Source organism: Calypte anna, chromosome 10 (genome assembly GCF_003957555.1).
Source record: "Calypte anna isolate BGI_N300 chromosome 10, bCalAnn1_v1.p, whole genome shotgun sequence".
NCBI classification, from domain to species: domain Eukaryota; kingdom Metazoa; phylum Chordata; class Aves; order Apodiformes; family Trochilidae; genus Calypte; species Calypte anna.
The window spans coordinates 4679096-4808214 of record NC_044256.1 but is presented as its reverse complement, the minus strand read 5'-3'; the positions used below and the strand labels follow the sequence as shown (position 1 = coordinate 4808214).

Below are 129119 nucleotides of genomic sequence, written 5' to 3'. Positions count from 1 at the left end.
TTCTGTTGTTGAGTTTTTAATTGCATCTTATTTATTAGAGCAGGAAGAGTGGTTTTCAAACATACAGAACTTTAAACCCAGGCCTTTAATAGACTTGTTGATTTCTGCTGCCTTTAGTGCAGGTGAATTTCCCAGGTCCTGTGTAAGTTGCATGGAATACTTATTATTCATTCCAATCATGGAATGACAGAAGGCATATGATCCATTATCTGTATAATAAATGCAAGTGTTGGAAAGTTGATGTAATCAGAAGAATGTTCTGGTTTGGGGCTTTTTTCTTCAGGATGAACAAGACAGGACAGGACACCTATCCAGTGGCCAAAGGATATGATAGAAAATGCTTCACAAAGGGAGAGGTATCATCCCATGAGTTCTCTGCTGGGAAAAGTTGTCTGTAACAGAAGTTTCAGGATGGGAGTTTGTCCAGCTGCAATTACTCTTTAGTCAGAAATTGCCCCATGTATTATTCAGGATTTCACATCAGTCATAAATCTACTGAAAGAGATTAAGTTTTTGATATGCAGATGAGCCACACACACTCCAGTTTATGCTAACTGATACTGTGTCAATGTTCAAGTTGTTTTCTTCATTTTTGGTGTCATCAGCTCTCTTACATGAAAGATGAACCAGTGGGATAGATCAATTTAGGAGCTCTCAAGGGTATTACAAAACTCATTCTCCACCATGCTGAAAGTACTGCACAGCACAGCTGATCAGGTACTTTGCAGACAGGAGCTGTGAGTGCAGCACACACAAACTTTCTGTACAGGAATGACAGGAACTTAGGAACTGAGAGCCTTTTGCACAGGTTAACTGCTTTAGTCACTTGACTTCCCAAAAGACTCCTGTGGCCTGTGCCACTGCTGCTCTGAGCATCTGGAACAGCTGCTGGAAAGCCTGGGTGGCTCCTGCTACAGTCACACCTCTTGTTGGCACTATGGAGGATCCCAGATGGAGCAGCTGCTGCTTACCTACCCCTCCTAAGCACTAGTGCTGCATCACTGCCTGGTTTTTATCAGCTGCTACAAGACAGGAACAGGAGGTCCATGAAACTAACAATAATTTTAAAGTGTGCTGTCCTTTCTATTTAATTCTTTCCCTTGCCCCAGAGTGAGAGCTGCTTTATGTGTGAAAAGCCATCCTGTTTCCTGTTAAAAAAAGAAAGAAATGAGAATTTTGAAATTCCGTGAGGCAAATCCAAACATAAAATGCCTCAGTGATCACAATGATGTGATTGCTGTTGTGGAGAAATTAATTTTAGAGTTATTTTTTTCAAAAAAAGGGACGTTTCATGTGACTTCTCAGGGCTTTATAACCAGCAGAGGCCCACATGTGTTTCAGAGAGGTAATTTTTTCTGTGAAGTGCAGGTCAGGGCTCTGTACAGTGGAATAGGCCAAAGTCATGCTGCCAGCTATGGTCTTGTCTCAATCCCTTTTTACAAAGTATTTTCTTAATACTTTTTCATCTGTTGATGTTCTCTGAACCTGTTGATGTTCTCTGAAATACAAGGTGTGTATTCCCAATCTGGTGAGCAGCCTTGTGTCTTTAAGACTACCTCTGAAGAGCATCTCTGTGAGTTTTGGAGCTATACTGTGCCTTTCAAAATTTGAAAAAAGTGAGTACTGTGGTGATTTTATTTTTTAAATAAGTACCCAATGCTCTAGGTAATTTAGGTCCTGTGTAGGATGCTTTTTGTTCTAATTAATAATGGACTCTGACTTGTCTTAGCTGACTGTTGAGAAATTGGTTTATTGAAGTAAAATGGTTATGCAATTAAATATTGAGACAGCAGAATTCATTTCAGTAGGCAGAATTTCAAATAATTTATTCTGTAAAAGAAAAACTGGCAAGCCAGAGGGTATAGTCATTCCTTGAAACTAACCTCTCCTGGCAAGTTCTTTGCATCCCCATTCAGCTGATAGATACTGTGTGGGAGGAAGGGTTTTATTTGGAAAGGTGCAGCTGAAGGCTCAGTTTGTGCTGTTAGGAGTGTGCAATTTTATTGGAGTTCTGTGCAGGGAGCAAGCTCCCAGGCCACTGTAGCACATGTTATTTCTCAGTGCCTACAGAAACTGCTCCATCTTCCATCCTCTGTGTGCATTACAGAACAAACAGGGAGAGCAAACAAAATGTACCTTTGACTCTTCAAATACAGGCAGTCCTTGTTTGCAAGAGGAGCTGGCCAGCTCTATATTACCTAGGGAGAAGTTACTAGCACCCAGTTCTTCACAGACCTGCCACCGCCTGCACTGATCATCTGCATCTGCAGCAGGCCACCCAAAATCAGATTTTCTTACTCCGTCTCTGTAATTCAAATGGAAAACATTGCATTCATAATGTTTCACAACTTCACATTGTTTGGGGGACCTCAGCTGTAGGTTAGATAATTCACAGTCTGAGGTCTGAAGAAGCTGACAAGTGTCCTTTAAGGTGGATTTAGTGCATAATGTGTCTTAAACTAACCTGGCTGAGGAGAACAGTAAACTTATGGAGTCCCAGTTTCTGCTTCACCATTTGAGCTGCAAGAGCAATTTGAGTGTATTTCACACTGAGGACCAGTGAATAATTATGTCTTCTGAGGTAGAATTCTGTCTTTATCTTTGTAGTGATTTTGTAGTGAGGAATGTCCAGCCTTTAGTACCCAACACAGAGCAATTAAAATTATGTGCACAAATATTTCAACAGCTTGTGTAGCATCTGGAAAAGAATGTGTAGGAAGATTTGTTCCCCTGCACATGCTGAATGCTTACTGGTGACCACCTTTTCTATATGAAATACTAAATAATGAAATTTAAAGTATTAGAAGCAGCTAGGAGAAGTCTGCTTTTATTTATTTGTCTCATATTCCATTATGCAATGAGGATACACCTAAAATGGCAAGATGGGCCTTAAAATTTATTCTTTAGTCCCACATTAGATGTAAACTTGGACCTTGTGTGAATCCAAGGACATTGATATATTTTTTAAAATGTTGGTTGGCCAACTGTCTATAATTAGCAAAGGAACTGAATAACAGATCAGTAGTAATGAAATCCTTATCAAATATTTGTGCTAACCAATTTTAAACCTCAGCAAGCATCTCCCTTATGAGGAAAGGCTGAGGGAGCTGGGTCTCTTTAGTTTGGAGAAAAGGAGACTGAGGGGTGATCTCATCAATGTTTTCAAATATGTAAGGGGTGAGTGTCAGGGAGATGGAGTTAGGCTCTTCTCAGTGGTGACCAGTGATAGGACAAGGGGTAATGGGTGTAAATTGGAGCACAGGAGGTTCAAGTTGAATATCCGGAAAAAATTTTTTACTGTAAGGGTGACAGAGCCCTGGAACAGGCTGCCCAGGGGGGTCGTGGAGTCTCCTTCACTGGAGACATTCAAAACCCGCCTGGACACGTTCCTATGCGAAGTGCTCTAGGTGGCCCTGCTCTGGCAGGGGGGGTTGGACTAGATGATCTTTCGAGGTCCCTTCCAACCCCAAGGATTCTATGATTCTGTGATAAGAATCCTTTAGTGGAACCCTTAACAATTATTTCCTACCACAGGAACTAAATGTGAATGATGAAAATAAGTCACAGTGCATGGCTTAAATGTTGTAGGACCAGTAAAATATGTATGTAGGTAATTTACTAAACACAAGAAAGTACAATCCAAGGAATACCTGTAAACTCAGTTTATGATGAAGTATTTTCAGAAGAAAATAGCTTCCCATGTATTTCCAGAGGGGAGAAGAAACAGTTTGTCTACATACCCTTATTAAATAAAATCTGTAATGGATTAGAAATGGAAAATTCTGAAATTAAGATTTGAAATAAATAATGGGTTAGAAACAGATCATTTGAAATTAACATTTGAATTAACATTCTGAAATTAGCATTTCAGAATTCCTTCTGTTCAAAATATAAATCAGTTCAATATTTGATAGGGAATACAAACATTCTAAGTAAGTTATTTTACAAAATACTGAATATAAAATACTGAATATAGTCTCTCAAAATGCTTGACAGCTTTTGAACTTATTTCATCATAAGTAATTGTAATTTTGCCTCTGTCTTTCTCCTAGATCTCATGGACTCTATAAGCCACATGATTCCTTTTATAACTTGCCTTCTGCAATATGGGCAGCCCCAAGGTTGAGGAGATGTCTCTGTTTTCTTCTCAGATGTGCTCTCAGATAAAAGGTATGCTTTCTAAAAAGTACTCAGTGCCTGGAATACTTCATTCTTATTTAAAGACAGTCCTAGGTCTTGATAAATTATTTGTTTAATGTAAAATAGACAGTGTTTGGTGGCCTGGATTTTGGAGGAATTTGAGAGTAAACTAAAGACTATTTTTTATAAACAAAATCCAGACTGTGAAAGGAAATAAAAAATTGTATTGCTTATATTTCAACATGGAATTGAGTAAATTTTCTAATTTACTCATCTTTATCTGCATCTTTTGATTTTGTACACACAAGGTCTTAAAAACTACAATTAAATTATAATCCTGAGAGTGCTGGTTGCTTTTTTTCTACTTGGGGAAGATGAATATGATATTTGAAAGTGTCTTGGAGAAGATCATATATAAGAGGGATTAACTAAACTTTGTCAAGATCTGCTGCAATATGTTTCACTGAGACTAAATACAAGGTGTCATGAGGTCTTCATGGACTTGCATTTATAGAAAGTATAAATTACTTTCAAATGAGGGTTATCTGCAGAGGGTTAGCTGTTATAAACAGAGAGGTAAACATTTTTAGTTTTCTAAATCTGGGTTGTTAACAGAAGAAAACAGACACCTTCTTAAATTATTACACATTTCCAAAGAGTTCTACTGAAGCACATTATTTTAATGCATTGTTCACTGCTGGCAGTACTGACTCTTATAATGAGACAAGCAGGTTAAGTATTAACTAGAAGGTTTTAGTTGCTGTATTTGTAAGCTGGAAATCCCAATTAGTATGTAAGTATATGTTGTAAGTCTGTATCAAAGTAACCCAGTTTGAAAGTTATGATTGATTACCCATGAAATATGTGAATCCCTCATAAAACAGTTTTATCCTAGGAAATATTGAGATAGAGAAAGTAGATTGACATTCTGTATGTGTTCATGGAGAACCTGATTCAACACTTTGCTGAAATCAGTGGGCTTACTTTCAGTGGGAGTAAAGTCCAAAATTAATGGACTAATTCCTCTAGCAAGTATGGACTTAATTAATCAGGATTGCACTTCCAAGCCATGATCCTCCACTGTGCTCCAAATGGTCATGGAGATTTTTCAGTAACCTAAAAATTCTAATGTATATCTTGGATTAGGAAATATGTGCATTCTGTTTTGTATGACTCAGGTTTCAGAGCATTTTGTATGGGAACTTCAAGCCATGGATAAGTTTATTTTTAATCATTTACAGAATTTTGGAGTATGTTTTTATACTCTTCTGTGTACTTCATACCATGAATAAGTTTGCTTTTAATCACTGTTAATAAAGCCGAGTCAAATTTGTGAGAACTTTATTTGATTTGAGTTTTAAGTCTTTCTCTGAACATTATGCAAGACAAAAACCTTCTGGAATACAAATATACAGGTTGTACTGTAACAGCTATCCTGGGAGCTCATTAGGTTCTCATTGTATCTTTGGTCTTAACACAATTTTCTATTAGGTAGGTAAGCAATGAACTTGCTATACTGTTTCTCCTAATGTGCTTAGGTGGATATCATTCTCTATTGGTAATTGGTAATATGTAAAAGTTGCTCTGACTAAAAGCCATTAGTTTATAAGAGAGAAATTACAATGACAAGAAGTCTGTGGTCCCACAGGATCAAATTCCATTTTGTAGCAACATTGAGCAATGTACAAAGACTATACATTAAATATAGCTATCTATATCAGTCTACAAAACTGACCTATCTTTTCTTACAGAATAACCAAACTTTTGGTAAATTTTTGCCTTCACAGTGCTCCTAATATGACAAGGGTGGAGAACATACAGCCCAAGTGATTTCTCTTTACTGCCTGGTTTGCATAATTTGTCTTTTATTTGATCTCTGCTGGATATTTTATTGACTTGTTTAATTCAGTGATTTTGTTGAGACTAGATTTTCAATGCCCAGGCTTCTGAATTTGCTTACTGAAACACCTATATATAAGCAATGGAAACAAGAAAATTTCAATACACTGACATCCTTTAAACGTTTTGTCCTCAGTGATGTTTTCATGTTTTCTCTACCGCTTTAAACTTCTATAAAGAAAAGATACAGCATTTGCAAAGAAGGAGTAAAATTTATAGGGGAAAAGTTTAAAGACTCATATGATGTGTACCTTTAATTTTGACATTTTCAGAGGCTGAAAAGTTAAATTTATTACACTTAAAATATTCACATTTTGAAAAATTAAACTAGAAAATATTTTATTTTACAGCTTGCTAATAAATAAAATACCTATAATTACGTATAGAGATTCAGTTTTAATGCACAGTAGATCTCTTCAGTAGATCTCAAAATTTTTGGCCTAGCTGCCATTTAAATAGTAGTGCTTCCATATACTTAATTCATGCAGGCATCTGCTCTTTACCTCCAAAGCATTATTACTGTTTTATATGTAGAGCATTCTAAACATGGGTGCACAGAAGAACATCACTCAGGGTTCAAAGAAAAAATGCTTTTTCTCCAATACAAACCTTGAGGAAGAGTTCTGTGTAGATTTCTCTAACTTCTTGGCTGCTAAATTCAGAATGCCTTTGCAATTTATCTGTGACTACTTCAGATTGTGTAGCCTACCGTGTCACAGCCATGCTTCATCATTTTCTTCACCCTTTGATAGAAAGCATAATTCTGTGGTTTTCAGGACATGGAAGTAATTTTAAGGGTCTGTTCCATATTTCCTGTTCAGATCTGTCATTTTTTGTCCTTCAAGACTGCAATGGCAAAAAGTAGTTATCCCTTACTGACATCTTAGATACTGGCTAAGGAGTAAAACATTCGACCAGAACTCTGCTGACATGAGATATTCTGATGAGCTATTTCAATACTAAGCACTTTATTCTGATGTGCTATTTCAATACTAAGCACTTGCTTTAAGGATTTCATTAAGGTTCCCAGGAGGCCAAAACAAGCAGTCAGCTTAACAACCAGCTCTGCAGCTGACTGGGGAGCATTTAACTCTTGGTGCTGTGTGGGGAAGGTGACACTTTTTTTCTTTATATTTAAGTACAACAAATAACCTAAAAACAGAACTGTAGCTGGAATGTGAGCTACTTAGCATGGATTAATGTGTTTATTAAAAACCTAGGGATTTTGGATAGTTTTGTGAGATACACATGACCTTTCCATGATACTCCCCAGAGATACTAATCATACTGTCCCAAAGCAGCATAAATTAGTTCAGTCCCAGGCAAACAGCATAACTAAGAGCACTTTGAGCCTGGTAATAGGATATGCTTGTAGTAATGCTGCTCAAATAATCTTTCTGAGCATACCACAACTGTCAAATACTTCAGTTATTGGTGCAATTAGTGCAAAGGTTTGTCTCTCTGGTTGCAAGTAAATTTTGTGTTTTCATTTTTGAATTTAAAGAATTAGTTTCTTCTCTCAGTAAGCATATACTAAAGGCTAGTCTGTGTAACAAGGAACCCTGTTCCTGTGTTCCATTGTCTCTGAAACTGTGGATGGATTATGGTCATCTCAGTTCTCTAGAAGTCTCTCCCATCCTAAAGGACAGGCATCACTCTCAGCATTAACTGGAAACTGCTATTAGCAGTCTCAGCAGAGAGGTCAGGGACTGCACAAATGGTGCAGGCTGATCTATCTCCCCTGCAATAAAGGGCTGTGTTTGGGGTCAAGGACTATTGTGGGCTAGCACAGAGAAGATGCATATTATATTAGCATCCCAAATGCAGTGGGACTTCATCATTGTGCTTAGCATCCTACAAACATGTAAAAAAAGTCTGCACTTAGACTTGAAAGTCTAATCCTTGTCCTCCCCATCTGGCACAGAGGACCTGTGTGACCTTAGTGTGGCATCTCCTATTTGCATTACATCTGCTTGCTTTGTTTCATACTTGCACTGCTACTGACTGCAGAAGTCACCTCTGTAAGAAGAGTAGGATCAATAGACTTTGCTCTCAAAAATTAATTTTTAACAAGCTGTAAGCATTTGAAAAATGTTCTCATTAAGACATTCATATAAGCAAGCAGCTTAATAAGGTACAGTCATAGTCCATGTATTTCAAGTCAAATAACAGACAAATAAAATTTTTGGAATTGATGTGATCTTGCCATAATCATCACATTTATTATATGTATTTTGCATCAAAATAATATGTTTCTGTAGCATTTATATCTTAGTGTTACAATCTTAAAAAAAAAAGTAATGGTGATAAACAGCCTCCTATCTAAATAAAACTTTTAAAAACTGTCTTTGTTTTAAAAAAAAAAATCTACTGGTGAGTGTGGGGCTGATCACTAAATTAGAAGTGTTGTGGCTTTTGGCCCATAAGTGAGTGTTCCAGGTTTTGTTGCAGTTTTGATGTCCCGAAAAAAAAAAAAAAAGAAGAAAAGAAAAGAAAAAAGAAAAAAACCTCAAACCAACAGGGTCCTTTAAAAGGCTGTCTTCTCCTGGGAACTGCTTTGCTTTTTGCTGGGACTTGCTGGGACAGCCTTTGCTTCCTTTGTAGCCTGTGATCCCATGGTAATCTGGCAGCAGGATTCAGGTCCAATTTTACTGATGTTTCTGATAGCTGCTCTTGAGTGTTAGCATCTTCAAAAACATGGGTTGTTTCTGTAGCCTGAAAAACGTGAACCCACTGAGGATGAAACATGTAATTCCCTCTGCACTGAAGCCAAACAGCCTTTCTTCCTTAGATGGCAGAATGGTTACATAGTAGAGGTTTTCTGCAGTGCATAACCATCAGCTGCCAATGTCTTCAACATCTGAGATGGAAATGAAGATAAAACAATTCTGGTCTTGGTATTGAGCAGTGTTGTTGCAGAGTCCTTAATGCCTTTTGTGATAGGCTGCAGCAGGATTCATAGGACTGGAAATTAAAGTTACTACTGTGCTTTTTCTGTCTCTGAGATTTGCATTTTTTTTCATTTTTTTTCTTGTTCAAATCCTCAACTTTTGCTCCCTTACTATGGAAAAGAACACCACTGCAGTTTACTCCTTTTATTCCCAAATACAGTTTTTTTCACAAGTTTCTTAAAAGGCATTGACAAAGCACCCAACTCTTTAATTTAGCAATGGTGGAAGCAGTTTTTGGGGTGTGAAATGAAAGCTTGATTTATAATAGTTTAAAGCAGACTGCTCAGTCACTGGACAGGTCAGATGGGGATCATTTTAGTCTGTCCTCTGCCACAGAAAGGATCTAACTGGATCATCCAGCCAGAAAACTTGATCATTGTTCATAGAATCATAGAATCATAGAATTAGCCGGGTTGGAAGGGACCTCAGAGATCATCTAGTCCAACCCTTGACCCACCGGAGCAGTTGCTAGACCATGGCACTGAGTGCCACATCCAGTCTTTTTTTAAATGTCTCCAGGGACTTGTTGATTGAAGATGCTGTAGTGTTCATATTTTCTATTTTATTTATACCTTTTACAGGATGTTGTGGTCAGCAAATAGAGAAAAATGACATAAGTGTGTCATGTATAGGTTAATATTATATAGATTTCTTCAATATTTACCTACTACTTTCTCCTTTGAGATTGCCCTTAGAGTGTGACACTAACACTCACAGTACAAAAAAAGACACTCACCGTGTCCTTTTAACAAGGTGTAAGAGCAAAATAGAATATAAGAATCCAAACTACTAACTGATGTACACAGAATTTTTTTTTTTCTGGATGATCTTGAGTGATTTTTAATAGTGGTTAGGTAAAGGAAGGCTTTAAAATTGTACATATTTAAAACAAGTAGTCTACATATTTAAAACAAGTTATTCAGCAACAATTGTACAAACCAGAAAAAGAGCAGCTGTTACTGGAAGTTACAGTTAATTGTTGTGTTTTCCAGCATAAGGTTGTTTGGTGGGAACAGTGGGCAAAAAATGCAAGCAACTGCCAAAAAAACAAATGTGTGAGGTGCAGCTTGACTTTGCTCTCATGAGAACTTCCTAAGATTCATAAGTTACTGAGAAAAGCATGTTGTGTTTAAATCTCTGGAGATGTACTGTATAGAGACAGAGCACAGCACACAGTGTTGGCAGGAGAAAGAAAGGACAAGAGAGTATCAGACTGGTGGGAAGGTAAGGGCCTTTAGGATGGATGGATGGATGGAGGATACAATGCCTGCTGCCATTTACATGGTTGGTTTGGTGGGAGGGGTCTGGCTTCCTGAGTAAATCTGTATCTCCTAATCTTCCCTCTTCATCCATAGAACAGGTTTTCACGTTGTTGTTGGGGTTTTTTTGGGGGGGGTTTTGGGGGTTTTTTGTGTAATGAAAGGAGCAAAGCATGTGTCTGTTACAAATCTGTGGAGCAGTAGGTAGATAACGGCTTGGGACATTTTATAAGCACTGTTGGTTAAATCAGATGTGAGACGTGAATGCCTTAAAAGCAGTCTCTGAAAAGGGGCACAAGCAAACATCCCACCTAGGTTCTGGCTGTCATTACAATGTGGGGAAGCTGTGGCACAAGGTGTCCCTAGGCAGGCTGCAGAGGAAAGGGAGAAGGACTGGAGGCAATGGGCCTGGCTTTCTCCTTCCATGGGTGCCTCTTACCCATAAAATCTGCCACAGAGTCTGCTCTCTGGGAATGCAGCTTGTTAGTCAATGTATTCTTCCAGCACAAGGCTATAAAACATTTTAAGTCATAATAGGCAGCTATTTATTCAATATAATGTCCTTAGGTGCCTGAAACAATATTTTAACATAAAAATTAAAAAAAAAAAGAAAGTACTGGAATGCATTTATTAGGGATTAATAATGTATTTATTGTGAACCACAACACATTCATCCAGATCCACAGACAAAACTACAGGGAAGTACAGTTTCCACTATACTCTGAGCTTGACTCTCTGAGCACTTATCCTTTTCTGTATTGCCTCCCATAGTGAATAATTCCACTGGCTTCTATGAAACAACATGCAGTAGCCAACCTTTAACCCAGTGCTATTTGCAGGATCACTCTCCAAATTATTTCAGTACCAAGTTTAGCTCTAAAGAACAAACACATTGTCACCCCAAAAAGAAAAAAAACCAAACCCAGAATGTTAGTAAGCTCAATGCTCTGAAGATTTTTTTTTTTAACATTAAAACAATAAAGCCTGGTTACTATTAATTTATTAACCAGAGTGTCTTACAGCTGGAAAAACTCTTTTTTGTTGCCAACTGTATTATATTAATTCAACATGAGTGTGACTACTGAATATCAGTTGATATTAGAAAATTGCATACTTTATGCAAAGTAAAAATACCTTTTTGTTTTGCACAAAACAGATCAGTGAAGTCAACAGAAGTTTATGGATTGAGGTTATTAATGTTCCCATTATATTATGGAGCTACTGGTCTTGACTCTGTAATTAAGACTCAGTTGAGTTTTGTCCCTAAAGCAGAAATTCATCTTATACTTAAAAATGTAAATTACACAGACAGGGCTAAATCACCTGAATGAAATTCTGGAGTTTGTGAAGTCAGTATGAATCATGGTCTTCAGAGAATTCACAAACATATTCAGTGATAGATTAAAGTTTAAAAATAAGTTTCTTAAGCGAATACAGCATTGGCAACAACTTGTTGAGAACAGACTTTAGATAGCACAGTAATATCATGCTAGTGTGTCACTGCTTACAATTTGCATGTTGATAACTTCAGAGAAGTATCATTTATACAGAATTTCAATGTGTAGAACTGGCATAAATAGGACAAACAAGATTTCGTGATGATTTGCAGGCAGAATCTCTTGTGAACAGAAGGATTTTAAGAAAATGTACAACTTCATATAGCCTAACACACAGCAAGTGTGGGCTGGTCACTCAGTAGGTTGTATAAATAAGTTGTGCTTTTCTCATTCCTGACTTGTATTCTGCTGTTCTCCATGTTTTCCATGGTGTATTAAAGGACAAAATATTATGAGGCATATGAAAGCTATGCAAAAATCTAGCACAAAAAACGATAAAAAATTTGTAACTTGTGGTTAATTGGCTTTCTATTTTCATTTTCTGCACAGATATTTCAGGTCAGATGTTGTCACCACTGGAAGAGTAACTGCCTCAGACCTGAGGGCAGCCCTCTGGCTGCTTCTGCCTCTACAATGCCTCTCCAGACAGAAGTGACTGGCAGCCACCTGGAAGTGCTCCTGCCCAGTGTCACCAAGGGTGAGAGACAGCATTCATTGCTAAGGGAGCAAAGGAGGCTCAGGCTGTAATTGCTTTTACACAGCATCTTGTTTTATGTAGTGCAGTTTGTCAATATACAGGAGAGATGAAGTAGCTTGGTTGTGCTGCCAGTCTAAGGACTGCAGTTAGGAATAATTTCCACATTGTACTCTTGATTCTTGATGGGTGGAGCTATGTCACTTCCTAAGGCACAGCAGAGAAATGCTGTATCCAATTACTGTTTTGCACAGGCTTTATGTGGTCTCTGGGCAACCTGAGTTCATTGCTGTTCTGTAAGTTTTCTTCAATTACATAATTAAAATTGGAGTTACACTCTCTGGAGTATACAGCATCATCTGCTTTACAGCTGCAGCAAGAAAAGCTTTGACTGATCTGCTTGTTCTATCCTTTTGCTGCCATGAATTTGGTGTAGCGCACCAGGGAGCGTGATGTGCAGTGACACAGGCCTGATCTGCCCAAATGCTGAGGCAGATTCTGATCACAGTATTTTCCAAACCATTTTTGTGGATAACTTACCAAAGTGCACAGGCTGTCACTGGCAACATGACTCCCTTCAGGAGTGAGGTCAGAAAATACTGTGGAATTCTAGGAAGCAGAATTGTAGGAAGCCAAAGGGAAGAGCACCCTATGGTGAGCACAGTGAATGAGTACCCTAAAGTTTTGTCATTGAAATAGCTCAGGAGTATTGCTGAATAGGATGTATATTTATTCATGATCACCACCACCAACCACACTGTATATATATATATATATATGTATACATACTATAAATGAACTTTGATTTCATTAGATACATTCAATTCACAATGATGAAGCAGAAATAATTACATTTTTCAAGGCTGGATATTTAGGACATGGTGTGTGTGTAAGCACTTCTCTTTAGTGAAAGAGCTCTTCAGAGCTCTGATGTGCAGTTGGCCATCTTTGGGGAATTCAGATCTAGGACTAGGTCTGAGACCAGTTTCTAATTGTTATTACTGCTGCTAAAATAAAAATTACTCCCACAAAGCAGATGGAACCCACTATGCAGATTAACAGAAGGTCTCTCTAAAGTTTATACAGACATAGGCTGTGTGCTGACCTCTTGCACAGGATAAGCCTCTGTTGCTGGCCCGTCTCCGCAGGAAATAATTTTTTCCAGAAAGCACAGCAGAAGAGGTTCAGATTAATATTACATTAGGATTTTAATATTGGGTAGCATGAAAGTAAAGCAAATACTTTAAAAGTAATCTAACATTATTGCTATGAAGGACATGTGCAGAAGTACAGCTGTGTCTCTTTGGTGTTGATCTTATAACACACAGTTTTTGCCTTTTGTTTTTGTATTCTGAATTAATGAGTTGATTCCTTGCTGATCAATTAGTGGTTCCATGAAAATGTAAGCTAGTTGAAACTACTTCAGTTGACATTTAGTCAGTGCAGGTATTGTTACTGATTCTCAGATGAGTCATTCTTAAGTAATGGCTATAAGAAGTGACCAGTGCTCTTACACATTAACTCAGCACTGAACCAATTTACTGCTTGCACATGCTGTTTCATAACAATATCTCATCTATTTTCAGTTTATTAGTCAACATGATTAAGACCATATGTCTTGAATTAGCAGGTCAGTGCATCATCTCCCTACAGTTTCATCTAGGAGATAACTCGATCATAAAGAAGAACAATACGAAAAGAAGAAGAATTTATCCCACCCCCAAGTGCCCAGTTTGGAATGTGATCAGCCTGACACTTCATGGAAAGAGGTCAGTTTTGAAATTGCCTTCTGTACAGATTTTTCTGCTTTGACATGTGAATTTCTGCTTGAGGCACACAGTTTTTATAAAGTGGTCCAAACAATCATTTGCATAAAAGTTACACAACAAAATGAGAGAGAAAATTCTACACTTCTTACTCCGTGTTGGTCAGTTCGTATTTATCACGCACATCATTTTCTTCACCTGAATGAGTATCTGAGTGATGAATTTCAATAAAAATAATGTAGGTCATTGCTCCGAGTACACTTCCCAGCATAGGTGCAACTATAGGGACCCACCACCAATTATTTCCAGCCCTGTAAGAAGAAAAAACAAACAAAAAACCCCACCTGAACAAGAATTACCATAATTTCTTACTCTAGTGAACATCCTTCATTATATTCGGCAGTGAACAATTATGGTGACATGACACTCACTATGCTGTTGACCTTCCTGCTTTGTCTCACATGCCTGCAAATGGATGATGCTCCTGTCCTGCCTGTGTTGTGACTGAATTGCTAAGTAACAACCACTAGGCATGTTGGTCTATGTGCTGTATTTGCATCTAAAAAACAAGGCCTCTTTACTGCATGTCTGTTTTGGGGGCAGGGGATCATTTCTCCCTTGTGGAAAATGGGCTTCATTGACCTGCAGTGAAGTGATCTGGGACATATTTATTGCACAGCAATCTTGACTGATGCTGTTGCCAAATGCTCATGAATAGGTTTTCAGGAATGATTCATGCAAATCTATGCTGCAAAAATGGGTTGTCTCAGCTGCATGGAGATGTGCATGTTCTGGCCTGCAATAGTATAATACTGTGTTCCTCTTGACAAGTATAATGGATTTGGAATTTATTTATCTTAAGGAATGTGATTGAAAACACAGTGAATGTAAAGTTTATACTTGACTAGAAATTATACTTGACTAGATTGGTAAACATCCAAATTTCATGATGTTGTGTCTTGTATCGGAGCTTAAAATATGGGGGCTTTCAGTAAAAGGTAAATAAGCATTTCAAAGTTTTATACACCTAAAACTTAATAGTTTTTAGAATTGCTGTGTTCTTTAAGAAAGTCTGGCATGTTGGCTCCACTGAACAGTTTACACTCACTTTGCACAGTTACTAGGATTTTATTTTAAATGTGTAGATTTATGAATAGTTTTAAAGAAATGTGTCCACTCTTAGACAGTATACAACAATAAATATCAGCCTCTTTCTGCAGGAGGCTTGGGCTTGTAGAACTACTCTTCCTTTCCTGGAGGTCCACAGTCAGACAGTAAATTACTTGAATATTTGTTTCAGACTACAGACTTTCCTAACTGAACTGGTGGTTGAAGGTGTTTTGATTTGATACATGCTGTATTAACTGAAAATGCAAGTCTACAGTGAAAACCCAGACACCTCAATTTCATGTGTATTGAAAATGGACAAGTAACATTTTTTTCCCTCCCAGAAATACAAAGGAACAAATTAATCTGTGAGAGAAACTTTGCAAGAAGGTGCCAGGGGAATATTTAAACTGTAAGGATAGTTATTCAGCACTCAATTCTACAGATTTAAGCAAAAATGAACTTGTGGTTATGTCACAACTCAGCAGAACAGAGCTGATCTCACAGTGCCCTATTGATGATAGTAATACTCCTTGTTCAGAAATGCTTTGGTTGTGTATGTTTTGTCTTTGGAATTATGTAGATCTTGTCCTGAGGATACAAAAACCCTCTTGATACTGTTCTACTAAGATTATAGATCAGTTTGCTGTTGAGCTGTGAATATCTGTTGAGCCCCTGAATTTCTGGAATAAGCATGGACTAGTGTTTGGTTGAATTCAGCAGCACAGCAAAGTCTGTATCAAGTACTTGCATGTATCCTTTTGTGTGTGCCTGCATGTGTACATGGCCATGTAATGAAGATGTTTCTTGGCAGGTTTCCTTCTGGGATTGTTCCATGAACTAAAATGTGCCTGCATGGCTCCTCCATGACCTTCCCCAAATCATGGCCTGTATTTGCAGCAGCTGCTGTCAAATAAGATGAGGGGTATAAACTCTATTGAGGGTAATGCCAAAGCTCAAATGAGATCAGGACACAACTAAGTTTTAAAAGTTCCATGACACTTAATGGCTCCTTCACTACCACAGGAGCAAGAACTCTATGCCAAGCACAGGCAGCTTCACCAAAGTAACTGGAGTTCCCTTATGCCCTAGCTATACCTAGCTTACAGGTAACCAACCAGAGAACTTGGTAGCTTAATTTGCTGCCAAGTCAGCAGCAAAACATCCACCTGTGCCTCTGCCATTGTCAGGTGTGTTTGCTGTTGATCAGAGCAGGAGGGAGCCAGCAGTGATGGGCAGGAGGCATGGGCACAGGCCTGGCAAGCATGGTTAACTGCAAAAATTTCTAGGAAACTACAGAGTTATAAGCTACATGGTCTAGGAACTTTGGCCTGTTTTATTCTTGCAAATACGTTTCTCATGTAGCCAGCTGCTGCGGAACAGTTTGCTGTAAGAAATGCCTGGATAATTCAGGCATTCAGCAGCATAGAAGGGTATTTGGCTTCTGTTCTACGCTCCGGCAAAAACACAAAATATTTGCCATCTCCTGACGTTTTCCAAAATTCAGTTTATTTTAGTCCGGGCCACTTGTCCCCGGGGCCGGTGGCCACGAGGTGTCAGCGTTACCGCGGCAGAGGAGCGCTGGCAGGCGGCACCGCCAGTCCCCCGCATCGCTGCCGTCACTGCAGTCGCCCCCAGCCCCAGCAAAAGTGCAGAAGGACCTGCTATGAACCAAGGGTGAAATATGCTATGGCTGCCTTCAAATCCTGCTCTGAAATTCAGTTCTGTAGAGGTGTTTCTCACTTTCTCGCTGCCACTTCATACTCTGTTACACTTGTCAAAATCCAGACTGTTGTTTGGATTCGAAGCTCTGGCTGTTTTCTCGCTACCCAGAACTTTTCTTAAGCTTATTAGAGAACCAGGCATGTGCTTAAGAAAGACTCCTCATTATCTCCATGGTTTTGGGACAAATCATTAGAAACATTAACTTCTCACTTTAGAGACCTGATCTCTGGTGAAGGGGACAGCTGCCATCTCTGACACCTGCTCCCAACAGGTTGAAGAGCATTTTGCAGGAGCAGGCCTGACCACATCTAGTGTGTGTGAAATGGTGCTGGACAGGCACACCCTTTCCTGCTGCAGTGGGTCAGAACAGCTTCTAAGTGGAGCCTTTAACCAAAACAAAGCCAGTTCCACTGGATAGAGAGACAACACCCTGCTGAGAACATGATAAAACCAGGATTTACTGGACCTGCAAGCACAAAGAAGGGTATGGGGAATTTCTCGCCTTTGAATGATTGTTTAAATGTGGAGAGCATTTGCTTAGGATCAGAGATTCTCATTCTTCTCTATCTGATCTCTTTCAAAGTGCAGCTTTCCTGGTGGTCCCTGGCTGCTCTGTAGTCAGCATTCAAACACTCACTGGCCTGCACAGAGGATAACTCCATCATTTAGTGAGATCCTTCCATTCTCACTCCAACCTCTGTTCAATGTCTCTTCAGTATTTCCTATTGCTCAGTTTGTGCAACACTGCTCTCAGGCTGCTGTGTAGGTGTTATGCTTAGGTGCCAGTTCTTGGGCATGTGTTTTACTAGAGAGCTTAAGCACCTGCCTCAAGGTTGTGGATTCCAGGTGAGCTGAGCAATCCAATGTTTAGCTGTAAACTGTTGCTGCATAACATCAGTCTCTCATGCACATATAATGCCAGCAGAGCATCAGGCAGTTCAGCATCTTCTCCCATGGCCTATAACATCCAAACAAAGCTCAAGTTCTTCCTGAGTCCCACCTGGGACTGTACTGTAAATAGATAAGAGCATATTCCTATTGTACCATTCCCTTGAACTTGGTTATAGCTGTAGCCTTGTAACTGAAGGCAGTGAGGAAGGCTGCTTCCTCAATTTATACATCACTGAGACTACTGCAATTTATTCTGCCAATGACCAGAAATATGATATCTTTTTTTTATGTTCTCATTTTTAACATTCTTTGTATAGTCTTTACAATGAAGACTACAGATTAAAGTATGTGACACACTAATGTCATAATCAACAACTACTTATAATTAAACAGGCATGAGAGAGGAGAATCCTAGGTATGGGATGTCATTCTGTGTGCTTCTGTTGAAAATTAAAAGTACAGTCTGTATGCCTTTTTCTTCTATGCCATGCCTAGCCCTTTTGTAGAAAAAAAGCTTTGCTCCTGCTCTCCTCTAGCAGGGCATGTGATTTGTGTGGATGGAAGTCATAATGAATACACATTATTTGTTCTTGGTGATGTAGCTAAAATGAAATCTCTATTAACCAGAGCTCTCTACTGGTCTACAGTACTTCTGGGGATTCCTACTTGTAAATAACTGGAAAAACAAACTATACAAAAATAAACCAAAAGATCTACCTCCTGATGACAGATTACTCTTACTTAGATATTATCTTACTTAGATATGCCAGGGTGCCTCTAACACTGGCTATGTGTGAGCTATGAATTTGATATGCAACTGATTAGCTGTGGATTTGGCCAGCCAAGACGGTGTGAGTGCGTGCATACACACATGCACAGGGATTTGGGAATGTGCTCTGAAATGTGGGAAAATGAAGGGAGCTTTCTTTCATTCACTCCTTCGCTCCCAGGCAGGAAGTCAGGCTTTTAGGTAGTTGTATATTTCTGCAACAACTCAGTAGTAATAATAGGCTAAATCAATCTGATACATCTGTGTTTTTCACAGCACCTAATAAATATTCCCACCTAACTCTCTCACAATTTTATATTTTTCCCTGAAACTGCAAGAGAAGAGAAGAAAGCACTCTTACCTCTAAGAATCAGACCTCTGATCAGTGACCTCTAAGAATCTCTAATATTTTGGGAAGGATCTGCTTGAAACTATGATTGATATTAGAGATAATGCATGTTTGATTTGCCCTAGGAGCAGGAAATCCTTTTTAAAGCCCAGTTTCTAGAAGATGTCTGGCTTAAAGTGCATGAATAGCTTCTTCTGGTATGCAAAGAATTACCTATATGTATATAAAGTATAACTTGGCACCATGTTGAAACAGGTTTTTCCTAAGAAGCAATTTTAACCAAGAGCATTAAAGCTGAGATACAGGCATACTTACGTGAAGACTTCCATCCCCCATCCTGCAATGGCTGTGAAGAGCCTTGGGCCCAGATCCCTGGCTGGATTCATGGCACAGCCACTGTTCATTCCCAAGGAGCAAGTAAGAACAATTATAAGAAGTCCTACTGCAATTGGCTCCAGGCCCTTTGGTACACTGTTGTTTTTGGTGTCAAAAATAGCAAAGATAGCCAGAAGAAGAACAGCTGTTGACATCACCTGGCCAATGCAAAGAAAAGAATATTGAATAAAGACATGCAGATTCCTTCCAGTCATGAGAAGAAGGGGCCATAGCAGCTGTGGATTGCAGTGGCTTAGGGATTTAGTTGTATCCCACTTTACAGAGCAGCACAATTTGGCACCCAGTGCCTCTCTGCTTCACAGTAATAAGAAGCTTTGATACCTGTGCTGAGGGCTCTTGGAAGAAAAAAATCTGCAACAAGACAGGGTGGAAAGAATAGAGGTTTTAAAAGGCATCTCCTCTGTGAGGTTTAATTCTTTGTTTCCACATTTTTTTCCCATCTATTTAACAGTTCCATGTACTTGATTTTTGGCAGTTTTGATATGCTCATACAATCAGTTACATTGATATGGAAGTGTGTACTGTGACTGTAGCTTACACTGATAAACTAGGCTAAATATGCACCTTTCTATCATGGTGTTGCATAACATAAGAAGAAAAGTGAAGTCTAGTAAGTCAAAATTGAGAAGCTAAAAATTAGGAATTGCCTGGATTAAGGTTCCACAACTAACTGTAACGTGAACTCTGTATTGGATATGCTAACTGAGCTGTTGAAGAAAATTTTCTTGGAAGTGCTGTTAATGGAAGTGCTGCTGTGCTTTAGTCAAATGTTTTGTAAATGTTGATTTTGCTAATAATTAACCTAGGGAAAAATAGATAAAAGATTCAGCAATGTGTTCTATTTCTATATTGATTTCAAAATGTTTAAATTTGGCAGGGGGGTTAAAAATTATTTTTATTTATTTAATGTTGTTTTAAAATATCCTTGGCCAAAAAGATCTTATGGAAAAGTCTCTTGACTGACCCAAAGCAAAAATCAAAATTGTCTGTCTTTTAAAATTTCAATACAGTGTTTGGATTTTATTGAAGCCAGATTTCACAGTCTTCAAGTCCTTTACGTAAGGAATTCCTGTGCTCCAGCAATCCCTCATTTTTCATAGGTTACATACAGAGAATATTTATTTCAGGTATGTCTGAAGAAGACAAGTAAATTGATTCAAAGTAGGTAGAAGATCTGAAACTTCATTTTCACTGTTGGATAAGTGGGATTAGAGGATACAGATTGGAAATCAAGTGAAGATTTTTTTTCAGATTCAGTCATTTAAAAAATGACAAATATTTCAAATCTGTTTGCAAAGAGAAGAGGTTTCTGATAGCAGAAAACTCAGTTGTTCAAGGTGTGTTAATCTGTTTAAGCATTACTTGGGGAAGAACAGGTCCACAAAATGGGCTGCATTTTGATGTAAATGGACATAGCTCTGCTAAAGTTTATGGAGAAACACTGATTTATGCTGGGGAAAATCTCTTCTGTATATTACATTAAAGCTATGTAGAGTGCAACAATTAGTATGATGCATGTGGAAAGAACAACTTGAAATTATCTTTCTTGTGAAATATGACTTAAATGTAACCCCTACAAATAGCATTGCATTCTCTTTGCTGTTGCATGCAGTGAAGTATGACCATGGTGAGATACCTGTCAGATATCTATATATTTTTTATGGTTTGTTTTACAGTTATCAGTAATTTTAATTTGTAGAATGAAGACAGCAATTGCACTTACCTGATCTGCAAATCCATTTAGGAGAGACAGATATGGAGCTGGATATGTTGCAAAGATTTGTGCTGTGGCATTAGGTCCTGTGACTTCAAGTGTTCCATTGCTGTACTCCATAAAAGCATCTATAGAAAACAATCATTACCTGGTTGGACTTCTCCATAAACACTAGGTTTTCTAGGACTAATATTATGTGATGGTTCTGTGCACTTCACATTCTCAACTGAAACTGAGTTTGTTTGTTTGTTTGTTTTATGGCAACGTACTAAACAGATTTGAGAAAATGTGCTGATCATACTTTACTGTCTCATCTCTCACCCTGTGCCTGGAAGTACTGCACAGCTTTCAAAGTGGGACTGTTTTTTCCCCTTCTTCATTGCTCCAGACTCAGTGCCAGGGAGCATTTCCTGATTCTGAACACAGTTGCATTATTCTGGAAGAGATGTTGTATTTGGCACAGAGCCCCCAAAAATTCCTAGCATCCTGATCGTACTGTTGTGGATTCCCAGCCACCAGGAAATACTACTATTCCATCTGACAGTCATGCAGTAAGTTCTGGGAATGAACTCTCCCACTCTTCTAAAGTAGTTTGAATTTTTCACTCTGTGTGGGCTTTACACCCAACTGTTATGCTAGTCATGCAAGTTAGGGACTAGCCCCAAAACTTCAGTTCTTTGTATATTTAAGTTAGTATATTTTTATATGTATTGTAAAGAGTTGTGTATATTTAAAATGTGTATTTAAGTTAGTATGTTTAAAGTGTATTTTAAATAGTATAATAAGAATTCTTTGTTGGAATAATTTGCTGCCATGGCTATGTTAGAAATAGGGAGGACTAGATTAAGCCCTCAAAAATCCACCTCGGCAGGAATAACAAATTCTGTGCCTTAATTTCACCAGTGGATCCAGTGATGAGGTGATACTTATGAGTAAAGAAACAGCTCCCCATCTCCCATGGAAGTTATGGTGAGGATGGTTAGCTTTTCCTGAAACTGCCAGGCAATTCTACTTCTTGACCCTGTTTTTTCTAGCTTTGCTTAAGGCCACAATATAAGTGCAGAGACCCCATGCAGCGCTACAGGCTGGGGACAGAGTGGCTGGAGAGTAGCCAGGCAGAAAGGGACCTGGGAGTCTGCATCGACAAGAAACTGAACATGAGCCAGCAGTGTGCCCAGGTGGCCAAGAAGGCCAATGGCATCCTGGCCTGTATCAAAAACAGCGTCACCAGCAAGTCCAGGGAGGTGATTCTTCCCCTGTACTCAGCACTGGTTAGGCCACACCTCGAGTACTGTGTCCAGTTCTGGGCCCCTCAGTTTAAGAAGGATGTAGAGGTCCTGGAACAGGTCCAAAGGAGGGCAACCAGGCTGGTGAAGGGACTCGAGCACAGGCCCTATGAGGAGAGGCTGAGAGAGCTGGGGCTGTTCAGCCTGAAGAAGAGGAGGCTCAGGGGAGACCTCATTGCTGTCTACAACTACCTGAAAGGAGGCTGTAGCGAGGTGGGAACTGGACTCCTTTCACAGACAACCTTCAACAAGACAAGAGGACACAGTCTTAAGTTGTGCCAGGGGAGGTTTAGGTTAGATATTAGAAAGAATTTCTTCACGGAGAGGGTGATCAGGCTATGGAATGGACTGCCCGGTGAGGTGGTAGATTCTCCGTCCCTGGAGACATTTAAAAAAAGACTGGATGTGGCACTCAGTGCCATGGTCTAGCAACTGCTCCGGTGGGTCAAGGGTTGGACTCGATGATCTCTGAGGTCCCTTCCAACCCGGCTAATTCTATGATTCTATGATTCATTTACTTTGGTCAAATGTTCTCATTTGCAGTGTCAGGTCATTTTGTTGCATTCAAATAACTTCTGATAATTTCTAAATTAGAAGGAAAGGATAAGAAAATTCCACATCTGTGAATTACTTTGTGCACCTTTAGAAAGGCCTCTTTCATCTTCAGCAGTCTAGCATATATATATTCCCTCACTCTTCCAGAGGTGTTGCTGAAAATGAAAGCACCTCATGCAGGTAGGTGTGTATGGGGAAGAAGCAGGTTTTGTGTTCTTCTACCACTGAGTTTTCTGTGGATCTCAGTGAGTACAGGACACTCCTGCAAGTTGCACAAAGGAAAAAGTACAGAAGAGGAGGGCAAAGTACTTCATTGGAGACAGGATGATGAGACAATCCTGCACTCCTGAATAACAGGAGGAAGTCTCCAACCTCAGACATATGCTCCCAGTCTTGGCTCCCTATCCTACTGATACCCTTTTGCAGAGCACAGTGAATCCACCCCTAACCCCATGTGCATGTTCATGTGCTGCTGCATCCTGGCCACAGCCCTAATCCTGGCTGACTGGTTTGAGATGAACTTAGATTCAGATGGAAATCCTGCTATGGAATCCCACAGAATCCCAACTCTAATCTTAAAACAAACACAAACCCCACCCCCCAAACCTCAACCAAAAAACCCACCAAACCCAAAACAGTTACCACAGTTCCTAAAGATTTTTCTGCTCATGATTCCTAGTGATGCTGAGCACATAGCTGATACAAAATAAGCTTTTAAATTTTCTCTTATACCTAGACCCAGCATTATTTGCAGACATAATGGCCAGAAGAGAGGCTTTGGAGGAGGTGGGCTAGAACAGTAGAAGCAGAGTTTTAGAGTGGGTTCTTGAAGTAACTGACCTAACTGAGTGGATTCATCCAATCAGGGAGTCTGTTGCTAAGTTTTTTTTTTTTGTCTTTTTGTGGCACACTGTGTAAAAGAAACATGCCTCAAGCATGCAGGTAATTTTAATTTTTTTTTCTCCTTTTCCATTCTAATGGAATGACCCCTTTATCACTCTGCCTGGAGTTCATTGCCTTGGGGAGAGCTACCTCTCTAGGGTGGTCTGAATTTCAGTCTGGAGGGACTTGATCTCATATCCTGTAACCTCAATGAACAACGTTGGTGATACTTGCCTACAGGCACTTGGATCAGGACTTTAATGTTTCTAATTTGCTTGGAAGATGAATAGCCCTATATCCTGGCTATTAAGTAATTTAAAATCCTTACTGAGAAATACGTAATCTCAGAGTATCTGATTTCCCATGAATAGTTTTTCTAAATTTCAGGACACTTCCTGGAGCATTAATGTTTCAGAAAAGTTGTAGGATAACCCGGAATGTTTGAGTCTTTTTTTTTCCCTTCACACCCTTTATGCTTCTTGCTTTTTCCTTTCTGCCATTAGCCCTGTGTGAACCCAGTCCTCTGCCTGCTTGGCATTCGTTGGAAAATTGGGGCCTTAGAGACTGCCTGACCTCCAGTTTGTTCTGTGAGCATGTCTGAGGTGTTCTCACCATAATAAATCCCAAAGACAGCCGCTGCTCCAACAAATGCTCCCAGGAGTTGTGCTAATATGTAAATTGGTAATTTGGTCCATTTTAATCTGCCAGTCGTGCACATGGCTAATGAAACGGCCGGGTTTATGTGACCACCTGAAAAATAAATCACAAAATAAGTCATATGGATTACTCAGATACATGAGAATGGGTGAAGGATTTGAAAAATTGTGGGCACTTTTGAGCATGAGACTAGTACATGATTTTCTAGATGTTATTTTGCAATTAAATCCTGACTGCAATTAAACTGAAACAAGTTGTAGGAAATTGGGGGATGGAGAAGGAAGCCAGTACCCACCAGTATCCACCAGTATCCTGCTTCCTCTTTATGCTTGCAAATGGTGCTCTTTATACTGCTGTACTTCAGTACATAACCTGTAGATAAGTTTTTTAGAAGAATTCTGAATTTGCCCTATTGGTTATGGGAGGGTCCATCACTCTGGACATATTCTCTCAAGGGCTTTTTTTTGTTGTTTTGTTTTTAAGAGAGGATTGGGGCAGCAGAACATTTATTCAGTTTAGCAAGCATGTAGTAAGATTAAGAACTACTACTGGCTTGATCACATATCTTGAGGCAGATCTGGAATATCCTTGAGTTAAGCCATGTTTATGTCCCTGTCTTCAACCTGAGGCTACTTAGGAGCTCAGTTTTCATTAGGATAAAATAAAATACTGTTAGGGCTGTCCTGCATCATGCTGACTGCTGGTGAGCTATGCCCAGATGGGATCTGGGGACAGAAGTGCATAATTCTTCATCACACGTTGTCACCAGGCTCTTTTGCCCTCCAGAAAGGTCCATGATAAGGAAACTGATAAGATAGCTGTGCTGAAATAGGGAATTCTATTTCCTGTGGAATTTCCTTCCTTTGTCTTTAAAAGTAGCTACACCTACATTTACACATGGAAAAGATTTCAGAACATTGAAATTCCTTGTGACAATTTTAGTTTCTAAAATATGTTTATTATTATGTCCCATGCTAGTCACTTCCCTCAACATCTTTTATCAACATGGAAAAAAAGAGTTGAAAGCTTTTGGAAAACTTCGTTTTCTACAGATAGTTGATGCTTAAGAAACACAAATTGCCAAATATAGATGAATCAGTGCTTCCCAGCAAAAGTACAGCAAAGCCCAAGTTTTTCAAGGACATATCAGATCCATTGCTTACTTTCCATGTAAAGTCTCTTTTCAGCCTTTATGGTTATCTTAAAAAATGGCCTTTGTCTTAATAAAATAACTAAGAGAGCATGACCTTTGTCTGTCAAAGGCCTGTGGTAGGGAGAGGGCCTCTATGTACAGTTTTTGTGTTTGCTTGCACTTCAGGTCAGTAAGTCATTATCTTGTGAAATCCAGGCACCTTTGATACAAAATGAACTGACAAACACAGATAACAGACTGGATAAAACCTTCTTTGTGTCACTTCCAAAACTCTGACCTAGTAGCATCAGTCTTGAATTAATTTTGAATTCCTCACTGTGTTTCAAATTCTTCAGCATGGAGCAAATAGATGGATGGCACCTTATTTAGCAGCCCTTCATGTGAATTTTGATAAATTGTTGTCTTGTCTTTTGTTCTTTACTCTGGCTGGAATGAATCATTTTCCCCTCTTTCAACACCTGATATTGTTCCCCACCTGTATATAATACATGGTGATTGTGATGGTCAGGACAAGTCATAATATTATTAGAGATGTCTGATTAACATTAAATCTGGAAAGGAACAGTCTAGGTGAAGGCTTTCATGCTGACACAGGGGAGTTAAAAGATTCTTGGATCCTGTGCCACTGGTAGTTTCCTGGTTAAAAAAACCAGGAGCCTACTGTGGACAGTGTGTTCCACATTGTTTTGTAGCTGCATTGATCCCACTCATGATTTTTTTTTTAATGCTAAGTTGGAAAAAATAATGGCAAATTATCTAGTCATTGAGGAATATTAGATGGAAGAAAATAAAAAAGAGGAATTTTCCTAGATAAAAAGAGCTCAAGTCCACCAGGTTATACCTTTTTTGTTACCATGAAGCAAGAATTGATACAAAATATTTTAGCAGTACTTGAACATGAGACCTAATGGCCAAAAGGCCATGGAATTTCCTAAGAAATCATCTGATATTCTAAAGTGTCCACTAATAATCAGATGTTGGATAGTCACAGCATATTGAAATACCTTTTTCTATTCTTTCACAGAAAAAATGCACCACATGCAGAATCCTTTGTCATGGGAAAACCACAGAAAGCACTATCCTGCAACATCTGCAACTGCTCTGCCCTGCTGGGATCGAGCTCTAATCAGAAGGGCAAAACCAAGAGCTGAAGTTAAGGTTGTTCAGGTAATGTTCACTGCTGCCTTAACTTTGTGTGGATCCAAGGAACCATTCTGCTCTGCTTCAATGATAGTAACAAGACTGTCTGTGTTGCAGTGCCTTGAGCACTTCCTGATGTGAACTTAGGAACCTCCTCATGCATGGTATCTCAGTAAAAGAATTTTTAAATGAGAAAAGAAATGGCAATGGTGCTTTCTGCTATGGCAACTATTTATAATGGCCTAATTATACCTAGAGATATCTGCCCAGATCAACTTTACCTTCTTTATGAAAGGTAGGAAATTCCTCTATGAAAACTGGAGTACAAGGGCACCATCTGCTTTACAAGGGCAATCTATATATCACATACAACACAGAGTATTATGCATCATAGTACACAGCATTATGTATTACTCCAACCTATCAGTTCCTATTTTAAAGGGAGAATTTAAATGTTAAAAACCAGTTATGCTAATGTTCCTGATACTAATTTGGCCCAACTGGTAGAGACAGGAGTCACAGCACCACCCAATGGGGCACATGTAGATAGTGATTAGTTAGCCCAGCTACAAAGAAGAGACTCCTGATGAGTATCTATTGAGGAAATGTTCTAGCAGAAAGAAAGAGGCACTGACTGTATCACAGAGTGGATCTCTAGCACTGAATCTCTTTGCTCTTTCTGCTGTCTATAAATTTGCTGCTTCTATGAATAAGCAAAAAGGCAAGAGCAGACTTGCTACTGCTTGTTATAGGACATGGAGAGAGACATTATAAGGTGAACCTGCTCAGTGTACCTATTGTTAGGTCAACATGCCTTCTACCTAGCTGGCAACTATTTCAGCTGGCAGCTGCTGGATTCTGTAAGCTTCCACAGTTTTTTCCTCAAACACAGTGACTACATTGGTCCTCTGTATTGACTGGCAGAATTTTACAAAGCAAGACCAAGCAGATTTTTGCTTTGCCCAGACTATTTTCCACAAAGGCCAGAGGTCTGCCAAGGCTTGCACAATCTAGTTCAGATCAGAGTTTGTTTGAAGAGTTTGTCAAATGTAAAGAATACAAAGGAAGAATTAAGACAAAAGATGTGCTAGTGAAACTGTGATGTAGACTCTGCTGTAATGGTGCATGTTATTGCTAGATACATAATTGTTGATATAATGTAATGGAAGGAATTTAACAAGCTAAGCTTAAAACCATGGCAATAAATGATATATAAGAAAGAAGTGTCTTACCAGAAACCCCCCCAGTCACATACACTGCTACAGTGACTGCCATTGCAAATCCAACTGATACTGTCATGGGCCCTCCATGTTCTCCTCGGCTAAGGACAGCCTGTGCCACACACCCACATCCAAGGGCCTGTATTTTAAAAGAGAAATGTCAAACCCTGAGCATGTCTGCCAAATGTTATTGCTTAGTTTTCAGCTCCTGCTGCTGTCCAGGTATGGCTGGAAATGCTGTTAAATATTGAAAAAAATGTTAGAAGTTGAGATTAGTGGCATGGTGTGCCATTGTTACCTTTGCTGCAATTAACATTGGCTCTTTATTTTCCCTTGCTCTGTGACCAGGAAGAATGTCTGCTGTAAGGACTGCTCTCTACCCAGAAAACAATTTTCAAGTAGAATCGTGGAATACAGCTCATCCCAAACAAGATCACACAGGCTCTGTAACAGGTCTCCACATCCAAAAGTGAAGAGGAAATTAATTCTGTTTGGTAAGTTTTCAGTTCCAGATTGTTGTTCTAAGCAATGAAAAAATTACTATGAAAGTTATGAAAGTTAGTTCAAAAAGCTTTTAATGTTTAATCCTGAAATTCTGGAATGAGACAACTCTTGAGATAAGTGTGTTACAGTCATGCTACATTCATATCATAAGTTGCTCTATTAAAATATGTAGTGTTAGACCTTAGTATAGTTTATTTTAAATGGATACAATAAATGAGAAGGAACAAGTAGGATGATTCTGAGCTGCACAAGAAGAATCAAAAACATGGAAGTCTGAGAGTTATGGACCCAGATAAAGAAAAGAGATAACAAGGCAAATCCTGGTGAGATAAAGCAAATACTGTTTGTGTTTTTATTGTTCAGACAGATGTTAAAGTACATGATTACTTACACTCCTGAAGTGTTAATTCTCCCTTTGATATCTTCCGCTATCTTTCTGCAAAAACTGAGTACAGGATATGTCTGTGGGAAAGGAGATGAGCTCTGGCTGTGGGGCACAATTGCTTAGCTTCAACCATAAATTTAGGTCCTATTAAGGCTGATAGGAAAAATTTTCAAAGGTGCAAGAGGCCTTTAGTTTCAGATAGGCTATCTGATTCATTTGTGTTAGAAATCAATTTGTGTCTTTCAAAACCTGCTTTTGAAATATATACCTAAGAGCTTTGCTGAATAAGGACCTAATACTTTATGAAAGATATCAAATGATATCTACAGTCTGAAGTCTTTTCCTTCTCTGCAAGTGTAAGTCATCTGAATTGTACTATTTTTGTGATGTGACTGTATTTATTTTGAGCAACCTTAATTACTTTGTTGCTAAATTGGATATATATATTTTATATATATTCCTCCTTTGATGATACACGGGAATCTTTTTTTCTTCCTATAAAATAATTCCATCTTAACCAGTGCAGTTGCTTTTGTTAATCTCCTTGCTTTGCTTCAGTGTTCTGCCATTACTGTGTCACCAATGACTGTACTACAAATATTCTTCCAAATTATGCATATTTGAATACATGAAGTGCAGTTATTTTATACATACTTTCAGTTGCAAGGCAGTTGTGTTCAGAAACTGATATTTAATGGGAAAATCTCAGACTGTACCAAAAAGTGATGGAGGTTTAACAAGCAAGTCCTGATAGAACAGAAGCAATTTAAACAGGCAAAATCATACTTTTATTTCCTTTATTTCCCCAAGGGTTTTAACTAATACCAAAATGTGGCAGAAAAGCAGTCAGTAAAATTATACCCTTAACCAGCTTTGCAATGCAGACAGTTTCTGTTGTAAAAGTGCCCTGAGACTGTGTCATATAACCAGGTGCAGTTCTTGCCTTGAGGTTACAATCATGCAAGCAAACAAAACACTGTCTGGTGCCAAAATGTTACAGCTGTCAGGTTACGTAAGAGTAGGGTCGTGTTAGATAGCAGCAGTTTATTGGCCTGTATAATTGAAGTTACAAGACATATTCCAAGATGTAATCAACTGCTGTGCAATGGGTGACATATGCTTACGTTAGGCATTCTCTCATTGCTGTTAGTGATGTATACCTTGCAATTCAAATGGTAAGCACAAATGCACACGCAGATATAAACCCCAAACAAAATATAGTTGCTGGTAGCTGAAACTACATGTTTTTTTAAAACTTCACATAAGACAATTCTACTATTATGTATGCACACGTTTAATTAATATGGAAAGAATAGTAATGCTGAAATATATTAAGTTTAAAACCAGGGCACGAGACTAGAGGAGGTGGAGTTAACATGCTTTAGCCTTCATTTTCCCAGCCTCTCAAAAGGGAGTATTCCAGAACTGTACCAAGCAAGATTTAGTCAAAGATATGGCCCAGGAGTGGAGCAAGTTCAGGAGCGTGGTGCACATCATGGGGAAATACGCAATTCCAGATGCTCCATGCAATTCCAGACTCCCCAGTGGTGCTCACCAGTCTTGGAAAACTGAATTTACAGTCAAGAAGGCATCCTGGGCAGTGTGAACACAGCTGCAGTGGCTTCTTGCTTGGTGGATGTTGCTAATGTACAGGGAATGAACACTACTTCAGTCAGTCAGTGTGTGCCCATTCTGGGATGGGGAAATTGGGAATGGAACCTGCAAATCTGAACCATGTCACAGTAATATTTTCTTCATCTGTTGTCATTTTAGAAGGAGAGAGAAAGCATTTTTCTCATACCCACTCTAGGTAGGTTAACATAAATGAGAACTATCACCTAATCATGTAATTACCTGAGCAGCATTTTAATACCTCATGAATCTTGCTTGGCTTAGTTAAGACCAACTAGGTCATCAGGTTGTAACTAAATATTCTAAATTTCTAGGCCAAGAGCAGCCATCAGCTTTACCTTCAAAAACTCATTGACTGAATCCTGGTGGGTCTATGGGAGTTTGATTTACAGTATAATAAAGCCAGATTTCTTTATCTTATCTTGTCTTATCTTATGTTACCAGGTTTTCATCTTAGCAGTTATCTATAGCCTGATTAACTTTACTGGAATAGCGTCAGTACTAACTTTTTACTCACAAAGTAATCAGATTACTGTCATAAATTGTTGTCTGCACGTTCTCTGCCAAAAACTTGCTTCATAGACATGAGATCCTTCTCTTTGTCTTGTGAAACAAAGCTAATACTAGGAAAGGAAAACAACTGGCCTCTAGTGAGCATCATGTCCTATTACTCCCTGAAAGCCTGCACAACTTTATCCCGCTCATCAGAGAGGCTAGGATCATTTTGTCTCCATCTGTGCTATTTTCAGGGTTTTTGCAAATGCTTGTGATTGCATTTGCACTGTATATATGATTCCCTGAAAGATCTGAATCCAGAATTTTAGGGTATCTATTTTTCTACATGTCCTGTAAAGCTCTGGACATCTTAAAGCACAATGCTTATACAAAAAAGGCCCCATCTTATTGAACAGCTCTAGTAGTAGTGTGCATTCATAGCCATACACTCATACTGTGACATGAAAAAGCAGGCAAGTCTGCTTTTCAGCAGTGTGGAGGCAACAATGTGTGTTTTGCTGTATCTTGTACATCATCTGGTGCCAAATGGTGGTGAGTGACATACCTACAGCAGGGTACCACACGTATCCCTGCAGGCAGATTATGGCCTCAGAGGCTGCACAACTGATGATGCTCTACATAAATACAAGAATTCAGCATGCTACAAAGCATACAGAGTCAGCAGTTACCAAAAAAAGTCATATTTTAATTATAAGCTGTACACTTTTTTATCAAGAAACACTAGAAAAAGAGTTCAGAATTTCTATTTTGGTTTTCAGGACAGAACCATACTTAAACAAGCACAGCTAATGAAGACTCTCCAAGGATCCCTTCACCAAATCAGACTTTTTTGTGAGGATGCCTTTGTTTAGGGCAGGCAGCAACCCTGACCCTTTCCCACGCCACACTCCCACCTATGTTCTCCTACTGTTCCCCAGACAGGCATTTCCTGCTCGCCTGGAACTTGTCTGTTCCCCTTTTCCAGCCTGATGGACCTGCAGTACTGCTCTAGGTTCCTGCCCAGGGCAGTGCAGGGGACAGGCTCCCAGGGGCAGTGCATTAGGCTCAAGCTGTGTCCTTTCCAGAATGGCTTTCTGCTGTTCTGAAGTTGCTCGTTCTGAGTCAGCAGGAGCAGCACAAAACTGCTGGGATGCTTGAGAAGCTGAGAGCAAGCTCTGGTGAGCTCTGGTGTTTTACTTCTCAGGGAAACCTCCGTGACTTCTTCAAGCAGCCAGACTTAGCACCACATATTTAGGCCCTTAAACCTGGGATACAATCTGAAGAGTCAGAGGGTCCTTTGTGGGGTTGGGAGAAGTGGTTGCACTTGCTCTTCGCTGCAGGCAGGGACCAAAATTGCCCATGAAAACATTAGAAGGTTGGTTGTGATTTTCTGTAGCCTTGCACAGTTCCTCCAGACCACTGTTAATATTTCCATATCCAGTTACTTCTTGTGTTTTTTATTACAGTATTTATAAACATTTCAGAGAAGAAGGCAATTGCTAAACTGTTGGTATCCTTCTAAAAGTCTTTAATTTGGGGTGTATTTTGAACTCACTTTCTTTCTTAAATTTTTAAGCAGAAATGATCTGGCAATATCTGTTGCATTTCATTGTAAGGTTTCATAATAGTGCTTAGAAACTTGCTGCATACAGAGCCATAGTTTTGCTTTGTCTATGGTGTAGGGCCACAGTTCAGACTGGGCTCCTGAGCATTATTTCAATAGGGATGGTAATGAAAACAGAGCAAAAATAAAGACACATTAGATCTGCTACAATTCAGGGCATTAGCTCTGCAAGAATTCAAGTTGCAGGAAACTCCTGTTCTTCCAGGAACAATCAATCTTCATCCAATTTCATGTTTAATATTTGCTATCTTTTGTTAAATCAGTGCTTAAAATTTTTAAAGAGAGATAAAATACAACTTACCACTCAAGTAATTTTTCAATACTTTGAAAAACGCATGGCTCATATTTTATCATTAATTAAATATTTTGATGGGGGTGGGGAGATTTCTGTACATTACGATTTAATCAAACCTGGAGTAATAAAAAATCACTATATCCGTTCTCCTGATGATCTCCTGGGACACAACCAATATCCTCTTGGGTTCAAATGGATTTCCCTTTATTTTTTTCAGGCTTGCTATCTAATAAAATAAGGGTTTGAAAAAAAAATCCCTTATCATTTAGTTAATTAAATAGTATAAACGTAAGCCTTAGAATTATTCCCATTTTGAAACCATTTTTTTAATGACAGAAAGCATTACTACTTGGAGACATGAATATAAATTTAATAAGGCTTTGGATGAATTGTGTATATAAAGCTCTTAAAATATATAAAGTTCTGGTTCAAATTGCTCTGTGGGAAAAATACAGTGAAAATACTGGTGAACAGACTGAGCTGTGTTATATAAACTGATGCTTTTAAATTTTTATTACTGCTTTTGCGTGTGCAATAGGAGACAAATAAAACTTTGAAATCACCTGGAGAGAATGCAAAGGCCTGCACTGTCTCATATTTTTTATGATTAATATTGCACTCTTCATCCTGAAATGCTAAAATGCTTTCATTTTCTGAATGATATAGGGGAACTGACTTGAATTAGTTTCTTCAGTAAAGAGTATTTTTATTTTCTTACTAATTTTAGAAATTCAGGAGAGAAAGGAAAGATTTCATTTTCAGATACAAACTTTCAGGAGGGAAACATGAGCTCTTGCAAAGGGCTAGGAAGAAGAGACTCAGTAAGAGAAGAAAAATCTTACCTAGTAGCTTCTTGAGGAGAAAAAGAGCCTATGCAGGTGCTGCTTCCCTCCCATCTTTCTAAACTCTCAAAATGTGTTTACTCCCTGTAACAGTGCCCAAGGAATTTTACCACTCAGCAAGACTGCAGGAGTAAACATTGCTGTTTCTGAGATAGGTTTTCTGCCCTCTCTTAGGAGTTTAAGGGTACATCTATCTTTTCTTTTATCCTATGTGTGCAGAAACAGGGTGGCTTGAGCTTTGCTGTGTCTTTGTGGTTGGAGGAACATGGTTATGAGTAATTAAAACTTCAGTATGTTCTCTTCCTAAGGTGTTATCTGTTGGGAAAAAAACCCTGAATAGTAAAGAAGCCTTTGAGTACTGGGTTAGAGCTACTGAGTCAAGTTTGCCTTGAAGCCAGACCATGAATTGGAGAGCTCACTAGAATTTACTTTTAGCCAGAATGGTTTATTAATGGTTTATTAAAGTGCTGAGATCCCAAAGATAAAAACTCACTGTACAGCCTGAATTCTGTTTGTTATCTTTTATTCTGTTTGCCAACTGTTTATGACTGCTTCTTAAAGCTATTACTTTTGTTATATTTTTTTAATTCATTGATTTGGTGAAACTTTTGAAAAAACAGCCTGTGAATTTGTGTCTGTAAAATGTGAATTTACTTTTTGAACTCACAGTTGAATGTTGAAAGGATTTAAGTCTTCTGCAAGGCTAAGGGAGAATGCCTGAACTGCAGCCCTATAGATGCAAAATTTCTGGAAAAAATGCACCTACAGAAAAAGCCAAATACAGTAGCATGAAAGAGGAAGAGTTTGTACATCTTCAGCAGAAACATGAGCAAAATTTCATGTCATCAATATCTATGTAACTACTACATTTGCAGAAACAGAAAGGACTGATTTGGTGATGACAGGAAAAAGAAGCATCCTCATAAAATGAACTGTTTTGGTTTGGAAGAGCAGGATTAAATTCTGTGACATTAGATTTATGATTGACTTCTGTTATTTATTGGTTGTACTATAGTATTGTTGCTAGAGAACTAATGTATGGAGCTCTGTGCCATAAGAGCCATTCCCTTACACTGAAAACATTGCTAAGGCCCATGGTATTTGTAGCATTATATAATATATTAAAAGCCATTGAGTGACATGCCAAATACCAGTTATAAATATTTTTAATAACTTCTTTTATCCATCTTTGACAAACTTAAATTCACTGTCTCAAGAGCTAATTATACAAGATTCTGTACTCCAGGAAATTCACTGTTGATGGCAAACCAGGCAGCTGTTGGAAGCTGCTGCTATTTAGTTCTGTACTTTAAAAAAAACTTGCTCTAAGCATTTTCATCCTATCCAAAGGAAGAGTTTTCCTTTCACAAAATTTAGAACTACGAATTTATCTTTCTTTAATACAAAGTTAATACTTAAAATTTTAAATGATAAACACTTATTCAAGGAGTTACTGATCAGAAGCTACATTTGCTTTTTTTCATGTAATAACATAATGTAATGAGGATTCTAATGCATGTTTTTAATGAGGGCTGTATACTACAGTGCATCATTGTCATTACCATGCACAGGAATGTAGGGTCTCAAAAAATATACAGAAAAATTGTTTAAGTTTTAATCTTATAAACTAAGCAAATCCATGGAAAGTTATACTTTTTTCAGGCAAGACTAAACACTTCAACAAAGCAGAAGTCATAACTTTCATAAGTGACCAGAGTAGTAAAACAAGGCAAAAAGCTTCTGATGAGCAAAAGATAAAAAACCTTTCTTATTAGCTGGGCAGTTTGCAGTGTGGGGTGTCATGCACTCAATTCATGGTCATGCACTGCATCCTCTATGTACACACAAAAATTGGCTTTGTGAGCAGTTTTGCAAGAAGCTTCCTAGTTCCAGACTTAGCTTTTGGATGAGAATATATATGCAGCCCATTTGTCTTTAAATGTTAAATGGAAGCCTGTGTTCTGTTTCAGCAAGGGACAAGTACACTGCTCTGGGCTCAGGAGATGCTAGCTCCATGCAGCTCCTTTCTGGGAAACTGTGTTTAATAAGATGCTCTTGATAGTGGAATTGAAATGCAAACTATGTTATGTGAGCAGTAGCTGGTAAAGGAAGCCACATGGCCCATTTGGCTTCTCTTTTTGGAACCATTCCAATTCAGATATGCTTTATATGCCACAGTGATTACCATTTTGCTTGAGAAAAATGCAGCCAGGATTTAAAGGGAGAATATTGGAGAGAAGCACGAGTAAAAGCAGAGAGACAATTGGATAGGTAAGTTCCAGACTCTCTGAAAAGTCACATAAACCTGATGCAGCATGGCTGCTTGACTTTTCTGGGGCTGGCAACCCCAGAGAACTTTCAGGAGCCCCAGAAAGAACTCTGCTGAACCAGGAGACATTCTGGAGATTAAAGGCTTTTTGGAGAGCTCTTTCTCAAGGGAGGCCTCAGAGGCAGCCCCAACTACAGAAGGCTGAGGCTGTATCAGTCTGGGAAAGGTGTGTGTGTGTGTGTGTACTGGCCTCTCAGCCACCCTGGTACAACCAACCAAGAGTTCTCTCACCTCAGAGAACTGTTGTATAGGTATAGGTTGTAGGGAACAGTATCACAAATTGGTTCCAAAGAGACAGTGTAAAACCCCCATTATTCAGTAACTGTTTCCTGGAAAACAGCTGCATCCTTTTCAAATGTTCACTGAACACTTTATGGGTAGATCGTGATGTTTTAAGGATATTTATTGTAAATTTAAAATAGCACAGTTAAAATATTGCTGGCTGGAGATTTTAGCCATATAACAGCACCAAGGTAAACACAAGAAGTGGCAGGAGTTTACAAATAATCTAGGAATATAAATACCCAGCATAAAGTGTGCTCCTTGTTGCCTCCTGTGCAAATGTAGCATGGTTATGTTAAAATGGCATCACTCCATTTGTTTTATAGAAATCACATAAGACATGAAGTGCAATATTTTCTTAGTTTGATGAAACCTTGTAAAGTAAATACAATGTAGTTCAATACAGTAATCAAAAGCCTAGTGTTACCAAATCCACATGAAATTTGCACTTGGTTACGGACCATACATTTTTAGCTCTCTCTGCCAGTTCTTGTTCCAGAGTGTGATTAGAGCAGCCCTGCCATGTCTTGGGGAATAATTGAAGGCTTGATATTGAAAGAAACATTTTTTTCCCCCCAGCAGAATTAGGTGAAAGAGCAAAATAGCCTAATCACCAGTGGGGTCACCCAGACAGGTGCAAATGGCAGCTGCTCTGTACCCCACTGAATTCACCTATCCAGCAGGGCACTTCCAGCTTCCTAAGCTTCAGAGTTCCTCACTGAGTGCTCAGAAATTGAAATCAGGTGCATTGATGAGCAGAGAGGGAGGCTCCCACAGGCTACAACTGCATTATCAAGTTGTGAAGTACAAGCAGCTTAGCTATTCAGAGAACCTGGCTATGGACATCTCATGAAGGATTACTTAGGAGTATACAGTCTGATCTGGTAGACTGACCATAAATTAATAGTCAGCACATTTGCTGTGATTCTGGACCTCACCTTCCATTTCAGTTTAATCTGAAAAGAATTCTGTTTATGTGCTCTGAGACCATGCTGCAAGACAAACAGCAGCATTATTGAGATGATCAAGAGATGTTATCCAAACTATACCCAGTAACTTTCTCAATGCATGTTATCTCAAATCTATTCAACTTTGCAGGCAGAGTCCTTCTCACCTTCAGGTGAAGGCCTGTTTTTTTCCTGATGAGTGATTTAAATTTCTAGATACCCCCCAAAAATCTTAGAGTTTGTAAATTTTTGAAAATAAAGCTGCCAGACAGTATGTGGTCTGTGATGAAGTTCTCCAGAAAAAATAGAAAGAGGTGATTTGAGGGGACAGAATTATACCCAACTGACTTCCCAGCTCTGCTGGGTTGGTTGCAGATTTAGGTACAGTCAGTTGGCAATGATTTCTAGACAGAGCCTGTGGGGAATAGAAAGGTTCATCCCTGCCTTGCTGCCTGGTGCAGGTGCTCCCCACAGGCTGGAAACCCCATCACAGTGACATGAAACAGCTTTCAGCAGAGATCTGCATCAACTGTGCTGAAGGCTGTGAACTCTCCTCTCACTTTGTAACAGGATTAAAACACCGTAACAGAACTGTGGAAGAAAACTATCCCTTCTTTTGCATGCACAATGTCTGTTTTTCCAGGATTTCTGCTCTCTGACACTTCTGTCCTCTGAGTGTCTCTTTCATTAGCTATGATTTAAGTTAATGGTTTAATATTTATCCGTTCTTAAAGTGAAACTACTTACTAGCTGTCAGAGCCTAAAAGCAAAAATACAAATGACAGCAGGAAAGTCTGTTTCTTCACAATAAATGCTTTGTATTGCCACTAACTTCTTAAGTCAAACATAAATCAAGATATCCAAGCACTGAGAATTCTGCAGTGTAATCCATGTGAGGCTCTTCTCTGCTTTAAGCCAAAATAGAAACTAGAAAGGACTCAAGATAGAACTGAGAAACTCAGATGATCAACAACAATTTTGTAGCTTCGTTTTCTATTATGTTGATATGGTGAATATACTAGAAAATGGGTTCTGGGTTTGCATTTCCTTCTTGTGCAGCAGGACACTAAATAATAGCATTTGTGGTCTAATCTGGGCTTTAATATGGTTTTTTTTCAGTTGCTTAATTGCATTAATGGAAAGAGGAGGATGATCTTGTGGCGAGGCCAGAGTACTGGAAGTCAGGTGATCTGGGTTATATTCAGTTCTGCCACAAGCTTCCTGTGCAGTCTGCTGTAATCAGGTTTGCTAATATATAAAATGAAGATAATGACATTTTCCCCTCTTTACTAGGGTGTTGTGACACTTAATTCATTAATGTTTGTAAAGTGCTTTGTGCTCTTTGCTTCTAAATGTGCTCCTTACTGTAATAATGTCTTATGGATGGTACTAAATTTGAGAATAATGTTACTTTAGTGCCTGTGTATTTCAGTTGGCTGAAGTGTAGTGAAGACCATTATTTCTGTGTATTTTATGAGCTACTGGAATTTTTTAGACCATTTACTTGAAATTTAGCTAATACAGCTGCAGTTATAAAATATGCTATGTCAGTACTATGCTGGCTTTGTAATTTTTTCTGTCCTTTCACTATGATGAAATATTTAGCAAGACTGTCTTGCTCAGACTGAAAGGAGGAAGAAAGAGTATGGCATAAATACTTGGCTGCTTGGCTTCTAGCTCTGCTACTCAGCTTGCTCTCTACCCTGGTAAATTACTGAGCCGCTCTGTGACCCAGTGCAAAATGCAAAAATTGAGCAAGAAAATAACATTTAAAAAGAGCAATAGGGAATTTTGGTATTTACCTAAATTGTAGCACTACTACAGAGCCAAGCAAATTTATATAGTACAGTTAAAAACAAAATAAAACAGTTAAAGTTTAGCAATGCAGCTCCCAATAAATTCAGTAAAAATCAAACTGCTAAATCTCCCTATCTCACAGGAACTAACTCAGCTAAAGTTCTCTTCATGTGCAATACGGTATGATTGTTAAAGCAAATAGAATTTGTGAGCATAGATTAAAGTACTGAGTTTAAAAACAAAACAAAACCAAACCAAGAGTATTATTAGCATGCATTATGCATATCTGGATTTTCAAAATGTGGTAGTTCACTGAAATTCTGCTTCTATATGAAATCAAATGCTTATCAGGCATTTGTAATACATAAAGCTTTCTGCTTTTAGTAGCCAGTGATAATTATATCAGCTGGAGAAAGGAATTACAAACTTACCTTAAATAGAAGCAATTCATTCGAGGCTGTACAACGTTTGTCAGGCAGTAACCAAGCTGCTGGTATAGTACAAGAAAAAGCATACTCGTCCTCTTACAACCACTGTCCAACATTAGATTAGTAGGAAGAAAGGAAAGCAGCTGACACTTACTATCAATATAAAAGTTCCCAGGAATTCTGAGAGGGCTTCTTTAACCAAGCTGTTCTTGAAGGCAAATTTCTCCTTTAAACTCTTTCTGCTTTTCCGGCTCATTTTGGCTTCCTCTATTGCTCTGGTGCCCTAGTTACAAATACACACAAAATTTGCTCTCTATTCGTCCCTGCTTCAGCTGAACTTTGACACTTTTACTTATACATTGAAATATGAGATTTCATCTTGTACAGCCAGTGAAATCATCTGACTGCAAGCAATGACAGAACCAACTCAACATGCCCTAACAATTCATCATGAGTTTTCCATCCTGTGCCTTCTCTGAGCACACTTCTATTTATACTGATTAGATAATACCAGTAAGTTCACAATCAGGACTCTTCTTTTTTCTTGCAGAATGGATTAATCATTATCTTTCCTGCTATGTTGTGTTGGTTTTTTTCCTAGTAAAAATGTTGTTCCTAGCTAAATGTTGTTCTTGTCACCCTGATCAAAAAAGGCAAAAAGAGAAACCACAAAGTAAGGAACCAAAATGTGTTTGAAAATTTCTGTGACCTAGATTGGCATTTAAATTGTGCTACTATTGGCTGTCCAAAAACTTTTCAAGGGGAGGCTGTAAAAAGAGAGTGAATGCTTGTGAGAATTTCTACTTTTCTACTCTGTAAACAAAAGCTCCTGTCTTGTCCCTTCTGAGGGATTTCAGTGGCTAACAAGGAATCTTGCCTTAGTGCCTAGTATGCTGAATTTGTATATATACTCACGGTAGCCTTTCTGAACTAAATGCTTTGTTGTCTACTGGCCCACCCTGTTTACAAAAGCAATGAGGCAGAATAAATGAGGAACGTTTAATGAAATCTGCGTCAGTCCAGCAGTTCCCTGTAAAGCAGTTAGGCAAGTGAGACACTGGGTGACTGCATGTCTCCACTGTGTTTAGCTTAAAAGAAGATAGGTGCTACAGTATGAAGCATGGTTTTATCAGATGTGACACTGCCTTGGCTAACATGCTGTCTGGTTGATTTACAAGTGTCTTCTGTCGTTTGACTTGACACCAACACTTTAGCCTGGCTCTGGTAGATTATTTTGGCATGTGTTGTAGATGCTTGGTACCTTTGTTTGTATCTGTCCTAAACCTCTTTTAGCTTGGTGGTAAATATGTTTAGGTCTGTCAGGACTGTTGTCTGCTGTGAAAAGGACAGACCTTAACAGGATTAGGCAAATGGGCCACTTCTGTATCAGATCATGGCTCTTCCTTGCCTCAAGCTAGGACTCAAGCATGTTCCCTGCAGCAGTCACCTCACCACCACCAATTTCGTCCCTTAACCACTTGGTTCACCCCCACCACCCAATTTTAATTCTTAACCATTTTTCCATGTCCTTTTACTCATCTTTTATCTACCTCTGCATTCAAGGACTGCTCTGCCTCTAGCTGGACTCAGCAAATGCTGATGTCTGGAAAGCCACATAGCTGATGAAGTATGAGATGACTGCATCTGTCCTGGTGCTGCAGGAGGCAGGGTGAGCACCTGTGCAGCAGCAGGAATGCTCTGCTTTAGGGGTGCTGCAGGTTCTGAACCACAAGACCTGCCTGAGGCACAAGGCAGCACTTGCACAGACAGCAGGAGCTGCTTCTGGGAAGCCCCTGAGAAGAGCCTGCATACAGCAGTTTGAAAACCTTTACCCTGCACCACTGCAAAATAAAGATATTATTCAAGATCTTAATTATCACAGCATGCTAAATTATATGTTTATTATGTCTGTGGGATAAATCCTTCAGAATTATGTGTACAGTAGAACTGAGGGAGGATGCTAGGGAGGCCAATCATTACAGCAGGAATGAGATAAACCACTTCCTCTCTTCCAGGAAAATGAGAAATAAATAAATACATTTATGAAAGCCATTTACAGTTGTTTGCCCATAGCCATTCTTTCTTTTATACAGATGCAGGTCTCTTGAGAGAGGCACTATGCAGATACCTCTTAGTTTATTCTCTTAACAGGTGTGAAGGCATTGGTGCTAATTTTCAACTAACAGTGGAGCAATAACACATCAGAGAAAGAACCCCCTACTTATTTTTCCAGAGCACGTTGCCTTCCTTATAACAGTTTTTTGTCTTTACAAGAGGGAGAACTGTTTCTGTATATATGTAGTGAAATGAGGCAACCAGGTGCCACTAATTGCCAGGGAGTGAGCATGAGCTTGTGTCAAGCCCACCTGTGCCTGATTAGGGTGGGCCCCCACTGCGCATGAGCAGGACCAGGGGGCCAATAAAAGGTGAGGCCTAAGACACAGGCAGAGCTCAGTCCTGAGCTAGCCAGCAGTGTGGCCAGTCGCTCTTGGAGCAGCAGCACTCCCTTGATTGCGCCACTAGCCCTCATCGCCCTTAGGGTGAGGCTCTGAGGAGTCTCAAACCCGCGACCTTGGCATTGCGGTACTGCGTACTAGCCGGCTGCACCACCAGAGCCTCACCCTTGGGTACCAACATGTAACGCGTAAGCACATAACGACACACCCCAAGCAATGCTCTAAGCCTGTGGCTCTCAGAGTTGACTAGCCCCAATCGGTGGTGCTGCTCCAAGAGCGAATGGCCTCTCTGCTGGCTAGCTCAGGACTGAGCTCCACCTGTGTCTTAGGCCTCACCTTTTATTGGCCCCCTGGTCCTGCTCATGCGCAGTGGGGCCCCACCCTAATTAGGCACAGGTGGGCTTGACACAAGCTCATGCTCACTCCCTGGCAATTAGTGGCACCTGGTTGCCTCATTTCACTACATAAATAATGTTTGTTTTCTTCAGATTTTAAATTCTTTGTAGAAATCACATGATTTAACTCCATTAATAAGAGCTGTGATGCTACATTAGACCAAAGGTCCTCCTCAGCCCCATAGCCGGGTTCAAGCAGATGCTCTAAGAAAGTATAGAAGAATGGAGCACAACAGGGGCTGATGCTCTCTTGGTAAGTACTTCCAGCTTGTGACAACTGGCAGTTTAAAGTCACTGCTAGACTTTGGAATAATTTTCAAATAGAAAAGGGGTAAACACAGAAAAATTGAATTAAGTTTCTCTTTGATTCTATTCAGAAAGAGGTTCTAAAGATATTTCCCAAATCTAACAAATATTTATGTAGCATTACAAGAAAGACAAGTAAAATGTAAAGATAAACAGCATGAAAACTTTGACCTTAATTACTAACCCAAGTGATCCATGCTCCATTCTACTGCCTTTTAGACACATGCAATGGACCACCTGGTTGAACAGTGGAAAGAAAATGCATTGGTTATTGTCTTCTACTGATCTCCCTCAACTGGGCCCTGCTCCCACAGTCGTAATGGTAAGGATACTGATAGTGCCATCTATAAATATTGACATTTGGGGTGCCTGAGGGGAAGAACATGCAGACATCCATCCAGGAAAATAGAACATAGGAATTGTACCACTGATCCATTAGTCTTTCAAGAGTCCTCCAAAGGTGATCATGGGAACTGCAAGAACTGTCAATGTGACTTCTATGCCAGGAAAATCAGATGAACTGTTGTAAAGAGTAAAATCAATAGACACACAGATAAAGTTGGTACTCTGTAGAAGCATCAGGTGGATTCTGTTAAGGGACTTTATCCCTCACAAATCTATGTACATTCTTCAAAGACATCAAAAAGCACATTGATATTATTGTTTGTGCTTGAATTTGTGACCAGAGGTCTGAGGCAGACTGGACTGAGCTATTTCTTTTCTTCACCTGGATTCAAGCAGAGGAGGAGTTCATACAGTGTATTTAACCTACCTGTTCTTATAGAAATCTTCAGTCCTATAGAAATAGCAAAGTGGAGAATAACACACATAGCTCCCACAGTTGAAATCCCATGGGTAAACAGTATTATACTGCATTGAATTTTTAATAGCACATTATTCAGAGTATAACATAAATTGTTATTACTGATGTAATAAAACCTAAGCAAACACAGCTGCAGAAACCAAGCCTGTAAATGCACCACATTTTTTTGTATTGTAATAATATGGACCAAATTATTTTTAATGCTAGATCTGCTGATTTTAGTTGAATTAGGCAGTGTCTGAATGTATACATCTAGTATAATTCATTTCCCTGATCAAATGTCTTTGCCTGATATATATTTATGTTTTAATACAGAAAAGAAGCGTCTGTTCAGGATACTCTGCTTTGTGGATTGATTCTGCTGCTGGGCAACTCAAAAAACTTCAGGTGAGGAAGATCTGAACACTCTGTAATTCAGCATTCTAAGCTTTCTGAGTGCATAAAACCCTTATTTTTTCAGTTGTAATGTTTTTTGATCATCTCTTTAGCATTGCTGTAGTTTCTGGTGAATGGTCATGGGGGCAAATATCTGTAATGTGCTCAAGTCTAGCTGAGCCCACCTTGAGGCAGAGGCAGGGCACACAACATGACCCCTTAAGAATTTCTTTTGTTCTTTCTTCTCTGTTTCTGTGAGCCCCATGTCCAGATAAAACATTTCAGTCCAGATCATGAATATGAGATCAAAACCACACCACATATGTGAGTTTTCAAGCTTTTTGCCAGTGAACTTTAAGGCTTGGTTCAAAGCTTGTGTGAGTCCACTGTTGCTGATGCCAATTTCAGGGAGAATTAAACTGTCCTTTCTCTAAAGCATAACCAAAAACTTCTCTTTGTTCTTAATTGACCAGGCACACCAGTGCATAAGTGACCATCACTACATGCATATCTAGTATATATAGTTATACAATTAATGATGGTAAATTTTAAAATTTGTTGTACAGACATGTCTGTGTATACATGAGCTTCCAAGCTGGTTTAATCTCTGCAATAGCTGCGTTGGCATAGTGGGGCATAGATAACATTCCACACTGAAGGGCTTTGTGACAGGACTGTCAGTGCTGGCAAAATGTCAAAGTGTCAGGAAGTGCTGTACAGATGGATACGTGCACCAGTACTATCTGTGCTTCCTTCTGAATGTGCTGGGTACAGGTCTATCCTATCTGGTAGCTTGCAGTATGGGAAGGTCTGAATTTCTGAGTGCATATGGAAAAAGACAATGTAAGAAGAATTTGCTTTTAAGGAACAGATCAGTTTAGTACAGACAAACACATTGTTGCAGCCAATTGTCTGCTCTTTTTTCCCCTATGTGTTCCCTCTTCTTCTAAAGTTATTGTGCAGAAGAAATAAATGTAAAGAAAGATTAATGACAGCATATTCCTTTTAAAATAACTCTTTTCTGAGCTCTTTATAACAAGACCTCAAAATGGAGATCAAAATTTTAAATTCAGCTTTGCTATTAAAAACAACAGATATTTTGGTAAATATATCCACACAGCATGAAGAAAACCTCAAAGTATATCCCATGGGCTTTGCAGTGTTCTAAGCCCTGTTTTCTTAAGCCAAATGAGATGCATTGTCAAAACTTTTCATCTTTCTACAGGACACAGATTCCCTATAGTAACAGACACCCTGAGATTTATTATGGCTACCTGTAGGGTTGTGGAGAGCAGGAGATCTGAGCCTACCTAATTAATATAAGAGATTTAACAGGAAAGCCAAAGATAATGACAGATTTGACTCTACTGACACACAAAGGCCAAGTAGCATGCTTGGCAAACAGATCTGTGCAGCTAAATAGGACAGCTGGTTCATGGTTCTGAATGGTGATCACCATCAGGAAGGTGACAATGTTTCCTGCATCTGACTCCCCACCCCACTGCTACCTTCAGCTGTTGCCCACTCCTTGTGGCCCTCCAAGGACCTCATCCATCCAAGTTTTGTTTCTCTGTCACAGAAGTATTTTCTGTAGGAGCTGCTGTTCCCTGGTGCTTTGTGCTCTCTCTCCCACAGTAAGAGCATTTGTTTGGTTTGCCTCCATGCTCCACTCACCCCTTGTCCTGTAGCAGGTGAGGCACCAATCTGATTGTTTTAATTTTTTTAATCCTCTATCATTCAGAGTGACTCACGTTTGAATGTGTAAATCCTCTGTCTTTTCAGAAAAAATAAGCTTTGCTTTGGGATTTCTTTTACATATTAAATATTAACAATATAGATGAGAAATTTATCTCAGGCACCTGTATGAGAACATTGGGTTGCTGGGCCCAGTTCCTTTGAAACTCCACAATCAAGATTTTTTAATTAAAAAAAAAATAGTTCAGAGGTTCATAGCAGACCCTCTATAGGGTGTACTGAGGAGCAGACTCAGGCAGCAGTCTTTTATTACTTCTACCCAATGTCTATGTTCATTAAGGTAATGAAGCTATTAATTGAATATGTAAGTTCAGGTAATTAAATATAAGACATATTTCTGTAGTTTAAAGGGTAATAATAAAAAATTAAAACTTGCAAACTAAATCACACATTTAGGGATGATAAATGTGATCTGGAAAGTACAATATGAATTAGTTAATTGCATCCATTCATTAGGTGATACATGTTAGCAGAAGGTCAATCCATTTGAGGCTTGATGTGTTCTACAAATAATAAATTCAAACAGGTAAATTGGAGAGACATTCAAAATAGGAAGGCATTTTATATATTCAAATTCAGAATAGAATCCCTACAACCAAGAGCTTCACAGTTAGTGGTGTGCATTCTCCACAGCACTCTCCTGAAGCACTGCCACTCCCTGCCATGGGCAGATACTCTACAGGAGAAGCTGGGTGCTGTTCTGCAGGAGAAACTGGGTTTTGTTCTGCAGAGACTGGGCGGAACCACCTTGTGACTGTGTGTTGCTGTATCCAGGGTGGTGATGAGCTGAGGAGCAGCTGCGAGCTGGGTGGTCTCCAGACTAAGGAGTGGCACCTCAGTTTTGCTCCATAACTGGCAAAGCCAACCTTCTGCACAACAGTCTAGTGAGGGACATGTTACATTTCCATTGTTGACTTGGGTTATAATAGTAGTTTTTTAAACTGACCCAACTATAAAGCGAGTCAAATATTGATTGTCCTTCCAAGCATATTCTGCTTTACCACTATCACTGATTTGTGGCTTGTTTAAATCCTTAAATTTGAGTTCCAATTTAGGACTGAATTTACTATAGCAACAATTTACAGTTCTACTGGGTATAAAAGGGTCAATATCACAGGTAAGAAAACTGATCTGTTTGACTCATTTTTAAATCAATTTTGGCTTCATTAGCCATTCCTGGATTTTCAGTCATGAAAATGGCTGTTTTCAGCCATTGAAATGAAAATGATACCAGCATGCCACTGAAAATCATACCAGCATTTATTTTATTTTCTATGTTAAGCATAGGGTAGAAATAAAGAAAATAAAAGTAGATTTTTTTTTTCTTTAGAACTTAAAATATATCCAGACTCATTCTCAAACATTCTTCAATTCTCCGTCAATGAGATTTATAATATTTAGGCAATTAATTCTCTGATATATTTGAAAAGTAATATTTTATGGAGGCATCACAGTATTGTGGGTGTTACTTTGCAGATAATATTGCTTATGTGTATGACAATATTTTTATCTGATACGTATAAAAAGATCTTTGTCTGGAGCAGTGACTGCTACCCTCCTGCACACAATTAAAGGGCCATAATTCTTAAGAGATTTCAAGTTGTGAGCCTCTTTCAAATGATCAGGCTTAGAGACATTTAGAGAATTGATTCAATTAACCTAGAGGAAAAAAGTGCTATAATGTGTGATTTATGTTTGCTGATAAATTAAAATACAAGTATCTCCTGAAAAGCATTTGCTGCCATCGTGGTCAGTAATGAAAATAGCAGGCAATTAAAATAGGACACCTGAGGCTGAAGCTTTTACTGTACTCTATCAGAACATATCAGTATATATTACTATATCAGAAACTGAAGTTCAGATTTCATAAGTGGAAATCTAAACTGAAAAGTAGCTTAGTAGAAGTTTCTTTTCAGTCCCTATTTTTCTTCCAGAAGTGATTTCTAAACCATGAAAGAAATAGGAAGGGATGGTTGCTGAGGCAGGAAGCAAAGGGTACAGAAGAGTAGGTTGTCTCAGTCAGTACTGTATTTGTATGAGGAACCAGGGATGTTCTTGCTAAATGTTTGTGGGACAGTTTAGAGAAGTATATATAAAATAACTTATGAGTCAGATTGAAATAATTTGGGGGCAAGTTCAAAGCTGATCTTCAAATGAATCCCTGGAATCATCTGACAGCATGATGGGATTCAGTTCCTTCATGTGTGTGACCAAATGCTTAGAGTCTGCACTTCAGACCATAACCAATACTCACAGATTTGAAGCAGTAAGGATGAAGAGCTCTGGGTTGTTGGAGCTGCTGTAGCTACTGTGCATTTCAGTGATGTAGCAGTATATGCTGTGCTGAAAAGAGGTATTTGAGATACAAATAATTTCATCCAGTCCTCTAGTTTTATGACTTTCTTTAGGCAATGGGGACACAGAAGTATAGAGCAGAAAAATGCCAGTTATCTGAGCAAACCAGGAATGTGTTAATTGCATTAAATAGTAACAGGACGTAATCTGTAGTCATTATTTTTCAGAGCAAATGTTGGTTTAAGATCTGTGACATCTGGATTGTTTTGTATTTCTCTTGAACGTGGTTTAGCAATGATCAGGAATTCCTCAAGTAAAGAAAACTTAGAGCAGACCTGTTTTACTTTGGAGGCAGAAATGTTTTTTACTGTATTTAGTAAGAGTAAACAGTAAGATTAACAATTTTAGATAGATCACCAGTCTGCTGCTATTAAAATATGAAATCATCTTAATTTCAGTATGTACAAATAATACAACTTGAAAGCTTTTCACAATGGTATTTAATTTAGAAATGCTACATTTATCATTGTTCAAAATCTAACTTTCCATATGTGTGCTAATTTATTAATAAAATCCTTATGTAAGTAAATATCTCTATACAGAGGACAGGGTTAAAACTGTATATGTTATACTGCTTTTCTCCTCTGTGGAAGGAGAAAAGATGCCATATAATATGTAGAGATAAAGGCTTTTATGACTTTTTTTAAAACATTTCAGAGTTGTGCATCATCACAGCTCTGTCCTTTGCACCTTCTTTCATTACCAAAGGTCCCGTTTCCATCAGATGCTGTTTGCATAAGCAACATCTATGTCCTTGTCTATAAATGATACCAGTTGATGGGGGTGAGTGGAGAAATTGAGACTTGTAAATGAAACAAAGGTATTTCTTCAAATTGTCCATTTGGATTGATCTAAATACAACAATTTAGGAATGCTCTTCAGGAATTATTTTTATCTTGCCTGTATACCAGCCTAAATTCTAACACTGAAATAAGAAACAGTCACTTGCTTGTTGTTTTTGTTGACAGCCATTTCTTCACAAAATATGAAGACAGTAATTTCTTTGCCATTACAATCTGAAACAGAACATATTGCTGTCTAAGTAAGATTTTAATTAAGACACATTCATGTGACAGAAAATACGCCAGTCTGACTTAATTGATAGTTGATGTGGTATTGCTGATTCACAAAAAAAAAACCCAAAACCCTCAGAAACTACAGGACTGCAGTAAGTGGTTTCTCTGCCATATTTAGGTGTTTAGGTACTGCAGAACTTGGGCTGAACCTGGGATATTGTTTCTGATTTTCTTGTCTTGGCAATTGCTAGACTATTTTACTTCTATACTAGGTGTTATTACTAAGTTATTGTCCTAATGTTCAGGGCAATAAGGGTAGTAATCCCTGCCACAGAGAAGTTGAATTAAATATTCATGTGCATGATTTGAAGCCATGACTCAGTTTGCTACCATAAAGCAGCCAGTGTAGTGCTGAACCGCAGGAGCAGCTCACCCCGCTGGATCCATCAGTGTGTCCAACACTGCATTACAACACAGCATTACAAACCTTGCTCCTGATTCTGTTCAGCAAAGCTGCTCTTGCACTGGGTGAGAACCCCCTTGTGGTCTTGGTGTTAAGGCCTAAATCATTGTTTTTCCAGGTGGTAGAAGAGGAACTGCAGGTGGTCCCTGGCTGTCAGGAAGAGCAATGGCACATCTCTTCCATGTTCTTCTGTGGAGACCTCTGAAGCTGCCTGGAAACCAGAAGCCTGCAGTGCAGTAAGTGCAGTGCCATTCTATGCAGTGCCATTCTCCACTTGGGGAGAAGCCAGAGAGGTGTAGGTAGCAGTTTAGTCCAAAGGTGTCTGACTCCAAATGCTTTTGCAAAGTGAATTGCTTTTACAGTAAGAGGAATGTGGTTTGTATAACCTCAATGAAAGTCACTTTAGGCAGCTCCAGGTTATGTGGGTTTGAACTACATCTCCAAATGCACTGGCACCCCTTCTTGCCAAAATCTCCTGAACTTTATTGACTTGGTTTAATAATGAAACTGCTACACAGCTTCCTCATTCCTGAAACTTATTTTAATGCAATTCCCTTTTGAAGGAGCACATACCCACTCTGATTTATTTTAAAACAGCTTTTAGAAGGTGTCATCCTTGTGATGAAGTGTTAGGTCTATGTTGCCAGTGTGCCATTAAAAATTGAATTTCTGATGTTTAAACGTCTCACTCATCCCAAGTGTCAGAGTCTGACAGCTCTGCATGTCACATTACAGCACAGTATTATGGATCCATTTCCTCCATTAGAGGAAAAACAAGATGAAAAATGAGAGAAAGCAAAATCTGCAGTTTCTTCATTATTAAGCTGGAAATTTAGAGGAATATGTATGTTAATCCTTAAAGTACTTAAATGGCACTCCATATCCTGTGCCTCCTGTCTGTGCAGAAGCAACCTTTGTCCTGTGCTCCTATGCAAACACTCAGAGAATGCTGGGAGAGTTTTTGCAATTGTCCATGGCCTTGTAAAACAACAGCAAGGAGTATCTATGAAATCAGCAAGTGGATAATGTAACAAAATCAAAACATGACCAGATCCCATTGTTTGGTCTTGACTAGGTCAAGAAAAAGGCCATGTGATATATTTATTGCTGCGTTGTTTTGCCAGCTTTAGACAGCTGTGTGCTTTGGTGTCCTTTCTCTGTTTATCTGTCTGCAATGTGATAACTGCAAAACATGACATCTGATCGACTTCAAAATGTTGGGAGTGTTTGCATCAGTTAGCAGAACTTTCTTGAAGATTTTGTCTAAAGGAACAAGAATGGTCCTGGCTTCATGTTTTCTGCCTGAAAGTTTAGACCAGGAGAGTGTTGGGCTTTGACCTTAAATTTCTGATTTCCATCAGCCAGTTAGGGTGCAAGCTCAAGCCATCTGCTGATCCATCCACCAAGCCAGGACAGATGTCCGCTGCACATGTGCTGCTTGTTGCATGCTTGATGAGTTAAAGACAGTGAGTAGTGAGTGGCATCTGGCTCCCTTTGGCTGCCAGCTTCACACTGTTCGGCACGCCCACCCTCTTGCACGGTGTGGCATCCCACCAAGAGGACACCCGCGCTACCCCCCAACAACAGCAGCTGTGAACAGGTGGCTCTTATTGAACAGAGTATTCGGCCCTTTGGGTTTTCAAGACAAAGGAAAGCCACAGCTGGGCTGCGGCACTTGCCCTGGCAGCGAGCACCTGAGCGCTCTCTCTCCTGAGAGGAATTCGCTAGCAGAGGTGCCCTGGGTGCAGACCCCCAGCCCGGGGACTCCGTACAGGCCGTGCCACGTGCGGCAGCGGCGGGAGCGCGGCGGGGTCAGGCCGGGCCTCGCCTCAGCTCCGGGAGGTGAGGGAAGGAGGGAGAGCGCGGCCCGTCAGCAAGGGGGGAAGGAAACATGGGCCCTCGCAAGGGGAAGCGCAAGAAGGTGTGCAGCGCCTTTCCCTGAAGGGAGCAGGAGAAACTCTGGACGAGCAAGAATCCCGCTTTGAGGAGATGGCCTCACAGACCCAGGGAAAGGCCCTCCCAGCCCGACGGGCAGATGGACGAAGCGCTCACGCAGAATCGCCGGCCTGGAGGAGAGGGGCGGCAGAGGGGCACTGAGGTGCTGAGGAGAAAACCCCACTGCCCATCGGGAGCCCTGTGCGGGGACGCTGAGGAAGGCGGAGGCCGCCATGTCGTGGGAGAGACGCTGTGGGAGGCCGGAGTGAGGTGAGGAGCGGGAGGCGAGGGCCGCGTCCGGCAGGGGGCAGCAGGCGGCCGGGGATGGGCCCGGCAGGTGGGGGCGGCGCGGGGGGCTCCGCGCATCAGTCTGTGTCAGCGCCGCCGCTTTCATGGCGGACGCCACAAACGGGGAAGGCGATGCGGTGCGGGCAGCGGCAGGCGCGCTGCGAGACGAACTGGCGGGGATGGGGGGCGGTGGTGGGCAGGAGCAGAAGCCCAACCGCCAGGTGCTTCGCGGAGCCCCCGACCAGGAGAGCGGCGGTGCTGGCGGTGGAGCGGGGACAGACGCGGTGTCCCCGAGGCGCAGGCTTCGTCCTGCCGGGTCAGCGAAAGCGCTGCGGGGCTGCCCCGTGCGCTCATTGCGCTTCGGCCTCCGACCTGTGAGAGGCCACCAGCCCGGCCCGGCCCGCCCCTGCCCTGCCCATGCCGCTGGCTGCGCGGCGGTCCCGCGGCCGGGCTGTGAGGCAATGCCGCTGGCAGCTCGCCCTTCCCCGGCCTCCCCTTGTCCCGCCAGGGCTTCCCCAGTGCGGCCCAGTCTCCCCCCGGCTCTGGTCCCCGCCGCGGCAGGGGATCCCCGGGCGGTGGGGGGGCGAGCCTGCCAGCGCTCCCCGCGGGATGCCCGGGCCGGGGCCGGGGTTGGCCTCGCCTCTCCCGTACGCGGGCGCCTCCCCGCCGCCCCCCTTCAGCCGGGCAAGGGGCAGCCGAGGGGGAGCACGGCATCTGTAGCGACCCCCGCTCTCCCGCCGGCGCTGACCGCGTTGCCCACTCCTCCCCGTGCGGGAGGCAGCGACCCGCAACCGGGAGCTCCGTCCTTCCGCCTGTGGCCGGGGAATCCCCGGCGCCCGGGACGGGACGGGACGCGGGGGCCGAGAAAGCCGCGGCTGCGCCGCGCGAGTGAGCGGGGCTGTGCCGCTATCGCCCTAGGTAGGATGGACCTGCCCCCCTGCCTCTGCCCCCATGTCCAATAAGAAGAGACCCGGCTTGACACCTGCCTATATACAGAGGACGAGAGCAACATCTTCAGCGCTGGGTTTTGGAGGGGGGGGGACACACCAACCCAAAACATAACACGCCATCAGGTCAGAGCGGGGGGCTTGGTGGCACTATAAACACCCCCTCCCGCAAGACTATGACTTCCAGTAAAATTGAGATGCCAGGGGAGGTGAAGGCAGATCCTGCAGCTCTGATGGCATCTCTGCATCTGCTGCCTTCTCCCACTCTCAACCTTGAAATCAAATACACCAAGGTAAGTTGTGTTCGTTTGTTATGGCAGGGAAACTCATGGCTTTCCCTTCAAAGAAGGGATTTTGCTTAAAACAGTTTCATTCTGCCCTACCCAACTTCAATGCAGATATAAACTACTAAAAAACTGCCTCGAATCTGTAATAACGGAAACAGATTTTTTAGCCCTGTAATCATCTGAAAAACCACAGGATAGCAGAAAAGCAAATTAGACCTGCGGGGATTGGCTTTGCCACATTACTTCTCTTTAAACTTAGTATTTTCTACAGAACTGTTGGGATTTATTTTCAGTGCAAAACTGTAGTTCTCAAATACGTTTCTGTTGCTTTTGAAGTACTGCAGAGGACATAATTTACATACCTGGATATCTCAATCAGAAAATAAAAATGTTTTCTTTCTTGAATTACCTTTTGTGCCCAAGGGACTCTTAGGATTCCTGGAGGACTCTTGATACTACCAGGTTGTTACAGCACTGGAACAGCTCTCTCTACTAACTTCTGTGATACTTAAATATACTCTTAAAGACTAGTTGGAAAAAAAATTTACCCTTCTCAATATTTCTTAAGATTGATTTTCATAAAGAGAGAGTTAAGAACAAACCCCCTGGGGTCAATATAGAAAAATCTGCTGGCTTTCTAAGGTGTGTTATGAAACTAAGTCACTTTTGTTGATTAAAATGGGCTTCAAGAACAATCATTTCTAAATGCAATTTCATTTTTTAAATTTGTTTATATATTTTGAATCTTTGCATCTTAGTATCTTTACTTAAAGGATGTTTTAATTTCTCTTGGTGAAGTTTCAAATGTATTGTACAAACAGATTACAATGTGTCTGACTTAGTTTCTCATTACTGAGTTACTTTATAGGAAAATAAGCACATCAACACTGGAGTAAAGTGATAACATTTTTATCTACTGCAAATACAACTACAGGAGCTTTAAAGCTGATAGGAAACTCATTTTAGCCAATGTAGTGTGATTTTTTTTCTCTCCATATCATCACTTTAAAGGCTTTCCATCTTTCCTTTTTTTTAAGCGGATGCCAAAACTAATTTGTCCTCTAATTTGTTACAGCAATTCCCTGTTTGAGAAGAGTGTTTCAGAGGAAATACAAGTATTTTAGATTTCATTACATATTAAGGCAAACTGCAACATGCAAATTAATATGCACATGGTTTCTTGCATATAATTTCTTAGAAAATAGTTTTAAGGAATGTATTTATTTGATGTGTGATGTTACACTTTGTGAGCAATCATGTTGTGCAAGTAGTATTTGGCATGGATGTTGCTTATTGCTAGTTTCAGTGTAAAATATGCTTCAGGAGTGTGCAGTGGATAATACTTGAGAGGAATATCAGTTTGCATAATAAGTGTACTCACATATCACTGTTCTAAAACCAGAGGATCTGTTCTAAAATTTGTTGAAAATGGTAATGGGTGTCAGGAATCATATCAGGCTATCTGTGAGAACCTAGCCTGGAGAAGAATCTTTAATAATTGAAAATATATAGTGCCATCGTCTCAGAAATATCTGTGTTGTTACACATTTTATGCTAAAGGAGCAAGTAGAAGAAAGTTATTTTATTTCAGTATTAAGCCAAAAACAAGGGCAACATGTTTCCTCTAAGTTTGGTTTTGAGATACCAGGTAATTTCTGGCTGCTTTTGAGAGAAATATGGTTTAGGACAGGTATCGAGTAGTTCATCTGGCAAATCCTCTGCCTGTTTTTCTGTCTGTCTTGCTCTTCCCTCCTTTTTCTCTTTCTCAGCAGGATACACAAGTGATTTATAGATAATTGGAGTCTGCAGCTTGTAGTCTTGTCTTGGGCAGGACTTTTATCCAGGATCCACTTTCCCACCTATTACAAAGGAAAACAACCAAAAATGAAATACTGGATTGTAACTTGATTCTTTCTTTTGGAGGAGTGGTCACTTCATGTCTTAAATGACAAACAACTTCCATAAACAATAAATAACATTAGACTAAAGCACTTTGGCAAAAAGAAACCCCAGCAACCCCAAACCTTGTAAAATCAAGACATCTGTAAGCATTCCTAGCAGCCTCTCTCTTGTTTGTTAGCTGAGAATTTTAAATACCCAACCAGGACACAGAATGCTTAAACTCTTTATTACAGCTGTCTCCAAATGTAAAACCTTAACCATCTGGGATTTAATTCTTTATGAAAGACAGAAGTACCTGTGAACATTTAAACTAAGTAGAGCAGTTTTAAAATATGTTTTGTCAATTAAATTTTTCTAAAATTAGGAAATGGCCAGTTTTGACAGGATAGAACATGCTGAAATTCCAGGAATCCTTGAACAAAATTTGTCATATATACCAGAAAAAAAAGTAAATTCATTATTCTTGAAAACATTACATTATCCTTGGAATAAGCTTCTTCCAAGAACACAGAGAAAACTAATACTACACATGTAATTTTCAGGTATTAGATTATTTATCAGAATTACTGAAATTTGTGAAATATTCCTCTGGTAGTTTTGCTGAAGTAAGCAGAAAACTGTGTTAAGTCCTTTTTATCTGTAAGCCTGGTGTAGCACATGGGAGCAATGTAGTTTTTCACTGGTCAGAAAAAATATGTTTAGTGATAAAAATTGCCTGATGCCATATTTTTATGTAGGATGTGCAATGGTATCTGTTGTGACTTCAGTGCTGAGAGTCAGCCTATGCTGCTACAAAATATCAGCCTTTAGAAATATTTTTCCCAGCATTTTGCTATATTGGTACAGTCCCTGAGAAACATAAAGTGCTTTAGATGTGTGTAATAAACATTGGTGAATAGGATCTATACCAGACATAAAGATGAGTGTTTAAGCACACAGGGAGAAGTTTTTCTGGGTGGCTGACAAGCGCAAAAACTGCTACATGCAAGATTATCTCTTTTCATTGTGATGGCTCTTTTAATTGTCTACCGCTTAACATTCGGGGAGCGACTGCATCTGCAGGACAGGATCCTCCAGTATTGCATGGGATTAGGTTATTCTGCAGCCCTGTGGCACAGGAAGCCTCCTCAGACCTGTCAGGAGCATGTTGGCAGCGCTGTGCTCCAAATGTGAGGGAGCAGAGAGGTAGGAAGGGGATTCAGCCCTCTCCCTGGCAACAAGTCATACTTCTACACTTCTACAAATGTCAGCTCTATGCCAGAAACTCTCCCACAATGGGCTGCTCCAGAAATATCAGATGTGTGAGATAAGTGGTAGCATGACATCCAGTAAGGACATGTTATTAGCATGGAAGGACAGGAAGCACACCCTCAAGGTGATGGCTCTGAGAACCTGGTAGCTTCTGAGGGTGATGAGAGCGTTCTCAGCTTAGTATTATATTGGTGCCTCTCCTTCACGTGCTTACAAAACTCCATTCCCTGGCCTGAGCATCCTCCAGGTATCTCACAGAAGATGTGGGATCAGCTCTTTGCAGCATTTTCCTCCTGCAGTCTCCATTTGAGGGGCTAAAGGTGTTTCTGCAGGATGTGTCCTTCCTTTCTTTGTCATGGCATAATCAAATCTCCTTTACAATTTATTTGCATAGTTGTTTTAGTCTCTCACATTGACTTGGTAGAAAAGGGGGATCCTGGGGCTCTGTCACTACATCACGTAACTGCGCCAGCATTCTCAGTTTGCAGAATGGATGCAAAGGATCCGTGTTATAAGTTTTATTTCTTGCTTGCTTACTGATGTAAGTCTGACAAAGAGTGGAAGAACTTTAGCATAAGGAAAAGTTGAAAAAAAAATGTTTTGAGAGCTTTTCATAAAGGGATTCTCTAAAGGGGTGAAGTTACAGTGCTATGGCAGTGAAGAGGTACAGAAACATTTCTGTAATAATAATAGCCTGTGAATTGGCAGACAACCAACCTGTGTAAAAGGATTTGCCTCTACTTTAGCACCACAAGCTAAAATCAGGTTACTTTCTAAACACAGACCAGGTAAACTGCCCAGCACTGCAACAGAAAACTGTGTACAGCAGTTTGTATGAAGTGCAGGCAAACTGCTTCTAGGTAGACAAGAATCAATGTATCTCAGATTCTCATCTGATAAACATTTGGGTTTGAAGTGTTTTGTTACTAAGTCTGTGTTTTCATTCCCATTGTTCTTTTTTGGCATTGCTTAGAAAATAATGCTGCAGAACACTATTATGAATTCTTTTCACCAAAATTTCTGGCATGTATTTTCCAGATAGAATTCTAGACTGACTAAGACAGGAGACAGGAAATCTATTTTACTTAGAATATAAGCAGTTTGTCATTTTTTGACCTGAAGACAAGCTTTGGCAAAACTCAGGTAGGTGATGAATACAGGCTATTTCCCACCTGTCTTTCCCTGAATGAGCTCACTTACCTTAATGCCTTCTGAAGTCAGATTCAATGACTGATGGCTGAAATTAGCTTGCCTTTTGGGTCAGCTCACTGCACACTGTCCAGTTACAAAAGACGGGCACAGAAAATAAGGATGAAGACTAGAGAAAGTAAGCAGCTATATTCTTATCTGTGGAACACTTCAGCATCTGATGCTGACACTAGGTATGTCCGTCAGTATGATCATATATGAAGTTTTAGGGTATATCCTGTACTTAGATTTACTGTTGCTTAAATCTGCAGTTTGAGTCCTCTCCTAGTGTGTTCATACTTTGTGGTATTATTCAATCCATCTACCCATATAGCACCTGTAAACTGATTATTCACTTCTTTCCAATTAATTAACAGAATATAGGATTCTGTATTTCCTCTCAAACCTTTAAGGTGTTCTGCATGAGCCCGTTTTACCGAGGTTTTGCATGAGAGGTCGACAGACGTAGTCATATGCAGTACCCTGTCTTTCCTTACTCCAGTACAGCTCCTATAACCATGTTAATTCAAGAGCATTAAAAATACAGACACTACTAGGCTGACACTGGCAACAATTAGATAACTACTGCAGATAGCTATTGTGTTACTGAGTAAGTAACTGCTGTTGCAGTGACCTCTTACTGTGCTGAATTTTTCGGGGAAGACTGAATCTTTAGGGGAAATGCACACTGGTTTAATGCATCTTGCTGTACAATACTATGTTGTTGGTTGGTTAGGGGGAAATTTTCTTCTTTGTCCAGACTCAGCTGATACACTGAAAGAGCTATGCAATTAGTGGTTTTCTCATCTTTGCAAAAATGTTTATGATTTTAAGTATTACAATTCAAAAGATGCATATATTTATTTGCACACCAAAACTAGAAGGTCAGCAGTAATCAGAGCACTTCCACAAAATGAAGAGCAGCCAAATTCATACCCTTGCAAACAGAGGGGAAAATTCAATACGGATCCTTGCTTTCTGCTGGTGGATTTTGCATGCTCTCCACCTTTGGCTAACCTGGGAATGAATCTCACATTCTCTCCTGTTTGATAATTCACTTGTGAGTATTTATGAGGCCTGAGAGGTATCAATCTGATAGCCCAGTAGACAGGACACTCCTGGAGGAAAAGTACTGTTCAGGTCTTTGCTCCAAGAGTACTCATGATGTTGGATAGAGCAAGGATTTGATCCAAGATCTATGGTTGTTTAGGCACTGACCCTCACCATTGGACTATTTGGCATAACATGTCCTGAACACAAACTTGCATTTTGACAGAAAACAAAACAAAACAAAAAACCAACAAAACCAACCCCCCTCTTTAATTCTGCATTCCATTCTGACCTTCAGAAACATTTCCCACATTGTTGCACCACTCGTGGTACACTACCATGTTAAATTTCTGTCCTGATGTGTCTGCATTTTCTGATAAATTCCAGCAGTCCAAAGATTATTGATGATCTCTGCTCAGCTTGCCATCTCCCTGTCCATGCAAAACTGTTCCCTACAGACCATGATGGGCTCTGCCAGTTTGAAGTTACTTGCTGCCACTAAGTACTTTGTTCCTGGGAGCCCCATACAATGGAACCACTCAATCAGTTTGTCTTCCATTCGTTACAATGCATGATAACAGCTGCCTTCAGTAAGCTGCCCATGGACATTCGAAGTCACTGGGAACATCCCAGCATCTAAAAGTAATCTGAACCCTTCATTCCAGCAGTCTTTGCTTTGCAGTTTGTACCTTCGGCAAATTTCATCTACCCTTGAGTTGCCCAAATGCCTTTTAACTTCACCCCCTATTTTTGTCAGTGCTCTGACTAGTCTGAATTATTTTTATCTGCAAACTATGTACCCTACTATTAATGATTGCAAAAGCAGGTGAACCAAGGTATTGATTGCTAATGAAGGGGCACCTTGCTATTAACCTCTTTCTAGGGAGATTTATCCATTTATTTCCAGTCTTTTTATCTTATCTCTTAACCACTTTTTAATCCATGGCAGGACTTTATCTTTCACCATATGGTTACTAACTTTCCTTAATAGCCTCTTGCTAAGGACTTTATCATCAAAAGCCTTTTTAAAGTCTAAATAAATTATATCCCCTGATTCATCTTGGCTCCTCATTTGACTAACTATCTTCCAAGAAATCTTGCAGGTTTACAGAGATAAATGACAAAAGATGAGTTCAGTGATCTATATCATAAATTCTTAAGTCAGGTTCTGCATAAAGTCACATTTCTTATTTTACAGTTTTGCAGCTATCTCTCCTAAGGCTGAAATGTAACATTTTGTTATTATTTTTTTTGCTAATTGTTTAATACCCTCCAGTTCTAAAGAAACACTTTGTATCTGTCTGTGATCTTTTGTTTATTTGGGGATTTTTGTTTGTTTTGGTTTTTTAAGAGTAGAACTGGTGGCTGAAACAAGTAACCAAAATGTCAACTTCAGTGCAGCAGAAAAAAAAAAAGAGACAAAAAATGCATTTACACAGAAACAACATTGTAAGGAAGCTATGTAAATATAATAAAAGCACAGGTGTGTAAAGGTTTAAAAGAATTTTAGGAAGTTGCAGTTCTGTGGAGTCTTATAGTGAGAAATCCTCAAATGCTGGCATCCCTACACAAGCACAAATATGTGCATAAATAGCTATGTGAAGGTTTACTGCTACATATTATATGGAGGAAGATGATGTCTAGAAAAAATACTGCCATCCTAGGGCCCAGTTGTTTAGTGCTTTTGTGTTTACTCAAATGAATAGAGAAATTCCAGTTCATACTACATACACCTCATTGGTTTTTCTCCAAAGCACAAATTCCACGTTTCAGAATTTGTCTAACAACATATTTCTACTGACCAGCATTTTCTTTGCTTTTGTTTTGGGTTTTTTTAATAGCAATACCTTTATGACATGAATGCAACACATCCATTTTAAGCTATGCAGTGTACCTAAGCTTTAGGAGCACTTCATTACCAAAAGTAAGATACGTGAAGCCACATCAACGTGTTGCTGTGATAGCACTGCTGAAATTGTCTCCAACTGACAAAAGGAAAAAAAGACAATTCTTGTTCAGTTGAAGTCAGTTCCTTTCCCAGAGAGCCTAGTGAACTAGATTTTTCCTTATGACTTGAAACATAATACATTCCAGCTTTGTTGGACTGAGGTGGGAAAACACTTCAGACCAGAGAATCATCCACATCAAATTCTGTGACCCAAATGAAAATGTTTAAGGTCAGCTCAGTCTCAGCTGACCTCAACTGAAGGTTAAAACACAAGAGCCGTGCTGACCACTGGGGTATATAGACCTTAATCTGCCAGGGATTCATAGGTAATGAAAACTTTGAATTGGACTCGGAATCTACAGGGATGTTGGTGGGACAGCTGCAGGGAGGCCTGCAGCAGGTGTTGTGGTTACAGAAAGGATATACTTTGGTAATTTCCACATGGATTTCCAGTATGCCCTAATTTAAAATAAGTGAGTTACAAGAATGCCATTTGGAAAGTCACGAAGATGTAGAAAGTGTTGCAGAGAAGAATAGGCTGCAGCCTCTTCACTGCAGTGGGATGGGAAGAAGATGCCAGGGAGACACTGTCCTCTTACTGTGCTCTGGTCATCTCACAGTGATTGTGCAGAATTGTTGGTTTGATATAGAAACTTTCAGAAGTACCTGTCCCTACAGAAATTCTAAATGTATATTTAGACAGACTTCACTCTAAAGTGAAACTGATTTATTTCCAAAGCAAAGCTTTTGACTGTTTTGGGTAACTGCAGGTATTATCTGACTGACACATAAAAACTGATCTTTACCCTCTTGTGAACAGGTCAGGTTGCCTTAAATTTGGATCAAGTTAACTAGAGCTGGTCAGAACCTAAGGGTCAGAACCTACATTTCATCTTAAACATGATATCCCCAGTTGGGAAGGTCCTTCCAGGTCTGTGCTGTGGCATTGTTCTCTCACACTGCAGTGGGAAAACCACCATTTAATACATTGTCATCATCATCATCACTTCCACCACTTCCCTGGTATATCCTTAGTGGCTTCTGTGCATTTCCTGATGCCTCTTCACAGCACAGCTGACTGAAGCACCCTTGTATTGAGTGTGGCCTTTAAGTGATTTTTGGTGTGTTACTGGTGTAAGATTTTTAGTAAAAATGAGTCTCCAAAACATGTTTTTTGTCATCTTCTAGGGCTCAAACTACTGGCTCTGGTCTTCTTCCCTTTGCCCCCCAACACATTAAATTTTGGCCAGAAATATCATGTATTTTGCTGTAGACAAATTAAGATCCTCCCAAATAAGCAGCAAGTTTTGGAAATATTTTCAGTCTCCCTTCTATACCTTTCAAAATTAGGTTGTTCTTTGAATCTACCGATTCTCCCAGAGCCCATATCTGCTTATTCATTAATCTTAGGCTTCTCTTGATTGGATTTACTTTTTCTTTTTTTGTGTGTTTTACCTTTTTGGTATTTTTGTTTAGAATATTTAGTAGCAATCCTTAATCTTAATTTTGTGTTTTGCAGCCTTTTAAAGATAGCACTTTGCTTTTTTGGTGTGTTTTTTGATTTGGATTTTTTGCCTGTATTTATTCTTGTATCTTCATGCTTAACCACCCCATTTATTTTCTTGCTCGTGTTTCCCATTTTTAGCCTTGGGAATGCAAATCTTCTTTGGGTCTTTCATATTCTTAAGCCTCCATGCTGATTCTATGGATTTTAATTTCCTAGCTTCAAGCAGGGAGTTTCTAAGTCACTTCCTCTTCTAAAAAAAATCCACTTCTTGAAGTTTAGTATCCCAGAGAGTTGGGCTTCTTCATGTGTTTCTCTCCTGCAATGAAGCTGCAATTATTTATGTGGTAACCATTTCTCAGGGGTTCAGACACAATTTTTAGTCCTTGACAGGACTATGTCAAATGTTGTTTAGATTAGGATACAGAAAACTCTGTGTCCTCTGTGCACTCTCTCAGTGCAGCTCTCACTGAGCCAACACGCAGTTCATTTTGCACCAGTCTCTGCCTTCATATTTTTTTTCCACTTCAGTGCCACTTCAATGTCATTTTGGTTGCTGTTATCCAGAAGTCATTATTTCACTCTGGCAATTATCCTTCCTCATCTACACTGCCTCTGCATCTATGGGTCTACATTATGTGTTGCATTTGTCTCCCAGGAAATATCCATGCGATTCCTTGCTGTTTCCCCCCTCTCTGCAGCCCAGCTTCTCCCTGCATAGCTAGAAATCTTGGTATGCCTCTGATAGTTCTCATCCCCTTGTGCTCAAAAATGCTAGATGGTTGTTTCCTCTCCTTGATACAGTCCAGATCACCCATTTTCACACTTGGTCTTCTTATGCTGGTTTATAGACACTTGCACTTTTATTTTCTAACTGTAAGGTGACCTAGATGAAAATTTTGATCTAATTAGTTGAAAAACTCTGTTAAGTCTTTTCAGCTCAACCACCAAAGCACTTCCCATGACATTGCACCTCACTCCCATTTACCACTCTGTTTGTGTAAAACATCCTTAAAATAGAAATTAGATTTCCATTGGCTTTAATACTTTACACTTTCAAACTGATTTGAGAAGGCATTTATGTAACTGCCTGTTGGATATATAGATTATGGTGGTTTGTTTTTTTTTAAGGAATCACTTTTTTTTGTTGTTTGAAACATATTTGGAGCTTATTTTAAATGTTCTTTGCATCCAGCCATAAAAGTACTGTCCTAATTCCACTAGGTATTTTCGAACCTTACCAGTATACCATAATATATATTTTTTACATTTGCTTAAGTTTATTCTTGAGTAGTTAGAAACTACCAAGAAATTACCACCTGCCTTTCCAAATCAAGGGCTTTATTTTATTCTCTCCAGTCTCTTCAGTTGTTGTGTACAGCAGCAGTACATGACAACTGAAGAGACTGGAGAGAACAAAACCTTGAGAAAAACGTGTGCTTTTCAGGACATTTGGCTAAGCCTTCAAACCCTTTACTTAATGTCAAAAGGTCTTTCTCTTTTTGTCCTCATCACACTTTCTTTACCACAGCCTCTTAACTGCCTCTTCTGGGTTTGGTGATGTCTATGGGATGGTGTTTTCCTGAGAGGTGAGGCTCAGGCTCTGATTTTTCACTTGTCCATCTCAAATTGTGATATAAGACTAACACTGAAAGGATCAACTGTGCTTATGATGAACCAGACTTTGTGGTCCATCCCTCTGATAGCGACTTTAAGATCTATTTGTTGCATTACTAAAGACATTTTTAGCTAGCATCACTCACCTACGAGCATTAATATTCTGCTCCTTCTGTCAAAGCTTTTAGAAAGCATTAATTGATTCAGTCACACTGTATAACTGGTGACAAGGCTCCTTCACAGATGGGGGAGTTTAAATTTGTGGGAGTGTAACCATGACTAACTCAGACAGTAGGTCAGTGTCAGAGGCAGGATCTTTTGCTAAACCTGTGAGATTACTACAAGATGAAACCTTTTTCCCTTATATGTACTATTCTGGGAAATGGAAATACAGAATAATTTCAGAGGCAGCATTTACACGTGGATGCGTGTCTACAGTTCTGTATGGTATTCATTGCAGACTCTGTGCTCACCTATACGTGTGCACATGGTACAGATGAAAAGACCCCTTTGTGCTCTTTGCCCTGTGTCCCTTCAGTAGGCTCTGTTGTTACTCCCTTGAGTGTTGCCTGGGAGGCTGTGTCCTCCTTGCTGGAAGATCTGCATAACGAGTTCAAATGAAGCTGGAGCTTGTGGTGTTTCTTCCCACTGTACTTTTCTCTTAGGAGGAGAAATATTTACATTGGTGCAATGCAGTGACAGTATGGGAAGTCCAGATTGCTGACTCTGGTATTGTTTCTATTTGCTTCTCAAAGGTTTTTTTTTTAATAGGGTGTTCCAAGATGGAGGGAGAAGAAAGGCCCTGCTTAGTTAGATTACAACCAGCAGCCCAGTGCAGAACATGTCCTGTGGCTGATGCAGCACAGCTCTTTCTCCATCAGCCAAGACAATAGCTTTTAGTGTTCAGCATCTAGCTGAAACACAAACATGTTCACGCTCTTACTCTCTGTCTTTCATTTCTCTCCTTGAGGGAATGACAGGACAAATCCTTCATAACTTATTTCCTGGTTAGAATCCTTTACCTGCTTTCCTATAGTGGTTCCCTGTGACTGTGAGCCTTTGTGGTCAGCTCTTCCAGCTGTTTGCCTAAATGGTCTTCAGGGAGACTAAAAGCAGTGAACCTGGAATAACAACATTTGACTTCAGCTAGGTCCCAGGAGAATTCACTTATTACTTAATGGATTGCATTGGTGACATACCTTATACCAGATAACTGCCAAAGGTTGCATGAAATTAACCTTCCCAAGCAGCTAGTTATTGAGATACTCCTTCCCAAAAGCTGGGCAGTGGGTGACAATGTGTTTGCTGTAATTAATATTGTTTTTCATACCTTTACATGTCAATAGTATTTGCAATGTCTGGGTGAAAAGTTTCTCAGATTAATGTCTCGATGGTGATTTTAGCCATTTAGTGATCATGTGTCATTGTGTTCACTGCACTGAACATAAATCCTGTCTTGTAAACAGCAGGGAGACTAATGAGGTTTGCCCACATTCTGGTATCATTACAAGGGGTTCCAGCAGAGAAAAAGGGAATTTGGTTAGAAAGGGAAAAAGAAACATGAATTTTAAAGGAAATGGGGGTGGTGGGGTGGGAATCTCAGCACGGCAGAGATGAACATTTGCTCTTAAGGAAGCCTTTTTATTGACAAAACTTATAACCTACTTTGCTCATCTAAGGAAATGTCTGTATAGTTAGGTTTTGGGTTTGCCCCAGTCCATTTTTTTAATGCTGTGTGTTTGGCAAAGGTGAGGGTCATGTTTTTAATTTACACACTCAAAGTTATTAGTCTGCTTCTATTTAAAGGTAAATAGCTCATTTTTTTCATACAAGCCTACGTCTCCATACAGAATAGCTCTCCAGTCATATATAAAATTGTTAAACTCTAATAAATATTGGCATTATTTTGCTATACCTCGAAGGGTTTTATTTGCTTGGGACTGTAATCAGCTCTTGCAATAACGCTTCGCATCCAATTTTCGTCTTAGCACCACCGTGTACTTTGGGGTGTAAATTTGTCAGGTTTCCAAGCACAGCGGGATACTTTGACAGCTTAAGACCAGTTCTCCCCAGTCAGCCTTATGAATAATAAAAACCAGAATGACCTGTTCCAGTTTTGCATATGTAAAGTCAATGGCTTATCAAGAAAGAACTGGAGGAGAAATCAGAACTGAACTCTGAAGAAAGGCAATCAAGCTAAAGGTTTATTTTCTCCAGGAGATGCTAAAGTAAATAAATCAGTATTCCCCGAGACTTTTTATGAGAAGAATTTTCAGCCTGAGAGATCTTGTTGCAGTGTTGAATGAGGAGAGGTGTTGGGTTCCTTTGCATCTTCTTGAAGAGCAAAAAGGGTTTGTAAATCAGACCTCTGGGAATTGTTATCTCACAGCTTCTTCTAACAAACACAACAATTTGTTTTAAAGGCTTTCACAGAAGATGTCATAAGTGGTAATCCCTATGTTGTAAGTGGGTACTTAATGTGATTTAACTTAATGCTGATGATGCAAAGCTATTCTCCCCCAAAGCCCATTAAGAACATCCAACTTTCTGGTAGACTAACACTCCTGCTTACTATATAGAGATAAGTGACTGTTTAACCAGGACAATAAGGAATAGTTTCAAACCAAGGCTGCAAAACTGAGTGGCCACAGAACTGGACTTTGTGAGAGTTCAGACTTTGAATGCAAATGTCATGAGCTGGATTTATTATTTTTGAAGTATGTACAGCCACGTACATACAGGCATTCTCAATCACCTAATGAGCACACTGGTGAATGTAACTGCTTATGATATTAGTAAGCCTGGTCTTGGTAGAAAAGGGCCAGTGCAAGCCATTTATGTAAATGAGATAAAGTAAGTTATAACCACTGAGTTTTATTTCATGTCACCCTGAAGTGGAGATAATTGTAACAGTTTATCCAAGATGATGCTTCTTACACTGCGTGCTTCTTTGACTTTTTGTGGATCCTGTGTGTGTAGAATGACACAAAAGGAAATGTTGCTGGCATCATTTAGCAAAACAGTAATATTTGAAATTATTCAGGATGCAAAGTAGAAGCAAAAGCAAACTTTCCAGGAGCTTATGGCTGCTCACTTGGGTCTAATACAGAGTTAGCACTTTGCAGGTCAGTGGCTCTGCTATTTGTCTCTGACCTAACAGATCTGGAGTTCTTCACATCAAAACCAAGTCTTGCTGAGCAGAGATCAAACGTATTAAGGTAAGGATCTTGCCAGTGATTTATCGTGCCAGGGAGGGTGATCAGGCCATAAGGGGCCACTGCAAATGAAGTTGACATTCCAGCAATTTCTCATGTGTAGTTGTAAGGTAATTTTCTCAGAGCTTTTAAGTCAAAATAAATTTGCCCATTGTATTTTTCTGTGTTGCCTGTAGTGTATGAAATGCTAGCAGGAGTATTTATTTATGCAGCATAGCTCATTTCTAAGTCAGAACTTGTTCTTCAGTGATGAGCATTTAGAATGCCTGTTACCTACAAGTGAGTATCTGCTAGATTTTTTTTAAACGTCAGAACATGTTTCCCACGTACAAAAAATAGATCACACTGGTTTATGCCACTCATAATGAGCACACAAGACTTGTGTCCAAATGATGAAAAATAATAAGGAAACTCTACAGACCAACACTGGTCTGGTTTGTGCAAACTCCTCCTCGTTCCCACTATTTCAAATGAGCACTTGTGAAAGGATTCCAGGATCAAGTTCTTAATAGCCACAACTTCATTAAAGCCCAGTGACAGCCCAGTAATTGATTCTGTAAACAAATACTCCCTCCTCTCCCCTCCCGATTTCATGGATTTTTTTTAGAAATCTTTCCTGATTTTCTTTTTTAAGTTGCATCAAGGATCATACTTGATAAAAACACTCCCATCCCACCCAAATCATTCAGTGATGGCTTTTCTTTGTTATTAGTGGAAATATAGAGCATTACTTATTTTTTCAGTCATCCTGGTTTCAGAAACAATGTTTTCTGATGCAGTTAAGCAGGACAGTCAATGTTTCTCTTCAGAAATGAAAAAAGTGAAAGGCTGGGTAAAGCTTAGGAGCTAAGTTTCTTAGGAATACATGCAATCTTACCTGAGCTATGGGAAAGTGCCACTGTACCTTTATTGTGCTGCTAACAGGAGATAAGTTCTTCATTAACTGAAAAAAAAATAGAAATTACTTTGAGGAAAAAGCCTTTATGTGCTATTAGTAATTCTTTTTCACACAGGTTTAATAAGGCATCCAAAAGGAGTAAAATGTTTGTGGTGGGTATAGTTCAACACACATTACAATCTGAAGTGTCCTCTCTTTAGATTAATTTTCTTTAACAACCAGGCACAAAATAATCCCCTTAATGAGAGTGAATTGAAGGAACGGATGCTTTACCAGCATGTGGCACAGTGAGAAACTAAAACAGAAAAGGGTATCATCACTGCTTTGCAGCCTGGGTTTCATGCAGGAAATACTTGGGGGGAGGAGGAAAGTAAGCATGCTACTGCATGTTGTTAAGACTTATTTAATCTTCTTAACTAATTACTCAAACTTCCTAATTCAAAATCATACAAACAAAAACGTTTAGATAAGCTGGGAGTTTTTTCAAATGGGTGCCCCCTACAGCTTGGAAAACAAACATGACAGGTTCCCCCTGTCTGATGTGCTGCCATTTGCAAAAGACCAGACCCAACTCCCAGAAAGACAGAAGACTAATTAAGACAGGAAGACAGGCAGGTCAAACATTTGGTGTGAGGGATTTGGGACACAGGAGAGGAAAAAAAAAAAATCATGTTACATTCCACTTTCACAGCAGACTTACAGGAGGCTTCAGGCCCTTTCTCTGATTCCCCTTGCTGCTTAGAGATCCCGTGTTCCAGTTTCTCCTCCCAGTGACACCCATTTCCTAGTGGAACCCTTCAACAAACCTATGCTCCTGTCCTGGCTCTGCACAGGACTTAACTGTGTCTGTCTTTAGCACTGAAATCTGACTTGCATTTACACAGGCTGTAATGTCACTCAGACCTTGATATAATGGCCTATTTTAAATACCTGAATTCTGTTCCAAAGTCCAGTGGTGTCAAGGACAGTGGGCTTGGCTCAGGCCTTGCCTCTTGGAAGTTGTATCCAGAGAAGCTGAACACTCGAGTGCTCTGATCCAGAGTTGTACCCTTGGCACAGGACCTGGTTTGCCCAAATCTGATTCTACCATATTCTGAGGTACTGCTGCACTGACAGCAAAACCAGAGCAGCCTTGTTTGCTTCTTGTGCATTTTCCTGCCAGTTCCACTTTTTTGATCCTCCTACTGTAGTGTGCTTCTAAAGATTTTAAATTCTTAATCCTCTCAGAACACTCTGAAGCTTGGACTCTAAATTTCTTGAGGGAAATTTCAAGCTTAGGAAGGAAACTCCCACTTACGGCAGACCATGTCTAAAAGCCAGGACCATTATCCTTCTAGCTCTGAGATCCAAGTGAGCTTGTGTTTAAAAAAAACAAAGAACACCCAAACACCTCAAAACACACGTGGCTCCAGAAAAGAGCTCTTCTTCCTTTTCTAATTGTTTTTGGGTTTGGTTTTTGGAGGGGGAGAGGGAAGGAGCGGGAAAGAGCCAGGACAACCCAGCAGCCAGAGAAGAACAGTGAAAATCATCATATTCTGGATTTGTTTGGCCCCAGCAGACCTCACAGGCTCTCGAGCAGGTGTCAAGTTTCCACTGAAACAGTTTTATCTCCCAGTACAAGCAACCTTCTGGAGGCTCCCAGTGAAACCAGTTGGATTTTTCCTTTCATTTTACTGGACCTCTAGTGGCTGAAGAGCAGTTATGTCCACAGGAGCTTGCTTGCTAGAATTAAATTTAGCACAAAGTTCAGTGTTACTCAGGTACAGTTCACTGCAACCCTTCTTAAAATAATTACAGTTCCTCCACATTTGAGAACCAAAAATCTGGGTAAGTTGTGCAGGACTGCTACTGCTTTGTGGTGCCTCTGAGGAATGACACGTTGACCATTTGTTTGTGTGCTCCAGCAGCCTGCATGGACTTGTGTAGGTGTGTGGGCTGAGAGCACTGCAGCCACTGGCACTGCCTGAGGAAAGGCTGGCTGGATGCTTGCCTTGAGAAGCAGTATTGTGCACTGGGAATGTTTGGGGAGGTTACCTCAAAGTCTGTGCCCTGTTCCTCACCAGTTGGTAACTGCCAGCCAGGACCAGTGATTCGTGCTCTTCATCTGAACAGTCCCTTCTTAAAAATAAAATAAAATAAAATGGCACTGCTGCTCCATCACTGACCAGTCAGCACTCAGTTTGCTGAGGTTGGCTTTTGCTTTCCCAGTGTCTACTCATAAACCAGGTTTTCCCTGATTCTGTAGCCAGCTGTGGGCTTCCAGTCACTCCCAGGAGTGCCCCACAACACGCTCTGGCTAGAATGTGAGGGATTTGTTGTATCAAGCCAGCCATAAAAGTGAAGGAAAACAAAGCTTGAGAAAATAAACAAACTGCACCTCTGATTGGCAATCCCCTCTACTTCATTCCCTTACAGTTGTACTGATCATTAGGACTCTTGAACTGTGTCCAAAGGAGAGGAAATGAAGTTGCTGAGATGGGAAAGGATATGAAATTTCCTGACCAGACTGAGGCACAGGTGCCCGGGTATCTGTGATGTTATGCAGTATTTACCAAGGGAAATGCTGCTGCTGGATTTTTTGCATGCCTCTAAAATTGTTGTATGCCCCCTGCACCACCACCACCCCCCCCAAAAAAAAAAAAAAAAAAAGTCCTTTATGTAGTTCTTAATGCCTCCAGCTATGAGAAGATGCTGAGGGCCAAACAGCTGTGGTTCTTCTATAAAGTACTTTGGCATCTGATGCCCCCTCCCCCTCCTTGCAGAATTAATGTCAGAGGCTCTCCAAGGAGAAAGTTACATATGAAAAAAAGATCTTTGATGGAATGAAACTATAACCAGCTACTAAATCAATTGAGTTAGGAAATTCCCATTCCTTCTTCCATCCATCCAGAACCCTATCTCCTGTGGGAAGCCATTATTATTTGGATGTTAAAGTCCTCTTCCTGTACCAAAAAAACATCTTTGGAGCTGCAACAGCACAAAAACATTGTTTATTAAATCCATGGGAAAAGAATTCCACCTCCAAAGGGGTGGATGCTAGGCCACTGTCTGTCCACGGGCTAAAACTCTTATACAGCTGGGGAGCCTGAAGAAAATGTCTGATGACATCATCACTAAGCAATACTGAATTAAGAATGTAGATCATCATTTCACTCACACATAATTTGAGAACATTTTCAAGAAAGGAAATGAAAAGTTACATTGTTGCCACCTGTGTTGATTACTTATAAATTAAGGGAGCCCAAATCACTTTTTTTCTGTATGTTTTAAAGGAAGACAATAAAAATAAGAGAGGCAGTGAGCATGCAGGAATCCCCAGTGAATTTAAAAATCCCTTCCATTTTCTAAATCCAGGGCTAGCCCCTGGGTGAATATGAGAGGGAATCTGTAGTGCTGTGAAACCAAATCTCATTCAGCTATGTGCTGCAAAGGAGTTATTAGTTCTGTGCTTCATTTTCATTATATTTATACATATCCACCAAGACAATTGTTTGGTACTTGCTTCCTCAGTGGTGCACTGCCCTTTTTCTCCCTGCTCTAGACTTTGCTATTATGGCAGCATTTACAGATCAGATTGTTCAGTCTGGTTCTGTACACATCCCTTTCACTTTGAATACTTCCCACTCCAATTACCTGTATGGTCTGAAATCAGCTAATTATTAGGAAGCTGCTAATTATTAGTAAGCCAGCTGGGACAGATGGCTACCAAAGCAATATATTGTAGCTGTAAGGCTTAATTTGCTTTGCCTATCAAGTTCTATCAAAAGGTCTGTGAGAACCTGTGTGTGTGAGGAAGAGGTTACTGTCAGCACCAGGAGGGCTGTGCCTGTTCTTTTAGGTAAATGCAGGCACCTTTTGCACTGTGTGGCACTGTCACACCTGACTGGGTGGCACTTCCCCATTGCACAGACACCCACACACCTCACCCAGCACCACTTTGACTGCTGCTCTGCTCTGCACATTGCCTCGTGTGGCACTGCTGCTGAACAAACAGTATTTAGTTTTCTCCTTAGACCATTGCACAACTACAGCCAGATTCCTCTCTTCCAAGAGGTATTGTCTGTCTTGCCCCGGGGGCTGTTTCTTGGCCAAATCCCTGTCCTGGCAGGGGCAGCTGAGTGAAACAGGGAGGTTTGCCTTTTCTCCTCCTGCTTTAACAGCGCTGCAGTTATTGGCCCTGCTGAGAGTCAGTGGCAAACTATGTGTTCACGTGGGCCAAAAGTTTTCCAGTGTTCCTTCTTCCCTTTCCATTTTGGCACAGTTTTGTTGATAGCACCCAACAGGCTGGATTATTTAGCTACTCACAATACCCCCTCGCAAATACATGACATACTAAATACTTTTTCTTTTCCTTACTGCAAATCACAAAAGGTAACATTAGGACTCAAAGAAAAACAAATTACCTCAGTAACTCCTGGAAAACTCAAGTGGTTAATCAGTTACCTTTTATTTACATATATATGCTTAATGCTGAATTAAGTTGTAAAAACCAAAGGCTGATTTATAGCCCTAGTCAGCCTTAATTAACATTGATTCCAGGGGAATAGTAAATGTGAATAGCCTTCACAATTGAGGTTGAACAATGAACTCAGTGGGTGTTGTCCAATTTGTAGCATGATTTACATGGAAGCGAGGCCTTCTTTTTCTGGGGTTGCCCCTTTTTCATCTGATGTTTAGGATGGGTTATATATAATCCATAGATAGGAACATTTGCTGTCAAATATTCTCTCTGATTTAGAGTTAGCCTTTAGCATGGTCACTATAAATAAGGCAGAAAAAAACCCAAGTTGAGGCTTTGCAGGGATTCCTTGTTCTTGCAATGTGTCATCGCTTGTCCATTTCATGGCATTTTTACGAAGTGGCCATAATGAAAGTCAGATTAAATGTACAGGATATATACGTTTAATCAACAGCCATTGGAGTCAGTAGTGCTGGAAGAGTTATAAAAGCCCCTATGAATGCAAATTTATTGCAAAAGAATCTGCGTCTTGGTGGTAGGAATATCTCCTGAATGGTACTACCTGACACAGAACACCTAAAACTTTCAAAAGTGAATTATTTAAGTGTAAGGTTTTGCTTGTAAAGCCGCCAGCTGCTGGATTTCAAGACTTGAAACTGGTCCAAAACATGGGACTAGGTACTTTATTTGTGCACTAGAGTAAATATTCTGATTTTACTGCCAATTTAAATGTGCTCAGTTTACAGTAATGAGCTTGTATAGGCAATACCTTGTTTATAGAAAGTGGAACAGGAAGAAACTAACATTAACCATTAACAGTAGCAATTTCTCTTGCCTCCAACTCTTAGCTTTATGCCAGATAGATCCTTCCCATGTCTTGTCTGAAATATTTGCTATTCCTGTTCTTTTTCTAAACCTGGGGGATAAATGAAGCATTCAATAAAATAACATACCTTATAGTTCCAGTCAACTTGAATTAAGCACTGTTTTGTAATTCCAAGGCACTGTTTCATATTCCTATGAGGAAATGTATTTTAAGAACAAATATGTGTCCTGGGTATGAGCAAACCTGATGACAGGTGTTCATCCCATCAGAATGTATTAACATTTTTTAAATCTTTTTAAAAAAGAACAGATCACTTCAGTAAGGGAAGAGTACTGAATTGCAGTTGCTGCCACTTCTCAGGTTCTTGCACTCGACCTAACTGTTTTATTCTTTCAAGACAGATCACACAAGTAACCTATGTGTTTATGTACATACTGTAACCTTAAACAAACATCCTTACATCTCCTTTGGACATCTGCTCCCGGAGCTGCAAGCTTTTCTCCCTTCCCTCCCTCCTCAGCACACCCCCACACACTCTGGGCATGGAGTTAACTCCACCAAACTCGATGGAAAGTATGACAGTAAAATCTTTCTTCCACAGAGGTCACAGATCTCAGAGCTTCTTTGTTTCACTTACAGTCTAAAAGTGATAATGATACACCAGAGGATTTCAGCTTATGGTGTTAGTCACTGGAGATCATACTGGTGATTCTTTCATGATCTTGTTTTGGCTGGGTTAGCTCTGAAATGTCCTAACAGGGACCAGTGCTTCAGTCTGTAGAGCAGTATAATCACTGAGCAGGGAGCCCACCACCCATGATCTGAGGAGCTCACTGCCCAAGGCCATGAAGAGGTCTAATATAAATGAATATAAATACAGTGTGCAAAGAAAGCCATGGATGGGTGCAGTAGGTCCTGGGTTCAGCTGCCTCTGAAAACCAAAAGAAAAAGGAGGGGAAAGTAAGGGACTGAAATGGATGGAAGGACACACAGCAAAGTGGCTGAGGCAAGGGGCACAGGGGAGATGAGGAAACAACAGAAACACATCCATAGAAGCAAATGTAATTGTTGGTTCCTGTGCACAGTTTTTGTATCACCAGGGCCTTCTCCAGGCAGGCACAGGTTCCTTCTACCCAAGTCCTGAGTCAGCTGCACATGAGTCAGCTCTGAACCAGAAGCTACGTCACTGCAGTTAGTGTGGCACTGAGCCTGAGCTAATAAGTCCTGCTGAGAAGAACAGAGCTATATGGCTGCCATTTGGCTTGGAGAACAGGTTGAGCAAGCTCATGTCTGGTAACATCAAACTGCAGATGCATCATCACCTTCATATGCAACAATGAGTGTGCAGTTTCTTTCCTCCCTTTAAAACGCATGGGCACACCAGTGTCCTCACCATGTTCTTTTCTTTTATGGACACTTTATACTCTTTGGTGTTGCAACTGTTTGTCCTGAGCTTCCCAGCTGTATTTTCTGTTGGCTGATTTTTTTTTGTTAGAATATTGTTAGTTTTTTTCCCCAGCTCAGTTTCTTCTCATCTAGTGTACGACTTAACTCTCGTTTTGTTCCTTCCTTACAGATATATTAAAACTCTGGGGATCCTCTTTCCTTAAACACCCAGCATTTTCATGTTGATGTTTTTTTTTTGCTATCAGGAAAGTTGTAAACACTTACGTTAGAGTAGCTTTTAAACTATTTAGTTAGCAAGTTGGTTCAGCTATCCTTATTGTACTATTTCAAGTCTAAAAAAATCAGCAGCTGATCTATAATTGCATCTATTCTTTGACTAGAAAAGACAAATAGTGTATTACAATAATTTCCACATTTAAAAAATGAAATGTGTATTTTTTTGCTGTGGTTTTGCTATATCAAATTTTTCGTTAAAAAAAAAGAACCAACAACCTGACAGCATTCAGTCGTTAAATATGAACAAGTTTCCATCATGTCCCTGAGCTCATCTGGCTGACCTGAGCCATGTACCAGTACAAAGAGTACAAAGGTAACAATATCTCCATTGGATGGTTGTAAGACAGCAGAAAGTGCAAGATTAAAGAGTTGCCAAAGTACTACTCTGGAAAAGCTGTTTGTGATGTTTAGTCTGATTAATCAGTGGGACAGGCTTTTGTCCCAGTGTCTGTGGGAGTTCTGTGAGGGAACTGGACCAATATTTAATGTATCATTCATTCTTGTTCTGTGTCCATGATCTAAAAAAAATAGCCAGTTTCTGCCCCCTGGGTATATCTGATAGGAACTGAGGCTCTTGAGAGGGCCCCCCAGCTTTCTGCTCATGGACCTGTATGTAGGATCTGTATGGGGTACAGAGCTTTGCTGTGCTTTACCCAGAAAGAGGTCCCTGTCTCTATAAACACAACTTCATCCCTCAGGCAAAAAAGGTCAGTGAGCACTCCTTCCATCTAGGGTGAACTCCTGCCCCCAGTGAAGTCAGTGGTAAAACTCCCATTGATTTCAATGGGGGCAGAACCTTCCCTTACACATTTAAAGTTGTCTCATAGAATACAATGAATGAACACTGATACCCAAAGTCCAAGGAACCAAGCCTGGACTTTTTGAATAGTTTCTTTCTTAAATTTCAAGGACAGGAGGAGTCTGAATACCTGGAAAACATTTCGCTCAGTCATTTTCCTAATGACTTCTTTCATATTTGTTACTGACTAATTGCATCCTGTCCTTGAAAGTAATCCAGGAGAAAATAGCACGTATGCAATGACCAGTAAAATCTACTTTCATTTGTTGTTACCTCTCTCTAGACAGCTGTTGTCAGCACCATTAAAATTCAAATTTGGTTTGCCCATGACAATTAAAATTATGTCAACACTGAGAGAATTTAACAATTTCCATTGTTACAAGCAGATAAGCAAGTTAATTCTGTGCTGCAAGCCATTACTGAAGCCATAATCTACTGACTGTATTGGAGAACTGTGATGTTTGAGATTATTCAGCCTTGACTGGGCTGTATCAGTGACCAAATGTTTACTTACTGAATTGAATGATTACTGCAAATCCTTGTCTTGTCTCCAGCAGTTTCATGGCTTTTTCTCTGATAAAGGTATTTCTTTTTTTAGTTACAGTTTTTGAACCAAATTAGAGTTTGCTGTTGCTTCTATGGTGACACTACTGCAGAATACAGAAAGACATCAGGGGCTGACCTTTAGCCTGAACTCTCCAAACTGTAATTTTTCACAAGCATAAATAAGTTACAACTCTCTTGTATTAAAATTCACATCCTTTCCCACAAATTTCTTGTTATATACATTATATACTTGTATATATACATATATACTTCTTGTTCGTGCAGGAGGACTGATGACTTTTCTTCCCTTTCTAGATTTTCATCAATAATGAGTGGCAAAATTCTGAAAGCGGGAAAATATTCCCAGTATATAATCCAGCAACAGGAGAGCAGATCTGTGAGATCCAGGAAGCTGACAAGGTAACACACCCCCTGAATGGGCAGAAATGTATAAACAGATGAAAGCAGTGGCTCCAGAATAGAATTGCTGAACAGTTCTTTTGTTAATCACAGTCTCTAAACCCATCATGTGGCTGTGGTTGTACAGCAGCGAGTTTCGTAGGCCTGGTTATGTTACTTACTCAGTGCCTTTGTTTTTTTCTTCCTTCTTGACAGGTTGATACGGACAAAGCAGTGAGGGCAGCTCGCCTTGCTTTTTCTCTAGGTTCAGTTTGGAGGAGAATGGATGCATCAGAAAGAGGCCATCTTTTGGATAAGCTGGCAGACTTGGTCGAAAGAGACAGGGCAATTCTTGCCGTAAGTGCCACATGAAAATCAAGTCCAATCACCTGTCAGTTTACATTTGCAGAAAAAAATATTTCGTAAATGTATTAATATGAATTATAAGTGAAAAGTAGACTCAGCTTGATGACTAAGATGGCTGACTGTCTACTTAAGACCCGATCCAAAAGTTATAAAATTCAGTGAGGCTTCCAGTTGACTCAAATGAGCTTTAAATGGGGCATCAGGCAAATGAATGGGTGCGTACACAGGTCTGTGCCAGTTATGCATGCTTATAACTTATCTAAAACCAAACATGGAAGACTGAGTGAAGTGATTTGTGCAGATATTCTTGAGATGGCAGGTGAAATGCTTACTGAGACTGAGCTGGTACCATGAATTCTGGGTAATGCACTGTTTCACTCACGTCCAGATGAAGCTGTCCGAACGGTGGCATTGATAATGTTGTTTTCCGCATGTCAAGTGCTTTGAACTAAGCTGGTGAACATCTTAATTCCAGCTTTGTCACCACTTAAATCATCTTACCACCAGTGTATACTGTAAAATCGCCACAGGGAGAAGGAAGTGCACAGCAAATCAAGTTTACTCTGCCTGTCATTTGATTTTTATTTCTAGAGCCAAGTTCTTTACTGAACTGCACTGCAGGCAACGCCATTAATTGCTCCTGGGGATTTAAGTCAGTGCAGAATTAGGCTTCCATTCTTCTCTATAGAAACTCATTTGATGGTTGGTGTGTTACACATGGGCATACTTTGCCCATTCGTATTGATTATATTAGACAGCTACTGAGAATCAGTTAGGCTACTCAACATCCTAGAATATTTTATTGGATTATTTCCGCTAAATGGTCTTGGGACACCCTAAGAGGATAGCTTATAAGATACTTTTAAAAATAGGGATATTAACTTAAAAATAAGGACATTAGCTTGTTAATTTATGAGCTTCCCTAGAGGAGAGTTTGTTTATTTGATGGCAATAAATAAACTGGCTGTAGAGTACAGATATCTCAGACCTCAGCGGGAGTCTTGGCAGCCATATAGAGAAATTTTTATATTCACATCAATTAAATAAAGAGGGATGTGTCCATTCTTCTCTTTATGTATTCAGATCATTAATATGGGGTTACAAGGAGCTCCTTCTCAGCTGTTATCATTAACATAACAGAACCTAGTTTGACAGGCATTTTTATCTTGGCTCTTGATTAAAGCTATTTAGCATTTATATATCTGAACAAAACACAGTGGTTATTGGGTCCAAAATACACACAGGCACATGCACATGCATGTGGATACACACACAAACCCACAAAACAGACAGACACACGCACACACATTCTTGAAATCATAATCATTCCAGAATACTTGAGAAGGAAACTGATTGGGATTTTTTAAGAAAAACTCCTTTTGTCAGGTTTGCAAAAAAAAAAAGTAACAAGAGGATCAGATATTTGTTCTGAACCTTCTGGGTTAAGAGAAAAATCTTTGTCATGATTGAAGAGCTCTTGAGATACCAAACACTTAAGTACAATAGTCTAGAAATGCTGCTGTGCTTATATCTCTTAACTTTTTCTTGTCCTCCAGACTATGGAATCACTGAACAGTGGGAAACCTTTCTTGCAAGCTTTCTATGTAGATCTTCAGGGAGTCATAAAAACCCTGAGGTATTATGCTGGTTGGGCCGACAAAATCCATGGAATGACCATTCCTGTAGGTAAGGGGATTTAAAGCACAAGTATTCACCTACACATTCTCATGGCCAAGTGGCTTAATAACTCACAGCTTCGTGAGGGGTAGAAGAGAACCTTGTTTTGGTCTTACAAAGTGTGTAGTGTGTTGCTGAAGGAGATATTTTAAAGCCAGGAAGGGCTGGACTAGCTGACCTGCTCTAGTTCTGCCCTACACGCACACCCCAAAAAGCATTTTGTTTCTTTGCATGTGTCCTTCTAAGAAGGAGGTTGGTCAATACCCACATCTAAATATTGTTTCACCTATAAAAATGGATGTAGTATAAGCCTGACATGAAAATAGTGTTAGCTGCCTGTTTAGGAAATGGTATGCTTAGATATATAAATACATACATATATATATATGTGTATATATATATATTTTCTTACTGTCTATGCAAATCATTTTACATGAGGCTAACACTGGATCCCAATTAATTCATACTTAGAGAGAGTTTGTAATCTTACTATGCAGATCCATCCATACATATCAGATACATTTTGTTATATATGCTTCCTCAGCATATATATTCAGTGGGATGAGTTTTATATTTTATGTATGACATAAATCTTTATGAGTGCATGGAAATGAGTAATTCTGCTAAATTTTTTGCTAAAGAGATCTGAAAAGAAAAAATCCTTACCATTATTTTTATTTAACAAGTCTCCCTCCTGCTCCCCCCTCCCAGCTGTTTAGCAAATACAGGCTGTTTTTTCTGTTGTGAACATATTCATATGCAGTCTGGACTAAATGTACCAACTGCTGTAATGATGCAAAATGGCACATAATAGTAAACAATGATTTTACACAGGTGCAGTCATTAAGATAAATGTACTCATTTATACCTGCATAAAGTAAACCTTCAGAAAAACAATAAGGAAAACCAAAATTTATTTTATGGATTATTTTTGGCCTCACTGTGCACACTGCTCATTGCACGTGTGTGTTTATTACACTTCACTGAAGGAGACCAGGGAGGCACACCCCCAAAGAAATTGATTTTGCTGTTTCCCATCAATTCCCATAGAATCCCAAAATGTAACAAGGTATGGGCACTACACTAGCTTGTTCCTGTACAGAAAAGCACAGAACTACCAGTTAGGGTGGCAGATAAACTGGAAATGTGGCCCTGAAAATTTTCAGGAGGAAAACAGATCGTGTAAGTCTTGCTGCAGACTTACTCATTGTGGTGTCTCAGATTACTGAATTCCCGTGTGTACCGACTGGTGGGAATCACCACTTGTATATTTTCAACAAAGAAATGACAATAATAGTGTTTCAGGTGTAGTCTCCTGTAAGGATTCTTGAAGATTTCTGCAGTCATTTAGGCTGAGTTTCATAAATCCTGGCTTTGCTGCTTGAAGTTCACATTTAAACATGCAAAAGTGCAGAGCACACTATAAATTCATATATTCAGCAAATTTCCTGTTTCCTAATCCCTTTCTCCCTGGTCAGTGAGTGCCCCCTTCTCACTCTTCAGCCCTGCAGGTACACAGAACTTAGGTCAGTCACCAAAAGGCATTGCCAGATTAAGAAAAATAAATATTCTTTGCTTATTCTTTCTTGTTCTCAAGTAGTGTATCAGATGAAAACTGACTCTTTTTTTCAGCGAGGTGGCCGTGCTGGGGGAGAGGAAGGCACATTTCAGCCTTTGTAAATACAAACTTCAGTGCTAACAAACAGAGTTATCAGTAGCACAGAATTTTTAAGTCCATTCACAGATTTTTCAGGGTATCAGTTACTTCTTCCTCTTGGTTAAACACTCCTCTGTCTTCCTCTAGTTTCACACCATAAATTTGTCATTCTCATAAAGCTATTTTAGAGCAAGGCCAGTGTAAAACAACGATGGTCTTTACATTCACTTACTATCAGCTCATGAAAAGAAACCAAACAAGACAACAAACCCAAAATAAAACCCCTATTAAATCTCCTTCTCTTTCTTTTCAGTGTGCTAATAAATCTGAAACCTCCCCATCTTTCATCTGTTTCTGTTGAGGTTTTCCTTTCCTCTAAAATAAGAATAGCCAAGTGATAGACACATAGAAGAACAGTGCATTTTACAGTCACATTCCTTTTGCTCCCAGACCCGCTAAAACCTTCAGGCTGCCCTTTGCCTGCTACCATGCATAAAACCTTGATGATTCAAATTAAAACAGAATGAAGCCAGACTAATTTAATAAACTGAACGCAAGCAAAGATGTATCTTTAAATTAATATATAATATGATACTGCCTAAAGAAGCAGTCAGGCTGTCCTCACCCACTTGCTGGCTGTGTCCTGTTGTGTGAGGCTTGTGGCTGTGTTATGATTGTTATGCAAATAAAATATCCGGGACAGAGTCTCCTGATGGAAATCTGAGCAAACACATCTGTGGAAGGTATTGCTGTCCCAAAGTGAGATCCCTGAATAAATGAGGCTTTCTTTCTGATTAAATTAAAAAATAAAAATATTTGGTCCAGGTGCTAAGCAGCTGCAAATTAATCTGACTCTCTTAATATCAGTGAGGACTGCAAAATGCCAGTTCACATCAGCTATGGATATTTAAAAAGAAACCACATAAGTTTTAAGGCAAATCTTTAGATTGGATGTGGGACCAAACTGTCGGATTCCTCTCAGACAATGTTCTTCTGGCTGCCAGCTAACAGTAGGGTAGGAATAGCAATCACCAGCAATGGCATTTTAAAATAATAAGTTTCTTTAGCATTACCTGTATAAACTAATTTTAAAACTCTAAAACATTTTAAAAGTTTCCTATTTAATTTCTGAGCACAGAAGAGCTTTCTATGCTCACTGTTCAGAAAAAGTGATTCACTTCATCAATCTTGAGTTATTTTGCCATGGTAACAGCTTATTTTACACTGTGGACAAGGTGGCTCTTAAGAGACATCTTTGGCCTAACCAGAGGCATCTGAAGCTCCTGAATAACTTGAAGTCACATATGTTCACAAATACATTGTTAGAAAGCAACCTCAGAAATCCCATCTTAACAGTAAGTCTGTGGATGATCAACTTTGGAAGGAGGTGTCAAAAAGGGCAGCTGTCTAGAGTCTAGTGGAAGAAAGCAGGGCAAGCAGCTCTGCATGGGAGGTATTGCTCCCCAGAAAGAACATCCTGCCTACACTGGGCAGAATTAACCACCATTTGTCTGACTTGGCAAGTGGGTTCAGGGTATCTATAACTCTGTTACGGAGCATGCAGCCATGTGGCAGTGATTATGCAGCGACAATCTAAAGTCAGACAGTGCTAACGTAACTGTGTTACTGTTACGTTGTCACCATCCTTCTGGCTGAGAATCCACCTCTCACAGTGCCATCAAGTACAAGCTGGTATTTTTAGCTGATTCCTCAGGGTGCTTCTTGAGCACTTACACAGTTTTTCCTATGTCTACTTCTCTGTGTTTTAACTTCTACTTTACTTTTGTCTGGGCTGATGAGTATTCCTATGTTCTGTGAACCACCACTAGTATCTGTGAAAGACAACCTGGAATAGCAAACTGAGCTCAACCTGTGAAGCCAGTATTTTAATCTCCACTGGGAACTTGTTCAGCATCTATAGATCAAAATGGTGCAATGACATTTTGTCAGCACAGAGCAAACTGACTGATAAATATTTTCTTCCTCCTTTTCCTGATGTGAATCTCTTCTCTCTCTCTCCCTCCTCTATTTCCTCTGTTCTGTCTCTTGTCTTGGTTCCAGACTACTGTTACTTTTCTCATAATTATTCTGCATCTGGCCTCCAGCTGATGTATTAGCTACTCCAGCTCAGCTTTCTACAAAGCAAACCATGTAAAGTAGATGTACAGAAATAAGCAGGCCTGAAAAGAAGTTCCTTCTAATAAAACTCAAGTCTTTACTTAAACCAAGAAGCTTTATGGATTAACTCATTTATTGATACCAGATGTACTGTACATCTGCCAGATCCATAGGACATAAGAGCAGGTTACCAAAAGGTGCTCTCCATTGAGAAGTCAGGTCTTCTCCCAGTACTGAACAAGGTTGGCTGCAGATCTGGGCACAAATGCTGATATGTCCTCACACTGTGTGAAGGGAAGCATAGACCCCTGCACTGGACACTGACAATGGGAGCAAAGTGATCTCCTGTCCTCTTGCTCCCTTCCTCTGCTGATCATTTCATATTGTGGCAAAGCATCTCCTGTTTTTCATCATTTCCAGGTTTCCAGTGACTTGGTCCCTTCATTTGTTTATTTACCTCTCCCTTGCACAAAAAGTTTTTTGAAAAGTTCTTATTCCAGAAGTCAGCTGTCAGAGCCTGGCTATATGATGACCCCTGTATTCTCCTTTGTGTTGTCTTCTGCAGTCACAGTCTTCCCCTCTTCAGGGGGAGTCTACAGACTGTGGTGCATCATTTCATTACTTCAAACTGCCTGTGTCTTCAATGGAAGATGAGGGGAAGGGGGGGGTGACTCTGTTATCCCAAATCTCCTACTATATACACACCTTTGTATGGCTGTGTTCCAGTCATGCCTTTCAGGAAGCTGCCTTTGTGACTTTTCAGTGACTTCTTTAACTCTGAAATCAGCAAAAGCCAGTGAGTGTCTTCCTTGCTACTGCCCTTTTTTTGTGTGTGTGGTACAGCTTGTTCTCTTTCCCAAGGAACAAAGCAGATTGCTTTCTGATGGGAGGATGCCTGCTTCCTTTGTTCTACAGAAAGAACAATTAGGTTGCTCCTGAGCCTAGGTTTCCCATGCTGGCTCATGAAATAACATTTCCATGACTTCTTTATTTCTTTTACTGCCATCAAAGGCTGATCCTTAGAGCTTTTCTCTCCCCTTTATTTTTTTTTTTTGTTCTGCCAAGTCAAACTGCACTTGAGAGTAACCATGCTCATCTGTTTCAGATGGAGATTATCTTACGTTTACAAGACACGAACCCATCGGAGTGTGTGGACAGATCATCCCTGTGAGTATCTCTACCAGCACTTTCTATTTATTTTCATTTGAACCAACTCTCTTTAAAGACACATAAAACATGGTCCTGAGCTATGTGTGTTTTCCATTACGAAAAAAGCTGAGCTCATATTGTTGACATATCTTTAACAGCCTCCCTGCAAATGCTTATTTGAACATGCTAATAGGGTTTAGGCTCTGTTATTAGGAGTTAAGTTCTCAAGTCATAGAATTCTCATGATTAAAACAAGCAAAGCAAAACACAGTGCTAATATGCTGTCGGTGGTTATGGATGTTCACACAACTTATGGAAAATTGATGCTTTGCTGTGGTAGTCTTTTTATTTATTTAGTTTTTACTGTGATTTAACAGGCTCCTCAGTTCTGGGAGAATGTAATGCATTTTAATTCCATTCTTTCCCGCTATTTCTTTTACAAGGCTGGAGCAGAAAAGGAAACTCCAGGAGACATAGCATTACAATTAACATTGTGTGGCTAATAAAAGACACGAAATGTTTGTTTTATTTGTTACAAGAGAAAAACATAGCATTTCATCAAATCTAATGCTCCCCCTACACCTCAATATACATCCTTAATATGCTCTTGCAGCACACTGCATGGGAATTCCACTGAGAAGATAACTTTTTCACAAGAATCAGTTTCTGCCTTTGGCAGAAATTTCAATGGAAGGCTCACATATAGCTATTAAAATACTGTGTGGAAGCTTTTTTTCCTTGACAAAGCACTGGGGAAATAATCAGGACATTCTCTGAAATTTTTGTTGATGTTTTTTTATTTTGTTCATGTTAACCACAAAACCACTAAACAGCAACATGCAGAAATTCCATTAAAAGAGGAGCAGCCAGAAGAGATGACTTAAACAATGTTAAAGCCCTTTTTCCTTGTTTATATTTGTTATTTCAGATCTTTGTTAAGGGGTGGCTGTTGTGTTTGGCACTGGGTATTAATGCAGAGAAACATGCTAAAAGCACAGAAAGCCTGTGGCTACACCCATCCTGCAGACACACACTTTCCAAACTTGACTTGCAAGTGGTCCTTATGAAGGAATGAACCTACAGCTCTATTCCCTTTTCTTCAGCTAAGCCCATGGATAAGCATTTGCAAAATGACAGCCCCACACAGCTAACCCTAAATTTGCTGGACATCCCTTAGGCTTGTCTCACTGAGCTTAACTGAGAGCTCTGCTGAAGGGACTTGACCACAAGCTGAAGATCATGCCAAAGGCAGGAGTTACTTAGATTAGATTTGTAAAACTCCATGTTCAGGGTACCCAGCCATGTACCATACTTGCTCATTTCCCACCAAGTCTGTCCTCCAAGATTTCCACATGGATGTTACACACTTCTATTCCAACACTGCTGCTACTCTGTTTGTTACAGATTTCCTCCACAGCTACCAGTCAGAGCACAGCCTCTTGGCCACTGCATGCACTTAGCCATTACACTAGCAAATATGTTATTACAAAAATAAAATTAAACAGCAAGCCTAATACTAAACTCCTCGTCCTCTTTCACATCCTACCTTCCATCAAAACACAGGCTCTTTGGCAGCTTTGTAGCATAAACAGGGCTATATACAACCCTATAAAACTTGTCAGAGCTCTCCCTGCAATACCATTAGAAGTGCAGGCTGTCAGCACACTGCTGGCCCTATAGCTCCCTTCCCAGGTTTATATACTGGAGACGGAATTAAAACATCACTTTGTCTCCAGAGTTTATAAACAACCCAGGGAGTAAAAAATTGGGTGTTCAGTGAAGGAAAGACAGTTGTGTATTTTTTCAAGCTAGCCAGGGGCTAGAGAGATGTCCACAAGAGTGGCAGCTGATATGCATCAAGCAATAACGCGTTCTGGCCAGTGGCTGGCTCTTTGTGACTGATATTTTCTATTTTCTTCCCAAAGGATATTATTATATGCATTTATAAGAGTGATTGTGCAAGCACAGCTATTTTATTACTCTGGCGTTTCCACTGAAATCAGCAGGACCATCCACTTAACCTGTTAGGATCAGTCCTTGAGGCAGAAAGGCTTGGGGTACTGTTTATCCACAACTTGTTTGTGCATCAAACTAACATAATAAACTACATCTGCTGCTGCAGTTAAATTAGGTTGAAATAATGAAGATACAAGATTTTGTATCAGCAAAGAGTGTTTCTCAACTTGGTTTTGCTGTCCTTTTAACATCTTCCATAAAAATTCCTCAGGAAGAAGTTTTCAAGAAAATGAAATGCTTTGACTGAGCATTGACGTTTATGGGTTTTTTTGTAATCCCATCAATTAAGGATTATATAATTTGGATTATAAATTTTATATCTTAAGATGTATTCAAGGATCGGAAATTCTGAATCCAGAAATCCTTTAGCATGAACAGTTCTTTCCAAATATATCAGAAGCAAGAACTATTTGTCATGGGGAAACTAAAAGTGCCAATTGCAAAACAGTAATCGAAATAAAAAGTTTTGACTACAAAAAATTAACAGATAACAGAAGATTCTTTTATGAAGACTGCGGGTGGGGGCTGTATTTCTTTGAACAGAAGAGAAAGAACTAAAAGGTCACTCTTGTCGCTTTCTTAATGGCAGTAATTTAAAAAAAAAAATCCTTGCTTTGTGCTGGAAAAGATTTATGTCGAGGATCAGCCTGAGAAAAGTGAGGTAGCAGCTTGACATCTTGAAAACAAAACAGCACTGCAATATTTCTCCATCTATCAACTTTTATTTTTTCCTACAGTGGAACTTCCCCCTGCTGATGTTTGCATGGAAGATTGCTCCAGCTCTGTGCTGTGGCAATACAGTAGTTATTAAACCAGCAGAACAAACACCACTCAGTGCTCTCTATATGGGAGCCCTCATCAAGGAGGTAAGAATAATTGACATATGCAATGTCTCTGTCTCTCCTTGTGGGGAAGGAACTATCAGCACATGCCTGGTTTTACATGCTCTGTCAGTTTTCATAAATCATGCGTCCCTTCGTTCATTCCTATTTTGACAGGCTGGATTTCCACCAGGAGTTGTGAACATTTTGCCAGGATTTGGTCCAATTGTTGGTGCTGCCATAGCCTCTCACGTTGGCATAGATAAAATTGCTTTTACTGGATCCACTGAGGTAAGGGGATTTCTGGATGTGTTACTGTAAGATGCGAGTAAATACTTGGGAGAATGCTCCTTGTCTCTCTGTCACTGAGGAAAAGCACCACACCTGAGTAAGAGGGGTTGCTGGTCTGTCCTTCCCACTGACACTGCAGTACTTCCAAGGCAGAAATGGCTCCTTCCTCCAGCCCCTGCTGTGCTCGGCACCTCAGCACAGGAGATCTGCCTGGAAAAATATTGCTGGGATTTCCTGTGGGCTTATGAGGATGTGAATCACATGCAAGTAGACAGAACATCCCATGTATATCACAGCACATATAAATGCTGCTTTAGCATCCATAATCTGTGTATCTTGGCATACTTGGGGAAGAGGAGAGAGGAAGGGGCCAAGCTGGGGCACCATCTTTGATGCTGTGTTCAAGTATATTGAGGATGAGTAGAAGGATTAAAAAGGAAGGAGTGCAGGAAGACAAGGAGGTTGTCCAAGGTGTCTGTTCCGAAAATGATGGAAAAAAGCTGGCCAGAAGATGAAGGGAGACAGTTGTCTCCTGGATGCCAAAATGTCTGACTATGAGTGTATGATGCAGATGTTACAGAGGAGGTTCAGCCCAAAGAGGAAGGCTGTAATCTACAGAAAGAGTAACAAATCCCTCAAAACTTAGATCACATCTTGCTCTCAAATATGTGCAAAGCTGTCTGTTATCAGGGTTGGGGTGGGGATGATAGAGGTACTCCAGACTGAAGTCACAGGAGAAGGGGCCTTATCTCATTGTCTGAAGGCAGGCAGAAAGGAATCTCAGTGGGAGTTTCAGGGCTGGTTATATTTAGAGAGTGTTAAACCCAGCCCTTTTCAATTCAAAATCTGACAAACTATTGTATGCAGGGAGCTAAACCCCAGGGATCCAGTCTCAACTTGATAAGCTTGACTCCCACTCGTGGCAGTGGGAGGCTTTATGCATCCCAGGGATATTGCTCTTCACAGTGAGTCAATTTGGTTTTGATCTGAGTCAATAAATTCACTGAGCAAGCAGCCCTGCTAGGTATGTGTGGATATCTCCCTGGTGGGCACGGGATTGCAGACACCAGCTCAGTTATTTCAAATTAATTATTCTGGTGGAATTATCCTGTAACTGAGTTTGGAAGTCACCATCCATGAGCCTAAGTCACCAGCAGAGTGTACCTGCAGCCATGTGCCTCATTTGAATGTACACAGTTGTTTTGCAGTTACTTTATGCCTGTATGTGATTCTTTTAATGGCAATTTTATATTATGATATATACAGGTTACATTCTAAATCAGTCGTAACCTCAGATTTCAGATTATTCTGTGGAATTACTCTGGTCATTACATCTCCTGCAACCAATTTATATTAGCATGCTGGAATATTGAAACCTTTAATATGAGCTGATTACCCCCTGTAAATTAAGTTGAAACAATTGTTTTCATAAAGATATGTGGTCTCTGTTTAAGATAAATATTCTATTATACAGGATGTTGCACTGTTTGGAGGAGGAAAAATACAGATGGGTTAGGTTTCAAAGTTGTCTTTTGTAGCCAAAATAAATTTTTATTGTAGTTCCAGACAGCTTTAGTTTTAATAGGCGTTTAAACTCAAAAGCTGTGGGTTTTATACTAACTCAGTGCCTACCTTTAAAAGCCTTACTAATAGGAAGTGAAAAGCATTACAGAGATGAAAAAGCAATTCTCTAAGAACCTAAAGCAAGAACAGATGGAACATTTTAATGCAGAGTTAGTGTAAACTATTCCATATTGTTTTTGATTTCCTGTAACACTGAATTTTTGTAACAGCAAGTCAACATTGTAACTTTTTAAACACAATGCTGTGATAGGAGCTGTACTAGAGAGTCTTTGACTTCTCCAGAACAGATTTCAATTTCTAACTAAATAATAATGGAAATATTTTGTCTCTCCAGTCTTGTCTGAGACATGTCAACTGCACACTCCAGTGACATGGATTCCCGATAGCCATCAGCTATATAAACACCATGACATTAACTTCCACTCCCCCACTGCACCCAGGTGCTAGTTAAGGCACTGAATACTTCCCAACTTGAGCAAGTAAATGTTAAAACCTATCCATACAAAAGCAAAGATTTTCAAGTTTAAATGTCCAAAGAAAAGATTTTTCTCAGGTTTTTACCATTAAGTTCTTTTGAAAAAAAACATAAATTCTTTACCTTTGAAATATATACTTACAGCTAATGGAAACTCCCCATTTGCCTTTAAAAATCACAAAACCCAGGCTATTGTCATCTATTTCCTGTGAAGTCTGTTGTTTTTTGGGTTTTATTCCAAGGCAGAAAATAGGCTGCTCTTCTTACAGAAAACTTAATGCTAATGTTTTCCAAAATGTGTAGAATGTATTGCATTGAAATATCAGCCCAAAGGCCAAGTTCATGACCTTAGCTCAAGAAACACTGACACAGCCACACCAAAGATCCATCCAGCCTAGCACCTTATCTTGCAACATGACCAGTAACAGATGCTTACAGAAGAAGAGAGCACGTGTAGAGTGATCCTTTCCGTGCTGTAGCCTTCACAGCTTCTGGCAATCAACAATTTAATGACTTCCTGAGCCCAAAGGTGCATGTGGACAATTGTATTTAATAGCAATATTAGTCCAGTAACCTCTTGAAACTCCTCACCATTGTGAGGCCTCAATTCCACGCCTATGTAAGGAAAACACATAAATGACTTCTCATTTATTATACTGATTTCTCATTTATTACACTGATCCAGTTTGCACTTCTTTTCTGTTTCTTAGATTGTGTAGTTCTTTGAAAATTATTTTAAGTATTGCTACTTATTTTTCACACACTCCCTCTCCCAATAATATGTGAAAAATCATATAGAGCTCTTCTTCTGTGGCACCCTCACTCTTTGATTCCACTTCTCTTCCTCTTTTCTTCTTATCTCTCCTTTTATGGGTTAGCTCACGGACACTGAAAGAGCAGCCTGCCAACTCTTTCATCCCTTAGTGAAACACCCTCCCATGGATCACGTCCTCTCCCAGTGCCCTACTACATGGCTCCCAAAACTTCTCCCTCTGCAGCTCATTAGGATGGCTCTGCAGACACCCAACTGTCACACTGAAAGAAAACCACACCAAATATGAAAGCAAGCCTAAAAATATTGTGCCACCCTAGATTCCAGCAGCTTCCTTAGCTTCTCTGCTTGCTTTGGTTTGTATCTTCAGCACCTTGTTTGGTGTGGGCATTTTAACAAAATTGTTTATTTTTACTGTGTTGTTTTTAGTGAACCAGGGCTAATCCATGATCCTCCTTAATGACAGCAATCTCCTCTCAGGCTTCACTGACACTTTTTTTTTTTTCTTCTTCCACAATCAGATGAAACTTAAACTGCCAAAACCAATCTTTCTTCCAGCCAATCTGACCATGTCAGCACTTGCTTCTATCCCTTTCCTACCTTGCCTTGAAAGCCCATCATGAATTTAAATATCTCATTACATATTACTGTATTTCTCCTTGATCCTTCTGGTTCCTAGTTGTCAGGAGAAACTCTTACTCACCAGAATCCTTGGAATGTTTCTTTTAAAAAACCTCAGCTATTGCCCACACTTTTCCAGTTGGTCTCAGTCCATTCCTTTCTCTTCTACTCTGCTCCTCTCTGCCTCAGCTGTTCCATGTATTCCTGCCTATTTGAGCTCCTATTAAAAAATTACTACTGAGAATTTAATGGAAATAAAAATAATTTATATTTTCTGAGCTTAAGAGCAGATTCAAACTCAGGCTGTCTGGCTTGCCAGGGGTCAGCTGTTGGGCTATGTGTGATCCATTTGAGTGCAAACTGCATACCCATAAATTCATGGAGCAGTTGGGTGCAGTATGTTTTCAGTTTAAGATTAGAGATTATTACAGAGAGCAAGAAGTCATACATTTTAAAATATGTGCACTTAAAGCACTGGATGGATTATAAATTGTATTTTACTTGTTGCAAAAGTTTAATGAGTTCTAGTAACTTCTGTTCAAAACCAAATGTGTTACTTGGGCTTACAATTCTCTCCAGTTGTTAAACACTCTCAAGATGAGAACTGGAGATAGCACACAAAACATTTGAAGCCCTGGCCAACAAGAAATGTATCCTAAGTGGCTGCTTTCCACTTTGTTCAAACTACGACCCATTAAAATGCAGACAGATTAAAGATAGGATTCAGGTCTGTGTTCATGCAGTTCTGTAGAGTAACCCAAATAAATATCTAACAAATTGGTTTGGATGCCTGTGTAAACAAAAGGTCTATAAACAACTGCAATAAACCCCAGCAAAAGAGTCTGCATTTTGCTTGGCAGAATGTTTTCTTTATGCACTTAGATTAACAAACCATGATCTCATCATTAGTCAACAAGATACTAGAGAGACCATCAAAGCAAACTACAGGAGAGTCGAGATTGATTCATGCCAAACAAATGTTTGTAGCTAACAGCTGTATTACCACTGATTCTAATTTACTCAGCAGGATTCTCCTTTCATTTCCGAAGTGAGATGAATGTCACAATGCATGATGTAGACAGAATGTCTACCTACTGCATGAACAATGATTTGTGTCAGCTCTCCTGGATCACATGATCTCTTGCTGGTTTTGGATCTCATTAAGAGCTTGTACCTCCTGAATGAAAACTTTTCCTTCCTCAATGTTTTTGGTAGAATTCAGGGAGCTGTTCTTGGACAAATGCTATGCCTCTTTACATATAAAAGACAGAAAGGACTTGCTCTCCTAAAACTGAAACAAACAGGGAGTGTATCAGACCTGTAAAAGTTAACAAGACTTTAGCCATGAACTTCCATGGGGCCAGAATTTAACGTTAAAAATGAGCCATTTATATCTTGGGATTCTCTCCAGGAATTTTGCCAGTAAGAGGCAAACCCACCTGTACCAGCTATACAAAAGTTATCACAAACCTTGGAGGTTTGCTTTTGACTCATGACATTCCCAGTGCTTTAATAGTAACAGGCAAACCCACCTGTACCACTTCAAAACAGTAATACATGTCTTAAAACAGAAAATTAGGAGAATATGAAAGGCAAGAGACTTTGTAGCAAGTATTTCAGCTGTGACTGCATAAGCCTCCTCTTGGAAAGAGACATTAAAATTCCAAACACAGAAGGCATAAATAGGCAACAATCAAATGTTTAATATCATGAGACAGTCTCAGTGCCACAGTCCAGAAACATGTTCTTCCAGGACTACTCTTCAAATAGCTTTTTTGCATAGGAGTGCTGCAAAATAAGACTTTAATCTTTTTTTGTTGTTACTGTTCTGAATAATGAACTGTTTTCTTTGAGATGGGCCAAATTACATCTGCCTCACCCTCCGTGGAGCTTACAAGGTTATGGTACTTCACGAACTATCCAGGGATACCTCTGATATCAATCTTGAAGCCTATTCAAAACAAGGATGGGGAGTCAGGGCTTTCTCTGCCAACATTCCTGCTGAATAATCGCACAGCTCCATTATCTGTGGGGGAGTCCTCTCTTCCAGGATTCTCTTGCAAGGCTGCACTGCCTATTGGGAGCTCACAGATAGAGCTGAGAGACACCACAGGAAGCATGTACTGAGAGACCATACAGATTGCAGCACTATCACTTATCCCTTTCATGCTGTCTTTCTCCATAAAGAGAGGCTTGCTCACAAAAGGCTGCCTTTGGCACTAAATAAACACAGTGCTGGTGCCTTCCCTAAGACTTTCCTCAACCTGTGAGTGTACAGGGCACAACAGGAGCACAGCAAACAAAAATGCTGAGCAGCATGAGCCCAACCATCCTGATGTCTATGCTGATTTCTAATGGGAAGGACACAGTGAAGCTGTTAAGTTTATACTTGGAAAATCCACAACCACCTCCCTGTATTAACACCACTCTGGACCATACTTTCCAAATTAACACCACTGTCTCCAGGCCCTCTGGACTGTAATATTTGCCATATACATAATATTTGGACTTGCATATTTGCCAGTCACTCATTTGCATAGAATCCTTTCAAAATCTTTTAATTACCTGGACAAAAGAGTTTTGACATTCAAGTGGTAGAATGGAAGGCAGAAAGATGATGGACTGGGCACAGTGGGCTTCCTTCATCTGCTTTGGTCTTTCTGAATTTTTGAGGGGAAATAGGTGGTTATTGTTCTTTGAGTGAGGGAGGTTCAAGGCAGTGAGGGCGTGAATGGCATGGGCTGGCACTGGCTGTAAACACAGCACTCTCATTGGTTTCCAGCACACATTTTCAGCACAGTTTTGAAAGACTGGAATTTCCAGATGATGTGCTCAATGTATGTGGTGGGGGTGGAGGGCAGAAAGGGTCCTTCTTTTTCATGTTCACTTCTGGCTGTCAGTCAAACATTGCAATAAAATCAGCTCCAATTAAGGGGATATGCAAGGAATTCCATGATAATGTCAACACTCCATCAATACAGAAGTAAAGAAAAGAAGCTAATTTTACTTTTTTTTTTTTTTTAAAGAAATAAGCTCAGTCACACTCAACTGTGGATATCACCAGATAAACAGTTAATCACAAAGGTACATGAAGTGGTTGACAATTCCTTCATTATCCTGTGGGGTTTTTGCTTTGTTTTTTCTGTGGGGGCCCTGGTTTCTGTTTCATTTGCTTTCTGATTACTCCAGTGCTGACTTAACTTTCTCCAGCAGACTGCCTTCAGTTCACTTAGAGGTTCAGCTTCTCATCCATTAACCCCTTGCTGCAAGGAATCTTGCTCACCTCATCTTGGAAACAGAAAATAGCTAAAGAGCTGCATATATACTATGAGGAGAAAAAAAAGTCCAGCTCTGGACTCACTCCTGTCTCACTTCACATCTAACTTTCTGTGTGACCTTAAAACATGTCCCAGTTAAAATATTGCATTTATCAAGATTCTTAAGTTTCTCAATATTCTATAGATACTTTTAATCCTGTGTTTTACCGTGGAAGGGCCTAAATTTACCTGTGATTACCCCCTTAGCTGCAAAATGTGCATTGTTATACTGCAACAGTATAAAAACTGATCTATTTTGGATTCATTGATCTGAGGAGGGGAGAATTTCCAGGAAGCACAGCTGCTTCTCCAACTGTCCTGATGTGGAAACACATCCAATATGTAGTTGTTAGATTGCTGTTCCATTTAATCCACTCTCATGTTCCTTGCCAAGATCTGCAGTTTGTGGCTTCTCCAACCACAGCACTGCTTTCTGCTCCAGCAGAAGTCTACAAAGACATTTTGGGGGTGCTTTTCACCTCCTCAACCCATGCTAAGATTACCTGTGGTGCATCTGAGGGTCAGGTCTGGGATGGTGCTTTTGTAACTTCTTGCTCTTCTTTGTATTCTGCTATGTGCTGTTAATCCTGCAGAAAAGTCTGATAATTTCAACAGAATTTGACATATTCTCAAATATGTCAACTTCACGGTCAAATTACTTAAACCTTTGGGCACTGAAAATGGGATTTTGAGGAAAAATGTCCTCCTACAAACAGGCTGGCTGGCAGTGTAGTAGCTGGAAGTATTAAGAGTGAAATAAATTCTAAAAGCAGTGGTCATCTGGGGTCACTAACACCTGGGCTGTATGAAGTACGATACCAGTTATTACTAGTGAATAGTAAGAAGCTTAATACATACTCAGATATTAAATCTAATTTTTTCCATGCAAAGTGTTGTCACTAAAACTCTCAATAGTTTGGATGGAACTAATTCCAGTTACAGCAAGTTTAGATTCTTAGTTCTGCCCTCCTAGAGCACCCTGTAGGAAAGGCCTGAGCCATTTTAGCATAGATACAGGGATGAAGGGTACAAACACTTTGTGCTGTGCCTTATCCCCTCTCAATTTGCAGGAAAAAAACTGGTAAATTGTCCAGTGCTGTTTGGACTGAAGAACCTGGTGGTTTCTGTAAAGCTCTGTTCCAGTGACAGCCAACATGAATTGTTAAAGTGTACAAATACATTCCCTGTAAAACGTGTCCCCATTTCCTTTCAGGTTGGGAAGCTGATCCAAGAAGCAGCTGGAAGAAGTAATTTGAAGAGAGTTACACTGGAGCTGGGTGGGAAAAGCCCAAACATTATTTTTGCAGATGCTGATTGTAAGTCAGCACTTCCATATTTTTCTTAAAAACATGTTTATGTGGGGTCTTTGTTTATTTTAGGGCACATCTCTCATACAAAGTGAATATAACTGAATCTAATTGTACTTTTTAATCTCACAGAAGCAGCTTAAGGTGATTTTTTTTAATAACAAGCCAACATTTGAATCCACAAAATTGTACAGAAGAAAGCAAAAAAACCTTACAACCAGGCATATAAAAATGGTGTTATTCAGAGTCATGGTCCCATACATCCTGAACTCTGATTTAGTGCTTTAAATCAGAAAAAATCTGTGAAAATCAGAAAAATCTGTGGGCTTTTTGTTTCACATTAATTAGAAAAAAGGGAGAGCTTTAATTTACACTCAGGTTTCTAATCTAATCAGTTCAGTATTTATTTGTTAAGATGTTTTAATAGTAGCTTTAAATTGAGATTATTCAAATTTTTGAACCTGCACAATTGAAGAATTGTGTATTGAAATATCTTCCTTGCCACTGTCAGCGGGGAGCTGAAGATTTTGGCAGCTGGATGTTGTGCAGCTGAGATTTTTGGCACCTGAGAAGGTACAGGAAAGCCATTTAGAGTAGGATAAAAACACAAATTAGAAGTTGATGCTTAAATGATCAGCAGTGAAATAGTTAAAAAACGGTGATATCTAAATTGTCAGCAGGAGGTTTTGAAGTTAACACTCCATTAAGATGAATGGGACAGTTCACACCTTTCTTGGAGCTATTGTTTCAGGCTTGGTGCAGGCACACTGTACTCTCAATGCATATTCTGAGAACTTGGTAACCCAAACAGACATACAAGGATTTGGTCTTTTAATTTAAAAGGTGAAGGGGAATAGAAGACTGATTTTTAATAGCACAAACTACAAGATTTGGTTACAATCCTGTATTGGTTTTAAAAACTTACCAGTGTCTGAAAGACTGGGGAAAGCTTGGGAACTTTCAGCAGCTTCTCTACATAGAAATGTTTTACTGAGTCGGGGAGGCAATTACAGCCACAATCCTCCTGGCAAGCTGAAGAGACTCCTGTCAGCTGAAGCCAAATGCAGATGTTACAGCCTTCTACCCCAGTAACTCATCTTCATCTCCCACCAGAAACCACCACATCTCAAATGTCTCTATCTACTGACTCATCCTGGGTCACCTGAACACTTCTGGTAGAACAATATCTGCTGGGGCCCTTCCACGGGGGCAAAACCTCTGCTTCTAGCTGCAAGAGAACTGGAGCTTATATGGTACTTGCTGTATCTGCCCAATAAGGTTGAGGATGGCAGGAGGGGAATAACCAGGTACAGAGGGCAGCACAGCCTTCTTCAGGAGTGTCTGTTCCACAGTGTACCAAACCAAAGCTCTCTGGTCTGCCCATAATAGTCACAACCACCAGAACCTGACCTGAGATTCAGGCTTTGAAGCCCTGATTATATACAAACAGTAGACAATTTGCTCACCCATCCAAAGGAGCTGTTTGTAGTGTTTGAGGAACACAGTGTGCCAAGAATTCAGCAGAAATTATGAGAAAGCTCTTGAAAGTTTAGTGCACAAAAACACCAGCGTGAGTGGTTTGAGCTTACAGTGAAAAACCTGTATTAACAGTAAGAAACATAAGATAATCAGTTATGTCCACTAAAGGTTTTTGGTTTTCATGGAGCTGCCAGGGAAAACCTGAACATGGTCCTTGGAACACCCTATTATATTTTTTTTTCCAATTCTCACACATGCAGTCTTAAACCAAGTGCAAACCTGGAATCACAAATTTACCCCTCCTCTCCTGACCCCAGCCATACAGACTTCTATGAGATGGGGCACACTACAAAATCCTCTTACTAGGGTCTCTTCAGAGTTTTAGTTATTAAATTACAGGTTGCTGATATGTAATTGCCAGTGACACTGGTGAAGTCATTATTGCATATCCTACTCCTGTGCTAAAGCACTGGCAATTTAATTTTTGAAGTGGGATATTAAACAATATTTTGTGGCTTGTGTCACAAGATGGCATGTGAAATGTGTTACCTGCAGACCCTTCTTTACCCAGACCATGCCTGAAGTCCCAATTAGTCCTTTGCAATTTACCAATTCTGAAACAGTTGTAATGCTCCTTATATCCCTCCAGTATTGCTGTCTCCAGGATGGAATAAATGGGGGAAAAAAGTCAACGTTAGGTAGGTTTAAAAACTCTGAATTTTCACCGGGATTATGACACAAAATAAATCACCTTCACTTATGACATGACACAACCTTGGTATATTTTGGTTTGGCCACAGCTGTTTGTTGTTGTTTTAACCAAATCCTACTTCTGCTTTGAAGTTTCTGGAAAGTGGCACAATTTAATAGACACAACAGTGATGCAGCAGCAGATGAGTCTATTGTATTGCAGAGCAACATATGCTGTCTTGGTTTTTTTTTTAGTGGACTATGCTGTGGAACAAGCTCATCAAGGGGTCTTCTTCAATCAAGGTCAGTGCTGCACTGCAGGCTCACGGATTTATGTGGAAGAATCAATTTATGAAGAATTTGTCAGAAGAAGTGTAGAACGTGCTAAGAGGAGAGTTGTGGGGAGTCCTTTTGACCCAACTACAGAACAAGGCCCACAGGTAAAGTACTTTGGCTCTACAGCCTAGAAGGTGCCTGGAAGTGTTTAAAATGCTAGGACAGAGGTCAGTCAGTGCATACCCAGTCACAGTTCAGATGTGTTTCTTGTTAAATAAACTCTCATCTTCAATGTCAGTAAGTCAGTATGCCTCTCAGCTTTCACAGCAAGATTCTGATCTTCATTCCCCAGGATACAACTGTAAACTCTGAGAAGCTCACCAAATACTCTGTGGGCACTTACTTATCAAGAACTATCCATATATAACCATTAACTGGGCTTGTAGAACACTAGAGAGGCAGGAATTCTAAGCAAAAGATGGGCAGAACTAGAAATACATCATTAGAAAATGTTTTTGCCACTTATAACCAGCTGGTCTTACACCATTTTCAGGAAGTTAACCTGCAATAAAAAAATAATGATTTGCTTGCTTTGTGTTTATAAACCAGATTTCTTAGAAAGAATGTGGGCTGAGTCTCAAACATAAGGGGACTGAGCCCCAGACTACAGCCAGCAGCTGCATGGAGATCTTTGGCATCTTCAGCTCCAAGAAACATTGACTGTAGGCAGGAAGGGTGCTCACTGGGACAGGGATTGCCTGAAAAAACAATTCTGACTTCATTGTCAAATGCTCAGTCTGGAAGTCAAACAGCTTCTTCTCTGTTTCAGATCGACAAAAAACAATACAACAAGATCTTGGAACTGATTCAGAGTGGCATTACTGAAGGAGCAAAACTTGAATGTGGGGGAAAAGGGCTGGGGAGAAAAGGCTTCTTCATTGAGCCCACGGTGTTCTCCAATGTAACGGATGACATGAGGATTGCCAAGGAGGAGGTATTCACACACACCTGCAATCTTATTTTAGAATGTCCTAAACATTTTTTTTTTCTTTTTGTTTTCTTCCTGAGAAAAAAGCTTTGGAGTAAAAATTAGCACTGTATTTAACAAAAACAAACAATAAGCTAAAGAAAAGGAAAATATCTTTTCAGAATTTATGCACAAAGCAATTGATTACATCAGTTGGGTAAAGAAGCTCAATTTTTGTCACTGCCTGTAAAGTTTTGACCTCAACGTAGACAGAAGGGAAGAATGGATGAGTTCCACCAAGCAACTGCTTTTGGGAAATTCATGCAGTTTTACAGACAACTGTTATCACTGTTAAATGTTGCCGTGGGAATTAGTAAAGAGTACAGTCAGAGAGAGAGAACAATTTAAAAAGCAGAATAAATCAGGAGAAAAATGCCTCTGAGTGGGCTGGTTTTTTAATTAATAATTAATCTCTGTTGCAGATTTTTGGGCCTGTTCAAGAAATACTGAGATTTAAAACCATGGATGAAGTCATAGAGAGAGCCAACAATTCTGATTTTGGGCTGGTAGCTGCTGTCTTTACAAATGACATAAACAAGGCCCTGACAGTCTCTTCAGCAATGCAGGCTGGGACAGTTTGGTAAGGCAGAAGTTATCACACTCCTACTCTTGGAGATAAGGAGTTTGATTCACTATCATTATGGCACTGTGGGTTTGCACCCTGTGTCTGAAAAATGTTTATCTAGACCATCCCATTGGTGAATCCTAACCAAAATACAGAACAACTGTAGGGAAGTGTTGTGACTGTTACTGCTCACTGTGTGTGAATGCTGTTGAAAATCCAAGTGCCTTGCTTCCCACTAGCACAGTGTTACTGAAAACAGAGCACAAAATGATCCCTTCTGGGGAGCCCAGGGATCCCACGAGGTTTCTGCTAAAGGAACAATCATGTACTTTCTACAGCACTAAGGAACTGAGGAGACACCTCTCTAGTCCTTAGAACAGGTAATGCCACTTCTGGAGTCCAATGGCTTGCAAATGGGTACATCAGCCTGGCTCAACTAAAGATCCACAAGAAGTCAGGGAGACAAAGGACAAATCCAGATCTAATAGCTCTGTGCTATAAAGTGGCACTGAGGTTTCTCAGCAGATGAACAATTCATTACTGAAGCTGCATCCAAGTGTTTGGTGCTGTTCCCACAGGCAAAATTCCACGCTCCTTATGAGGAAGGATCAGAATATTGTTTTTGTCACATAAATCCTTCATTTCTTTTCAACATGAGGCAAATTTGTTAGTATAAAGATGTACACTGTCCTTAGCTCCACAAGTTTCGCCCTCTCCAAGAGTTGTCCCAGAAGTCTGACAGTGCAGTTGGACTTAATGCTTTTTCCTGTTACAGGATAAATTGCTACAATGCCTTAAATGCCCAGAGTCCTTTTGGAGGATTCAAAATGTCTGGCAATGGGAGAGAGATGTAAGTATTACACTGTTGTCTTCTAAACTGTTTTCAGCTCTACAGCTTAATAAATATTAGTGAATCCTTCCATGCTAATTAAGATCAGAAAATATTCCCAGTATTCCCATCTAAGGATCGGGACATAATATGATATTCATAGCCAGTTCTAAATGCAATTGATTCATGTGGTAAGACCATCTTCTTCTCCTCTTTTTTTTTTTCTTTTTTTTTTTTTTGTCTTCCCTGTTTTGACATAGCTGATTAAGTTACTGGAACTCCCTTCTCATTCTGAATTGAAACGAAAATTTATAAATATTTTTCTGAACTTGTAGCCTGGGTTTCCTGAGAGTTTTTCTTAGCCATATTAACCAGCACTTTTGCAGGAATTTTTTTTTTTTTTTGGTACTGCTATGTTGGTGTATTTCTTTCCGTTGCCTTGCTGAATATTTTGCCTCTCTTACTATTTTTTCCTTTCTTTATTTTTTCCTGCATTTATTAATATAGGTGCATCTGAATTTTATTAGAATGTTATCTGTCTCTTCCAGATTTATAAACAGTGTTAAATGAAATCAGGCCTAAAGAAGGAAAATCACCTTCCATTACAAAGCTTTCTGTCTTTTACTCCATTTAGAACTAAGTGCCAAATGTTTTGAAATGGAGCTGCATGCTCAAATACTGTCCCATGTACCTAATTTAAAGTCTCCCCAGTTTTAATTCTCATTACAATCACAATGAAGTTTAGCAATTGCATCAGCCCCAGATTGGTTACTCATACAAAGGATTCAATTAATTTCTGTGCAGGAGGCATGTGTACCAGATATGTCTCACCTAAGCTCTCAAAAAAGCTTATGGCTAATGGGAAACTCAGCAGTAAAACTAAAGTAAGGTCAAACTCTTTAAAACTTTAAATATGTGGAAGTATACAACTTGATCTATAAAATAAGCTCTATATAGTCTGAAATATTTTTCCTCATTAGGGAGTACTTTGAATAACACATTCATACTATTCTCCACATTCATGAGTTATGAGGTGATCTCACACTGGCATAAATATGTCAGCTCATCTAACTCTTATCATTGTGAAAATATTCTAAAACTACTAAACTTGATAGAGCACATGAGTAACTTGACACCCAGGAGTGACCCCTTTGACTTCAGGGAGGTTAATTGTGCAAGCAAAATATTCACATATTGATATCATAGAGGTTTTGAAAGGAGGGGGAACCAGGCAGCACCCCAGCTCCCATGGAAAGAACATAGTAGTTGCACACTTGATTCCCATCTACAGCTTTGAAAATTTTAATCATAAAAAAATAAATGTTTGGAATGGCAATAATCTCTCACAAAGATGCCTGAAAACCTACTTACAAATAATCATTCTACTCCTTTCAGAACCTCTTTGATCAGATATCACCTTCTAACTCACCTTGTATTAATATCTGCATACTTTTTATTAAAATGTCACAATTTCTTAAATCACTATTTTTAAGGGATACATTTTACAGCATTAGTAATTTGAGTAAGGCAAGTAAAGAACACATAAACACAAAAAATAAAGTGCCCATGCATGTGTGTATCATTGCTAATGTTACAGCCAGATCCTAACTGTGCTCTCTGTGCTAGCATGGTATTATAAAGAGGGATATTTTTACATTTCCACTTCATCAAAGCTTCTTTTCACTACTGGAGTGGTGTAAAATTTAACTCCTATAACTAAAAATCATGCGACTCATCCCAGATTACCACATGTGGCTGTTTTATATTAAATAGAGTCCCCCAAAATTCAGGTTTCTGTCCAAATGTCTTCAAGGGAAGGAGGTGCCATTCTAGTTCAGAACTATCCTTTAACATCACAGGAATTGTTACTGTCTGGATAGCTCTGAGATACAGCAGTCCATAGTAGCATTCCCAAGAAGTGCAACCAGGAGAACAGCTTGGAGTTATAATTCTTTTCCTTATCTATTTGCTCTTGGACTTAGAGTATGCAAGAGTGTGCAATACTTCTTGAAGAGCAGTTTGTTCCCCTTGATAATTACACAACCAAGGGACAGCCTAACACACTCACCCATGGGCTCCTTCCTTTTCACAGACACAACCTGTGTCTCACCCTGATCCCAAGCTGCAATCCAAGATGCCCCAAAGTGTCCATAGAACAGGGTGTTACTGCTCCCTACTTCCCTGCATTGGGCTGTGGGAACAAGTAAGCCCTGTAATTGAACACACACTGAGTCTTCTGCTCTGAATGCCCAGAATAACCCATCTTCCCCTTCAGCAAGAGCAACTTTTGAACTTTGGAAAAATACTTGACCTAGAATTTACCACTGTTGTCCACTTCCAAACTTTCACCAGGAAAAAAACATGTAAGGCCCTGAAGCTTTGAGCTGAAGAAACAGACAAGAAACTGATCTAATCTTCTTTGCCAGACTGAGATAAGAAATAAATTGGCAGTTGGAACATGTATCAAGACATTGGATACTCTGTTGGCGAGGTTATCTATTGACTTGCAAAAATGTGTCCAACAGGTGTCTGGAGCCAAGCCACAGCCCCCCTGAATCAAGCAGAAACTTTCACACAGAGACTTCCTGGCATTAGTTACTGGGCTCCCGCATCTCCCAGTGACAGCTTCCACTAAAACCATAAGAGTTGTGTGGCTCAGCTAAGTCTGATCAGCAGCTGAAGTTTTTGGTCATACTTTGGATACAATCTACCACTTCCTACTGGTATCTGGGGGTGGGATAGCCCAATTCACTGCGAGCTTTCCACATCTCAAAAAGTCTTTACTAAAGTATTACTTACATTGTAATTAGACTCTGGCAAATCTTAAAATGCCCACTGAATCACCAGTATGAGTTCCCTATTAAGCTCTACATCATGTGCAAGACTTCCTAAACCAACAGGCACATAAGAAAGTTTTGAAAAAATGCAGGTGGAGTGAAGTGGGCTGGTAAAAACTGCTATTTCTGCTCAAATGAACTAACTTTCCAAGGAGGGTTACAGGAGTTCCTGCCCCAGTGTGATATTTTTTTATAAAATGTACAGTTTAGAGTTAAATACAAAGTAAGCTATGCAGTGCTGGGGACAGACACAAGGGTTTCATTGCTTTGAACATGAGCCACTTGCTCCATTCTGAAAGCAGAGGGAAGGCAATGTCAAATAGGAAACGTGCTAATGTGATATGCATGTCAGCATTTTTTTTTAATAAGAGACTGGCATTGTGTGTGTTTGAGGGGTGGGATAAGAATTTAACCAACAAACAAATGTCTGTAAGAGCTTGTGCAAAAAAATCCTCATATGAGTTCATGCAGTAGAGGGAATCTACTTCCAGAGTGAGACTGTACCTGTTTTGAGGTGGAGATACTGTTTGCTTTACATACACAGCATCTGGAAAACACAGTAGGAGTTAATTAATAACTTGGATTAGAACACACTCAAGATATGCACAGCAAAATGCAAATACCTACACTTCAGAACAGAGAGGCCTAACTCCCAAGAAGCCATGCAATATCCACTCCAAACCTCAGCAGAGTTGCCTAAGAGATGACTCAGGCTGGAGCTGACTACAACAAAATCATAACAGCAGAAAACTCTGCCAATAATTTTAGGTTTTTTCTTAAATTTATTAGTTAATTACTCTGCAATTTTGTGCTTGATAAAGACAATGTCTGCTGTAAGCTGATGCTGCATTTTATTTTTTAGGGGTGAATGTGGATTGAGAGAATATTCTGAAGTTAAAACTGTGACAATTAAGATCCCTCAGAAGAACTCCTAAAATGACAAAGGACCACGTTGTGCAGAAGAGCACATGTTGCCACCTTCCCTGTTCCTTATGGAGACCAGCACTCAGGAATAAAAAGTGTTACACAATATGTATTTAAGAAATTAAGTTGCAACATATATACTGGGCACATAACTACGTACGTAATGCAAACCAACTCTGCATGTTTTCATAAAACTGTCCTGAGAATCATTATATCTTTATAAAACAAATCACAGTAAGAGATAAAATTGCTATTGGGCATAATTTAATAAACAGTTCTAGCTATAAAACTGTTAAATGCGAATGCATGCACAAACATTTCTCTTTTCTTTAAATAAACAAAATAAGTCTTACTGCTTTCAGGTTGCCTTCTCAAACAGACCTGCTTTGTACTGGCAGTTTAGTTTCAATCAGAGCTTTACAAGCCAGATCTTACCCAAAATGCTAGCAGTGAACAACAACAACAAGTGTACATTCTAAAAAAAGACTCTGAATGGTAATGAGCCAAAACCTCATATGTTGGCAACTTTCCAATTAGCATGCTGACACAGGGAGGTTAAACTGGGGAGGGAATCAAGCTGTTACATGGACAATGAAATCCAAATACTTATCAGTGAGATTTGGCTTTCATGACACACAGCAATTTGGTTTTCAAAGCTTATTTTCATAATTACTGTATGTCTTGCTATAAGCAAAAATCCTTCCTCACTTACAGGAACTTAAAAGGTTTTACCTACCTGCCAAAAGAACATGGCCAGACAGGGTGGGAGGGTGTTGAGAACAAGAACAGATCCCAGGGCTTCACAGAATATTTCAGCCTGCACTGCTTGTCTAATTTAGTTGTTCTTGCTACTGTTGTTGTTTTCAACCTTTTTTAGACATATATACACACACACAGACTCCACTTATTTCTCTGCTATTAAAACTGCCTGTGATTACATATGAAATTACTAAGTATTCATTACAGCAGGAAGAAGCCAGCAAAATCTCACCTGACAAGAAGTGAGCTTGACATAATTTTCTTACTAAATGATGGCTTTCCATCCTCACCACGCTTGGGAGCCTCAGGTCAGCTTACTGGCTGGTACTGATTTTTCCATTATGTCTGTTCTTTGTTTGGCCTAGGACAAAAATATGAGCAAGTTCTTTTAGAAGTGTGGCGTTTAAAGCTTGTCACATTATTACCTGCTGCTTAGAGAATCTCTTCCAACTTGTAACTAACAAATTAAACACCATCTCTTTCTTCTTTCCAGCTGCAGAGCTCATCAGTTCCCCAGACCTGTTTTGTTTTGTTTTTTAAAGAGGTTTCATTTTATGTTTTAACTTAGAATAAAGAAACTTTTAAAGTAGAGTAAATCATCTACACTGTGTAGTTACAGTATGTGTGGTGTAAGGACAGAATTATGGCCTCAGGTGTAACAGTTTTCCTAGCTGCAGAGTCTGTACTACAAACTGTTGAAAACTCCAGACTCCATCAACAAATCATTTCTGCACGTCCTTAGCTTCCTTTGCTCTCTGAGGAATCACTCATAGATTTGAAGTTGTGTGTGTCCTTTAAAAATACTGCTGGATCAGGACAAGAGTATCCAGCACTTTGTAGTGTGGTAGCCCTCAATATTTTCTATTTCTGACACAAGTCAAACCATTTATGTTTTTAAAGCAATTATGTATACATGATGGTAGACAGAAATGACAGTACATTCACAGACATAGAGATGAATCAAAATATTCCTGAGTCGTTAAATGCAAATGCCAGATACTTCTGTAGAGTATGTCAGAATGAAGAAAAAAACAAAATACAGCAAATAAGAGACTAGTTATCTTTTAAACTGCAATATAGATTGTGAAAAAGGAGATTTTACTTTTCTCCTATTTACTTAAAAAGGAACTTCCTGTGCTAACAGCATTTACACCGTGTACTCTTTTGTATTCTTTTTGTGTATTTTGTATGTCTGTGCTTTATTCCCAGTACATTCAGGTAAATAATATAGAGTTGCCATTCTTTTCAGCCCTGTCACTGCAGCTCCATTTGATGTACATGGATTTGTGAAATCCTTTTCTAAATGTACCATCTGCATGGATCCAGCAAAACATTTTTTTCCAGTCCCTGCAGCTTTTTGTTACAGTTTTTAATCATGTATATAGTTATATGTTATTAAAAAAAAAGTAAAAGGATATTTTCTATGAAGTTTTTTCCATTAAAAAGGTTTAGAGAAAGACTTTAGACTGTGAGACTCCTTTATTGCTGACAGAGCTATAAAAATATTTTTTAAAAATATTTTCATAGCAAAAGATCTGCTCTCACAGTAGCTTTATTTTCATTTGCAAAAGTGAATGAAATAAAATGCCAGTTAAATTTTATGGAATATTACTGCAGCTATATGAAAAACACTTAAGATCTAGGTCATAGCCAAAGTTCATCTTTACCCTCATGGTCATAAAGTTTAGCTACTGGTGAAGGTTTGAAATCATCTGAACCAGTGGAGCACCCTTGCACACTCATGCATCACAGCTTGAGTTCTGGATAATATTTAAAAATAATCAGAATTTCTTCTTTTTCTAGTATTCTAGTAGATGAGTCAAAGAGATGATTAAATTAACACTCAGCTCTTTCATGGAGTGATATTCTACTTGTCTTTAATTTCAAACTGCTAAAACAGGGGAAAAGGACAGACAATGTTATTTGACAGCCAGTAAAATTCACATGGCCAGGTGCTATACAGCTCTCCCTCAAGCAATCCCTTTGTTTCAGGGTTACTTTCATTGCCTGGAACAGCATTCCTTTTCTGAAATAGTGCTTATTTAAGTAAAGTAACTACTGGGTTATTAAGGCCAAGCTACTTCATTGTAAGGCAAGTAATGGTTACAACTCAGTGTTACAGAATAATACTGCTGGTTTAATCAACACGCTACAGGCAATCACAATAGATGAAGTAACTTGACTAAAACAGATGGGATAAAAGAGAACAAAACTTAATAACAGGAATGAAATTACATTCTCAAAAAGAAGTATTGTTCCTGGAAGTCTGGGATATTGGGAACATATTAAGTAGAGTTTTATTTCTATTTAGCTAGTGGCATGGACAACACTGTCAGGTGGCTGTGAGTGGATAGCTGGTAATCTGCATAGTCCCTCTCTGACCAGTTCGCAACCTGTCTCCCCACTGCAAGCAGCCACACAGCACATGCAATGGAGTGCTCTTCTGAAAGCAAAATGCATGAGGGAAGGCTGGTCTGGAACCCACTGAAACCAAGGGTGTTGTCATCTAATGGAATAAGAACAGTTCAGTCCATAGTAAGTAAGCACTGTGGAGTCCCAGGCAGTGAAAGTAAATATGCCAATAAATGTGTATACAGGTGAAGGAAAGGGAGAATTTGGAAACAATTGGGCATTTCTCCTGGGAAAATGATGTGAAGAAAAGCAAAAAGAATTTCAGTTCTGTGATCTTCAGACAAAGCAGTAGATATTGATAGTAACTGAGTATCATTCATGCATTTGTTGGTGCCCTGTTCTCTTCCTCCCCACAGAAGCTAGGATGCAAAAACTTGCCTTGCACATGCAAGAGGCACTGTTACAGTGCCTTCTTCTCATCAGAGAACCCATAAAAACACTGAAATTCAAGACACCATTTTAGCTAAAGAGAAAGTCGGACAAGCAGTACAGTGTACTGCTTACTTAGGGCTCTCTGCATACTCACACCTAGAACTCTGGAGGGGTACTTTTAAACCACCTCACATTTGCATCCAGACATCTCTCTGCATTTACTGCATGCTGAATCCATCAACACAGGAAGTTATTTTTCTCATAACAACTTCATACCACAATGACTGATAGTCACAGTGCTGTATCTGTGAGGAAGCAGGAAAAGCCTCTGTGGCTATTAGATGCCATCAGCATTCCCAACCCATTCAAACAGTCTTCTCTCAGCACATCAGACTACAGTTTCATAAAATGCATCTTGCTTCCTTGTCCGTGTTAAACAAAGTCATTTAATCCTTTCTGTATCTTCATTGTATCTTCTGTGTTCACTGACAGCACAAAGCTATCAGGGAACTATGTGTGGAGCTGCCAAAAAGCTCAGGAACTTCTGAAGTTCACAATTTCAGCATGAATTTGGGCTGTTTATGAGAGCGTGGTATGGCTGGTGTGAGTAGTGGTATTCATTTCATGTGCCTAAAATGTGGCAGGACTGCACTACTGCTAGGGCTTGGGGTCCCTTTTTCCTCTTCCACACAGCACAACGTGGAGGGCTGGGATGCTGGTTTCAATAAGCAGTTGCCTAATTTTTCTCAGAGGACCGGAACTGACACACTGGAATTCAAGGTTAACACAAGCAACAGATGATTACAGCTGGCTGCAGTGCAAGTTCAGTCATTTCAGTTGTGAAGAACAGGTTAAGACGTCTGTGTAGACACAGCTGCTATGCTGGGGTAGTGCTCAGTGCCAAGTGCTTGGTTATCTAAGATGGGGACCTAGAGGCTGTGCACACACATACAGCTGAGAATCTGTCCCAGCAACAGTGCACTGAGGCACAAGGGTGACTTGCCTCTTGGTGCAACTGGGCTAAGTAACCCGAGCTGTTGAATAATGTCAATAATACCCACAGGTTACTGCTAGAAGGTGGGGGGGTGGGGGCAGGAAAGTATATCTGTGTGCTCTTGCTTCATTAGAATGATTGATGATAAAACAGTTCAGCCAGCTGAGTTCAAATCCTAAAGCCTCACTAAAAGCCAATATCATCCCCCTAGCACAGGTACTCTGTAGAGTCCAGTTGCACCATAAAGACCACAATTATTTTTTTCTGATATAAACACATTTAAACCCACTCAAACCACTACTGAAAAAAAGGGACTGCATCCACAGTCCTCTGGGGAGCACTGCTACTTTTCAGTTTTTGGCTGTGCCTGCAGTGTCAGGAAGCATGCCAGGGAACATTATTTCACCCAATTTCAGGTAACACTTCTAAACACATTCTGGAGGGCCCCTACCATCAGGTATAATGCCCTAAAGTCTCCAATGCCCAGGAAGGTTGGGACATCTTCTGGAACAATTTGCCTTAAGGACTGACGGTGTCTGCATTACTGATACACTCCCCAGTGTGTTCCTGTTACGATCCTTGTATGGGCATTTTATCCTAGTATCCAACACCAAACCTGCAATTTTGAGGATGGTTTTGAGGTGCTTTTATCTGCCTGTAGTCTCTTGACAAGACCTGCTAAATAAACCTGGATTGTGCAACCACAACAGCAACAGACTGTAAGAAGAGCTCCAGCTGCAGAGGTTGCCAAGAAGGCTGTGCACACAGCATGCTGAAGTGACCCAAAAGGGTGCTTGTGAAATGTTTGTGCTGCTGGCAGGCAGCATATTGCCAGGACAGATCACACATCATGCATTTGCACATCAAATGAAGCTGCACTGGTCTGAGAGCATGGGAAAGGCCTGTCTTGAACGGCATGTGTCCTACTTCCTAAACATGTATATTTTACGCTTTACACTTGGTTATTGGCCAGATTGAAAGTACCGCAAGTTCCCCAAAGCTTGTCGTTTTGCCTTTGAAGTACAACTGTTTGGATAATGTTTCCTTTGGCAATTTATCTATGTAACAAAGCAGGAACTTAGCTGCACTGGCCTCTCAACAATCCACCACTAGCTTTTGTCAAAGTATTCATGCGTTTGTGTATATGCACTCACACACCATTTGATCATTTTTGGTGACCTTTCTTAGCCCCTCTCCTTCTCCCTTGTGGCCCCTCATAATGAGGTTGGTGTAACTTGTGCTAATGTTAACTTGCTTCATTTTGGGGTTTTTCCCTGCATGCCTGGCTGAGCTCCCATTTCCTACAGCAGCTTAATTAGCAAGATGTTTCTGTGCAACTCACTCCTGCTGCCAAACAACAACAAAAAATGTCTTTGCATTTCTTCTCCTGGCAAAAGGACTCTAACTCACGGTCCACTGGCTTTCACGTATTGTCCCGGGACCACAAGATGGTACACAGAGCAGGATCTCTTCTGAAGTTTCTGTTGTTTCCTGCTTTCTTTTGCTCCAAAACCTCTCTCAGTCTCTGGCTGTCACCAAATACCGTTCAGCCTCATACTTCCAGAACCATATGTACTTTCTCCTTTAAATACAACCTGGCTGTGGCATTAAGGAGAAAAACACGTTATTTCCAAAGAAATGGGCATTTGTAGAGCTACCAGCCTGTGGTTCCTGAACAGCCTGAAGCTCCTGAGCTGTACAAGGAAAGCTCCTACACTACAATGTTCACTGCACCAGGGTCTGACACTTTTGATGCAGGGGATGAGGCAAGTCCAGGGGGGCTGCTGAGAGCACTGTGCCCCTTCTCTCCTGGGATGACTCTTTTCTGTCCCATATTTTTCCATGGTGCATACCATAAGCCACAGGAAGCTGCTGCTAGAGAGCTCCTGGGGACTGATAAATTTGCCAGGCCTCTGATCCCATCAATATATAGAGAACCACTTACTCCCATAACTGAAACTGCTGCAAAAAACCAGAACAATTCCTGCTCCACCTTTGCTCCAGCCCTGACTCTCCAGCTTCCCCTTGCAGCATTTGCCTCCCAAGGACAAACACAATTTGCCAGACATTTATGAGGGAAATGCCACTGGTGCAACAGACTTTTACAGAAGTTTCCTTAGGGAATGCAGAAAATATGACTCCCTCCACAACTCCCATTAGATTCCCCTTTGTGAAAGTCTCTGATGCCACCATTCCAGATTGCTCTAGTGGGAAAATAACAGTAGACTCCAATTGCCCAATGACTTTCAAAAAGACCCAGAAAGATGCTCTCATCTCCCGCATCTGTAGTGACTTTATAGCCAAGGCTCTGGGACAAATGTTTTAAGTTAATTTCATGTTCCATTATAACAAACAAAAAAAATATGATGACAAAATCCCAGTAGATCCTGTTTCCAGGGCTTTCAAATCACCTTGCAGCTCTAATGAAAATGCTAAACCTTTTTTCTTCCCTGCAGTGAGCTGCTCATATGTTATAGAAGTGCTAGTGCAAAGCTCTGCTAAAAGAAGGGGGTACTGGTTGATTTCTACTTTAAAAGCACATAGAACATCCTGAGGTCTTTCTCAGAATTTTGGCAAAGAGGCTCTTTTAACTGTGATCTTAGGTGGAACAGCAACAAATGGCTCAAAGATTTGTTTTTACAATGTCCTCTCTGGGAAGATGAATTGCCAGCTCGCCTTCTAGCCTGCAGCTTGAAAATTCAGTTTCAAACATTTGGGGCTCCATTCTTTGTCAGGTAAACTTGATATTATGTTCTGCAGAATCTGTCTGTGTGGAGGCATTTTGCTGAAAGTTTCTAAAAGCTTGATTATGGGCTGGCCAAGAGATTTCATGATGCTTCCAGAATTTTGAATAATTAAGTAGGAGGAAAACATTCTTTCCTCCTATTAGTATTTGTCTCTTTGGGGCAGTAGTACAGTCACCAAACCAAAGTCACTGCAAATGCTGTTCTGAGCTGTTTTGTACACAAAGCTCAGAAGAACTACAGTAGATTTCATGCATTACTCACGAAAGCTGTGTTCAGCAGCAAGAACCACTCTGCCCAGAGCAGATACTGCCAAGCAAACTCATGGGCTTCTTCCAATTTGTCTTCTTTTTACACAAAGTTTCAGGACAATATTTATATTTACTGTGCACACAGTTCCTGGCAGTATTTTCCAGTTTTGCCATTAAACACTTGGCAGGCCAGGCAGTAGCTCCTTATTAGCCTATCTTCCTGGGTGATTTAGACTGCAGAACCAAGGCAGTGAACACAGCTGTTTTTCTGGACTCAAGGACTCATGATGGCATCCAGTACATCATTAGTCCCATCTGCACCAGCCCATCTTAACCACTTCAACATGCTTTTTTCTTTTTTTCTTTTTTTTTTTTTTTTTTTCAATTACAGGTATCAACCTTTACACCAAAACATTTTGTAATCTATTGTAATGGGAAAACTAAGCAGAAGCAGAGGTACTATATGTTCAGAACTCATTGTTCAAAAATATTTTATAAGCTTAAAAAAAAAAAAATCACAAAGACTCGCCAGGTGTCTATCCATAGTTGAGTCTTTCCCTGCTCTGAATGCTATTAAAGCTCTGGAAGATGTGCTCATGCTTATGTTAGCTCAAGTCACAAAACATTTCCTGCTGCAATCATGAACAAATTAGTATCTGAGCAATGGCAGATGCTGCTGAGCAGAGAGACTGATAAACCAGCATTAAATTTAGAGAAGGGAAGGGGTACTGGGAGTGGGTGGATTAAATAAGCTTTCCCTCACCATCCTTAGCACCCTCAAACAGCCTCAAGCCTCACTTTCAGTCGTGCACTTCACCACATCTCCTGCAGAGCTCCTCTTTACAACCCAATTGTCCTTAAAGTTGTATTATTTTATAAATCTAAGTGGAAGATTCCTCTGTGTGTAAGAAATCAAGCAACATAGAACTCACACAATATTCAGACTGTCCAGAATTCATACAGAATCCAAACCCCTGAATTTGCTTCAGCTGCTTATTTACATCAGGGATGTTCAAGAAGTTCAGATCTGGAAAGAAGTCCTCTCTTCATGAGACTGCAGATATGGGCATTTCCTATGGGATGTGTTTACAGCACAAATAGGCTTGGATGGTCTACAAACCAAAGTTACAAGAACTGAGGGAGTTACAGTTACAAGGTAAGCATCCATTTTTAAGCTGTTCCAATAAATGCAAGTTATTTCAGCTGCAATTGCCTGCAGGGACAACAATATTTGCTTTGTTTGCATCATCTTTGTCAATCGTCCCTCGGGGCATAAAAAAAGAAAAAGGTGTTAATTGATCACCTGATTATTTGTATGCAGTTGATGAAAACCATGGCCCCACTGTCCTCTACAAATGTTATAGACTTGGTCTAGGCCTCAAAGGTTTCAAAGGTAAAAAAGAAAATCATGATTATGATGATTATTACAGACAAAGAGCTGACCAAGAGAAACAGATGCAGCAACTCATCTCAAGATTACTGAAGAAAATCTGCTGCAAAAGATCAAAGCACAGATCTCCTGACTCCCTACCTACCCAGCATGGGTTTTTCTCTAACCATCTTTTTTGCATATAAACACTGCAGTTATACTATCATAAAGGAAGGGAGAAAGTGAGCTTGCAGAGGACCTAAGCACTGTTCATTCCCACTGGGTTCACAGGAACTGACAGTGTTCAGCATCCCTGAAAATATTGGATTTTTAGGTGTTTAGGTACCTGTGAGGCTTAAATTGAGGAAGCAGCAAGGCATCAGTTTGTGGCTGTCTGTGCATAACACAAATCTGTAGCTACCTGACTAACACATTCTGAAAAGCTGAGTTTTCCAACCTGAGATTTCCAACAGAGGTCCAGCCAACACAGGCAGTGGCATGCAGGAGAGAGCTCTTGGTTGAGATGAACTGTTCTGTAGATTCTGTTGTCCAGATCTCTTAGGACAGAAGTAGGAGATGAGACTACAGAGTAGGTGTCAACACCTCCAGCATAGACATTATCAATTTAGGGGGAGATTTATCTTGCTCAGATTCCTAATTTAGTAACCTTATTTGAAAATTACATCCTTACACTAATTCAAATTTTATCCAATGCTTCATTACTTTAAACTCAAAACTTTTGATGATCTGATGGCAAAGTTATGTAACCATGTATGCAACATGCTGATTATGGGCTCTAATTCTTGTAAAAACCTCAGGTTTGAAAAGATCAAGGTGCCAATAGACAACTGCACTTTAACATAGGCACAACACTGCCTTTCAGATGCCAAAATTAAAAAAAAATCTAAAAAATGCATCCTTTTAAGTAAAAGAAAGCTGTAATTTTAGAAAAATGTATAGAGAAAACAATCAGAAGTTCAGGTGCTTGCCAGTTAACATCCCAAATGATTTTGTAAACTGCTCAGATACTTAATTATGCCACATTTTTATCTCAACTCCTGCCACTTACTCTTTTGGCTCCTTATTCACCTGAGCACTTAAATTGCATGACTTATGCCATACTGTATTTTATCTGCTCTTTTATTACTAGTCTCAGTACCCTCTTTTTCCTAATACTGAGCAAGCTGTACATAGCCACAGTAGCTGCTTTCTCAGAGCTCCTGATGTTTTCTTTTTACAATGTAATTACAGTGCCATACCCTCCTAGAAGGCACCAGCTACTATGGAAAATTCAGCTGCCTTCAAAAGCCCAACAATATGCTGGAGCCAGTGCAAACAAGTGATGCAATACAAACTGTGCTCTTCCTGAGGGTGGAGAGCGTCCCCCAGTCAGACTCTCAACTTGTTTCTTCCCAAGGAGAACAACTTTGTAAGGTCACTTTTGAAACCCTTCCCATGGGGTGGCCACAGTTCACCCAGCAGAGCTAAGGGAAAAGAAAATTAATGCCTGAACTCTCTCTGCTTGGCATGCATGAACTAGCAAACAGCAATACATAACAGCTTCACTTGCAAGGACTGAAAGTTTCTCCTAAATAATCTGAAAAGGTACATGACTCATATTGAATTCCTGTGACTATCTGGAAGCTTAAGTCAGATGGTAGCACATCAATGTACAAGCTGTGTATAATTTCCAAATGGAAGAGTCTCAATTATTTTCTAAATATTTCTACAAGAGTTGCTGGTATGCCCTTCCAAATCTATCATTCAGAAGTTGGTTTCAATAGAAGAAAAACACAATCATCTAAATAGATTATAATTTCTACACTTTCTGCTTTTTAAAGCATCATGGAAATAGAGAACACTGTCATATATTAATCAGTGTAACAAAGGATTTGACAAGATTAGTACTATAGCAATTCTTCAGTTATTAATCAGGTTTTTTTATATGACCATCATTGTTTGCTCACCTAATATCTACATTTGTTATTATGATGTATATAAATAGGTTTTTTTTATTATGATTCTTTTCTTTAATCACCCAAAATATGTATCTCTGAGTTGGCACCTAATGGGATTTGGACTTGTAATAGCTTTTCAAAATAGTATTTTAAAAATAGATTATGCAATCTGCTCAATATGAATAGAAAAGTGTTTAAAGGAAGGCATACAAATCAGATGCATTAAGAAATAGTTTGAACTTCAGCAAAATATTGAACATCTCTGAACTCACATCAAGGTTTAATATCCAAGCACACCTTTTTTCCTGTACATTCCCCTGCTTCACTCCCATTCTGAATCTGTTTCATAGTTCAATACACCAGATAACTTTTTCTTGTCATGACTGTCTCAGTCCAGCTGATTTTGGTTAGAAATCTCTTCTTGTGGCAGTCCAGCCCATTTTCCACACCAAAGCCTGGTGATAAGCAACCAGACTTCTTAAAGGCCACACCAATGTTCTTTCTGATCTTTTCAGACATTGCTTGCTCATGCTGTAGCAAAAATCATTTTAATATCAGTCTTTTGCAACCGAGTCAAGATTCTTACTGAGCAGCCTAAAGAACCTCAGAAACCTTATTATCTTTTGCCTGTGTCCACACAAACCAGAATACAGCAATCGCTGCACTTCAGACATGAGGATACACACATAACAGATGCTGGTTATTCTGTGCTACTGGAAGGTTCTCAGATTGGACATGGTTTGGAGTAGTCTGCAGGGAGGCTTTTATACCACCTACAAAACATTGCTGCTGTGAGATTTTTTAGCATCTTTCAAGCAGATAAACAGCTTCTGCAGTATTATAAAGGACCATGCTTGGGGCGACTTGGACCGAATTGGGCTGAAATCATGCAGCTAATGTATACAATAATAATAACAGGATTTCTTGCACAGTGTAGCATGGCCTACTTAAAATCCAGTCTTAATGTTCATGGCATTCTATAGCACCTATAGGAACTATGAACCAAAGGTCAGACTTTCCAGTAGGTGACATCTGTTGTCCCAGTGATGTGTTCCACACAAATAAGGGCATATCACTAAAGAAAACATGTGTCATTGGTAAAGAAAAACAAACACACCAAAAAAAAAAGCAAGGGAGAAAAGACAAGAAAAGACATCAAACTTTTTGGAGCAGGGCAGAACAAATGTCTGACTGAAAAGCTTCAGGTCCAGCTGGGAGAAGGCCAAGACTAATTTAACCTTTGGTCAAATGGTTGGGAGTTAGCTAGTTTCCTTTTTCCTCTTACATCACTCCCAGAGATTTCGACAAAAATAATATGGCCCCGATTACATGACATTACAGGCTCTCATAATGCACTGGGGAGGATAGTGTTGAAACCCCTTGGAGACAAATTAATCCCAGCAAAGCAACAGCTGTAAGATTGCTATAAACAGGGAAAACAACTATGTTTGCATCATGTACTTATATGATTTTAATACAACTTTTTAAGTTGATTAGATTATCAGATTTTTTTAACAGGTCTGACAGCCTTGTACCATCATGAAAATACCAGTTGTGGGGTTGCACATAGTTACTATTAACTCATTTAACCACTCAGTATATTATTTTAAAAAGCAGACTCAGGTACAAGAGGATTTATCTTCCTTTCAGAAAACATATGCAGTAAGAGAAAACATGATTTACAGAGTTTTTTAAAACATGCTGGAACAGACTGCCACTTCTGTCACCATCTGCCTCATACAGCCCTTGTGACTGATCAGGTGTCAAACACCTGCTCAGCCTGCCTGTTCTGCTGACTCTGAGCACCCCTGTGCCCTGGTACACTATTTCAGGAATCACCGTGAGAAGCCCCTTGGGGTCCTCTTGAAAAAAGCTTCTTCATCGTTTGCGCTTAAAAAAAATAATAACTCCCTAGTTGAAGAAAACCATCCTCTGCTTTCCAGTTAACCTACATAGACACCCCTTCTCTTACCAGTGCTGATGTGGTAGCTCCCACAATTGCTTTTGGAAAAAGACAAACTGTTTTGAAGGCAGATTCCAGTTTAAGTCTCCTCCCAGGTCTCAGGGACCCGTGCCCATGTGCTGCCAGAAAGCTGAGGGTGAAGCTCAGTCACCTGTGTGGCCTGGTGGAGGCCTCTCCTCAGAGGCTCAGCTCTGCCATGGCAGACACCCCCCAAGGCCACCTGTGCTCCAGACTCACTGATGGGCCTCAGGAGAGCAGCAGAGCTGCATTTCATTTGGGTCAGACTGCAAAGGATGGGCTCAACCTCAGCATGTTCCTCACCCACCCACAGCTTCTGCTTCTAAAGCGCCACATCAAGGCCCAAGTGCGAGGCCCAGGCAATGGCACTGGGCAGGGATGACACTTGGAGCACAGGGAGGACACAGGACAGGTGAAATGCAGGTTTACCTGGGCCAGTTTTGGATGCAGGCAGTGAATGAAGAGAAGCTCCAAATGACAAGAGAGGAGCTGTTCCCAGGCACAGCACCCCCAGAGCCTGCCTGGAGCCATCCCGACCTCCTCCTGCAGCCCCACACAGAGGGAGATGGCAGCAGGGCAGCTCCAGCCTCCAGGCACTGCCGGGCCTGCAGCTGGGCCCTCGCAGCCCCTCACAGCATGGGGAGAACGTTCTGGAAGCTCCAGGGCTGCTGAGCACCACCCCTCACTGCCAGGGGACAGGGGGAAGCTGTGGCCATGGTCCAGCACTGCGAGCTCAGCAGTTGCCACCATCACCCACCCTGGCACAGCCTCCCAAGTCCCTTCTCCCCACAGCCCTGACAGAAGCACCCGCTGCACAGCAGCTCTCACCCAAACAGGGGAAGGTGAAGGACTTCAGGGCAATACAGTGCTTTCTTGTGATAAAGTGGCAAAAAATACGACCCTGAATTTCTTGCAGCCCATGGAAAGCTGTGCAGTAAGCGAGAAGTGCAGAGACCTCTATGTATGTACTATGAGAGAGGGAGATTATTTTATTCCAAACTGAGAAAATATGCTCATATGGAGGAGTATTTTTATGTGTTTTGTGTTGCTACTTTGAGAACAGGAGCTGGTTGGGTTTTATTTTTCCCTTACTTGGGAATTTCTGGTTCCCAGTTTGGAGGAGTAAAGATAGATGTTCGTGGTAACTGTGAAATATGACAATACATTCATTTTTAAGAAGTGTTTTTATATATGGTAAGCTTGATTTTATCACATTAAATTCAACTTGTGATTGCAATTTGTAACACTTTGTGTAACACACTGCAGCTAATAATAGCATGACAATCATGAATAGTATATAATATCACAAATGCTGCTGTGAAATTTGATGCATATTGCACTTAAGTTTCATGAACAGCATAACTCACTTTCAAAAGAATTTGCATCACTTTTGAATAAACACCATTTTTCACCTAAAATTATTCAGGTGATGCAAGATGTGACTGGATAAGCTATTATATATATTTGCTATATATAACTTCCTATATTTAGTGAGGATGGGTGTTGGGGGGACGTGGTTTACAGGAGGTCAGATAAGCAGCTAGGTGTGTCCTTGTGGAGAACATAGCTGTCACTTCTCAAGAGATGCAAAGTATGTCTCAAAGACAAGGGTCTCCACTGCTATGCAAGGTATGCTTTGATGTTATTCCTCCAAATGATCTTTCAAGATCTACTGAATTGGAAAGGCATCTCTACAAATGGTGGAAGATGGAAGAACCAAGAAGAACTGTCAAATAATAAGGCCACAATTGAGTGCTTTCCTTGAAATGTAATTTTGAGGAAATTGTAATGTAATTGTTCAGCATGTATGCAAAAGATATATAAGTCTGCTGGGAAATAAATGAGGTTTGCAAGATCATTCCAGACTTAGAAAGGAAGAGTGCTCTTGCTTCATGGGTGCCTTATTAACTCTATATATTTATATGTATTTTCTAAAAAAAAAGTATACAGTCTATTTAAAGTGCATGGCCTGTGCCAGAAAAAAAAAAAAAAGGTGAGGGGGAGGCAAAGATCTAAATATGAGCAATAATAGAATATGCATCTAGGAACTACAGGAGACTGGCCTGTTTTGGTAAAGGAATAAGGTAAAGGAATGCAGGATGGTAGCAAGGAGACTTCTAAAATAACCTGGAGCATAACAGGCAATGTGAGTGCATGCCAGCCCACACTAACAGCACTCTGAATATTCACCCGTTGGCATGCAAAAATAATTACCTGAAGAAAAACAGGGATCATTAAATCATGGCACTTATGGCAAAAAAAAAGTCAGCACATGAATCAATTCTGAATACCATACAGGAAGGCTGGTGTGTGGCCTGAAAGTTACAAAAGCTGAAGAGAGGTATCCATAGTAAAGAAGCAGCTTCCACTGAGTTCAGCTCTGTGTGGAATCACCATACCACCCTCCAGCTGTCCCACCTGGGAACCAGCAGGAGCTGGAAGTGTTGCCTTGTCAGAAGAAAGTTGTTGCAATTAGCTCTGATCATAGTTCACTTTAGAAGGAAATACCCAGTTTGACACTGGACACCAAAACAGGGTACTAGCCACTCAGAAAATGTTGCTGACCTCACCAGTATAACAAGTTGCTAAGCCAGTTCCTCAACCAAACAAAAGTAATTTTGGTAAAGCTGCTCATTAAAAATGTTGGAACTGTACTTTTCTAGTAATTGCATAAAGAAACTCCTAATGTTTAAATGTTAGCCTGATTAGGGAAAACTAATCCACAAAATCAGTTTAGAGGAGCAAGGAGATCAGAGTTTGTGGAACTTGTATATTTCTGCCTCATTAATTATTACAATACGGAAAAAACCCTCTTCCTAGGACTGACTATTCAAGATCTGTTGGGTGAAGGAAAGGGGAGATAGCTGAGGTTGCTCTCCTGAGTCTTTTCAGTAAAAAAAACTTTGTATGATTTACTTCTTAATAGAACATTCTAAAACATTAAAAATAACAGTTATAAAAGTCAGTCTGCAGCCTCACTGCATATCAACACACACGTGTATATGTGCATATTACTGAATAACAATTTTTACTTAACCTCTGAACATGAGAGCCATGCTGGTAGGCAGACTTCTCAAATATCTTCCATTTCATGGTACACTTTTATGGTGGGAAGTTATTGACATCAGAAAGGAAGAATAATGAAACTGAGGTCACGGAGTTATTTACACTGGCGGGTGGATCCCACAGCATTCCTTAATGATTCAATTGTTTTGATGACCCTCTTTTTGGGATTCTGTCACACATTACATCTGATATTTGGATCTTAGTAGGCTGAAATGGACACCAAGAGGTTTGTTTGGTTACTGTTACCAGTGAGTTAACACAAGGTTAAAAAGCTTGCCCCTGTTTAAGCCAATGGCAGGATGCCCAATGACTTCAGAAGTTTCCAAACTCCCTGCTCCAAAGTGCTCACAAGCTAAAGGGAAGAAGGAGCCATATAGATACCAAGCTGAGCAAGGGACACACAGAGAACAGCCAGGAATCACCCAGAGAGATCTTAGGGAATTACTGGAGAGGAGAAAGTATAGGGAGCAGCATGCAAGTTCCTTTAAAAAGCAAGCTTTATTTTTAATTTTGCTGTTGAAAGGGAAATTTAGGAATTACTGACTTACAGGTTATTGTTTAGATTGTGGAACTGACAGTCCACTGCTACATAAACCAATAAAAGAGACAGAGTACAAAAAGCCATGTTTAGATCATAAGCAGAAATCTAACAAATGCCCAAGGCCTGATAAGCCCTCCCTCTGTATTTAGACCATTACTGGAAAAGTGTTAACCTTCACAGATACTATACCACAGACCTCTGTACCAGCAAGAATTAAAAACACAGCCCACAATGACTGAAAAAAACAGGCTAGTGACACATTAGCAACAAGGACGTGTAAGTATGGCTGTGAATAACATGGCTCTGATCCTAGTGCAGAAGCTAAGGGCTTCATTACATTTAATTACTTCCGGCTCTAAATCAAGGCCTCCTTCAAAATGAGGGTGGCTGCTATTGAACTAAATTACTTTCCCTCCAAGCTCATATGGAAAAGTACAGTACAAAAGGAAGACAGCTTCTATTAAAAGCAGTATGGTGAAGGTGCTGCTGCCAATCTAGAGATGGTTTGTAACTGAGAGCAGCTCATAAATGAAGTTTTATATTGTATGTCTTTAATACTTTATAGGGAGAAACTTTTATATTGGGTTGGTTCCTTTCTGCACGTTTAATTTGCTGCTTGTTGTGCTGCTCTGAACTGCTATACAACAACCTTTCCTAGAGCAGAAGCTACACATCAACACACTTAATCCTTTTCCTGCAGGGTGGATATAGGGAATGAGGGTGTGATACTCAGCAGCTCCAGACTTCCCACAAGTAGAGTGCACTCTGGGACAGAGGCAGGTTTGGGTGACCACGTGTTCCAGAAAAGATTTCAAATGTAAACACATTAAGTGATAGAAGAAACCCTCTCCCACAAAGGTCACAACACTTATATTCTAGACCTACAGAGATGACAGGCCCAACTAGTACTGACTCAAAACCCAATAAGAAGCAAAACAACAGCAACAGCCCTCAATAAGGAATCTGCTATGGATACACCAGATTCCTAGTGGACAACCTGAAATGAAAATGACAGATTGGTTTCTCAAATCAAACCACATACGAACTGCACGAGAATTTACCCAAATCTTCTGACAGGTTTTTTTAATCCCTGTTGTGTTTCTGGCTCCCATTCATATTCAGCATCTGCTCTCTATCCTTGATCACTATCCGAATATTTGTTCCATGCACTTAATTTCATTCTCTTTCATTTTACAGCCTGTATGGTTCATTTGTTCATTCTTTGATTTGCCCTCACATTTTCTCAGCTTTTCATCTCTTTCTGCTTTTTTTTCCCTCTCTGCTGGCTTTATTGCCTCTTTCTCTCTCTCTCTCTTTTTTTCTTTTTTTCCTTTTTTCTTTTTTTCTTTCTGCACAGGCCTATACAGCCCTAAAATTCCCTTTCCTATTTCCCTGTTGCCTTCCTGTCACCATTTGTTTTCTATCACCCTGCTTTTCTGCTGGCTGATGTTGGAAATATTTCAGGAATTTCCAATTCACAGTGCCATGAGAACTGTTATCTTTGCATTTTCACTAGTGAAAGTGCTCTCGCACGGTGAGGATGATGACGGAGCTAGCCTGGGACAGAGACACTTCGGATGGACTCTTCCCTGAGCCCACTTTGCCTCTGGAGTGGTATGATCCAGTGTGGAATGTGTGAGAGGAAGCTGGGTCCGTGGGGAGGGTGCAGGCCGGGGGCAGGGAATGTGTATTGAGAAACCTCAAATTCTGCACAAGAAATGAGTACAGGAGAAGCTGTAATGCAGGGAGAAGCAGGATGAAGAACCAGCTGGAGAAGGGTGGGGGGAAGAGCAGAAGAGAAAAAAAAATACACCCACCACCACACCCTTGTCTTTAAGTTTTTCTTTCATGCAGGTGCAGATGAGCAGCAGTACCAGCCCTTGCTAATATTCTCAGACCATTATTTGTTTCCCTGAGCAGGGTTAGGGGTCACCTTTAAAATAACAACTGCAAAGGAAAGGCAATTACATGGAATAAAAAATGATCATTGACTCAAATAGGCAGCCAATGAACAGACTGCTAATGGCTTGTCATTGTAGTGTGACAATATGCCAACTCAAAGCCCCCACAGAGAGAAGAACAAACAAATGGATAAGTGACTGTATTAAAGTATCTAGAGATGTCTGAGGAAAGGATCATCAAAGGTTAAACCACCTACTTTGTTTTGCTTCTGCTGCTCCTGCTATTGTTATTTGTATTCTGGTATCACCAAGAGGCCTCCAACCTTGTTAGGCACAAGATAAATATGCACAGGAAGAGAAAGTTCCTGTTTTAAAAACTTAAAATTTAATGGATATGATGAGCAAGTAGTTGGGAAATGCAAAGATAAAGAGAAGTGAAATGACTCAAACTGAGTCAGAGCAGGTCAGTCAGAGAGCTCATTCCCTGTTTCATTTTTGTCAGGAGCTGAATAGGAAGAGACTGGGAGCATTAGATATACTGTTATGCTTATTCTTTAGAAATATAAGAATTCCACAGGCTTTTCCATCCACAGTGATGGAAGCCTTCTTTGTGTATTCAGAGAAAAGTTAGTTCATGTTCTCTGTTTGTTAGGTTAGTCCTTCATATACCCACCCCACAGCCTTGCCATGATAAACATCCATGATATTCATTACTATTTACAGATCATTCATAGTGAAAAGATCAGGATACATTCAGCTAATACAGAATATCTTGGACTTGTGTAGCTCTTTTCTTACATTCAATATCTGCACTGGCTTTAGCTAAGCTCTTACAGTCTCAAGACCTGCCAGAACTATTTTGCTGTTACAAAAAAAGGTGACCTCAATTACCAGGTAGGGCTCAAGAGCTCCTTGGACTCCAAGATCATCTGTGCTTCAACTTCACATTCCCAAATATGACTGCAAGCAGGTTGCTAAATTGCTACCCTCCACTGCATACAACTTTAGTAACTCAACACAGGTCTTCCAGCCAAACTTGTGCATTAAAATCTGATTTATGCATGCTTTATTACCCACTTTCCAGTACAGACACAAAAAAAGTTGTACAGCTGAAAATCAAGCAATAAAGTAAGGCAGTAGCTACCAAAGGGAAGCCACATGTCTACACAATGTAAAAGCTGTTGAGCACTTTAAGATGGACAACTGGAATAGAAACAAGGAGTTACAAAACCCTGCCATAGGGAACGAGGATTTTTCTTACACTGTGACTGTACAAGCTGGGGGGAGGTAGTTTCATCAAGTGTCCCTCTCAGAATTATGCATTCCTGAGCACCTATTTCAAAACTATTTGGGTATAACCTATAGGGATCAAAAAACAATACCCACCAGCAACCAGCTGAGAAAATTAGGATGAGACAGACTAGGTTAATCATTGTGGCCTATTTAAGGCACTTGGAAAACAGAGGTGGTCCTTTGTTCTCAGCACTCCTTAGGATGTCACGATAAAATCCCTTAAGGAGAATGATCAAATTTCAGGTACTTAATAAGCTTCTTCTCAGGTTCTGTTCCAGATATTTAATTTGTAATCATTAAGCACCAGTGACTTCAGGACACAAAAGATAAAGACAAGCAAGTCAGGAAAGGAGCCAGATACGAATTTTCATTTCATATGCCAGACCACAAAAATACTTCACCATTACTTTTTAAGCTTTTGAAACAAATGAACAACTCTGTTGTAAATATCAGAATGGAACTGCTACTTCAGATGGTGTTCAAAATATGGCATAGCTAAGGTAAATGTTGACACACCATGGAAATCTAACAGAAAAGTATCTCTTGATTATTGTAGATCACAGACTGAATACAAGTCAGCCATGTCATGCTGTTTCCAAAAATGTAAATACAAAGCACAAGCAAGAAGATACATTTACAGAGTACAATTACAGGTTGGAGACAGAGAAGAGAAAATACTGAGGCTGACCATTGATTCTGAAAGCATGACCACAGAAAGATTCAATGAAGTAAAGGGGTGGGAAGGTTAAGAATGGTAGCAACCTCTAAACATGGAATAGGCTATACAAAAAGGAGTGGAAGAGTCTGACCTGCATAAATTTAAATGATGGCAATAGAAACTCCTATTGGCCATTACAAAAAGACCTTCTAGTGGTAAAACACCAGACTAAATCACTTGAAAAACTGTGGTGTCTTCATCACTGAACATCTTTAAGAATAGTTAACCTGTTGGAAATGAGAGAGGCAGACTCACTCCTTTGGGCAAGACGACAGACTGGATGCTTGTTCAGCATGATTTTATCATGTTTTTTATCATGTTTTTAATTGTAATTGGTCCATCGTTTGGTAAGCCATACACAACTCCCTTCTGTGAGCAGAGAAGCAGCATGAGACTTCTGGTAAAGCTCATATTCAAATCTCAGACATTCAAATTAGGGAATGGGTTCAGAAGAGAAAAAAGAGAAGTTACCAACATATCTGTATTGTAATCTGCAGTCTAAAAACCAGAAAATCAGTCCAACAGTGAAGGAGAAATTGCAGTTGAGGGTGTCCTCAAGTCACTTCCCCTCTTGAGAAATCACAGCCACAAATTTCTGTGCAACTGACATAATTTTGAAACAGTGAGGTCACCTTCATGTTAGCTCAGGTATTATCTCTTTTCATCTTGTTTAATGCAAAACTGTTCGTGACTTTTCTTGTGAAGATGAGAGGGGAAGGGCTGTCCTCACAAGGTTTAAGGGCGAAACCAAGAGAACAAGGTTAACAAGATTCTTAAACTAATTCTCTTGAATTCCTCTCATGTAAGGTTCAAAACACTATCTTCCTTGTCCAACATGTCCATCTATTTGACTTCTGTAGTAAAAATATAGTCAGACCTGTGCATATTGCACTTCAGAAAAGTTACTTTTTGACACGTGTTTGGAAGTGTTAAAGTTCTGCTAAAAGCCTCACACAGATGTGGGCAATATGCCATATTCTGAACAACAGAATCTCCAAACATCTTCCCAGAACATCCTTAAAGAAAATTCCCAAAGAAGAATGAAATCAAAGTTATTTAATGAAAAATCTGTTTTGCTAAGCTGTACATAGTACCGTAGCTGCATATGGTACCATATCTTGTCCAGGTGCACAGAAGACCAAGTCATCTGCCACATTCTGGTAGTGTCATGTCTTGCACTACTGCATTTAGTTGCATTAACATGGTCCCACTGTATGTTTTCCACTATCCCGTGTCTACTGATGCCCAGCTCATTAAGCAAAGGAGAACAAAAAGCCTCCAAACCCCACCACAGAACTCAGAGCAGTATGATTTTCCTATTTCTTCCCTTTTTGCCATTACAGTACCCTGTATGTACTGAATATTTGCCAGGATCCTCCACCCAAACTTATTGCTCTCAATTCTCCCATATTCTTCAACTGTTCTCTTGGGATTCTCATCCCATTGTTTCTTTCAAATTTCATTTTCTTTTCTCTTTTTCTCTCCAGCTTCTCTTTACTTTCCCCCCTATTTTCCACAGTCCCTCTCACCCCTGCAGGAAACAAAAAAAAAGGAATGAAATGAACTGCATTTTAACAATCAGAATAACAGTGAAACAATGCTCTTGAGATCCCATCTGTTGCCAACACATCTCCCAAGACAGCAAATGATGGGTATTCCTGGCTAAATAAAGAGAATTTCCCACACCCATTAAAGATCTACACAGCAAAGACTGTTGCTTAAGTATTTGCTTTTTATGGCATGCAAGAAAACTACCTGGAATTGTAAATACCAATGACATATTGTTCACATCTCTACCAAACATGTGGTCAGTGGCCATATGGATAACTTCTGGGTGTGAAATGTCCTTTCTCTTTTTTACAGTGCTGCAATATCCTTGTGCCAGAAGCTTTTTTTTTTTTTCTTTTTTGCTTTTTTTTTTTTTAAAGTTTAATTGCATAATTCTACCTCTTGTGGGTGAAATTAAACTGTATTTACAAACAAATCCCATATCCCTTCCTACCCCAAAAATCTACCAAAGCAAACTATGACTCAGTTCTTCTATATAATCCAATAAAGATGGTTTTTTGTTTTAAATTCATTCAAACTTGTTCTGATTTGGATTTCACTATTCTTGATCTAAAAGAGCAATATTTATGCACACTACATCCTCCATATAATTTACAGAGAATAGCAATTATTTAGAATATAATTGCCTTGGACTTCTAGGTTGGACTTAATGAAAAACATCAACACTGGCATAATGCTTCTCAAAGTTATGTAGTTTACCAAGGAAGTGAAGCTACAGTGAAGCTACATCAGAGTATTTTTAAAGTGCCATTTCTCATTAACTTGCTAATTAACTTCTCCATTAAAAAAGGAAAAGAGAGACTTCTTAAGAGATATTATGTGAGTTCTGAAGATTTTTCTGGGGAGCTGTCTTGACATCCCTCCTGTTTCAGCTTTAGGTCTGCACTTTAGAGAAATGCAATTTCCATATGGTTAACCAAATGTTTCTCACCAACATATCTCCAAACAAGTTATTTTGTATCTCTTTTTTTCATTAGAGTCATATCCCAGATGGTGCTTCATAACAATAGGTGTTACTGTAAGAATACTGAGGCTTCAGAAATGCAAAACCACAAATGAAAATCTGAGACAAAGATGGAAAGAAAAGGGTGTAAATTAGGATCACTTTATTTGCATCAGTGCTGAAACGCCTTCTGAAAAATGGGTGGAAATCCATGAACCAGAGAAACAGAATGAGGAAAAGACAAGCAGAAGAGTGTGAGAATAGATAACAGGCCTCCATTAGCAGGACAGAAGAAAGAAGGTTCAAAAAGATGCCCATGAAGAAGGCTTGAACAATCCCAAGACAATTTTAGAATGTGGGTTTGAGGACATGGGCAATATGGTTATACTGTCTTGCATACAAGAGCATCCAGATAGCAATGCTCAGAAGAAGCTAGGAATTAAAGGAGGGGAAACTTGGCAAGTCATCTTGAAAGAAACTGTATTAAGAAAGATGGGAAGATAAAACCAGCTACAGACAGGATTATGGCTACAGCAGATCAGAGCACTGGCATACATGTTTGGGGTGGCAAAGGAATGACAGATGCTGCGACGAGGAATCATCCAGAGTTCAAGCAAAGGGCCAAATTTTTAGGTAGTAGAATTAATCAGAACATCTGAGCAGAGAAGGAAAGCAGATGATATGAAGTCATGCTGTGGAAGTTGCCCTGCTTTTGAGAGATATTCATCAGAAGAAATCACTTAGAAGATACTTATTGGAGGCTCTGAACAGATTTACAGTTGAACCTGATTACGGTGGAAACAGTATCACTAAAGCCACAAACTAAGGCACAGTTCATAGGCAAGAGTAGCATCTTTTATCATATACAACTGATGTAAATTGAAAAATAAAGTCTTTTTCATAAAGAGTTGCCTTTTCACATCCCATACAACTGCAACACAGTCCATGGTTTGGAATAAGAGTAAACATAAAATGTCTGAGAGAGACAAAAAATAGTGGAAAAGACAATAGGCCTGAATAGTATAAAGTTACCCATCTTAGCAGAGAGCTTTACCAATATGTGCAGAAGAGGAAGGGGAGGCAACTGTCTGGATGATGTACATAAAACCTTGGAAGGAGTAGGAGAGCTAAAACAGTTTGGAAGGGTGAATGCATTTGAAAGCAGAATATATGCACTACCATTATCTTCTATAAAATAAAACCATTAACTGAAAATTATGGAGGATAAAAATTAGCTCAGTGCCAAACTACAATGTATTTCTCTAGCCTCAGTATAGACATCTCTGGAAGCTCAGGATCTGACCCTTATAACTAGGAAATGTTACTTTCAAAGACCATTCTCTTTCTCCAGTGACACAGTATCACAGATAGATTATTGCTGATTCAATCACCTGGTGCTGTGATAAACTATTTTGGAAATACAGTCTTTCAAGAAGCAATATAAAACCTAGTTTCTGCTTACACATAATGCACTGGTTTTACTAACCCAGTACTCAGCAAGTGTACAGTTGTAATGCACAAACTGCTTGTGTCTCTTCTATGCATTGAAATAACCACAGCCAGAAGTAGAAAATCTGAGTTTCATCATACCAGGAGGAAACAGAGAAAGCGTGTCGGGAGGAAACGGTCACACCTGGTTAGCAATGCCTGACTGATAAAATGGTGTGAACACATTTGTAAAAGAGCTAAAATGCCTGAAGGATTTCACGTTGTGGTTACATTTATGCTTCCTTGTCCATTCTGGCAAAGTAACAGTCTCTCACATTTCTAAAATACTGCCATAAAGAGGCAGGAAGCACATGCAGCAGGTACAGCTTCATACTTGTTCCCAGTTGGAATTTGTTAAATCACTTTTGCCTTCTCCATTTCCCATTCCATGTCCCCTTTCACGTATTCATCTTGCAGTCTGTTCCCTTACCTGGCCATGATCATGGAATGGATGTGTATTTCACTGCAAACACAAACACTCAGCTTCATCTGCAAACCAACTACAGTGGACATGTTCCTACTGTTTGTTGGATGGGGTAGTAGGAATAGATTATATAAACAATTATGAAGGATTATAAATAGTGTCTACTTCTGTTCTGTGTTACAGAACTCAAGTTTGCAAGAACTAGTTAGCTTTATGCCTTCCATCTCTCCTCTCTCTCTGAGACAAAGAAATCAACAACAAATTTGTTCTACATGAGAAGAAGAAAAGGACATAAAGAGCACAGTTCTCTCCCAGATGATGAAGGCTGAATTCATAGCCTTCAGTCTTTGGCAACAGAGATTATTAATACTACCTCAATTATGTTTGATGATGATGAAGATATAATTAACATAAAGATCCATTATGTTTTATTGATGCTAAGTGTATGTTGATTATAAATGGGACAGGATGTATTTACTTGAGCTTCACTCTTCGAGGAAGGTTGTGAAATCAGAGTCCAGTCCTGTACTGAGAATAAAACCTGCACCTTTTATAATTGTAATAGTATCCAGATGTTCCTCTGTAACATGGATGCAGGTGGTGAAAGCAGTAAACCAGTATGGAGCAGATGTTCTCTTAGCACAGGTGGGACATGCTCCCAGTGCTGCAGTGAATTTTGTACTCACTGATGTAACAAAAGAAGAGTCCAGAAGATACAAAAGTGTTGTAAAGAAGTCATGTAAAAATGTAAAGAACTTTTTCAGCTTTGGTGGCACACTCTGACTGTTGGCACTTCAGAAAATCTAGCAAGCAAAACTAACAGGGTTTTTCAATACTGAAACTACAAAAATCCAAAGAGGCCAAGTAACTGATGAAAAGCTATGAGCAACTGAGCATGCTTAGGTACAGAAATCCTGGAGAGAGTAGTACTTCATATTTTGTGGGATGTGTGTAATGTGCATCAGCTGCAGAGGCTGTTTCTGCCTCATGCCACCACATAAATATTAACTATTACCATGGTTTGACAGTATATTAATTACCTAACTGACACTTAAGAATTATGCTCTTCTTTACTGTGCTATTGTGGTAGATTAGGGAAGACTGATTTGACTTTGTCAGCAAGCAGGGCTGACCAGCCTGATTCCCATTAACTTTTTAGACAGCCTCTAAATAAATCAAACAAGTCTTCGCTGTCATGTAGAACAGAATCTTTCTGAAATTTTAGAAAAGGGTTAACACTACTTGTACTTCTCCATCATTGTGTAACACATACTCCTACCATGCACGCACACGGGGTTGAATTTGGTTTAACCAGGCCCTATCTGTGGTAGGTGTTGAACCAGTCTCTACCACTCTAAACACAGATAATTTGCACCCCAAAAGTATGTACTCTGACAGCCAA

General features: G+C 39.8%; 2 protein-coding genes and 1 long non-coding RNA gene across 6 annotated transcripts; 2 read left to right on the top strand and 1 right to left on the bottom strand.

Moving 5' to 3' along the window:
- Positions 1-10879: 10879 nt before the first annotated feature.
- Positions 10880-39877, bottom strand: AQP9 (aquaporin 9). 2 transcript variants are annotated; one of them, XM_008493889.2, is made up of 6 exons: positions 39605-39877; positions 27903-28029; positions 24333-24470; positions 21007-21125; positions 19203-19420; positions 10880-14357 (listed from the first exon to the last, which is right to left on the bottom strand). In XM_008493889.2, exons 1-6 carry the CDS (start codon positions 39704-39706, stop codon positions 14195-14197), a joined length of 867 nt encoding a protein of 288 aa, XP_008492111.1. In that variant the 5' UTR covers positions 39707-39877; the 3' UTR covers positions 10880-14194. The 2 variants fall into 2 exon arrangements, with proteins under 2 accessions (XP_008492111.1, XP_030312925.1); XM_030457065.1 differs by lacking the exon at positions 39605-39877 and adding an exon at positions 39454-39597.
- LOC115598843 lies at positions 37518-50598 on the top strand. 3 transcript variants are annotated; one of them, XR_003987967.1, is made up of 4 exons: positions 37518-38468; positions 42827-42929; positions 43746-43817; positions 49513-50598. It is a non-coding gene; the product is annotated as an uncharacterized LOC115598843 (long non-coding RNA). The 3 variants fall into 3 exon arrangements; XR_003987969.1 differs by lacking the exon at positions 37518-38468 and adding an exon at positions 39776-39963; XR_003987968.1 differs by lacking the exon at positions 37518-38468 and adding an exon at positions 42430-42554.
- A 1703-nt stretch (positions 50599-52301) lies between these two features.
- Positions 52302-105047, top strand: ALDH1A2 (aldehyde dehydrogenase 1 family member A2). Its single transcript, XM_008493890.2, has 13 exons — positions 52302-52857; positions 76053-76157; positions 76353-76493; positions 78059-78188; positions 83060-83121; positions 85857-85985; positions 86118-86231; positions 94214-94316; positions 96732-96916; positions 97582-97746; positions 98202-98359; positions 99120-99194; positions 102873-105047. The coding sequence occupies exons 1-13, from the start codon at positions 52741-52743 to the stop codon at positions 102943-102945; spliced, it is 1557 nt and encodes a 518-aa protein (XP_008492112.1). The 5' UTR covers positions 52302-52740; the 3' UTR covers positions 102946-105047.
- The last annotated feature ends 24072 nt before the right edge of the window (positions 105048-129119 follow it).

Excerpts from the sequence above, each read along its gene's own strand:
- ALDH1A2 (XM_008493890.2), top strand. The coding sequence starts at position 52,741 with ATGACTTCCAGTAAAATTGAGATGCCAGGGGAGGTGAAGGCAGATCCT. Across the intron at positions 52,858-76,052 it reads TTGAAATCAAATACACCAAG|ATTTTCATCAATAATGAGTG; the intron begins GTAAGTTGTGTT and ends TTCCCTTTCTAG. Across the intron at positions 76,494-78,058 it reads GAGACAGGGCAATTCTTGCC|ACTATGGAATCACTGAACAG; the intron begins GTAAGTGCCACA and ends CTTGTCCTCCAG.
- AQP9 (XM_008493889.2), bottom strand. The coding sequence starts at position 39,706 with ATGAGCCGGAAAAGCAGAAAGAGTTTAAAGGAGAAATTTGCCTTCAAG. Across the intron at positions 21,126-24,332 it reads TGTCTTTGGGATTTATTATG|ATGCTTTTATGGAGTACAGC; the intron begins GTGAGAACACCT and ends TGTTTTCTATAG. Across the intron at positions 19,421-21,006 it reads TAAATGGATTTGCAGATCAG|GTGATGTCAACAGCTGTTCT; the intron begins GTAAGTGCAATT and ends TGCATTGGCCAG.